The 139,899-nt window shown below is 57.1% G+C and overlaps 3 protein-coding genes across 7 annotated transcripts in view; 1 reads left to right on the top strand and 2 right to left on the bottom strand.

The window, feature by feature from the left end:
* Positions 1-40,224, top strand: part of LHPP (phospholysine phosphohistidine inorganic pyrophosphate phosphatase) — a 51,685-nt gene extending 11,461 nt beyond the window's left edge. The window contains exons 3-8 of one of the 3 annotated variants that reach the window (XM_087824039.1): positions 348-501; positions 4,485-4,548; positions 5,448-5,540; positions 12,565-12,656; positions 39,303-39,341; positions 39,795-40,224. In XM_087824039.1, coding sequence (XP_087680165.1) covers positions 348-501; positions 4,485-4,548; positions 5,448-5,540; positions 12,565-12,656; positions 39,303-39,341; positions 39,795-40,149 — 797 coding nt within the window. In that variant the 3' untranslated portion in view covers positions 40,150-40,224. Of the gene's footprint in view, positions 1-347; positions 502-4,484; positions 4,549-5,447; positions 5,541-12,564; positions 12,657-39,302 lie in introns of all 3 variants that reach the window. The other 2 variants (XM_087824040.1, XM_087824041.1) reach the window with 2 other exon arrangements.
* A 1,777-nt stretch (positions 40,225-42,001) lies between these two features.
* FAM53B (family with sequence similarity 53 member B) lies at positions 42,002-126,517 on the bottom strand. Of its 2 annotated transcripts, none has more exons than XM_016210482.2 (5): positions 126,442-126,517; positions 91,277-91,541; positions 83,377-83,431; positions 72,863-73,638; positions 42,002-45,495 (listed from the first exon to the last, which is right to left on the bottom strand). In XM_016210482.2, the coding sequence occupies exons 2-5, from the start codon at positions 91,352-91,354 to the stop codon at positions 45,127-45,129; spliced, it is 1,278 nt and encodes a 425-aa protein (XP_016065968.2). In that variant the 5' UTR covers positions 91,355-91,541; positions 126,442-126,517; the 3' UTR covers positions 42,002-45,126. The 2 variants fall into 2 exon arrangements, with proteins under 2 accessions (XP_016065968.2, XP_087680164.1); XM_087824038.1 differs by lacking the exon at positions 126,442-126,517 and adding an exon at positions 115,812-115,892.
* Positions 119,587-137,051, bottom strand: EEF1AKMT2 (EEF1A lysine methyltransferase 2). Of its 2 annotated transcripts, none has more exons than XM_087824043.1 (6): positions 136,945-137,051; positions 136,174-136,239; positions 135,285-135,399; positions 132,247-132,354; positions 129,601-129,817; positions 119,587-120,089 (listed from the first exon to the last, which is right to left on the bottom strand). In XM_087824043.1, the coding sequence occupies exons 1-6, from the start codon at positions 137,049-137,051 to the stop codon at positions 120,058-120,060; spliced, it is 645 nt and encodes a 214-aa protein (XP_087680169.1). In that variant the 3' UTR covers positions 119,587-120,057. The 2 variants fall into 2 exon arrangements, with proteins under 2 accessions (XP_087680169.1, XP_087680168.1); XM_087824042.1 differs by lacking the exon at positions 119,587-120,089 and adding an exon at positions 126,243-126,628.
* Between the last annotated feature and the right edge of the window lie 2,848 nt (positions 137,052-139,899).

Here is a 139,899-nt window from a genome sequence, read left to right as displayed (position 1 = left end):
TTGCGTGTAGGCTTCTTTCACCCGATGTGCTGTCTGAGACTCGTCTGTAGGGTTGCAGGAACCGGGGGGTTTTGCCTTGTGAACGCAGAGCAGCGTCCATTGAGCAGCCGCCCCCAGCTTGCTTAGCCCGCCCCCCAGGTTTAGGCTGTTAGGAACAGCTCAGAAGACCGAACACCCCTCACTGTTCTTTCGGGTACGACCCAGGAATGAAGTCACTGGGTCCTTGGGTGGGGTGTGCTCAGTTTTATAAGCTGCCAGCCCTTCCTTAGGGGGTGGCATCAGTTTGCATTCCTGCCAGGCAGGAGACGGGAGGGGCCACGTCACCCCTCTCCCGTCTCTCTCCACAGAAGTCCGCTCAGAGTTCGATCAGATCGACACGTCCAACCCCAACTGCGTCGTGATCGCAGACGCAGCAGCAGGTTTTTCCTATGAGAACATGAACAAAGCCTTCCAGGTGCTCATGGGGCTGGAGGACCCAGTGCTCATATCGCTGGGACAGGGGTAAGTCGGTTCCAGGGACAGTTGCCTCTGGGTCTCTGACTTACAGAACCAAGGAGAGAAGGTGCGGGAACGTGGGCGGGTGGGCGCCGGTGGCTTCCTTTTCCCTCCCTTTACTTGCTTTTCCTCTTGACGTCTTCCCTCCTTCCCTCTGTAGCCTTATAACCTTCTGCAAAGCGTAGGACCGGGCCTACCTCACTCGCGGTCCAGCCGTGGTCCAGGCACGGTCCCGAGGCACCGCTGACGTCCTGACGTCACCAGAAAACAGAACTAAGACGCTCTGTTACAGCTCATTCGTGTTAAATCTTTTTTCTTTAAAATTGTCTCTGATTATTAAAAGTTACTCCAGATCATGGGCAGTAGTCAAATAGACATGTTGTTGAAAAAGAGAAAAATGTGGGATCCGCTGCTCTTGCTTTGTGATTCTGTAGCAGACCCCAAAAAAGGCTTATTTGTCTTACAAACGAGCCGCTAGCGGGGTCTCCAGCTGCTGGGGTTCTGACTGGAGTGAGGGGTTGGGCACTCGGAAACCAGAGAGAGGAACGGACGGCTTTCGGGCCTGGGTCACGGCTTCTTGGGACGGCCCGAGGACCCACGAGAGCTGTTCTCACGTCGAGTGGGGGCCGCTGGTGGTGAGGGGCTGTCCTCCCCGGACGCAGGGCCCAGTGGTGGCCTTGCTGGGGCAGAGCGTCCCGCTCCAGACCCCGACACGGGGTGATTTACATCAGGCATCTGTTTGCACCGGGAGCCGGAATTGCCTCTGTAATTTCCTCTGTCACTCGGCCGTCAGAAAATTAAGCTGTTTACGCGGCAGACTCTGGAAGGTTAATGGCTCTGGTGGGAAAGGTCAAGTGATCATTTTGAAGGGAGGCCACGCTGAGTAATCGAAAGAGCAGAGGAGCAAAGCATCTCCCGCTTTTTCCTGCCTTTCCAGCTCCCAGCTCCTTCTCTGTGGCTCGGGACGTGGCCAGGCCTGCCGTGGCGTTTATTACGCCAGTCACAGAAGATAAATCTACCAAATCTCTCGTGTGTGGGGAATAACCTGGGCTTTTAAAAATTAACTTAGGCTCTTGAATTTACTGTATCTCCAAGAATGTTTTCAGCTAACAGACGGCCTTCAAGGCGCCTTCCTGTTTTCCTGCATGAATGATAAATAAAGAAAAATCCTGAGCACTGTACAAACAAGCCCAGGTTCAGTTAAAAAAAGAACTATTAAGGTTTCTAAGTTTGATTTTGGACGTTACCTTTTTCTTTAGACTCTAAAAATTCATGTAACAAAGAAGGTTTTTTTTTTAATTTAAATTTTATTTTTTTAAATTTATCTTTATTGTTGAAAGTATTACAGATGTCCCCCTTTCCCCCACCATTGGCCCCCTCCACCACCCACCCACCCCCTTAATTTTTATTTTTTAATGACAGTTTACATTCAATATTATTTTGTATTCGTTTCAGGTGTAAAAGACAAGGTTTTAATTGTGTGTTTTAAGCTGCATTTTTAGTTTTTTCCTCCCATCAGGACTAAACTTAAACAAGAAGGTACAGGCTTCTGTCTCTTCGGAGGAAAGGACTTGGGGTGTGTGAGACGGCACGTGCCTCCGGCTGTCCTGGGGGGTTTTCCCCTGGGGGGGCACCGGCTCCTGCCTCCTCCAGCCAGGCCTGGGCACCGGCCAGAGGCCCGCAGCACCCTCAGCTCCAGGCAGAGCTGCGCCTGTTGCGACGGGGTGGCGTGGTCTTGTCATTTTTTCCTTTGGCTTCCGGGGAAGGCACCGCCCCCTCTGCCCTTCCGGCAGCAGTCACGGGGCGCAGGGCGAGGGAACCGGGGGGTGCTCTCGGGGCTTTGCCTACAGCGGCGCCTGGCCCAGGGGTCCTCAGCAGGTGCTGCTCATCCGTCCGAGAGGCTCCCAGGCCCGGACGCCTCCTTCCCCTCCCTTAGCCTCAGGTCTCGGCTTTGCTGCTCCTTCCCCGGGCCGTCCTCTGTGTCCCTGTCCCCAGGCCATCCTTTGTGTCCCTGTCCCCAGTCCGTCCTCCGTGTCCCTGTCCCCAGGCCGTCCTCTGTGTCCCTGTCCCCGGCCCATCCGACCTCCTCAAGCCCAGGGCGCAGGGCACAGGGTCCCGCTTATGGCTGCCCTCGCCCTGCCCTTTCATGCTGCTCTGTGGACTTGTCTTCTTTCCCACCAGACCGGGAGCCCCTCGGGGGGAAGCCTGGTCCTGGGAGTCCCTGAGTCCTGAGGGGACTGTGAGGTGGCTGTGTCCTAGACATCTGGGGGCCAAGTAAACGGAGCCAGCCACAGCGCCAGTGACCACAGGCCCCGCACCCAGCATCGCCGCTTTCCCGCGGCCAACTTTGCTGTGCTCTGCTGTCCCCACGGGTCTGCACCCAGCTGAGGAAACTGCCCACCACAGCGGTTTTTATAGGAAAGGGTAAAATAAAAGGAAATTTTTACAGGCTGTATAAATACAGAACACACATCCGCAGGCTGGGTTTAAGACAAACGCAGTGACAGACCCTAAGCCTGTGTTTGGGGTCCCCCTTTAAAAGGGGGAGCACTTGCCGGTCCTGACTCTGCGAGCAGGCGGCAGTTCCCTCTGACTCCCAGGCGCCTTCCTGAGCCTGAGTGGTGGCCCAGCTGGTCCAAGACCCTGATGCAGAGGCCTGGGGGCCACTCGGAGGCCAGTGAGCCCTATCACACGGGAGATGCCCCCATGGCTTCAACAGATGGGCTCAAGGCTCTGAATCCACCTGGCAGGGCAAGCGTCAGGGACCCAGCCCTCGTCAAGGCCCAGGGTTTGGCTGCAGCCCCTCGGCCCTGCCCTGGTCCAGCCCGCAGGCTACCACAGCGGGGAAACGCAGAGCCAGGGCAGAGAGTGCCGGCCCACCCGAGTGCTGGGTGAGTGGGTGCTGGCCGGCAGCGCAGGCCCCTGGAGCCTTTGAGGCTTCGGCAGGGCAGAGAGGGGCAGGCAGGGCCCTGGGCGCAGGGAGCTGGGGTAAGACACAGCCTGGGCAGCTCCTGGGGAGCTAGCTCAGCTTTCACGGTGCAAACAGGCACAGAACAGGTTCCAGCCCCACAAACTGGAAAGACCCGCATTCGTTCCCCTGCCCCCCACCTCAGATCTTAGCGCCTATTTCTCACTCTCGGTCTGGGTGACCAGTTCTTTCTTCTCTAATTTTTTTCTAGCGGTTTCCCATACTAGGCATATGTTAAGAACTTTGCATGCATTATTTTGTTCAAGCCTCAGTACCATCCAGAAGTAGGTTCTGGGGTTTTTTTTGGGCCCATTTTACAGATTAGGAAACTGAGGCCCAGAGGGCTTAAGCAACCAAAGTCCCACAGTTACGAAGACGTGAAGAGGGGCTTTGGATGCCGAAGCCAGCATGCCTCGCTGTTCTCTCTGGCCTTGTGAGCACATGTGGTTTAAAGCGTCCCAAACTCGAGGGGCCTGGGAGGGGAGAGGGTAACTGGTGAGGTGGGCTCCCTGGGAGTCCAGCCATCCAGTCCCCAGAGAGCCGGGGAAGACCTGGTTGTCTTCTCTCAAAAGCATCTGGCGCCCACGGAGCCCGGCACGTCTCCTGACCTCTGGCTGACGCGGCCGGGCCCAGTGGAACTAATGGTTTTCTCCAGGCAGCAATCAGGGGTTAATTATTAGCAGTTAGGGGTTCACCACATGCTCTGTGGACCTGCTGTTCTTTCCCCGAACACAGGTCTCTTGTCTTTCTCTGTTAGCAACTGGACCCATCTGCCCCTTGAGTCCCCCGTAAATCACATGGCAGAGTCCCCACAAAGCGGGTGGCAGGGGGCCATTCTGACCTCGAGCTGCTGCTGGCCCACTGTCTCCAGCGGGGCGTGGTGGCCGCCACGGGTCATCCTCAGCAGGGCATCTGGGCTGACCCTCGCCCCGACTCGGCCCTCCAGGCAGGACGGGGCAGTTTCTCTCAGCATGTCCCAGGGCCTGGGCCCAGCTCACCCCGTCCCTCTGCTCTTTTCTAGACGCTACTACAAGACGACCTCTGGCCTGATGCTGGACGTTGGTGGCTACATGAAGGCTCTCGAGGTACCTGCCCCGGGTCTGCCCGAGCCCTCACCAGATCTCAGGCTGCCTGGGATGTCTGAGTCTTTCTGGAAAAGGGGGTGTCCTATTGGGGGCCTTCATGCCGAGCGACCCCTGCTCTGGAGCTAGGCCTCTCAGCTGCCCCGGTCACTCTGTGCTCCCCTCCCTCTCTCCTCCGCACGCCCTGGGCTGACCTGCCAGCCCTCCCAGCATGCTCTCTGCCGCCCTCCTCCTGGACTCTGTCAGTGTGGACCACCCGCCTCACTCCTCACCTGAGTCACCTGCAGCACCTTGAGCTTGACCTGTCCTAACTGGACTCCTTCCTGACTCCCTCCCCCAACTCAGGCCCAGGTGGGGCTCCCCAGTGTCCATCCGACCCACTGGTCAGCTGTCCTCAGCCCAGGCCCCTGCCCGGGGTCAGCCCCTGACACCACCCATCCTCACTGCTCCATCGGCTCCTGCCTACCTGCACTTAGTGGGAGGGATGGACAGACGGGGAGTGGAGCTCTGGACCTTTTCTCTCGGAGGCTCGGAACAGAGCGGGGTGGGCTGGGGAGGAGGCCGGGGAGAAGCGAGGCTGTGAGCGAGGACACCCGTCAGGGTGGCCCACGCGATGCCTCGAGACTTTGCCAGCTGGGGGCACCTCCCACTACAGTGGGTGTTTGAGCAGATGGCGGTGCCTGATGGTGGGGCCGGAGCACCCTGGGCGGCCCGGTGTGGCACCACTGTGCTCGTGCCTCTCAGATGTGCCTCCAGCTCACGTGTCCCTCCCCTGGAGGCCCCTGGCCCCCGGGCCCACGTTTGGGGCAGTCTCGCCTGGTTTCCCAGAGGGAGGCCTTCGCTGCAGGGCGGGGGTCCTGTTGCCTCGTCCCAAACCCACGCCGTGTCCTTCCGTCCTGCAGTTCGCCTGCGGAATCCAGGCCGAGGTGGTGGGGAAGCCTGCTCCAGAGTTTTTCAAGTCTGCCCTGCGGGAGATGGGGCTGGAGGCCCACGAGGTAGGTCGCCCCCCGCAGCTGTGTTGGGAGGCCCGGGGCCTCACGGGGCCGCCCAGGGTTGGAGGGCTCAGGCGGCCTTGCCGGCCGGGCGGCCACGTGTGGACCCCCCACCACGAGGGCTGATTTGGCTGGAAAGGGGGAAAAAGACAGCGAAGGAGGCCCCCGGAGTGATTTAACCTGCCGCAGTTGCATGTAAGAGTGAGAACCAGATGCCTGTGGCTTTTTCTAGGCGACGTTCGCTTCTGAGAGGGCAAGGCTGGCAAGTCCCTCCAGCGCGTTAAACGTATTTCACTGGGAGGACAGCGTAGGCTGGGGTGAAAAGACCGTGCGTCCTGCCAGCTTCGCAGCATCACTGTTCTGAGACAGATGGCCTTCCGAGCACACGTCTATTTAAAAAGAAAAAAGAGCAGTTGCGACTTTAGCGTGCACAGTGCCCCCTGCAGGTCGTGCGGCGTTGCTTCCCTCTGCGGGGTTTCCTGAGAGCGCAGCTGGGGACACTGCCCGGGTCTGCAGCCGCCCAGGGCTGCCCTGCCGCCGGTCTTGGACCTGGCACCCGGGGGCGGTGTCGGGACCCCGAGGCCTCCTTCCTGTCAGACCCGAGTTTCCCGTGAGTTCCAGCCCAGGCCACCGGTCTCTCTCGATGCTCAGAGGAGGGCGGCCCACGGCCACGGAAGTCGAGTCCCCAATAGTCACGAAGGGCAGAGGCACAGGGTCTCGGGGTGCCCGGGAAACACCCAGGAAACGCCCTGTGAGGCTGGTAGAGAAGAGAGCTGTGTGTGAACCAGTGAGGACGGCAGGAGTCCACAAGCCGTCGCTTCGCGGGGAAGAATTTATTTTTTATTGTGACAAACCGCAAACATACACGAAAGCAGAGAAAATGACAGCGACTCCCCCGTATAACCATCACCCAGGCTCAGCAGCTAAAGGGCTTCACCAAACTCCCTTCTCCCCTTTTCTTGTTCTTAAAAAATTCACTTGTGTCTTTACTCTTGCATGTTAAAGCAAACCCAGACTGGCTGTCACTGTGTCCTTTCCTGCCGCGGCACTGTGCCTTTCCAAGGAAAAGTTCCTTTAGACACAACCGTGCAAGGCTTCAAAGCACCCGGCACGGCCACGGGGCACAGAAAGACGCGCGGCCTCGCGAAAGACAGAAACATTGCGAGTTGTTCACGGCGGGGGGGCGATAAACAGAACGTGGCGCGTTCACTCGCTGGGGCGTTTCAGCTAGAAAAAGACGAAACGCTGACAAACGCCACAGTGTGGGTGGGAAACGTGCTAAGTGACAGCAGCCAGTCACCAAGGCCCCACTTTATATATTACAGGATATTTATACGAAACGTCCAGAAGAGGCAGATCCATAGAGATGTAAAATAGACGAGTGGCTGTGGCGTGGGTGGGGGGGCTGCTTCATGGGCCTGAGGTCTTTTGGGTGGTGGAGAGGCTGGGCCTCGATCGGCACTGGGCATGTACGTAATGCCACTGACCTGAGACTTTAAAATGCTTACCCGGGTAGGGCCGACGTGTATGTTAGCACAATGGAAAAAATCTACCCTCCCCAAATCAGTACCAATTCTTTAGTAGTCTCTAATAGCAGCCCTTTTTTTTATTATTCCAGCCCGTATTTAAATCTCCCCGACTGTCTCAGAAATGTTCTTTCACGTCGATGTGTTTGAATCAAATCCAGGGAAGGTCTGTACTCTCCTTGCCTGTGGCAGTTTTGTCTCTTAAATCTCTCTCTTCAGCTTTCATCACGAAATATCTCAGCTGTCTGTGCGAGTAGGGACAAGGGCAGAATGAACCCCTGTGTCCCGGCCACGGAGCTCCAGTCACGATCCACAAATAAACCGCGTCTAAAAATGGTTTTTCACTGCTCGTTTGGAAGTAATTTCACATTTACAAGACAGTTGCAAAAACAGTGCAAAGAATCCCCACATGCGCCCGGACCGGCTTCCCTCTCACATGCCGGCCGGTCGTAAAGCAATTACAAATTAGCGCCCATAAGGCTGCTCGTTAACCGGGGACCGTCGGCAGCCGTCCCACCAACGGCTTTCTAGCGTTTTAGGGCCACTTGCGTTTAGTCGTTTCGTCCCCTGGTGCTCTTTGCTGCGGGCGGTTCCTCCGTCTGTGCTTGTCTTCCAGGTCTGTGGTGTTTTTGAAGAGCGCTGGCCACTTATTTCGCTGGGTGTCCCTCAGTTTGGTTTGTCCTGATGTTTCCTCGTGATTTAATTTTAGGGTACGCGGCTTTTGGCAGGAATCTCACAGAAGCCATGCTGTGCCCCCTGGGTACGTCCCGACAGGAGGCAGGTGACGTTCCCTTTGATCCTCTCTGGAGGTGCTGGGCCAGGGCTCCCCACCGAGAAGCTACTATGTGTCTCTTTGTAACTAATAAGTATCTTGTGGGAAAACCTGGAGGTTCTATAAATACCCTCTTCCCCTCCCGACTGTAGCATCCAGTGGTAATTCTCGCCCGAAACAGTATTACCGTGTGTCCGGCGTCCCACCTGTTTGTTGACTGAAATTTACTGTAAGGGAGAGCTTTCCTTTCTCTCCCATTTCCTTATTTGTTCCCGCGTGGACTCGGAATATTTGTTTTTATTTCATGAGTTACAGCCCATTCCTGTTATTGATTCTGCTGCTCAGCTTGGCCTGTGCCAGGCCCCTTGAATTTTTCGAGCCACTTTAATCAATAAAATCGTCCCCAGTCATTTCCCCGGGCAACTGCTCTCCCCAGGCCCGGACCTGCTCCCGCCGCTGGCGAGGTGACAGCCTGCCGGGGAGTGCGCATCGCCCCTCAGATCCCTTCTCATTCAGCCTTTTCCTCGATGCCTGGACCTGGCGGGGCCCCGGTTTTGCTCTAACAGACTGGGATTCAAACCTCAGAGGGGAGCGGCCCTTTCTAGGAGTCGGTCGTAAGGCAGAGAATAACCTACCTTAAAGGTCCCTTCGAGAAAGACCCAGTTCTCGTGATTTAATGCCGCTGAACCAGCGGGGGGGCGGGGGGTATGCTTCACCCTAAAGCCCAGATGATGTGAAGGTTTGGGCAGTTTTCCATAATCGTGAGAATTTCCATCGGTTGCAAATGGTGCAGGTTTAACAGAAATGGGGACTGTCCCAACCAGGGTGCTTGGTTAGTACCCGGAGCTGGATGCACTCGTCTCACAGACGAGGAGCCCGAGACGTGGGGAGGAAGGACCAAGGGGACTTTGAGCCCCACGTGTGCTGGGTGCACCGGGTTCTGTCATGTGTCCTTTCGTTTTGTGAAACCCTGACTCCGGCCCTGTCGTAGGTACTTGCATTTCCGTCCTGAGGTGGAGACAGGGTTTCTCAGCCTCGGCACTGTCGACATTTGGGGGCCGGATCGTTCTCTGTGGTCAGGGCTGTCCTGTGCCCTGTAGGAAGCTCGGTAGCATCCCTACCGGGTTGTGAAGCCACAGATGTCTCCAGACATTGCCACATGTCTCCGGGGAGCAAAATTGCCCCAGTTGAGAACCATAGCATTAGGGACAGTCACAGAGAGTCTAGCATTAAACCCAAGATTACACTGCTGATGATTAGTGAGGCTGAGACCCTGTCCCCTCCGGGTCCCTGCTGAGCCCCCGTCTCAAGGAGGGGCCAGCAGCCTGGGGGTCGGGGAGCAGCTGCTCTGGGCAGAGCCGGGGACCCAGAACTGCGTGGAGTGTGGCCTTTCTCAGGAGACCTCATTAGCGCTCAGACACCCCCTGTTAGAGTGGGTCTTCCCCTGGCACCTGGGATGGCCCAGAGGACACCATGCCGGGCAGACACATATTTAAGGACCAGTAAATTTGTTTGTTTGTTTTTTAATATGTTTTTATTGATTTCAGAGAGAGGGAGGGAGAGAGAGAGACAGGAAATCAATGATGAGAGTCATCGATCGGCTGCCTCCTGCACGCCCCCTGCTGGGTATCGAACCCACAACGTGGGCATGTGCCCTGACTGGGAATCGAACCAGTGACCTCTTGGTTCATGGGTCGACTCTCAACCACTGAGCTACACTGGGTGCATGTGAATCTGCTTTTGAACCCAAACCAGAAAGGCTGCCTGCGGGGCTGTGGTGCCGTGTACAGGGCTGTGGTGCCGTGTACAGGGCTGTGGTGCCGTGTACAGGGCTGTGGTGCCGCCTGCGGGGCTGTGGCGCCCGCAGCTCCTGGGCCCCGTGTCGGCGGGAGTCCCACCTCTCGGCCTCCCTCCCCTCTTCCCCTATTGCAGTCAGAAAGGAGGTGCAGCCCAGGCCTGACAGGTGCTGTTTTTTTATTTCCCCCGGCAGCGCACCTCTTGACCTCTATCTTCTCACCAATGATTTTTTAAATCCTAAATGATTTGGCGATAATTGCTCCTCCTCGTGTGATTATTGCCCTTCACCGATAGTAAATCTGTGAGCTCCCCGGGGCCCGAGCACATTTGGTATTCGGAGCCCACAAGCTGCCCAGACAGGCCTCACTGCCCCGGCTGCACACAGGCGGCCCCCCCACCTGGCAGTCCCCGCACCCACAGTCCCCCCCTGCAGTCCCCCCACCCACAGTCCCCACCCTGCAGTCCCCGCACCCACAGTCCCCACCCTGCAGTCCCCGCACCCACAGTCCCCACCCTGCAGTCCCCGCACCCACAGTCCCCCCGCCCTGCAGTCCCCGCACCCACAGTCCCCACCCTGCAGTCCCCGCACCCACCGTCCCCGCCCTGCAGTCCCCGCACCCACAGTCCCCCCACCCTGCAGTCCCCGCACCCACAGTCCCCACCCTGCAGTCCCCGCACCCACAGTCCCCCCACCCGGCAGTCCCCGCACCCACAGTCCCCCCACCCTGCAGTCCCCGCACCCACAGTCCCCACCCTGCAGTCCCCGCACCCACAGTCCCCACCCTGCAGTCCCCGCACCCACAGTCCCCCCACCCTGCAGTCCCCGCACCCACAGTCCCCACCCTGCAGTCCCCGCACCCACAGTCCCCCCACCCTGCAGTCCCCGCACCCACAGTCCCCACCCTGCAGTCCCCACACCCACAGTCCCCACCCTGCAGTCCCCGCACCCACAGTCCCCACCCTGCAGTCCCCGCACCCACAGTCCCCCCACCCTGCAGTCCCCGCACCCACAGTCCCCCCACCCTGCAGTCCCTGCACCCACAGTCCCCCCCTGCAGTCCCCGCACCCACAGTCCCCCCACCCTGCAGTCCCTGCACCCACAGTCCCCACCCTGCAGTCCCCGCACCCACAGTCCCCACCCTGCAGTCCCCGCACCCACAGTCCCCACCCTGCAGTCCCCGCACCCACAGTCCCCACCCTGCAGTCCCCGCACCCACAGTCCCCCCACCCTGCAGTCCCCGCACCCACAGTCCCCACCCGGCAGTCCCTGCACCCACATCCCCCCCCCACACACACACACCGCACCCGAGGCCCCTGCACCCGCTCTCCTCCAACCTCACCTGGCGGGCGCGGGGCTCGGCCTGGGCTTGGGCAGTGGCTCATCGGCAGAATCACAGCTGCTGCTCCTCCAGGGCCCAGATCTCCCCGGCGCCACCGCGTGGGCCACATCCACAGACGTCCTCGCCCAGGGGGCCTGGAGTCCGTCCTCAGGGGGAGGATTTCTGTTGCCCCGGGGTGTGTGCGTGAGCCCAAGTGAGCAAACACAGAATGTTACTGTCCCCAGAAGCAGGGAAGGGGCAGGCATGCCGTGTAATAACTGGAAAACTCGCTTCCGAAGGAACCTCCTAGCAAAGTGCCCGGGAGCCTTGGAGAGCAGGGGCCAGGGCCCCCGGTTGGATCGCTGACACCGCCCAGCGGCCCACCTCACGGTCTCAGGGCAGCTCCCCGAGGGGGCAGAGCAGAGCCTTCCGCTGGGGCTTAGCCCGCCCAGCGCCTGGGCCGGGCACCTGCCGCTCCGCCCCCTCCCAGGTGAGCCGCGCGGTTGCCCCGGCGACCCGGGCGCTGCGGGCGCCAGAGAATCACCTGCGCCTGCCGTGGCTCTGCTGCGGCCCCACTTCAGGGAACACACGTTGCCAGTTTCTTCTCCGGTGACTGACGACTTCCACACGGCTGCTGGGAGCGTGGACACAAAAATTAGGCCTAGTTGGGTTGGCACCATTTTCTCCAACATCAGTCATTCTAGAAAAAAAAAAATTCTGACTTTTACCATATCTGGGTATTAGCCACCGGCACTACTGTTTACTTAAAGTTTCTTTACATTGATTCATTTTTGAACTTAAATAAATGTATTTTGAAAGGAACTTTTGATCACTACTGTAAGTGAAAAACCAGAATCACTCAAAGAGAAAATTCTCAAAATAAATACAAAATGATTGCGGTAAAAATGTATCCTCGTCCTGCGTAAGATTAAATACTATGTTACCAGTGTGCACAACTCGCTGTGAAAACATGGGATTATGTGGAGGGAAGGTCAGGAAGAAGACAGCGAAACGTCTGACGTTTAGAACAGTCACTGGGAGGCGCACGGTTTATTTCAGCTCTCGTGCGCCTTGCGGTGGGCTGTGGCCACGAGCAGCGTGATGCCCAGGCTGTGAGCGTTCCTGTGTGTGTGTGTGTGTGTGTGCACGCCTGTTTTTATAGGTACCACCTTCACTATTGAAAGCAAAAACCTTTTAAACTGTGACCTTCAAGGATTTGCCAGAGGTTCTCCTGTTCCCACAGAGCCAGGATGGGCAGGACGACCTGGCTACAGAGTGTTTAGTCACAGGTACAGCTCAGCCCATGTCCACGGGGAGGCAGGGCAGTGTCAGCCCCCAGGCTTCTAGTCAACAGGGTGATTGCTACCCCGTGCAAGACGATGACTTTAAACACCAAACCGAGCAGTTTATTATGTCAAGGAAGAGGAAGGGGCACAGGACCTAGGATTGAGCGTCGACCTAGGATCCAGGAGATGGCGGTTCGATTCCCTGTCAGGGCACATGCTCGGGTTGCGGGCTCGATCCCCAGGGAGGGGCGTGCAGGAGGCAGCGGGTCTCGGCACAGGCCCGGGACCTGCTGACGGGCCTTCTCTGTGTGTTTCCCTGCATGACAGGCCATCATGATCGGGGACGACATCGTGGGCGACGTCGGCGGGGCCCAGCGGTGCGGAATGAGAGCGCTGCAGGTGCGCACCGGGAAGTTCAGGTGAGCGCCCCGCGTGGCCGGCCCCCTGCAGCCTTCCTCCCCGGATCCTGCGGTGGCCAGGCTTCTGTTGTTTTGTTGACCAAAACAAAGGCGGTTATTCTTTCCAAGTGGGTTTCATCTTCCAAGACAGCCTGGCTGCCCTCCCGCGGCTGACAGAGGTGACCTAGAGCAGCTTTTGATACTGGGGCCGAGCCCCAGAACGGAATTGAGTAGGTGCATCACCTGGAGGGAAAATGGCAAAGGCTCCGGCCGACCCAGGCTGCTGCCCGCAGCCAGGCGGTGACTTTGGTCCGTGCTCCTCCTGTGTGTGCGCGACCGCCGAGGGGCCCTCTCTGCTGCTGGCCACTCTCAGAGCCACGCTGCCCCACGGGAGCCACGGGGCAGGTGGCTGTGGGCCCGAGTGTGGCTGGTCGAGGGAGACATGCCCTGGATTCATGATACGCACGAGCTCACAGACAAGGGGGAGGCAGAATGCGAGAGCGCTTGCTCATAACTTTCACACTGACGACAAATGCTGGTGTCTTATGGGACTTTACCTGCTTATTTTTATTTCTGTTACTGTGGCTACTGCAAAGTTCCAGCTCGTCAGGGCTCAGTGCTTTCCCCTGGGCAGCGGGGCCCCTGCACCGCCCCCTCCTCCCAGCAGAGGGCACTGTGGGCGCAAAGATGGCACCTTGGCCTGGGCAGGGCCCAGCTGGACAGTCGTAGGAGCCTGTGCTCTGCGGCCCCCATGGGACTGGAAGTCCGCAGGGCCCAGCTCCCCCGTCTGCACAGCCGCCCCGAGCGGGGCAACCCCGCATGCCCCCAGCCTTGCTTCCGTCCTTCCCTCCCCTGGGCGGCCGAGCTGACCGCCTGTGTGAGCCCAGGCCCAGCTGCCTCTTCTACTCCTCACCTGTGGGTCCTGAGCCTCAGCCCCGTCAGTGTCTGGATTCTCATTTAGCCCATGCATTCCCAGTGGGGGTGATGCTGTTCTCAAAAGGACCCAAATTTTTCTTGGGGGTGAAAATCCTTGGCTATTACAGTGGCTGGTCATCTTCCAAAGGGCCACAGTACATAGGAAGGGTGGTGGGCACCTGCTCTGAGTGTGGACCCTGTGGTCCTCTGGGGCTGCCATCCTCCACCCCCACTCACCCCGGGGCCACAGGCCTGGGCATGGGCACAGGCTCAGCCAGGCGGGAGCACGCGGAACTCCTGGCCCCAGCGATGGGCATGTGATCTGAGTCGGGCCAGTGAGCTGGCCCAGGATTTTACAGAGTCCCTAGGACAGTGGCCAGTGAAATACGAGCTGAGGAGTACCAGTCGCAATCGCTGTCGCCCCGGGGAAAACCCTGCCAGGAGGGGAAGTGACCACAGGGGAGAGCAGGGCCTGGGGACAGAGAGAGACCCCGAATCACACCGTTTGAGTACCTGGATCGAGCTCTGCCTGAAGCTGCCCCACCTCCGGCCCTTTCAGTAGAATGGGCCAGTGACTTGGCACTTTTGTTAGTGATGTGGCAGGATTACGGGAGGATGGGGCCAAGCCGTCTCGATCTCCCTGGCCGGTCAGCTGATATGTGGTGTGCAAGGCCCAGTTCCTGTCCTGCCTTTTGCCAGGGCCAGAGAGAACCCTTCACAGTGGCCTTTGGCTCACACCACTGCGAGCTTTCTCTGGGCTCTGGCGAGTGCCGGAAGGGACCTCATTTAACCTGGGAGGAAACTGTGCCCATGAAGGTGTGTCCAAGCCGTTCCAGAATAGAACGGGCTGCCCGGAGAGGAGTGAGTCCTTGTCACTAGAGATGACCTGTGGGGGCTGGCAGACCTCCTGCTGGGAGGCTGGAGAAGGGACCTCAGAGGCCAGGGCTAAATACAGCCTCTGACCAGCCAGAGTCCGGTGACACTGAATGGGCACCTGTCGGTGCCGGTCGTTTCTACACCTGTGGTTCCGAGGACCACCCGGGAGGCTGGTCCTGCCTCCTCCACAACCCCCGTGATCGTAAACCCTAGATTTCAGTGTCACCAGCAGTCATTTGCAGATGTGGAAACCAAAGCCCAGACAGGGTAGGGGCCTGGGTACTGCCGTCCAAGCCCTGGTCCCACCCCCGTCACCTCCTCTCTGGGTCGTGGCTGTTGGTGGCAGAGCCGGAGCCCAGCGGTTCAAACCACAGGTGCAGGCGCAGGTGTGCAGGGATTTCGGCAGCAGAGGCTGGAAGGGAGGACACCCCCCGTTACCGACGATTCCGTTATGTCTGTGTCTTTGGATGTCTTCTAAATTTTCTACGATGAAAGTGTAACACTTACCAGAACAAGAGTTATTCTTTGAAGTACACTTGCGTCCCCCCTCCCCTGTATGTTTGTGAATTTGGGGGATTGTTAAACAGAAAAGCCACCCAAAAGTACAACTTTATTAATTAGTTTACAAACAGAACCCACCCCGAGGAGCTCAACACTGCTGGGCCTGAGCACAGCTTCACCCAGAGCCCCAGTGCCCAGCCGGGGTCCCTCCTCACGGACAAGACTGTTACGGAAACAGACTCCTCCCTGGAAGCACGGCAGCCCCAGGCGGGCCCGGGAGCCACATTGCTGCCTCCCTTACTTGCCAGGACATGGTCTCTGCCGTGTTTTGTCCAGGAGGGATCAGGGCCGGGGACTCTGGTCCCCGTGACTGTGACCCCGAGGCTTCTCTCTGGCTTCCCCATAGCATTCCCTCTTCCCGGTGGCAGAGCTGTGGTCTCATTTGGTCCCACACTCACACCCCCAGGTCCCACACAGCGCCTCGCACACACGTGTGCCCACACACTCGCGTACACATCTGGACCTGGGGCCGGGTGGCCACCTAAGGGAGGGATCCCAGCCTCAGGAGCATGGAATGGGTACCTGGGGCCATTGTCTCTGGACTTGCAGACTGCAGACCCCAGGATGGGGTCAGGGTGTGTCTTGGGGCACACTTGGGGAGGTGGTGGAAGGTGCACTGGAGGCTCCCCTTGCTGCAGGGCCAGGCCAACCTGGACCTGTCACACGAAGCCAGTCCAGGCCCACCTGCCCCGTGTCATCTGAGAGACACCTCTGACGCCGGGGGAGGGAGAGGCCTGGTGAAGACCGGGGAGGGTGGGGCAGGGGTCAGTGTCAGCCACAAGACCCGCTGCTCCCGAGGAGGGTCCCAGGGGAGCCTACCCCTCCGGTTTCCCCTCCACATCCCCCCTTGTTCCCCACTCCCTGCCCTTCGTCTCTGACACCTCTTCCCAGATCTTTCAGGGTCAACCTTCCTATTCCCTTCTTCCTCGCACTGCTTTCTGCTGGGGCCACTGGGGGTGCCCTGCTGCCAGGTCGGAGCCACAGGGGGCCAGGACGCGCAGGCCCACACTGGCTCACACGCAGCCCCACTCCCTCTCTCCTTCCCCGCAAACTGGCCCTGTGGGTCCTGCCTCTGCGAGCCAGGCCCTGGGAGCTGTGTGCCCGGGCCTCCTTGAGCTCGCCCACCCACCCCTGGCCCTCACCCCTCCCCTGCCTGTCAGTGAGGCGTGGAGAACACAGAGGTGCTGGGGGCGGCGGGTGTCACCACCGGCTGCCGTGGGAACCTGCTGGCAGCCCGATCCCAGGGTTTAAAGCAGGCGGATGGGCCCAAGTCGGCCTCCCGGTTCCTTTCTTCTCCAGCTGGCACCTTCTTGGGGGAGGAGCCTGAGCACTGGGTGCTCTTGGTGTGGGGGGCTCCCCACTGTCCCTGTGCACGGAGAGGCTGGGTCTCCACTCAAGGAGGCAGACAGCAGCCTCTCCAGCCCTCCTGCCCCTGTAGGTACGTGCCCTTGACCGGAATCGAACCCGAGACCCTTCAGTCCTCCGGTTGATGCTCTAACCACTGGGAACACCAGCCAGGGCTCCATCACCGCCCTCGGCACCCCGCTGGCCCACGGCCTCCCCGCCCCAGAAAGCAGGTTAATAATATTCACCACCTCTCTGGAGATGAGAGAAAACCGCGTCTGCTGGAGGGGCCGCGAGTCAGAATTAACGGCTGATGAGCGTCCCAATATCCAAGCGGGAAGAGAGTGGGGCTCGGGGCTGTGCTCACAGGGCAGCGGCCGAGCTGGACACAGGCTTCAACCCTGCAGGCACTGCCTGTCACCTTGCACCTCCCGCCAGGGTCCTCTCTAAACCAGGTCTAGCAGACGGGACAGGACACACGGCCTCCAGCCTCGGGAAAACTCCGAGATCATGGGCACCGCCCGCCCTCCAGACTCCCAGGTGCCCCGGGGCCTGCGGCGGGCTGCCCGGGGAGCGAGGCCCCACTGGCTCGGCGCAGGACTGGCCCCGGGAGCTGGGAGGAGGGCCCGCAGCTGATTAATATGCTATACGCTTGGGGTTTAATTGGAGCATAATTGTCATCCATATGCCTGTTAAGGTAATTACACTTATAAACCTAATATAATCCATAGCTCAATGGGTGCGGAGCTCATTAAGGCAGCCGTAATTAACATTTACAAAAAACCGTGCAATTACGGGAATATCCTTTAAGCCGGCCTTCCGAGCTGGTAATGAGGCGCCCCCCCATCCCCCCCTCCCAGAGCCTTCGATTCGGCACCTTGGCCTCTGGCCACGGGGATCGGCCCTCACCTCACTGGGGTGGGGTCAGTGCCCACCGTCACCACCCCAGGGCTCTGAGATGGGCACCAGACTGACGGTGGGGACACTGGGTGGGGGGTGGGGACCTCCTGTGGTCCTTGCGGCGCTGTCCTCTGGGGCAGGTGCTCCTTTGGACAGCAGCACACGGGGCAAAAGCAGGTTTACAGTCGTTCGTGTGGAACATAACGCAATAATTAATCAGCAACAATACAAGAATAAGCTGTGTTCCGGGCACTCACAGCTGTAAACCGAGCCCTGCGCCCCCGTGTAACGGGGACGTGTGCGCCGGTTACATTAAATGACGCGCTTTGTAAAGCGCTCGGCGCGGTGCCTGCCGCTCGGCAAGCGCTCAGTGAAGGCGCTGCCGATGCGACGGGAGCCCTGGAGGAGTGGAGGGCACGGGGCAGGTGGGGCGGGCGGCTGAGTCAGGGCCACGTAGGCAGGACTGCGGCCCTCCGGGTCCGGGCTGTCCCCCCTCTGACTGGTCGAGAGCCCCGTCCGTCGCCATCGGTGGCGCTGTTCCCGGCATCGTTTTCAGGGCTGTGTCTTGCTCCCTGGGTGACACACAGTGTTGTCTCGACTCCTTATCGGTGTAGACGGGGCTGCCCCGAACGTTCCCTGAGCGTGGCTTCGGACTTATTTGTGATTTTTGCATTAAGATAAATTCTCAAATATGGACTCGCTGGATCCAAGCATGTGCCACGTGCGAAGGTCTGGTGCTTGTGCAGAACCCCCCCCCACCTCAGCGGCGCCCGGGCCTGCATGTGGCCGGCGCTGTGTCTTCACATCCTGGCCAACACGCAATGCCCGTGAGCGCGTCACCATCTGAAAATAATGTCCCCGCTCACAGAAAAAAGCGGCGCCGCCCGATGACTAGTCTAAGGGTTTTTCGTCTTCCTGGGTCACCGGTATCTTTCCCTCCGTAAATTGCGTATTTATATCCTGTTTCATTTCTCATTGTATGTTTTTTAAAACCGAGGCTTTTCGTTTAATGAGAAATCTGCAGCTCATCAAGGATGGAATGCAGAATCTGTGGCTCGTTTGCTCTCCGGAGAAGATGCCGCTGTTTTCTCTGTAATCCCGTCAGACGCCGAGGCTGAAGGGTGCTGGCAAATTCATTTCCGGCAGCAAGGACAGGCCCTCGGCGTTTACGGGGACCCGGGCCCAGGGAACGACATCTTAATCCCAGTTGCTCAACGTTGTCAGGACGCCTTAGGTCACGTTGACCAGGGTGCGGATCCCCAAGTTGGCCGCTTTCGAGCACCGACCTTGGAGTGTCCTTCAGCCTCTCAAGCCCTCCCTTTCTGGGCGGTGGGGCTGTGGGATGAGTTCCCGCCTTCCGTCGCCCTGCAGTGCACAGGAGGCCTCGGTGGATGGGGTGCGCCTCCTACTGCACCTGACACATAGTAAGCGCTCAAAAGACTAAATCAGAGGGGAAAGCTGCTTTCGCCTGGAAGGGGGCATCACTTGCGGGTATTTGTAAAGAAGTGTTTAGTTGTTGCTGATGGAAAACTGCCATGAGCTGTGGGAGAGGCTGTTTTTTAAGTGCTGCTGGTGCTGAGTTGGTCTCGTCCCTCGTCAGGCGGAGGAAAGGAGGGAAGGGTCCAAGGACTGCCTCGGACCGGCTGAGGCTGCGTGGACGGGGCGTCCGCGTGCTAATTACATCGGGAGAGAGAAGAAAGCCAGCAGGAGCCCTTGGAGTGCCCAGTCCGAGGTCTGTGGCTGGGGAAGGAAAGACAGAGAAATCCTGGAGCTGTCTTAACCCCATTTTGCAGACGAGGAGACTGAGGCACAGGGAGGAAAGTGATGTTCCCAAGGAAGCACAGCTGGGAAGCAGAGCTCGTTGTGGACACGGTCCTGTGTGACAGGTCTCTGAGGTCTGTGACGACCGAGGGCCATCCCCACCTGCCTGCCCAGGGTGCACGTGGCCCTGTGTTCTTGTGCCAACTGGACCGCTGCACCAGCCGCCTCGAGGGCCACTGCAGCTGCGTGGCCACCTGGCCCCAGAAATGGGCCCGGCGACTCCCCAGCGCAGCTCTCGGAGGCTTTTCTGGGGAGCGGGACGCACAGTGACACTTCTGGGATCCAAGCCCCACGCCTGGAACTGGAAGGGCCTCGCGTGTCCGTCCGGAGTCAGTGTCCTCCGGCGGCGCCAGGTCCTCCCATCTTCCCCCCGCGCAGAGTAGGCTTGTGTGCGCCGCGCCGACCCCGCAGGCGTGGGCGTTGCCCCGCGTGACGCCTGGTTGTGTCCCACTTCCCAGGTGAGGCAGAGGAGGGTGGGGAGCGCAGGTCCCCTGTCTGAGGCCCCAGCAGTGGGTCGGCCCTCAGCAGTCCGACTGCGGAGGCCGTGCTCCGGGCTACTCCGCCCTCTCGCGATTGTGGGGAGGCCCAGCCCCTCCTGCGGGTGGACGCGCTTGGCTTGTGTGTGTCTGGTTTAGACACAGAACCTCCTGGACCAGCTTGTAGGAAAGGATGGGGCGGGGCGGGGCTGGCATGCTGGTGGGCCCTGCGGGGCCGGGGCAGCGGGCAGCGGGCGGGGGCAGCGGGCAGTGGGCAGGGGGCGGGGGCAGCGGGCAGCGGGCGGGGGCAGCGGGCAGCGGGCGGGGGCAGGGGTAGCGGGCAGCGGGCGGGGGCAGCGGGCAGCGGGCGGGGGCAGCGGGCAGCGGGCGGGGGCGGGGGCAGCGGGCGGGGGCAGCGGGCAGCGGGCGGGGGCAGCGGGCGGGGGCAGCGGGCAGCGGGCGGGGGCAGCGGGCAGCGGGCAGCGGGCGGGGGCAGCGGGCAGCGGGCGGGGGCGGGGGCAGCGGGCGGGGGCAGCGGGCAGCGGGCGGGGGCAGCGGGCGGGGGCAGCGGGCAGGGGGCGGGGGCAGCGGGCGGGGGCAGCGGGCAGGGGGCGGGGGCAGCGGGCGGGGGCAGCGGGCAGCGGGCAGCGGGCGGGGGCAGCGGGCGGGGGCAGCGGGCAGCGGGCGGGGGCAGCGGGCGGGGGCAGCGGGCAGCGGGCAGCGGGTAGCGGGCAGCGGGCAGCGGGCGGGGGCAGCGGGCAGCGGGCAGCGGGTAGCGGGCAGCGGGCAGCGGGCAGCGGGCGGGGTGCTCACGGCGCTGCCGGGCTCCCACCGCCTGCCGGACACGGGACCACACGGCTCAAGCCCCACTTTTATTTTGGTAGAGCTTTGGGTCCCGTTTACATGTTTGGTTTTTTCTTTACGGCCCCAAGTGTGGAGCCCAGCAGCGCACAGATGTCTCACCGACAAAAATAGCCCCAAGCGAGCAGCCTCTGCGGCCAGACATTCTCAGGCTCCCGGCAGAGCCACGTTCCCTTGCCAAGAGCTCTCTGGGAGGATGTTTAGAAAAAATGTCAAGGCGTTCATTTTTCTCTCGACCTTTCCGGGGCCTGAGCGCTGGAAGTAAAAGAAGTTATAAATAAAGACACAGCCAATGGCCAGGCCTGGCCCTGCCCTCCCCACTGGCCCCCGGTGGCTCCCCCAGATGGTACGGAGCAGGAGGGTCCCCCTGGCCCCGCCTCAGAGAGGAAGGTAACAATGCTTCCCGATATTGGGGCGACAGCGAGGTTTCCACCCCCTGCAGCAGCAAAGAGGAGAGACTGGCGGGAGAGGGGAGTGGCGAGAACGCTGGCAGGGGACTTGAGGGGGCGGCTTCCAGCAAGAAGGAGCCGTCCAAACATGCGTGTGACTTGTGAAGGCTCGCCGGTCTGCCCTGGAGTTTGGAGGTGTCGGTTCTTCGGTTCGTTACTGCTCCAGCGGCACCGCCCAGAGCAGTAAAGAACTGGAGGCATCAGGGTGGGTCCAAGGGCACCTGCCCTGTCGCCTACCAGCATCCGCTTTCCTGCCCTCCCTGGCTGTGGGTCCCAGGCTCCCGGCCAGGGGGCTGGCTGGCTTCCCCAGGGCCCACACCCTTCCCAGTTGCCTGCTGCAAGGAAGGCCACCCACCAAGGCCACCGAGGGGGATGCTGGTGGGCCAGGGATGTAACCACTGGGAGAGACGCCACATGTGGGCCCCGGCCTGCCCGGCCTGGAGTATTCCACACAGCTCTTTGCGTCTTAGAGGACCCCCTCCTGCGAGTCTGGGGTAGGCCGCGAGGGGGAGGTCGGTTCTTGGAAGTGCTGAGTTTTACTGCACTTGGGTGCCCACCCAGGTGTGTGCCACCGGCGCTGTGACCCACGGCAAGGGGGGTCCATGGAGTCAGGAGCATCCTCGATCAGAGCTGCAAAGCGTCTCCCTGCATGGAGTTGCACCCTGAGGTGCCACTGAGACAGGGAGGCCTCAGGGCTGGGCCAGGCATCGGCTCCAGTGCCCAGGGAGGCGCGTGGTCTCCCTCTCCCAGGCCCTGGACCTGGCTGGCGTCACACACCGAGGTACCAGAGCCCTTGACCACAGTTTACGACCTTAAGGACCAAGCTCGGGGTCAGGCGGGCAAGCAGCCTGCAGGCCGTGGTGGCTTCCTGTAGTCACCAGTTTGTTTTTGGAGGGGAGAGGATTGTTTTTCGGTTTAGATTTTTGTTTTTAATTTTATAAACATAACACAGTCACATGGAGAAATCGGAAATTAAAAACAATCTGAAAGAAGCAGCTAAAAAAAAAATCTTTTTGTAATTCACCAATAACAGCAATTAACTTTTTGGCGTAATTTCTTCCAGCTCCCCCAACACATACTTTTTAAAATATTATTTAAACATAATGGAGATTGTGCATTATGTACAAACTTAGGGCACGTGCTTGTCAGCATTGACGTAGGCTCTTCTGCACTTCTGTAGGGGCTACAGGAAAGGACAGATTGCTGGGGCTGAGCCGGAGCCGTGGGAGAGGAAATCTAAAAATATCCTGCTCGCTGGCTTTGCACAGGGAGAGCCACGGCTTCAGGTTTTCCGCCCAGTGAAACGACGGCCGAATTCGCCAAGACTGAGAGTGAACCTGCGGACGGTGCCCGGTGTTCGCACTCAGGGGGCGCCCGCAAGGTCTGCAGGGGCTTCTGCTAAGCAGCTCCTTACAGGGAGGGAGCTGGAGGGTCCCTGAGAGACACGCACTGCTCCTCCGCCCAAGACCCATCCTGGGTGCAGGAGAAAAAAATCTAAACCGGGACAAACGTTTGTAGAGATTTTCGCTTCCGGCGAGATGGAGCAGACTTTATCTTTCTGTGTTCCTCCTGCTAAGTCCAACTGAAAACCCTGGACGTTAGGTTAAGACAAACACGAGAAGTGTCTGAGAGGTGGACAGAAGAGGGCAGACTAGCCAAGGACCCCAGGACCCGAAGAACCACCTGGTGGTGAGTCCCTGGGTTTCCTTTGTGCCTCACGGATGCCAGGCTGGGAACCGAGGAAGCCAGCAAGCCGGGGACACCAGCGAGCAGAGACAAAGGCCCTGCACAGCAGCCTCCCGTCTCCAGCAGAGGGCCAGGGAGCAGGGGCCCGGCGAGGCGAGAACCTGTGGGCCGTAACCGCTCTACGTCAGCCACACCACAGCAAGGGCTGGGGCCCGTCCCCGTCTGCGTGGCGAGGGCGAGTGGGAGCCTGGACTCCCACCCCCAGGAGGCTACGGTGAGCCCCAGCTCCTGGGGGGGTGAGAGGAGGGCAGATGGGGGCCAGGAGCCAGGTGGCGATGAGGACCCAACTGGGGCGTCAGTGGGGACACACGGAGAGCCTGTGCTCCCGTCTCCACCCCCCCCCCAGCACACAGCATGGTGGAGGCACGTGGGAAGCAGTGAGGAGGGATTCCCGCTCCTCCCAACAGGTGGAGCTCCCACCTTGAGCAGCAGTAATCAGAGCCCCCCCCCCCCCCAGCGTCCGCAGGGCCAGGTGTGGTCCCACCGCACCCCACAGACAGCCCTACCTGCTTCCTCTGCTGGAGTTGCGTCCAAGACAGCCAGCTAAAAGGGAATGTTTAAATAAGACCCAGAGTCTCCTACCACAATACCTCAAACGTCCCAGTGTCAGTACAAAATTGCATGTCATACCAAGAACCAAGGAAATCTCAACTCGAATGAGAAAAGGGGATCGATCAGTAGCCACCGGCATCGCGATGACATAGATGTTAGGACAAGACTTTGCGCAGCTGGTATAAAAATGCTTCAGTGAGCAATCGCAAATGTGCTTGAAACAAAGGAAAAAGTAGAAAATTTCAGCAAAGAAGCCAAAGATGTAAAGAAGGAGACCACATGGAAGTTTTAGAACTGAAAAAAACAGTGCTCAAAATACAAAGCCTCACTGATGGGCCTGACGGCAGAATCAAGGGGACAGAGGGAAGAACCTGTGAACACGAAGAGAGAAAAACGAACCATCAGAACAGAAAAAAAAAAAAAAAAATAGACTGAAAAAAATGAACAGACGTCCCACCAAAAATGACATTCAGAGACCAAATAAACACGTGAGGATGTTTCAGCATCATTAGTCACGAGGGAAATGCAAATAAAAACCACAGCGAGATATCACCACAGGCCCATGGGAACGGCTGAGACGGAAAATAGCAACAGCAGCAGATGCCGCTGAGGAAGCCTGGGATGCGGGTCACTCGGGCGCTGCCGGCGAGGACGTGCAATGGCGCCGCCGCTCGAGCGAGTATTTTTTCAGCTTCATAATAACCTTAAACATGCAGTGATCATGCGGCCCAGCAATGGCACCCTGGTTTATCACACAGAAACAAAAACGTGTAATTCGCACCCAAACCTGGACATGAGTGTCCACAGCAAGGCGCTCGGGTGCCCGGCAGCGGGTGCCCGGTTTGACTGCAGGCCCACACCGGGAGTGTCGCTCAGCAAGGGGGAGACCAGCTACTGCTACACTGTATCATCTCCAGGGCAACAAGCCTGTTTCCAAAGGCTACAAAGTATCTGATGCCATGAATATAACATTCCCAAGATGATAAAAATTGTAGTGACGGGAAACGGAGTTGTGGTCGACGGCTGAGGAGGGAGCCGGGCCGGAGGGAGGCGGCCATGCAGAGCAGGTCGGGTCCTGGGCCTGATGGGAATCGGCCGCATTTCGCTGTAAGAGGCCAGCGCGTTGGTTTCGATGTTGTTCGATGGTTTTGTCTCTGGGGGTGTAGCTACAGATTTCTTACAGCTGCGTGTGAATCCACAATTATCTCAAAACGCAACAAGGCGGAAAAACCCTTTGTCTGTAGCAACCCAGAAAAATGCCTGTGATATAATCGGAAGGGACAGGAGCCGATGACAGACTTTCTTGTCTAAGTTGGATGGTAACTGGGATAAGCGTGCCGGGGGGGACTGGCAGGCAACACACCCAGATGCTCATGGTGGTTGAGCTAGAGCAGCGATGTTCAGCCTTTCTCGTCTCACGGCACATAAACTAATTACTAAAATTCCGGGGCACACCAAAAAATATAGTTATAATTCTGATTCACTCACACCAGACAGCTATTGTGCTGCTGGTTGGTGTCATTTTTTTTTTATTGACAGTCTGAGGGAAAAGAGGTCAGTGTCCCTGACCAAACAGCCAGGTGTTGCGTGTTTTAAAAATTCTTGCGTCACACCGGTTGAAAATCGCTGAGTTAGAGGACGGAACCGACCCGTCATTTACCTGTTTACCGTCCGCACGTGGGCCTCCTGCCGTCCTCCTGCTCCCCGGGAGACGAGGCGCGGGGCGGGCACAGTGCAGGCGCTGGCCTGGGGCAGCGCTGTGCTGAGGAATGGTGGGTCCTCTTTTCTTGTCTCCAAGCTGCGAACATGTGATTATGGTCATATTCCTTTTTTTTTTTTTACAATGGAAGAAGTTATATATTAAAACAGGAAACCACAAGAGCAAAGTAACACTCTCCTGCCAGTCCTCACGGAGCTCACGGGGTGCCTGGGGTCACCAGACAGTCCCCTGACACCAGCTCTGGGTTCTAGAGACTGGCAAGGTGGGGTGGGGTGGGGTGGGGATCTGCTCTGACGCTTCGTTGCTGGGGCCCTACCCTGCCCTTTCCTGACACACGCACGCCCCAGGACCAAATGGCTAGTGGGGGGACTCACCTGGGCCAGACACACCTGTTCTCGCCTGTTCCCCCACCAGGCGATAAAGCAGGGGCAACTGCCAGACAGGCGTGGGGCAGGGGCTGTTGCAGGGGCCTGTGTCCCTGCTCAGCAGCGACATCCTCACCGCACACGTCCGGGGTTAGGCTCTGTGATACTGCGACTCATAACAAAAAAGACACGCTCTTGGTCCCCAGGTTTGCCACAGAATTCCTCAAACCTTTGGGGTTTCTTAAGTGATGACGGTGTTGCACATTTATAACAAGCCCTTTCAACCCCACCGGAGTTTATGTGAATGCGGTGACTTCTGGAAGGTCCCTAAGGATGGGGCTGGTTGCCAGGGGAACCAGCCCGGGGATTAGATGGTGGGAGGTTTCAGTCCCCCTCACTCCCAGGGAGGGGGCTGGAAGTTGAGTTCAGTCGCCAATGGCTGATGTTAATGAATCGGGCCCGAGCCATGGAGCCTTCCTGAAAACCGAGATGGGACGCGGGCGGCCAGGGGCGTGGGGGAGCTGGTGCCCTTCCCCCAGACCTCGCCGTGCCTTCCTCTTCATCTGTATCCCTCAGAATGTCCTTTATAATAAACAGGTAAACGTCTGTAGATGTTTCTCCGACTTCTGGGAGCTGCTTTAGCAGATTAATCTGACTCGAGGATGGGTCATGGGAGCCACTGATTTAGCTCGTTGGTCAGAAGACAGGTGACAGCCTGGGCCTGCAGGTGGCATCTGGGGGGCGGGGGGGCAGTGCTGTGGGACTCGGCTCGTTACCTGTGGGGTCTGATGCCACCTCCAGGTAGCATGTGTCGGAACCGAGTCTGATTGTAGGACACCCAGCCGGTGCCGGATAATTGCTTGTTGGTGCTGAAAAAACACACCAGAGCCTCAGCATACCTCTGCTTGCAGGTTTGCGAACGTAGCGCCAGGTGACAGCAAGTCTCTCCTGACACGCTTGAGGCTGTCACCGGGCAAACGTCTCCCTTGCCGGCGTTACTGCACGTCGGTAAAGAGCACAGGCTCCCATGGGCTCGCTGTGCAGGTCACTGTCCCCAAGAACTCCCACTGAAATGCGTTTATATTTAGGGTTACGGGTTAGTCGGGGGGAAGCAGGACCCTTCCAGCTGGGTTTTGCACCTGTTCTTAAATAGGGCGCTATTTTTCACTGAGAGCCGCCAGCCCAGAGTCTAACTGACCCTCGGATGCAGCTCAGGAAGGGTCCATGCGCGGAGCCTGGCAGGAAGTGAGGCGTGTCCTGAGTGGCCACCTTTGTCCAAACATTCAGTGTCTTTCCCGTGTCAGTTCTTGGCCTGTAGGTTCTGCCAGGTGGGGAAGCAGCAGGGCTCCCCGTCCCCTGTGCAGCCAGAGACCTGGGGGGAGGGGTGCTTGCTCAAGGTCACAGAGGGGCGGCTGAAGAGGCTGCGACAGAGCCCGGCCTGTGGCTGCCAGCTCCCTCCTGGCCCGGGATCGGGCGACAGCTGCCTGAGCCGGGTGCAGGACCACCGTGCCTCCTTGTGCCGTGGTTTAGGAGAAAACTGGACTTTATGCCTTCAGGACCCCAACAAGACCAAGGCCCGGAGGAGGGCCTGTGCTGAGGTGGGTGCACGTGCCAGCCCTGGGTGGCCTGCAGAGCCCGACCTGGCTGCCGTGCACTGTTTGTTGTGGGCAGTTGCCATGCCAAGCTCCGGTGGCTCAGGGAGGCCCAGGGACAGGTGTGGCTGAGCCTGTGATTCCCTGCCTGGCCCTGCGGCCATTGCCACCTTCTCCAGTTACTCTTGGGGACCAGATCCTGGGAACTGGACGTGACATTACACCCTCCTCCTCATGCTCAGGAGCCCCTCCAGTTCCAGGGGTCTGTTTAGCATCCTCGGGTCCCCAGGGAAGGGTTGCCCTCACACCCCCAGGGCCAGCCCACGGCTCTGTCCTCTGGGGGACACTAAGCTAGAAGTCCAAGGGTGCCGGCCATCCTGCGGGGCCTCTGCCCAGGTTTCTCTGGCCTTCCCAGCATTGACACTAAGCCTTATGGCTCAGGTGTCATGTGTAACTGTAACTTAGGCCATTAGGGTGTTGGAACCAGATTACAGGAGTCAGCTGTGCACATCTCTTCCCAGCTCTGCTCAGCCCTGCTATGCTGGTAGCTTGAAATCTGCCTCGTGGAAGTATTTACACCATGGCAATTGGCAAACACTACAAACCGGGGTTTACTCACCCCTCCCCACCCTCCCCAGAGATCAGTTTACCAGCAGACCTCTGCATTTGAGGTCCTTCACACAGAGTTGATGGAACCCCAGCAAAATGTGGCCAGGTCACTGTGAGGCTGTGAGGGAGAGAGGTGGTGGGCAGCTTCACAATTTAGTTGTACAGAGGCCGAGGGTCCTAGAGTGAGCAGTGATGCCTGCCGGGCTGAGCATCTCGGCCACCCAGACCCTGTCCATCGGATTTCCTGGGGCAGCTGCACTTTGCCTGGTCAGCACCCCACCCCCACCCCCAGTATCTAGGAGAGCTGGCACCCCAGGCTACACACCCTGTCTGGCCTGCAGTCTGGTGGAAGTGTCCAGGGGTCCCACAGGGAGGAGCACAGGGGAGGCGAAAGGGGAATTCCCCAGGACTCTGGTCTCAGTCCCAGAGGGCATGGACCCTGCAACTCTGTCCTTTGGGGCACCCCAGCCCTTTGCCCTACCTCTGTTGGGGCTAATTGTGATGAGGTCTGTCCCCACAGTGGACTGCAAGCTCCCTGTTGATGAGTCCTTGCCTTGGTCAGCTATGTGTCCATAGGCCTGGGCAGAACTGGGTGACAAACATTTATAAATGAGAGCACGCGCTCGTGGGCAACCAGAGGCACGGGTTCAAATCTCAGCTTAGCCACTCACTGCATTTGTGGGCCTTTGCTGTCCCCCTCAGCCTTCGTCTCCTCCACTTATCCGTGAGCATAAATAATAGACTAGAAAACACAGGTCAAGTTCTCAGTCTGCTGCCTGGCACCTAACGGTGACCACCAGTAAGCAGTGACTCGTATTATTGTTATTAATGACAATGTCCTTTGTGGTCTCTCTGTGGTCTGTGTTGAGTCTTTAATGTCCCCAGATGAACACAGAGCAGCGCTCTGGCTTGAAAAGGGACAGCACTCTTGGTTAATGTCCCAGTTTGGCCTCAGGTGGCCACTTGTGTGAGTAGCTGTGGCTTGTGACCTCCAGCAGACGGAGTTAGTCTCCTTGGTTAGACACCCTGCACACACACATACACACATTCCCATGGATGGCCCCCATGTAACATGTGTGTGTACACCCATGCACACGTGTGCTCACATGCACATACACTTGTGCACGTGGGTGTGTGGGTGGGAGTGTGACACATCTAGACAGCAGGGACAGGGCTGGGCAAGGATTCCAGGTGGCCCATTGGCCCACCAAGAGGCCACACCCCTGGGTGTCTGCTATGCTCGGTCACCAGAGCTTCATAAACTGAGGCCAGAGCCCAGAGAACACGCGGCCCCGGCTGTACCGGTCACCTCCATGTCGACTGGAGCACTTGGCCTGGTTTCCTAATCCCTTGGTTCCCTGAGCGCCCAGGGTTTTGATGATTAGCTGCCTGGGATGACTTCATGTGGAGATTTTACTGCCTGATGGAGTACACACATTTTTTTAAAAAAGAAAACAAACAAAAAACACAGCCCTGGCAGGACAGGGTGAAAGTACAGCTTTCCCAGAAATATGTTTAAGGAAAAAAATGTTATGAAGCTGGCAGAACAGAAAGCGCCAGTGTGAAGTGTGAGGCGTCGAGGGGAGACAGGGGCCATGTCTGCATGTGGGAAGGGCCAGGCCCCTCCTCTCCTGCCCCCAGGCCCCTCCTCTCCTGCCCCCAGGCCCCCTCCTCTCCTGCCCCCAGGCCCCTCCTCTCCTGCCCCCAGGCCCCCTCCTCTCCTGCCCCCAGGCCCCTCCTCTCCTGCCCCCAGGCCTGCCAGGAACACAGGCTGTGGCCCCTGCACATGCGCACACACCTTCCTCCCCGAGCAGCTCCGACAGGGGCCTGGGGAGAGCGTCTCCAGGACGGTGCCAGTGCAAGGCCTGTCCCAGGTGGGGCACCCATGGTCCTTACTGCCAAGCGAGAGCCTCCCGCCCCCCCCTCCTTCCTCGATCCCAGTTGGCCTGTGCCCTGGGTGGGTTGCTGACCACCAGACCATGGCCAAGTCTCCACCGGCGAGTGTCAAGGTGAGCGGGCCGTTCACCCTGCTGAGCTCTCAGGTACCGGTTCACCCGCCCAGCAGCCTCTAAGGGAGACAAAGCAGGCACTCCTGTTTGCATCCTAAGGACGGGGAGATTAGTGTAACATCGTCCATGGAGCGCTTACCATCACTGGTCCTGGTGCTGACACATGGAGTCGCTCCTAGGACGTAAGTCCTGGGACCCTCCCCACATTGGAGTTCTTTGCATCATTTACTTTGGCCCTGCCCATGTCAGGCTGCCTGGAGCCCCAGAGAAAGGCCGGGGGGTTTCTAATAACGGGGATCATGTGGGAAAGGGTTCCACAGGCGAGTGGTCTGGGAAAACCTGGGCTGCCGGTCCCACCGCCACAACACGTGCTCCGAAAGGTGCCCCGGACACTGCCATCGGGCCTCTGAGTCTCTTCAGGGCAGATCTTCCCAGTGGTCGTCCAAGTCAACAGGCCTGTAACTGGCCCAGAAGGGCAGGGTTTCCCGCTTTCCCCACACCGGTTGACTACAGAGCCTTTCTTTCGAGGAGTATGGTGGCACCAGGGTCTGGGAAGCCCTTGGCAGCAGGCGCCCGGCTCCTGGCGTGGCCTCAACCCCGTGGGACCGGCGAGCGTGAGTCACTCCTGCCTCCCGGGGAAATAGCCAGCTCCTGGGAAGGTGAAGGATCGCGGCTCTGAACACCATCCAGTTCCCGACGGTGCTCCTGCAACCTGGCACTCACAGGGCAGATCGCACATAGGACCCATTGATCTGGAGGCCGGGCAGCCTCCGCCAGTGCGCGTCCCAGGCCCGCCGGGACGCAGGCCAGCGTGACGTATGCATTTCAATGTATGGCCGCCCCCCGATGTGTGTCCCAGTCTCCTGCCGACGGACGTGCAGACGGCTTCCAGTTTTTCATGATGATAAATCACGCCGTGGCGAGCATCGTCGGGCGCCTCCTTGCGCAAAGAGCCAGGCTTCCTTTCAGAGCGGTTTCCCCCACACTCGCTGGGTAACAGGCCTCCCCCTCAGGGAGCTTCTTAAATGTGCGTATGGCCAGGTGTGTCCCTGGCAGGTCTGGGGTTCGGACCTGGAATCTTCTTTCCTTCGACAGCTCCTCAGTGTTATCGGGGAGGCTCAGCAGGCCCCCGTCGGAAGCAGGGAGCTCAAGGCAGATGGGTGAGGCCTAAAACCAGCTTAATGGAGATGTAACCCACCGCCACAGGGCTCGCCCGTTTCGAGTCTGCAATTCCGTGGTTTTTAGGGTATTCACACACAACAGGCCGGTAACCGGTCAGTCAGTTTTAGAATATTCTATCACTTCCGAAAGAAACCCTGTGCCATCTTCCCCATCTGGCTACCTGCCCCCCAGCTCCACCCCCGCCCCACCCCGCCCTAGGCACCTGCTGATCCGCTGTCGGTAGGTTTCCTGTTGCAGACGTTTCATATAAACGGAGCCATAGAAAATGGGTCTCCTGCGACTGGCTGCTTCCACTTGGGCATACACCTCGGAGTGGGGGGGTTACAGGGTCGAATGGTGACTAACATTAACCATTTGGGGAGCTGCCGGACTGTTTCCACAGCAGCCCCACCATCTCCGCTCCCACTGCGGTGCACAAGGGCTCTGATTTGTCCACACCATCGCCAGCACTTATCTGACTTTGGTTCTGGCCTCCAGGGTACCCCGGGCCCCCCCACCCTGGTTCTAGCCTCCAGGGTACCCTGGGGCCTCCCAACCTGAAGCACTGCTCTCTAAAGCAACAATCTGTGCTTTTTAATTCAATAAACAAGTGGGAGTTGTTTGCAAATGTCCGCACAAACACATCCGTATTGGTAGGTTCTCGATCCTGAAGCCGACTCTCGCCTCGGTGCTGGGGGGCGGCGCTGGGCAGGACCCTGGGGAGACCCACCGTCTTGGCTTCTAAGCTGCCTCAAAAGGCAAAGGCCTAATCGGCAAAAATTAAAACTTGGCTTTTAAAGGGTGACATGGGCTCAGCCTCAGAGGGGCTCAGCCTTGGTTCGCCGTCCCTCGCAGGATGGCAGACGCGAGCAGGTGTGGGCAGTGGCCACTCGGGCTCTGCCTGACCCCTCCGTCCAGGGCCCAGTGCGCAGGGACCAGCCGGAGCTCTACTGGAAGACGGACGTCCACGGGCTGGGGGCTCGCTCTTCCAAACGCTGGTCAGGGAGGCCCCTCCTACTGGCACCTCCGGTGCTAATGGCGCCAACCGAGGCCTCTTCCTGGCCATCCCGACAGCCCTGTTGACCCTCCTGACCTGTGGGGACAGGTGTGTGGGGTTCGCCATTGGGCAGCCTCGGCCGCAGCTGCAGCACCGCGGTTGGGCTCTGGGGTCAGAGCTGGGGTCCCTGTGGCTGCAGCCCCTCTGACCCGCAGCCCCCACGTGCAGCGACTCCGGCCGGGCCTTGAATGTGTCCATTGTTCCAGACCTCGCCGCGGCGCGCTGGGCCGTCTCCCCGGCTGGCGGGCTCCGAGGCCGGCCGCTGCCAAACCCAGTTGTTTGACTTAATGTTTCAAGGCCAAGTCCTTTCAGGAAAGTTCTCTCCACCCCCTCCCACCCCCTTAGGAAAATAGATGTGTGACTGACTGGCTTCGCAGGTTTTAATCCGCCCTTCCTTCCAAATAATTGTGGGAGCAGCTCGTTTGTCCAATCACGTAGCCTTCTCTCCGCCCTCCCAGATGCGGGGAAAGGGGAGTGGGGGGGTGGACGAGCCTGTCGGGGCTGAGGCCTCTGCACGACCGAGGGAGTCGTGGTGCCACGGGTGCCACAGGTGCCCACGGGGAAATGCTGGGACTTTTGCAGGGGGGTTGCTGCGGCGGAGTGTGAGACATTCCCACCTCCACGGGGCTCTGTGGGAGCCTGGAGCAGCCTCTGAGACGCGGGCAGCGCCTCCCTGAGGATCCCTGAGGAAGTGCACCTGAGGGCTGCCATCCCACCCACAGTGAGGGGGGCCAGCAGGAGCCTGCGGGGGCTGCTGCCAGGGGCTTCTGGAGGCCACGGCCTGGCTCGTTCGAGGTTTATGGCTTTCCTGTGAATTGTGGTCAGGACCCGGGTCTGAGGAAATCAAAGCCACGTCGAGCGATGTTCTGGGAGCAGCTCGTCTTCTCGAGTGGAGATGAAGCTGAAGGAAACAGGAGTCCGTCTAGGAACGGTCCAGGCGGGGCGTGTGCCAGCAGCGGGCAGCTGGATGGGCTCCCGCCGCACAGTCGGCCCAGTGTGGGGCACCCCACCCGGCGGCTGGCGTCCTGAGGGCCGGGATGAATGGCCCCTCACTGGGCGGCTTTGACCGTTTACGAGGTGCCGCTGGACTGTGATGAATGAGGTGGCGCCTGTCAGCTTTTCGGGGAACCCGCCGGGTGGAAGGTGCTAAGTCAGGCCGGGGGCGGGACACTGGCCTCCCGGCTGGCTCACTCCAGGCCCTCCGTTTCTGTGCCTCAGTTTCCCCATCTGTATGGATAGACTGATGAGAGATGCCCACCCTCGCACCCACCCCCCTGTTGTAAGTACAGGCAGGAGACAGAGTCCTGGACCCCCTTCCGCTCGGGCCTCTGCCTCGCGGGTGGCAGGCAGGTAGCCTGTGCCCGAAGCCAGGCTCAGCTCTGCGAGAAGACAGAGTCTTCCTGCCTCTGGGGCTGCCTCGGGCCAGTGCCTGCCTCTCCGAGCCTCACTCTCTTTGCCCGAAAACTGAGGGACTGAAGTTCCTCCAGCTCGTGGGTTTGAGGGCTCGTTGGCCTGGTTTGGGGCCTTGTTTCACACAGCAGGTCCAGGGAACGCGCTGGCATTGGGCTCAGATCTGGGTCCCAGCCTGTCGCGTGCTGGCCATGTCACCCGAAGCAAACCTCTCACTCCCAGTCCCCTCTGGGGTGGGGTGTGACGTGTTCTTCGGTGGATATGAATGAGATGTCACTGTGCTGGGCACACCCCTAGGCCACTCTGTCCAGAGGCTGGTGGGTTTGGGCCCACCTGAACCCGCTGGCTGGGCAGAGAGGCTGGGGTGAGGACCAGCCCTGGGGGGGAAGGACGGGGGGGGTGTCTCCAGGTGGCGTTTGCTGGCATTGCAGGTAACCCCAGGGTTACCTAGGCTAGGCAGCCCAGCGGGCTGTGCTGTTATTAACTGATGTGCTCTGCAGAGCAGGTGGCATTTGCCGTGCCCAGCGTGTCTGGCCCCAGGGACAGGGCTTGCCTGGACTGCCCCTCCCAGGGGGGCCGCTGTGCCTGTCGTGTCTGGCTGGGCAGGAGCACCACCTGGACTTTCCAGCCTCGCTAATGTCTCGAGTGAGGCAGTGACCAGACAAAGCTGGGCCTCTACTGTGCGCACCCGAGGACAGCGTTGCCCGTCAGATAAGCCCCCAGGGAGCTTAGAGGAAAGAGCCTACCTGTCACCCCGCCACACCTGGCCGCGAGCTCCTCCGGTCCTGCCGGCTCCGGCTGCAGCCCTGGACACGTGCAGGTGTCCTCTCGTCTCCTCCCCTCCCCTGACCTGTGCTCACAGCTGCACCGTTTCACGGAGCAGATCAACCACACGAGATGAGTCACTCTCCCCTGGTTGGAGAGAAACCGTGTCGGTCGTGAACATTTGTGCAGTGATTCTTTGCTGTCAGCTTGCAGCCCTGAGGAGGGGACAGCAAAGGAGATGGAGTCTGCACTCGGCAAGGTGTAGGTGACAAACTGGAAGGCCGCTTGGCCGCTGCAGAACCACGTGCAGGGGGACAGGCAGGCCCTACCAGAGGCAGGGGCACCTGGAGGAGACCCACCCCTCAGGGGACAGTCCTTGTGAGCCAGTGAGTCCTTTTCAGATAAGCAAACCGCCCCCTTGAAGGGTTTTCTGATGCCACTCGGGATGAGTTGGTCATCCTGGGCCTCCTCATGAGAACCCAGAGCTTGGGTGTGCCAGCCCCTGCCGGCTGGGCTAGCCGGGGATCTTCCCGACCTCCCGTGGTCTAGCCTCAAGAGGAGGGGGTGGGGTGGCATTTCTGGGGGAGGCGGGAATGAGCGCCCACCCTGTGCCCCTTTGGCTGGGTGGGGCGCATGGGGACTTCTCAGGGGACTTGGCCGTTGGAGAGCACATTGCAAGGGGCCGGGCCAGCTTGTTTTAATCTAAACACACACCAGGTGTTCACCATGTTTTTATCAAAATATTCAGAACAGCTGTCAAGACTCCTCTGCTGTGAGACCAGCTGCCCAGCCCCCAGCAGACCCACCCCTCTGCCAAAGCCAGCCTTTCAGGTGGGGCCGCCACCATCTGCCCACTCGGGGCCCTGGCTCCTGGTGAGGCCTGGACTGTGGTGCAAGTGCTTCCAGCCAGGTTGGGAGGAAGACAGGCCTCCCGGCACTGGCCCTGGGGCCCTGGGCAGGCCACTTACCCTCTGCGCCTCCACCTGGTCAGCCGTCAGAAGGCTGCACTATCTCCTGCCTGTGGAAGGCCCTGCGCCAGGTTCCAGAGGGAGAGGGACGGGAATTGTCACTACTGTGAATAATATTGTGAATGGAGGGTCCTGTGGGCTGGAGAAGTGGGCCCCGGGGGCAGGCCGGGGGCACGGGCTAGATGGCCACTCCCCGTCCCGTCTGTCCCAGGCCCAGCACAAGGTGGGCGTCTCTGCAGGTCCACCATGGGCCGGAACCTGCTTACCCATCACTGCGGAGCAGGACCACGGCACTCAGCCCTGGTAACCTGGCTGGGCTCTAGCCACAGCCCCTCGGAGAGAGGCCCCTGAGATGCTGGCAGCCGTGGAGCACCACCCCACGTTCAGCACGCCACCTCTCTTCTCACTGCCCCCCGGTGCCTGCATGAATGGGCACTGAGAGTTGCCCAGGAAACAGCTGGCCCTGGGGGTCGGTTCTGGCTGACGAGCTGCCACCAGGCTGTACACAGGCCCGTTTCCTCCCTCTGGACAGAGTGGCCTGAAGGTGGTTGCCTGGGCCATGGTGAGGTCGGTCCCCCACTGGGCTCTGGCTCCCTGCCCTCCCCGAGTGTATTCGTCCCTGCTCAGGCCTGGCCCGGGACACTGGCCACCTCGAGCCCAGTGTCTCAGGTTTTGCCAGGGCAGGCCCAGCCGAGGGGAGGCCGTGTGCTCTCAGCACCTTGTGGGGGTCCATGTGAAGGGTGCCTTTTCTTTCATTTTCCTCGTCGGTTTTCCACAAACATTGCCATCCTCACTGCATGTGCCGAAGCTGGCCAGCTCGTCCCAGGGCCGCCTCCATCCTGGAGCCCACACCAAAGCAAGGTGCACCCTGCCCACAGGCCCCTCGGTCTGGCTGGAGGTCACCAGCACATCAGTGACTCCCAGATGGAGACTGTCCTGTGTACCAGGGGAAGAATCGCTTAAATGAGCCAGATTTAAATTTTTGTGAAAGCCAGACCCATGGGATGGGAGCCCCAGCTCTGCCATTTCCTGCCTGTGACTTTGGGCAGGTCCCATCCCCTCTTGTACCTGTGGCCTCGCCTCTGGAGCGGACGAGTCAGGGTGCCCACCTCACGAGGTGTGCAGCAGACGTGGAGACCGATGCACAGTGTCCCCTTGTCCTTGTGCGGCACCGTTGGCGGCTCCCCCATCCCCCAAGCCGGGTGACCTTCGCCCGCATCCCGAGGCTGCTGGCCAGGTGACGCCCCCAGCCTGCCACAGCCCACGTGCACACGCAGGGAGGGGGTGTCCCAGTTGGTGGGCAAACGGCCCTACCCCATCTTTACCTCCTCTGACAGCAGAGGCAGGAGAGAGGGGTGCCAGGGCCATGGGGATAGCCTTGGGGTGACCGGGGCCCCTCCTCATTGCACACAAAGCTGCTGGGGGTGGGAACCCTACCTCTCCTAGGGCTTAGCCCTTCATCTCCATCCGAGGCCACCTCCCTGGCAGGGCACCTGCGATGTCCCTGCCCCTCCCCCAATGGTGTCAGGCTCCAGGCTCTGCTGTTAGTTCCCCAAGGGGCTGACACCCTGGCCCAAAGAGGGCGTGGGGGACGGGGTCTGGCTGCCTGTCCCCAGGTGACCTCTGTTTCCTCATTTGCACAAAGACTCCGGGGGTAATTTGGGGGAGGGCTACCCCAACCTCTCTGTTACAGATGAGCAGCCAGACAGGAAAGGCCCAGGCACCTGAGCCCTGCCCCCTCGCGCACAGAGCTCTGACCCCAGGGGAGGTCCCAGCCGGAGGAAGCACGTTCCATTTCCTTTCCCCGCTGGCGAGCTGTGGGCCTCAAAGGGGTCGGGGCGAGGACTCTTCAGGCCTGGGTTTTAATTCAGTGTTTCCCCCATGTGGTTTTAAAGCAGCTGGAGAGACCCTGTCTGTGTGGCTGGCCAACCAGGGGACGGGGGGCTCTGCCATCAGTGGCAGGAGGTGCCGGGGCGGCAGGGTCCCCACGTGGGGCTCGAGGCCTCTGGGCTGGCTCTACCAGGCCTCACGCTGAGGCTGGGCCCAGGCAGGTGAGGCTGAGGACAGCCGGTGAGGGACACAGGAGCCAGGGGCGCTGACGCCCTGGCGGGCGGGATTGGGGGACATAGGCCTGAGGGTTGGGCGCCGAGGAGGGCAGGTGGAGGAGGAGCTCCCAGCATCGAGCCCACGCTCTGGCCCAAGCCCCCCACAACTGCTCAGGCCCACGGGCCCAGGCCCCTGGAGCTCAGATGCCAAGACCCTAGCCCACCCTGTCACCTCCAGCCCCAGGACCGGGCACCCTCTTGCCCTTTTCCTCCAACCTCGGCAGCACAGCCTGGAGTTGGCGTCACTCTCAATGTGTCACCTGCCCAGGGCCAGTTCCCTGAATCCACTTGGCCCGCCTGCCCCAGCTCCGGCCCCAGACACTGGGGGTGCAGCCAGTCCTTCCCAGACAGACGGGAAAAGTATGCACGCCCCTCCCGGGTGTGTGGTCAGCACCGGGGCCTCTGGTTTCAGGGGCCCCTGGAGCAGCCCGGGGGTGGGGTGGGGGCGGGGGTCGCTGACCCCTCAGGCATTCCTCAGAGAGGGGCTGCACCTGTGTCCCCTCAGTCGGTGCGGCCGGGAAGAGGCCCTGGCCCGCGTCAGCCCAGGAGAGGGAGGTGGCCGTGGACAAGGCCTCGCCGGGCTCTTCTGCTGGGAAGCCCAGCCACCATTTTCCTTCGGCCACTACAGAGACCGTCTCTGACACTGTCCCAGCCACGCACAGATCGGCCGCCTTCTCTAGTTGCTCCCTCCTGCCCTCAGCTCACAGGGAACGAAGAGGAATCACTAATGACGGGCAGCACCCTGCCTGGGTGGGGCCTTTGTTCATTCACCGATGGTGGACTGCGTGGGTGCTGCTCTGCACCAGGCTTCCGTGGGTGACCACCGAGGGCAGGACGCTGGGCCCCTCCCTCTGGGCAGCCCAGGTCAGCAGGGCACAGCAGAATGGCACGGGGGTCTGGGGGCAAGTCCTGTGTGTGCAGAAAAGAGCAACTTGCTGTATGGGGTGGAGTACAGAGTTGGAAATGTGGAACGAGTGGGCAAGGTCTTGAAGGATGAGTAGGAGTTTGCCAGTCTAGCAGGACCTAGCGACAGAGGTGTGGGAGAGCAGGGAGTCTCCGAAAAGCTGCAGGCTCTGGATGCTGGGGGGCTAGCATGTGGAGGGAGGGCACCTAATGAAGATGGGCTCCTCTCTGCTGAGGAACTGGGCTGAGGCGTGAGCAATGAGGAGCCACAGCAGAATCTACGCAGGGAGAGGCGGGAGCTGCACAAGAGGGACTGAGGAACCAGTGGAGAGGGAAGGGGGAAGGGACTGACTTAAGGCAAAGGCCCCCACCATACCCTTGGGAAGGGGCCCGGGTTGGGGGGGGTTGGGGGGGTGGGAGCTCCTGGCCAGCCTTCTGATCTTGCTGCCCCATTGCAGCTCTGTCTCTGCTTCCAATCCCACAGCTGGGGCAGTGGGACCTTGAGGCTGCCACGGACACCAGAATGCCGCCCACAGATACCCCCGAGAGTCAGGAGTCAACCAAGGGCCCCTCAGTGGGACAACTCCCAGGGCATCTGTCCCTGCCTCCAGCTTTGGGGAGGGTCAAGGAGGCCAGCAGTGAGGTTGACGGACGGGGTGGGTGGGGTGGGATTCCAGCCGAATGTCCCTCTTTCTGGAAGTTTCCCTGACCCCCTCAGTCTTCTGGTACATACCCTTACCCCTGCTCCATTCCCACTGCCATGGGCACATCCTTGCTGGGTTTCGTGGTCCAGCCTCCGTATGTGCCACGTTGGAGGCCCCACAGGTCAGAGATCACAGCCAGCATGGAGGGGGGCTTCAGGCCTTCAGGGTGGGCAGGCCCAGATGAGTCCCCCAACGTAGCCCCAGCTCCCCACGAGCCTCTGCCCACAGCAGCATCACGTAATTAAGACATAAAAGTCCACGGTTTCCTCTGTGTTGGCAAACACCAGCTGGCTGCTAATGCAACTCTTTCTTTTAATGGATCCTCGAATTTAAATGATATGTAATTAAACATAATTAGCCATGCACGCCATTCGGAGGGGTACCGTGTGCCGAAGGCGGCTGGCCAGAACCTCATCACACAGCATCTTTTATGGGTGGGTTCTCGTTCCCTCTTGGGGTTGAGTCCATTTGATGGACAGTCTGGCTCAAGGGCCCATGAAGGTCCCAGAGGAGGGGAGTTTGGGGGCAGGTGCCCAGGGACTTGGATGATAAACCGGGTGGGGTGTTTGCTGGGGGGCGTTTTGTTCTGCTTCGAGCAGTGGACACACACGAGCACCCCGCTGTGGAGAGAAAAGGGAGCCCAACAGGAATGGGGGAGGGCACACAGAAGGGGAAAGGGAGCAGGGAGCGGGAGGGGAAATGGGGGGCAAGGGTGTCAGCACCTGGGCTGGCATAGCCTGAGCCTGCCTGGGGATCCCTCTCCCCAGGGGGACTGATTAGCCTCTGTCCCCTCCCCAGGCCCAGCGACGAGCACCATCCCGAAGTGAAGGCTGACGGGTACGTGGACAACCTCGCGGAGGCCGTGGACCTGCTGCTGCAGCATGTGGACAAGTGACAGGGCCTTGGGGAAGGTTCCCAGCCCCGTCACCCTCCCCCAGTGCCCAGACCACCCAAGGCTGCCCTCCACAGGCAGGCAAGAGGGTGCCAGCCAGCCTGTGTGGGCTCCCAGCCCCTTCCTGTCTCCCTCTGCTAACCCTCCCCCCTCCCTCCCCCAGTCATGCCCCCCAGCCTCCCCGAAGTTTGTGGAGCAGCCCTAGTGAAGTCAGGAGGGTGGGACAGGCCTCTAGAGAAGAAAGACCCCCTGGGCATGGGCCAGGGGTACTCTGGGAATGTCCAGAAGCCCCGAACGCACATGCTGTCCTGTAAATGCTCCTGGTCCTGTAAATGCTCCTCCACCTGGACTCTGGGTAGTGCCCACAGCCTCCTTATCAAACGCTCTTGGCCTTTTAGTGAGAAGCCTGGAGAAAACGGGCCTTCATTGCAGCCCACGCAGCCCAAGCTGAGCCAGCCTCCCTGGGACTGCCTGGGACCGGCCCTGCCCAGCCCAGCCCGGCCCAGCCCAGCCCAGCCCGGCCCAGCCCTGCCCAGCCCCACCATGCTGAGTGGCTGCTTAGAACTCCCCCCACCACCACCACATGCACAACACCAGCTCCCCACTCTCCTGACCCCACAAGTCACCTTTGGAGCCAAGCTGGGGCAGCTCCCAGGGGCACTTGGAAGACCACACACTACAAAGCAAGGATGTCACCCCCTGGGATCAGGGCTGCAGGCGTGGAGGGCACGTCCTGGATCCATAGCTCGATAGACTTGAGCACCACACCCACTCACAGACACTGACGGTAAAATAAACTAACTGACCTGCCACTGACTCAGGCTTTCGCCGCTGAGGGTTGGGGGTGGGAAGTGATGTGCAGGGGCTCAAACCACTGGACAGCAGGGGCCAGGGCCCAGAGACTCCTCACCTGCCCAGCCCTTTCATTTAACAGGTGGGGAAACTGAGGCCCCTCAGGTCCTTACACATGTTCTAGGCACAGCCCTGTGGTCAGATCACATGGGCAAATGTTGGGTTATTAATGAAACCTACCTTTCCAGGGCCGTCCTCAAGGCTGCCAACGTCCAGGTCTCATGAGTGTGGACAGCCAGGAGCCTCTGATTAGGAGGGCGAGGCACAGGGACTGTGTGCCCGGAGCCCACTCGGGGCTGAGCTGTGTGCGCCGGTGTCCCTGAGGCCCGAGCAGCGCAGGTGTGAGCCACCCTGACCTCTGTGGGCTGTGGGGGCCCAGCCTGTGCTGCCTCCTTGGCTGCGCAGGTGGGCAGGCAGTTTTGCAGGGCTCTAGGCCAGGCCTGGCGCTCCGTAGTAAGTGGACTAACTGCCCTGTGGCCTGGCCTCTTGGCTGAGCCAACGCTCTCAGGGTGGCTCTGAGAGGTAGGGTCCTCCACCCCTCTGGACTCGAAAATTACAGACAGGGTGTCTCCACTCTGGTCCCCTGGAGTTCCTGGATGCTGGCTGGAGAGAGGAGCTGAGCCCCTACGCACACACGCACGCACGCACGCACGCACGCACGGCTCTGGGCACTGGGCTACCCGAATGGCACCTCTAGGAGTCGCCCCCCAACCCACGGCTGTGGCTCTGGCTATAGCCAGCGCTCCCCTTGGGGTTGCTCACAAAGCCGCCTGCATTTGAGCCTCAAAAATGTGGAGATGTCCACTACCCCCATTTTACAGACCTGATCTTGCGGCTCAGAGGTGACAGCAGAGTCCAGGCTCTGCCCCTGCCACAGGGGACCCACCAATGAGCCACACCTGACAGAAACCACAGACAGCTCCTGGCGATTGGCTATTAAACCAGGAAGCTTTATTTACACAGTAAAAGTAACAAGCAAATTCCTGAGACTAGAGCGGCTCTAGTGCAAGACAGGTGTGGCTGGCACAGGGCACAGCTGCGGCGGGTGGAGGTGGGTGACAGACCCAGCGCCTTGGGCACATAGGTCACTCTGCCCGGCAGAGGCCTGGCCCCACCCCACGTGCTCTGGCCACCACCCTACCTGAATGAAGTGCTTCCATTTCATTTCGGAAAAGTACACTACAGCCCCACGCTGGCACCGAACCCCAGGACAGTCCTCCATGCACTGAAAACAATTTGTTTGCCAAAGAGACTATGCTAGAAGGTCAGACTACCTACCTAGGCTACAAGATCTCCGCTGCAGTCTGGGACTTCCTTCTTCCATCTTTTTCTCTTCTAAGAGGCATGTTTTTCTGTGGCTGTCATCAGTGGGAGGGGTGTGACCAACCGTGTGGCTGTGGCAAGAGGTGGCTCCATTGCCTTCGTGGGAGCAGAGCTTCTGGGCAGCACCCACCACCGGGCAGGGCCCCAGAGGCCGGGTGTCTGGAGGGCCTGCTCACACCCAGGCGCAGAGCCCGGAGCGGTCATCGCTTAGGTGACGGGCCCCAAGGCCAGAGCACACAACTTGAACCTCGTGAGCAGACGTGGAGGTGCAGCGCACAAGGCCGCCACGCCTGAGCCGTGGCAGGGCCACCCTGGGGGTTTACAATGCCATGGAAACTGCTCAGACAGGAGGTGTCCCGAGCACCCCTCGGGCAGCATCTGCGGGGTGTGGGAAACCACAGGCTCTCCACCCTGGGAGACCCACTCGGACTTTTGGTTTTCTTTATCACGTGGCCTTCTCCTTTATTGAAGTTTTCTTTCAGCATACAAATTCACAAAACTTTCCTGCTACAAAAATTCTGTTGAAAAGTAAGGCTTTCCGAGAATGAAAATCCGTATGTATGGTCAGAACAAGGTCCCCTGTGGCCTGGGTGTCGTGTGTGCCTGTGGGCCCTGGGCCAGCCTGGCCACCTCGAATAAGGCAAGAGGATTTGTGGCAATGTAAACGAGAGGCTGCCACTGAGCCCGCCCAGCACCCACGGCAGACAGGTTTCAACACCATCTCGAGGCCCTGCGAGCCCAGTGGCTCGAGAGGATGCTCCTGTGGGACCGGTGGGGCTGTGACAGCAAGTGACTCCGCCCCACCCTGCTGCCCCGAAGCCATGACCCTGCTCTCATCCTGCAGGGACCTCTGTGCAGGTGGGCGGTCGGGCACAGCCCTCCCTCCTGGCTCTGACTTCCTCAGTGTCCCCTCAGAGGCAAGAGTTCATGGGCATCGGCAGCGAGAGGCAGGACTCCAACTAAAGTGAGGCTCCTGCAGGGTGAGCCACCAGCCCGCCCACTGCCCTTGGGGACAGTCCCATGGGGTCAGACAGAGCCTCCTGGGTGAGCCTCCCTCCAAGAGCTACAAGACCAGAAGGGGCCAGTGGGGTGAACCAGAACGGGCCTCGCCGGGCAGAGTGGCAGAAACTTCTAGATGAAGTCTGCTCTCGCCAACCAAAAGACAAACATGAAACCAACTGAAGGCCATCTCCCCTCAGAGCAGAAGGGACACAGGCTGTCTCTCTTCTCACTGCGGCCGCCGTGGGCTTGGGTCAGGAGTTTCTGTGGGGTCAGGCCTTGCCAAGAGGGGCCTGAGAGACTGGAAAGGGCCACACCCTGCCGTGGGCTGGGGTCCCTTCTGCCTGAGTGCCCTGGGGCTAGGGTTGCCGGTCAGTGAGACCAGTTTGGGCGATGGAGGGGGTTCTGAGAGGCCACCTGCACCCCAGCCCTGTGACACCCACCACCACAGGCCTTCCCTCCGACGCCCAAGGAAAGGCACCTGGGTGCTGCCGCCCAGGCCTGTCCTGGCTCAGCTTCCTTCCCTCACTGTGGTCACCTGCCGTGCGGACCAGGAGATGAGGCCCTGCCTCTCCTTCCTCAAGAAGGACCGCTTTAGAGATCATGGTCCCTCTGTGGCCACTCTCCTTAGCGTGGGCCAAATGCTAGTCCCTCCCTCCCAGGCTCTCTGAGGACACGAAGACCCAGCACGTGCTCTCCAAATTCATATGCTGCCCGATGTCACCTGACAACTGCCCCAGCGTCATCTGGGTTACCTCTAAGAAGACGTGACCTCCACAACCTGCCAGGTGGAGACCGGGCGAGACGTCCTGTGTACCCTGGCTGGGCTCTCCACAGCCCTGAGGGGACGTGCCGTCGGCGGGAGCCACTCGGGCGAAGCTGGTTGCGTCCCAGGCCCTCCCCAGGGCCCACACCCCCACTATGCTCTCCAACCGGAGATTTCACCACCCCCCCCGAGGCCACTGGCTGGGTTTTCTGCAAGCATCTTATGGCTGATTTGCGGAAAAAGCCACCTGTGAATCAGAACCTGAGCCACCCCTTTTGATATAAAAAAGTGAAGGTTTAAGTAAAGCTTCCCAATAGAGTCTCTCTTTAGGGAAAAGGTGAGAACTCTATTCCCCTGCAGAAACGAGGCAGAACGACTGCAGAAGCGCCTTCATCACGCACCGGCGAACTCCAGGGCGCGCCGGTTATTTCTAGGCTTTTGAGAAAAGGAGCCACTTGCTCATAAGCCCACCCAGTTGCTACTGTCTGCGGAAGATGCCGGGTTTGCTAAAAGCCTGATTTCAAGAGAGCAGCAGCCACACGGTGCGTCTACAGCTGGGCGGGACGGGAGCTGCCGGAGTGAAACCTCAGGGGCAGGGCTCCTTGCCACCGCCACCAGGGAGTCTGCCAGGATGTGAGGAGCCGGGTGCGAGGAGCCGGGGAGGGTGGGAGTGTTCCTCAAGCTCTGTGCCTGGGGCGGGGCTGCGGCAAGGAGGTGGCCGTGAATACACTCTGCTCCCCTAGCTGAGCCGCAGGGGGCCTGTCTCAAGGTGGATGGGGCACCCTGATTAAAGCCAACAGTCCCCACCACCAATGAGAATACTCCTGGAATCCGGCAGGGGGCTGTGCAGGCCCTGGACCCAGCCCCCCAGAGCAGCCAGCAGATACCTACACCCCTGAAGTGGGCACAGGGCCAGGTTTGTGCCCCTGCTCACAGCTCCTGCCTCCTGAGGACATTTTCAAGATGTTGCCCTATTATGGTGACATCTCTCCACTCACCTGAATCACTAAGCTTATCCCTCAGTGACAGGTTGGCACGGGGAATGCTCCCACCTGCCAGCCCTGCCGAAGCGGCCCCTGGAGCGGCAGAGAGCCACCTAATGTCTACCCAACACAGACGGCCTCTAACAAGCACCCACGTTCCCTGGGCCCAAGAGTTCAGCCACAGAGGGCCCCCCGGCACCCGGGCCTCTGCCCACACTTGGAATTAAGGCCACATGGTTCTGGTGTTGCTACAGAAGGAGGCGTCTCCTGGACCTTCCCAAGCCTGAAGCGGGAGACCCGGGAGGAAAGGCACAGAATAAAACTGAGTGAAAGAAACTGTGGGGCCGACTCCCCCAGACGGAACCTGAGCAGGAGGCCAAGAAGGGCCTGACACCACCGGACGGGCCTGAGCCCCCGATAAGCCCCGAGGGGTGGGAACTCCAGCCAGGGCCAGCATGCAGAGCGGGGCCCAGCGGGGGTGCCTGGGATGCTCGCGGACAATGTCCCACGAGGAAAAGGGGGAGAGACCCAAGCCCAGGAGCTGTGCTGGCGGCTACAGCAGTTCTGTGGGCCGGGCGCTCCATTCCACCATGTGGCGTGGCGGGGCCGGGTCCCGCACTGGGCCAGGGCGCCTGCAGGCTGGACGGCCTCTGCGGGAGGGGAGTGGGCTCACTCTCTGGACCCGAAGCCTCCAGGAAGCTTTCGTCAGGCCCAGGAGTGGGGCTCCCCCTTCAAGTGCCCATCTCGTGCCCAGAGGGGGGCCGTGGACCTAGTGCACCCCACCCCTGACCAGGGCCCCACGGCCCCTCAGTTATTCTCTATTTGTTCGATATCCAGCTCGCCGTCCAGGGAGCAGGGGCTGCTCCCGGCAGCCCCACGGTCCCTCCAGGCCAGGGCCGGCTCCCCCCGCCTGCCGCAGGCCTCGTCCAGGCCGCAGCCCTCGGGCTCCTCACAGCACAGCTCCTCCCTGCAGGCGAGGTGGTCGTCGAAGGAGGGCGGGAGCGGCTCAGGGACTGGGGTCCCGGCGGGGGTCCTGCCCCCGGGGCCGGAGGCCGAGGCGGAGAGCAAGGCGGTCCAGGACCGGGTGCTGCTGACGTGGAGGGCAAAGGGGCTGCGGGGGCTGCGGTCCTCCATCCCGGAGCTCAGGCAGCTGAGGCTGCTGAAGGTCTGGCAGTTCTGTGGGGGAGACAGACACAGGTTACTAAGGGTCGCACCCCCTTCCTGGAACCCGAGGGCCGCATGCCCCACCAAGCCAGGCCAAAGCCTCCGGGCGATGGGTCTGCCAGACGGGGGAAGGCTACCCAAAGCCCGGCTCCTCCGTCGTCTGGGCAGGGAGAAGGGGGCGTCGGCCACTTTTGCTCATGAAGAAACCCCTTGGCCAACAAGCACCACGTTACTAAAGAAACTCAGAATCCAGTCAGTCATTCACCTACAAGGTGGGGAAGGGCACACGCGTGGCAATGCCCACTGGCAGGGAGGCTGCAGCGCAGGGCTCCGGACCCTTGGGACCCTTCTCTGAACGGTGAGCTGGCAAAAAGGAATCAGGTCCCTTTGGGCAATTTCACTTCCAGGGTTTTTATCGGGGTACATGCGGACGTCAGCCCCAGGAAGACGCCTCGCCACACTGTCCCACTGGGAAGTGAGGAGCCCGGACCCTCCGCGCCAGGGCCGGAAGCGGGCTTCTGCAGACACGGCAGGCCCCTGAGCCGCCGAGAGGACATTCTGGAGTGAGCCCCTGACGCAAACGGAAACTGGCCAGGCTGCGCTGCTGCACAAAGGGGCACGATGCCCATCCCACCCACTTGCCACCACCGGGGAGGGGGAGGAGGAGGTGGGCCCAGGAGGGCTCAGCTGATATCCAGCCTGGGGCATGGCAGGAGGCGCAGCCGTCCAGGGAGCTGGTTTCCACGGGAACCAGGCCCTGCTGGAGATGCTGCCAGGCTGGCTCCCCAGGGGGGAAGGCTCCCCGACCTTCAACAGGCACTTGGGTGGCGGAGGCCGCAGGGCTCACCTCCCTAGGCCTCGGCTGCCTCATCTGTAAGAGGCGAGCCACGGGCCCCGTGAGGCCCCGTGAGACAGTGAGGCTGTCAAGAGCTCCCCGCCTACCGTGCTGGCTTCGTGGGCACCCTCAGGAGGGCCCTAGGTGTGGCTTAACGCTCTGCTTTTTCCGCCCTGAAATTCTGAAGTGTTTTTTAAAAGGGCCCTGCATTTTTGCTTTGCACGGGGCCCATGGCTTACAGCCAGCCCTGCACGTAACGCTTGCTATCTTTACTCTCTCAGTTTAAAAAGAACCCCGTCCCTCGCACACTGTGGCCTCTGCGTGGGGCCGACCTGCGGCAGGAGGCAGCCTGGGGCCTGCCCGAGCAGCGGGTGCAGCCTGAACACCACCCAAGGGTGCTGGGGCCACCTGCTCACGGAAGGAGGCAGGGCCAGCACAGTTGCACAGGTGGGTTGTTAAACATCAGCTTTCACAACAAAACTGGGACAGGGGCTGGGGCAGCCCGGGGAGTCCACGGCCCCGCCCCGGAGGTCCCCACCAGGACCGGGGCAGCGCAGTCCCCTCCAGGGGGACGAGGTGGGAGATGCGAGTGGACGGTGGGGGAAACTGGGCAGGACCTGGAGCAACAGGCGCCTGCCGATGCCGAGATCACAGCCTGTCCCGAGGGCCCCAGTCCTTTCACAGGCCAGTGTGTGGATGTCACTGTGAAATACAGACGACCGCCAGCTGCCACGGGGCACAGGCTGCTGGAACAGGTTTGGCAAATGGGACATAAAAGATGCTGCATCTGAGGGAGGCGGCTGCGCCCGCCGTGCCCACGTCTGTTGTTCCTGGCGTGCCACGGACACTGTTCTGAGGGCTCTGCTTTTCTTGGAATCTTTTGATTAGCTGAGAAAGGTGAAGCCTGGGGTTAGGGGAAGGGGGGGGGGGGGCTCTGGGAAAAAGTGCTGGGATTGAGGAGAGAAGGGCTGGGCCACTGAGTAGACCTCTCGGACCCCCGAGGCTGGCCCAGGCCGGGGCGGGAGCCCAGGTGGCAGCATCACCAGACTGGGAACCCTGCAGTCCCCCTGCCTGGGCGCCGTGAGGTTCAGTGAGGCCCCCCGGCCTGCAAAGAGCACATCCCCTCCCAGGCAGCAGAGGGCTGCTGACAGCATCTCATGCAAAGCGACATTCCCAGGTCCGGGGTCAGAACACGACTGACCATGCAGCTGGGCAGGTGGAAGCCCCGGATGCCTGCGATGGGTGAGGGGGTCCTTGAGGCCTTCTGACTCCCAGCCACAGTCTGCACTGGCCTAGATCTAAGCCAGGACAGAAGGAGAACTGGGCCTCAAACTCCCGCCTCAGCCTGCACCCCCAGCCTCGCTGGCCCGGCCACCCCAGGCAGGGAAGGCCCAGGTGCAAGGCCAGGGGACGCTTGGCGCTCAGAAGCACAGCTGAGGGTCTTTTGCCCTATGTAAGTGAGGGCGGGAGGAAAACGCCACGAGTGGCCATGTGACTCCTGCTAAAAGTAACACCATCCCACATCAGCCCCAGTGCTGCGCATGGTCACAGGTGACAGGAGACACTGGTGCCTGAGCCCGCGGGGACCCTCACGTCTGCTCACCAGCGTGCTAAACACCTAGACAGGCGTCACCGTCTCCTGGGCCCGCGTCCGCCTTCCCTGGCCGCTCTGACTGTCCCGCCTGACCTCACGGTGAACCTGACAGTGTCTGGGCCCTAACCATGGCCAGCGTCAGCCACGCCAGCGGCAGGGTGCCAGGGACCTCGGCCTGCTGAGACTTTTCAGAGGTGCAGCTTTGGCCTCAGTGTACCCGGAGAGGCTGGGGGTGCAGGCTGAGGCGGGAGTTTGAGGCCCAGTTCTCCTTCTGTCCTGGCTTAGATCTAGGCCAGTCCAGACAGTGGCTGGGAGGCAGGCCTGAAGTCAGACAGGCTGCTACAGCCCCAGACTTGGCCTGGAAAGCGCATCGTGGTTTCAGACAAGACCCTCCGTCCTCTGGGCCCTGGCCCACCTGCCCACTGGGAGGTGGCGAAGTACACCCAGGGCTGCCCGCTCTGGCCATCTGGAGTGACCGGGGCCTTGCTTTGCAGCAGGGTGAGAAGCTGGGAGGCTTGGCTGGTGAATGAGCCAATCCCAGGCCACCACTGAGCCCCACCCCCAGCAGTCCTCAAGGCACCTGCTCCTTGGCTACAAAACCACCGTCACCCTGAAAACTTTGTTGACTCAAAACTCAGCCACAGTGAAAACCAAGACCTGCCTGTGCCCCGCGGATGCCCCGGGTGGTGGCCCACCCTCCTGCCGGGGAGCAAGGTGTCGGCCACAATGAGGCAGTGTATGTCCTACCCAGACTCCATCCCTGAGAGCCCATCCACGCTGACCTCCACGGTGCATCCCACGCCAGCCCTGCAGCTGCCCTGTGCCCACCATGCCCTGGGTAGGGTCCAGTCCAGCCTCTCCTGGAAGTTCAGGCTCCCCGGAAGCCCAGCTCCCACGGAGGAGTGCTGGAGGCCAGGAGGCCCGTCATCCTAGGTCAAACGGCTGCTTTGGGACAGTCCCCCTCCACACGCTGTCCCAGGGAAGGGCTGCCCACGTGGTTGGGCACAGGTCTGCGTGGGTAACAAAGCTCACACTGTCCGCGTGGCCTCAGGATGGTGGCTAAAGACATCAGTCAGCACCTCAGCCCTGGACTCTGGGAGATTTAGGAATGGAGCCCCTGAAAGTCAGGGTTTTCCATCAGACCAGCCAGGCCTCAGCTGCACCCAGCCAACTGTCCGCCTGCCCCACCCCGTGTCCTGGTCTCCCAGCAGGAGCAATGGCCCCCTTCCCCCTGGCTGTACTGCGCAGGTATCTGCTCCTAAACCCTCCTGTGAGTGGGAGGTCCCTGGTCGGGCCCTGAAGACAGAGACAAAGTGGGGGCAGGGCGGGGAGCAGCCCACAGCCAAGGCCTGGCTTGTAAGGGGTCTAGAGCTGCCCCGGCCTCGGGGACCACATCTGAGATGCTCTTCACAGGGCGGAGCTCCCCGTGGGTCAGGCCGAGGGCTGCGTCCCATCGCGTCCACTCCCCTCAACCCCTCCCGGTGTCTCTGAGCCTCCCACTGGGCCCAGAACCCCGTCTCAGGCTATGCTTCCAGGAACCGACGGCCTAAGATGGCGATGAGAGTACTTGGCACACACCTGCTTGTCAGTACTGCTGTTCCCTCCAGGACAGACGCACCAGGCCGGTCAGAGGCCACGGGGCCTGCCAGGGGTCCAGCTGTGGGAACCAGCCTGCCCACGTGTGCCGGGAGCAGTGGTTTCAGGGGGACACCTCTCCCCGGTCAGTCCCTCATGAGACTTCCTCTTACGATCACACGGGGACAGAACATGCTTCCCCAAGGCACGTGTGTGCTTCCCCTCCTCAGACAAGAAGACAGCCCGAGACCCCCGCTCCCTCTCCCGCCTGGCCCTTCAAGGCTGGCTCACCGGCACGCCCCCTTTCAATGCGTCTCCCTTTTTAAGTCCAATTTGATGGCTTGGCAGAAAGGGCTCAGTATGTTGAGTTGATGTCATCCTGTGCACAGAAAGGTTGCCGGTTCGATTTCTAGTCAGGTCACATGCCTGGGTTGCGGGTTTGATCCCTGGTCAGGGCTTGTAAGGAAGGCAACCGATGGATGTTTCTCTCTCCCCCTTCCTCTAAGCATGTCCTCAGATAAGAATAAATAAGTAAATGAATGAAATCCTATTTGCGGGGTCTCTCTGTTGCAGATTTTGGGTGTAGCAAGCCCAACCTGAAGTCGGGGTGATCGGAACCAGTTCCCCAGCCTGGCCTACGCTTCCTGGAGCCGCAGCAACTCTGCTGGGAGCTGCTGGGCCCGGGGCTCTGGCCAAGCGGAGGCATTTCCTCCCCAAACAGACGCTTAGCTTACACGAGGCAGAATTCTCCAAGTATCAGGAAAACCCCAGGCCATGAGAATGGCTGGCAGCCTGGAAATTTTCTAAGTCTCACTTACGCTAGAAGCTGGCACTGAGACAAGCAGGACGGCAAGGCCTGTGGCTTCCTGGGGCGGTTTCTTTTTTTTAAAAAAAACTATCTCAGAAAAAAGAGAAAAGCACCGGAATATCTGGGGCCCATCTTTAATGTAGCTTAGATAAATCTGAATTTCGCATGGAGGCTGGACTCTCGCAGGAAGCCGTGGGGCCTGAGGGGTCAGGATGGAGCTGCTTCCCTGACGGCAGCCCTGGTGTCACAGGTGCTGAGATGAGCTGGCTGGCGCGGCTTTGCAGGCAAGTCAGCGGGTCCCTGGGCCCGTATCAAGGCCCCAAAATGCTTCACTTTTTTATCCCACAACAAGCAGCCCCTTGGAGCCTGAACTGCTTTCCTCCCCTCAGGAATAAAACTGCAACAGCCAGGTTGCTGGTGTCTAAAAGTAGAAGGAAAGTTGCCTCGGGGAGCCTCTGGGGCCCAGTGAGCACCCTGATCTGGCAATGGAGACTCTAGGCTCCTCCAAGATCACGGGTTCTAGGATCAAACAACCCCGGGGGGGGGGGGGCAGGAAATGTCTGTGGGGTGAAGAACGGCCCTGGGCTGTTACTAGGAAGTCCCTGCCTTCCTGTGCCAGTTCCCTGAGCTCACTTCTGCAGAGGCCACAAAGTTTACTGAGCACCTAGTCCCATGGCAGCCTCTTCTCATCCACTAACCCCAGCTCCGCACCCTCCCTCTCAAAGTCAGCCCTGAGCCCTCCCATGTGTGCCCCGCTGGCCCTGCACAGCCTCACCCTGCACCCCACTACCTGGCCCAGGGGCTAGCTCATAAGAGGTGCTCGGTGCAGCCTGGGGAAGGGAAGGAAGGACCCACCCTGTGAGCCCCGCCTGGCTCAGCTTGTTTGCACAGTCCCCAGGTCCCCGGGGTGCTGTGGCAGAAACAGGCCTCTGTGGCCCAGAGCCCTGTACGTCCTCTGAATGGCGGCCAACCCTGGAGGCCCCTCTCTGCTCATGTACCCCCAGGCCACACTGTGGCTCAGGCCATTTCTGTGCCTGGCCCCCGAGTGGCAAATGGCCTGCCCCAAACACAGAAGGTGTGGGGACCAACGCCAGAGGGCCTCCTGCACCCTCACATTTAGTTTCTGTGGTGCATGCCCCAGCCAGCACACACTCAGGACGGGACCTGCAAAACCGCCTCGCTCTCCGTTTGTTGTGGAGAGAACTCTTGGCCTAACAGAAACTGAAGGACCTTTTCAAAGCACATAAGGGTCGGGGGGGGGGGGCAAGGCCCATGTACTGTGAGACACACGAGGAGTCGGGGGCACAGGAGGTGGCTCCAGGCGGGCGCTGGGTTTGGTTCAGCTGCCCAGAAGCTGGGTGGCCTGGGGGCCATGTCGGGGCAGAAGGAGACAGGACCACAGAGCACAGGGGCCCGACGGCTCCACCCCAGCAGCCCCATGTCTCTGTTACAGACATCGGCTTCCGGAGAAAGGGGATCCTTTTTGGAAAAGTGAACAAATCACCCATTAGTTTAATAACCTTATTTTGCTGATAGGCTGACTGAGGCCAATGGGGGCAAATGAGTCTTGCCCCAAATTGCACAGCTTGCAACCAGGCCTCTTGACCTGAGGGCCAGGCATCAGAGGGCATTCGATCAGGGAGGGGGGGCAGCCTTGGGAACGGTGGACAGGTCTGGGTGGGAATCCCAGCTCCCGGTGCCCGCTGGGGAACCTTCTGAGCCTCAGTTTCTCATTTGTACCACGAGGGTGATAAAAGTCCCAAAGTCAGAATTACTTAGAAGATTAATTACGTTGAAAGTACATCCATCTCCGTATTAAGTTATTTTTGACTTTCCTACTCCCCTTATTGGCAAGAACAAGGTTTATGCATTTTAAAAATGGCACTTTGCAAAATTGTGCAAACCAAAAAAATCCCTACCAGCCCCACGCTCACGCACTTAATAATCACCAAATTACCTCCGAGTCTTATACAAGCCCAGGACCTAAAAACAGAGGAAGGACCAACTCCCAAAGGGCAAAGGGGCCACACGTGTGCCGGACACGTGTGTGGGGCAGTGAGCCCGGGTCTTCCTCGTGGCTGGAGGGTGCCTGCATAGGCGCAGGAAGGGGAAGTACCCATGGGCCGCCTGCCTGGGGCTGGGCTGGGGCTTCTTGCTCCTGGGGGAACACCGCAGGCTTCATGGGCGACCCAAGGCGGGGGCTGCTTTGAGCTCCAAACCCTGGCTCCCCCAAAATAAGGCCCATCCCCCAGGGTGCCAGGCTCATGGAAACGAGCCAGTGCCCACCACTCAGAGCAGCTGTGCCCCCCCAGTGGGAGCGAGAGGAGGCGGCCGCCCGTTTGTCTGAAGGCCTGTGGGGACCGTGAGAACCCGGGTGCTGTGGGAGTGTTAGGACACCCTGAGGATGGGCGTTGGGGCCAGGTGTCTCCAATTCCGGTATGTGTGAACAAGGAACCCCATTTCCACCTGTTGTATCTCTACACCCGGAGGACAGATGCGAAGCAGAGATGAGTTCAAAGGGTCAGGTTTGGCTGCCCTCCCTTTCAGTTTGGGGGGGGGATCTGTTCTTTCCTCCCCAACAAGGAAACATAAATCATAAAGGAAGGCAGGCAAATGCTGAGGAAACACAACTGCAGATCCATCTGCTCAAACAGGACCCAGCACGGAAAACTCCAGAAGCCAACAGTCCCCACGCCCGTCACCGGCCACCCCTCTCCATTGACGAAGCTCTGCCCATCTCAGGAGAAGCCTGGCCCCTCTAACTCCTGGGGCCGGCATCTTGGCCAGTACCTGACAGCACCCAGCTCATCCCACCCTGTCCACGAAGCCAGAATGGGGGGCAGGCACCTGCCCGAGTTCCCAGAGGGGCGTTTTCCCACTCACTGGACCAGCCCCGATGACCCAGGGGCACCTGGACCGCCCAGGTCCCCTGAGAAGAGGCCCTAGGGGGTCAGTACAAAACATCCAGTTGCCCTCACTTCTGTGGTGCCAAGGACCTGTCCCCTCCCACAATCGAGAGGGGCTCCTCCCCCTCGGTCACCATGGACTGCCCAGAGGGGCTCTGGAGGGCTCAGGCACAGGGCGAGTTTTTTGCTGGCCGCATCCAATGCCTGGAGAAACAAAACACATTTGGGTGTTGAACGGACGGTTCAAATGGTCCATTTGGGGCAGGACCCTGACTCTGTCACTAGGATTGGGGATTCCTTGGGCTCTCCTGCAACCTAAGGTTCTCTTTCCCCGTCTGTGAAATGAGAAAATAAAACCGCACTCTTGGGCTGTAACAGGGCTGAAGCCGGGGGTGGGGGGGTGGCAATACCACGTTACGATGCCCAGCTGTACCCAATGAGGCAGAGGGCCTGCAGCCCCCTGAGCAGCCCCAGGTGGAAACCGCCTAAGCAGGGCCGCTGATCCCACCTGGGTCTTGCCTAGAAGCCAGTGTGAGAGCAAAAATCCCAGCTGGGGACGGAGGCTGCACTGGCCTGTGCCGGCCACCACAGTCCTGCAGTGGCAAGGAGAGGCGGCGGCCCAGCCCGCTCTGCCGGCATGTCCCAGCATGCCCGGGTAGGGCAGGTGGCCACGGGTATGCCCGCCGGCAGCGGGAGCGGCGGGACATTCCTGGACACGTTCCGGCTCTCTGGGCTTGGCTGTCCCCACCCGAAGAGCCACAGGTGAGTGGCAGGGACAGTATGTGGGGCTCTAGTGCTCCCGAGCCTGGAGGGCTCGTTAGAGGACTGCCCCTCCTGGGGGCTCTGTCTCACCCACAGGCAGCAAAACACCTGTGTAGCTACAGGTGGGATGGGGCCTCTTGCCCACCAGACGGCCGCCCTTCCTGGATGGCCTGTCCTTCTGCCCAGGTGAGCCCCACCTCTCCAACCAAATCCAACACTGCGGCAGGGCTGGGCCTGCATCTTGAGCCAGGAGACCTGCTTGGAGTCCCAGCTCTGCCTAGTGCCCCAGGGGTGACCTGGGCAGGTCTCACCCCTTTCAGAGACCAGTTCCCCAAGCAGCAGTGAGGGGAAGACAGTGGGAGCTAGAGAGGGTACAAACATCTAGGAAACTTCACGGGGCTTACGGGACTTCTGAACGCGCGTGGCTGCTGGCCAGAGTGCTCTCCAATCTTGGCTGCCCTGCGCTGTCCTGGCAGGAAACCCTGAGAGCAGGGGCTCCTGGCTCAAGGCTGTGTGGGGCAACATGGGAGGGGTCTGATTCTCCCCCAGACCAGGCCCACCCCACCCCAGCAGGAGGCCCAGATTCAGTCCCAGGGGCGGGAGGGCGACTAGGAAACATTTTCTTGAAGGGCACTAGAGGTGCCAGGAGATGCTCAAGGTGCCCAAGAGGTTCTGAGCGTCGGGAGTGTGGCCTGGAGCATGCATTTTGCAACCAAACAGCCTCAGGAGGGGAGTCCCTGTCGCTCCTTGGCTGAGTGACTCAGAACAAATCATCTCACTCTAGGAGCCAGGATGGAAACCGCGATGCCAGCCTTGAGAGCAAGTGTGCACAGGACCCAGCTCAGTGTGCTGACAGAACATGGCTGAGGACGGGCTGGCCAGGGCGGGCCCGTTTCACTGACTTTCCCAGGGACACACCTCAACATGACTGAGTTTCCTGATAGGCTTATTTTTTTCCCTTTCGTCGCTCATTGCTGTTTCCACGCTTGCCAAGATATGCAAACACAGCACCCCCATCTCAAGGCACCCAGAGTCCCAGAAGTCCTCGCAGTCCGGGTGAGGTGGCCGAGTGGACGTTCGGGCCTGCACTGGGTGAACTTCTCGCCTCCACTATCTCAGCACCTGATCCCGAGACAGGCTCTGCAGCATCCCCACATACATGCAGGAGCTCAAGGCTCACTCGGCACAGCCCCAGGAGGGCACCCGGCTCTGTGGCCTGAGCCTAAGCCTCACCCACACGCCGCACCCAGCTGCTGCAAAAATGCCAGAACTCAGGATGGAAACCCAACCTCACTTCTACCCCCAAGAGCCCCCAGTGATTCTTGCCTGCTAGTTGGTAAAAAATTCCCCACTACACCGGCCTAAGGCCCTGGGGACGATGCGGGCTCCTGGACATGGGCCGGAGGAATGTGCGGGGCCCTGGAGTAGCCCTAAATCACTCAGTCCAGGCACTTCCAACTGGCCTGCAAGACTGAGCTACCGTGAATTCCTCCACCATCCCCTGGAATCGCGTCTGTTCCAGGAACAAAGTCAGGGCATTGCTGGGGGTGGGTTCTCGTGTCCTAGCAGCTGTGGAGCTCTGAGGACAGCAGGGCCTACAATCACTAAGCATCTATCTTGAGCCTCGCGGGGCTTGTCCCACGGAGCCCTCACAGCAGCCCGGAGCGGGGATGGGGGTCACTATTGGAAGTTCAGACATTTACCGAGGCCACACAGGGTGTCTGTGCGGAGAATGTGAGCCCGGCAGGCCGCCCCAGGTCCGAGCGCCTGAGTGCGGAGAAGAGGGAAAGGACGATGGCAGGAGGCAGGAGGCGGGAGGGGGGTGCCCAGGCTGACCCCGCTCGGCCCGGCCCTCAGCCATATGGGAGCAAGGGGCAAAGGCCATGAGTATATGACTTTCCCTGGCGCCCACTCCCACGTGATGAATGGAGTGTCAGGGGAATGGCCGAAAGCGCCGAGGAGGCGGCAAACCAGCAAGACAACAAAGCAGCCGTGCCCCTCACAAGGCCTTCGGTGCACACAGAACCCGGGTGCCTTCCCGAGGGCCCCACACGGTGCTCGTGCCCTTCTTCCCCTGGGATACAAGTGCACGCACATGAGTGTGCACACGCACAGCTCACATACACGCATGCACGGCCCTGCCATCCTGCAGGCTAAGAGGCTGCAGTTCCTACAGTGACTGATGAAGACGAGGTCAGTCTGGCTCAGGCCCCCATGGCCCTGCTAGTGCAGAAGGGTGGGGTGAGCTGCAGAGGAGCGGTGGGTGTGGGGCAGTGTCTGAGGCCCCAGCCTCGGGCCCCAGACCATCACTGGCCCAGCCCAAGTCAGGAAGTGAGCCAACTTCTCTCTTACAGAAACGTCTGATGATCTGGAAAGAGCACAGAGCCCATGGGGAAGTCCCTCACTTTCTGTCTGCAAGTGGCCACCGCAAAAAGAAGTGGCCGGACACTGCGTGCCATTGGCGGAGGCCGGGCTCACTCGGAAAGGGGAGTCCAGGGCCAGGGGCCTCGGGAGATCGGGCTCTAAACTCCTAGGGGAGCCACTTCCACGACCCAGGAGACCAGCAGACCTGGGCTGGCTGCCCCAACAGGCAGGGCCCCTGCCCCTGGACCACAGGAAGAGGCCCTGGTTCAGCCTCTGCGGTTGCAGCAGACAGGCAGGTGGATCTTGTTAAGGAAACTCACAATCCCTAGTACTGGGTGCCCAGTGTGTGCAGGGACCACACGGGAACCCCAGCACGTGGCCCCACTGTTCACACTCACGCACACCCTGCAAACCTGCGGAGAACAAGCTGTCAGTACCCTCTCCCCGCAAGGACACTGGCCCTGCAAGGTTCATCGGCAACCTACCATGTGAGCAGCCGAGGGGACCTTAAGGAGGCCAGAGCTCATGAAGGTGGGAGGCATGCATGTGGACAGACCCCAGGGACAGGTCTCCCTCACACCAGTGCCTCTCCCGGCCACTGTGGGGAGAACTCCAAGGGTGGGGTGGAGGGGCACAGTGATTCCACCAAGACAGCTGGGCTCTGAGGCATGGCCCAGACGGCCCCAGGTGCCACCTTCTCCCACCTGGCACCTCCTCCCTGCAGGAGAACCAGCCTGGGGTGTGGGCCCCACCCTGGTAGCTTACAGGCATCCCACTCAGCCACAATCACAGCCAGGCAGACGTCCAGTGGAGTGAACATGGAACCTGGAATCCCGTGGGTCAGGACCCCCCCCCCCATACACGCACGCACACAGCTCACAGTCCCAGAAGCTGTGAGGCTGACTCTGGAGAGAAAGCGTGGCCTTCTCTGTCCTCTGCACTTAAAATTGGTTCTCAGCACAAAACTACCCGTGAGCCAAGAATGTCCCCAGATTGGGGAGGGTGTGGGCGAGCCCAGAGCAAACCCCTCTGAACTGCAGCACAAAGCCCCCGGCAGTCGGCTGAACCGCCGCCTCCTTTCCGCGCTTCCCTGGCGCCCTCCCTCTTCAATCTCCGCCATTGTCCGCCTAAGTGAGACCTCATAGTGTTTTCGTGAAAGCGAGAAACATTGGCATTCCTGGAGGTATTGTAGGACCTGTCGAGGCAGAATCGCTCACATATGCCTTTTTTCTCACTATTAGCTTGAGATGATCTCAGAGAGAGAGAGAGAGAGAGACACACACATAGAACACAAACACGAAGTCCCTTCCTGGACGGCCGGGAAGAATAAAGCCGGCTCTGCATCCGAGAGAAACATCAACGGTCGGGCGCCCAGGTTAACGGAGAAGCACAGACTCGAGCGCCCCACTCACCCAGCTGAAAACAGGAAAGCAACTGCCGGGGGGGGGGGGGGGGGGTGCACAGCAGCTTTAGAAAAATCTTTTCTCTGCAGCAGGGCCTCGGGGCCATTGAAGCCCCAGCTGCTGAGCCTGTGAGGGGCTCTCACGGGAGACGCCATTCACCCCATGCAGGTGGCGGGTGCATTTCCCAGGGGCCGCGCCCAGCTCTTTCAGCAAGGGCTGCGGGAATTTGTGCAGGCCACTTAAGTCAGCCCAAAGCCGTGGGTCCCCCGCAGCCTGGCCTGGCTGCCCAAGCAGAGCCCGAGGAGGGCTCGCGGGTGGGAGCAGGGACCGGTGGACGGTGCTCATTAAAACCTTGAGCCTTGCCCGGCCGGCCGTGGCTCCGCGGTTGAGTATTGACCTAGGATCCAGGAGGTCGGGGTTCGACTCCCGGTCAGGGCACATGCCCGGGCTGCAGGCTCCATCCCCAGCAGGGGGCGAGCAGGAAGCAGCTGATCAATGACTCTCATCACTGATGTTTCTCTCTCTCTCCCCCTCTCCCTTCCCCTCTCTGAAATCAATAAAGATATATTTTAAAACAAACAAACCCCCCTGAGCCTGTGGGCCTTTTTCTTCCTCGCTTCCATCCCCACAGCTACACTGGCATCGGATTCTGGAAGCAAGGCGGCTGCTTTCACCACCTGGGGGCTTAGAGCGCCACCCCCCAACTAGGCTAAAGAGGGGCGCGGTCCCTCCCAGGCTGCTCTGGGGGCGAGGAGCATGGCTGTGAACACAGACAGTCCTCAGGGTGGCCGGCGGGCTGAGAGGATGGGTCCCCTTCGGACCTTTGCCCCCTCCTCCGAGGCACGGAGGCTCTGGAGGGAGCAGGGCCCGCCTGGGCGTCTGCCCCAGAAGAGGCTGGCGCTGTGGTCTCTGGAACGTCCCAGTGTTCCCTGCGCGAGCCAGAGGCCTCCAAACCTGCTCAGGAAGACGGGGCACCGGGGGGAGGGGCAGTCCACGGCCTGCACGGCCCTGCTCCAGGGCTGGAGCGCCTCTGGGCTAAATTCACCACTTTTGGGTCTGTGGGCAAGAGAAGGAAGGGGAGGCGACCTGCTGAGGACCCACCATGCATGAGGAAGCCCTCCCAACAGCTGTGAGAGGGGACACGAGTGTCGCCAGCACACGGAGGTGGAAGCTGAGCACGGACGGGCCCAAGGGCGCAGCGGGGCGAGCAGGGCTCGAGGACGGCCTGTGCTCTCCTGCACTGTCCCCACCACGGGACCTGCATCTCCCCAGGGTCGCCACCCGGCCCCTGCTGGAGGTGTTGAGCAAACCTGGGAGACACACACTAGGAGCTTTAGGACTCAAATAATGGCACTGCGCAGGGATCGAGGTTCCCGACCAAGCCCAGGCAGCCAGGGAGGTGAGGTGGCGCTGATCTTAGCTGTCAGCCATGGGCGCTCGGGCGGGCGAGGGTGGGAAAGGAAGTGGGTGCGGGCACCCCGAGAGGCAGTGGGAAGTGCACCTGGACGGTGCCCAGGCAGCGGGCTGCAGGTGCTGTCCCCCGGCCTCTGCATTCCGGTTCTCCCGGAGACGCTGAGAATCTGCTTATCTCTGTAGATAGAAAACAGCACCCTCTCCCTCCCCGAGAACCTTTTCTTGGGAGCACCGGGGTCCCAGGCTTCTGCGAGGACGCACAGGTGCCGAGGCGCCTTGGCTCTGGGAATGTTTACGGAGAGCCCCGAGTTCGAGGCCACAGGCTGGGGTATGATGAAGGCCGGGCCTGCGCAGGAAACCTCCAAAACGGGACAGGTGGGCACGGCTGCCTCCAGACCGACGTGTCCATCACCCCGAGCCCGCAATGTCTGCAGTGGGACAAGCGTGGGGTGCAGGGGATGAGCGTCAGCCTCCATGTCCCCGTTTGACTCCGCGCCATCTGCCACCGAGTCGGCACTCATCTCCCTGCCCTCAGAGCCCCCCTCCCCCACCTGTGAATGGCGACAATGGTCTCTGGCTGGCCCACCTGGTCGGGTTGCCACGAAACCTCAGGAATAGCTGTCATGAGGCTCTGGAAGGCAGGACCCACCAGACAGCAGCAGTGCCCTCACCTGCGCCCCCACCACCAAGCCTGAGAGGTGTTCTTCCTGTCCTTACTTGCCATATGGGCAAATGGGCCCAGAGAGGTTCCATAACTTGCCTGAGGCCCTAAGCTGAACGTCACACCACCCAAACTTGGATGCAGCCACCAGCCCAGCCTGCCGGGGGCTCCTCCTGATACCAGGGGCCTGGCTGGAATTAACAATCAGGAGAAGGGGCCCCTTGAGCAGAAAGCACCAGCCCCACCATGGAGGAATGTGCATGTCACTGGACAGGCTGGTGAGGGGGAAGCACCTGCCACAACAAGAGGGTCGGGGAGACAGGATGGAGCCAGTGGGAGCTGAGAGCCACATCCCACCAACCTGCAGGGACAGCTGCAGGCTGCTGGGGACGGTGCCAGGGCGGGAGGGGCAGGCGACAGAAGCAGCGGAGGGCAGGGGCTAGTTGCCGCTGTCACCAATTGCCTCACTATTTCACCCTGGGCAAAGGGCCTCTCCTCTCTGGGCCTCAGTTTCCCCAGATGCTCGGTGACAGGACTGGACTAAGAGCCCTTCAAGTTCAGAGACTTACGGGTTCCGGGCAGAGCCTTCTGCACCAATTTTGTCCTCAAAAGCGGGGGCAGGAAACGGAGCCCTGATTCCTGGAAGGTTCTGTGTTATCTCCCTAGAGGAAGGGGCTGCTGTCTCAGTGGACACCGGCACACTGGCCCTGGCAGAGGCCCCTGCATTGTTCTGGGACCCTCTGACCACCCACCTGACCAGCCAGAATGGGGGACAGGTGGAAAGGGTGACTAAGACGCTGGCCAGGCATCAAAGGCGGCAGCAGGAAGCAGAAAGAGCAGTCCTGGCCGGCCTGGCCTCCGCGTGAGTGAGTCAGCAGCTGTTCCTCCCCAAATGCTTTCCCTCCGCCACATACCGCAGGGTATGGCCCACATCCCAGCAACTGCACGGGTTCGGACAATGCCAGCTCTAGACCAACCGCCAGAGTCCACGTTCACACCACCGCAGGAGGGACGCCAGCCATGAGGTGCCGGACAGCTGCCCCCTCCGAGCTGGGGTGAGAGTGGCGTGTTCTCCTCGGCACGCGCGGGGCAGTGTCACTTTATTCTCTCTGCGCCTTCAGGCTCCAAAAGTAACTAACATTTGCCGAATGCCTATTTTCCCAGGAGCCGTGCTATATACCTTTTAGTGCTCAGGGTGCCTCCAGAAGGCAGGTATCACTAGCCCCATTCCCCAGGGAACAACAGCAAAAAGCCCCGAGGCCCAGAGCGTAACTCGCCCACGTTCCCGCAGCTGGTGAGCAGCAGAGGTGGGAATGGGCCCCAGGCTCCCTCCCCCCGGCTGGCCCCCGCCCACCGTGCGCTCAGCTCTAAGTCACCCGCTGAGGTATTCACAGCATTAAAACGCCATACCAAGACGATCTGGCGACAAGTACAGATGACATAGTTAACTGCCAGACTACTTTTCTTCCTAATGGAGCCAGAATGCTTTATTCTTAGTCATATAATTAAGTAGAGGATAACTTTAAGATACTAGAGGCTCTGCCTTGTTCCCAAAGTAAGCACTAAGGAAACCGCAACGAGCACTGGAACCTCTCCCTACAAAGAACTTTTACCCGCTGGAGGACACAAAAGGAAAAAGGGCCTTCTGGGGGGCGCAGAACCCAGGTCACTGCAGTGCCCGAAAGATGACAGGTATCTTCCACCGTGAGTCAGTCAGGCACGAGGCTGTCTTCAAAATTGCTCTGGCCGGACTCTTCATGCTAAATGATAAGGAGGGTGGTGGTGGTGGTGGTGGTGGTGATAGTGATGATGGTGGTGAAGGTGATGGTGATGGTGATGGTGGTGAAGGTGAAGGTGATGGTGATGATGGTGGTGAAGGTGATGGTGATGGTGGTGAAGGTGATGGTGATGATGGTGGTGGTGATGAAGGTGGTGCTGATGTTTATGGTGTTTGTGATGGTGATGATGGTGATGATGGTGACAAGATGGCGGTGATGATAATGACAATGACAGTGATGATACTGCTGAAGGTGAAGGTGATGAAGGTGATGGTGAAGGTGGTGTTTGTGATGTGACCATGGTGGTGGTGATCAAGGTAATGATGATGGTGGTGACTGTGAGGATGGCAGCGACCATGTGCCAAGCACCCACAGGGTGACCAGATGCGCTAGATGCTTTACAACCTCTGGCTTATGTGATCTGCACGACCACCCTCTCAGGTAAGTCATTACTCCTATTTTCCAAATGAGGAAACTGAGGCTCAGAGTGGTTACCTGGTTAGTGAGGCTGAGATTCAGACCCTGGTCCACTGGATTCCAAAGGTTCTGTTTCTCCTTCACCTCACGCCTTCTGAACTATCACTTTTTAAGTTTATGCATTAATTTGCAACCAGAAGAAACAATACATGTCCATGAATCTGGAAATCACTTGAGTCTTCCCCCGTTCTACTAAGAATATTGCACGTGGCATGAGCCGAGTGTCACGTGCCATTAATCCTCAACGTGAGACAGACGTCATCTCATTATCACGCCCACTTCACAGATGAGGAAACCAAGGCGAGGGTTCCCACAGCTAGATCTGCACCCAGCTCTGTCTGCTTCCAAAGGCCTTGCCTCAGCCAGCCTGCTCCACAGCCTCCTGGCCGATGTGAGGGTTCCCTTCTGCCTCCCGTTTTCCTACGTGGCCACTGAAAGCAGCTGCCATACTAGCCACAAACAGTACAGAGACCAGAGAACTAGGTGGGCTCTTTGGAGGTATCTGGGTCACAGCCAAAGAGCCAGGTCAGTTCCGGCCTCACCCAGCAGACTGGCCAGTAGAGGAAGGCAGCAGGCCGTCAGGAACCCAGGGAGGGGGCTTTGCTGGACATTAAACTCTGGTGTGTTTGGGGATAGGAATCCCACTGGGCAATGCAGTGGCCTAGCTATCTTCTGTGCCACCCTATACTGTGCCGCCCAGGAGGCTTCAGGACCAGAGCTCCAGTAACCTCTGGGGGCTCTCAGGCCATGAGCCCCAGAACACACTGTGGAGTAGGTCCCCTCCGCCCTCTCACAGGCCAGGCCGACGATAACATGGCAATGGTGTTCCCAAAGGCTGCTCTGCCCAGGGGTGGCCCCGACACAGGCATTCGAATTGCTGCATTTTCCGCCCTACTCGGGGACTCACGCATGCTTGGGCTCTGAGAAGCGTCACCTTGTTAAGACTTACGCTGGGCCTTTGAGAACCTTCTGTCCACGTCTGGCAGAACAAAAATCCACAAAGCCCACCTCAGGAGAAAGGCACGAAGGTGCCATGGTCCTGGGAGTGGCCAGGTGAGGGCACCTGCTGCCAGGGCCACATTCCCCCCTTCACCCACACGCCTGTCTCTGCCTATGAAATCTGCTCCAGCCATCTAGTCCTCGGACCCTGTTCCCTGAGCACGGGCTCAGCACACACTCCCAGGCACACCGCCCAGGCTCCAATCCCACATCCTCTGTGGCCACCCAGTCCTTCCCAGGGTTCCCAGGATGTCCTGGGATCTCCGTTTAGCATGTGTCTCATTCCAGATAACTGCTTATGTGGCTGACTCTCCAGGGGGAACTGTGGCTGACGCACCCCCACCCCCCGCATCTTGCACACAGCAGGAGCTTAAGTGGACAGGACTTGTAGAATTTGTACAGCCTGTGATGTTAAACACAGATTTTTCTTGAAAAACCATCACACATGGGTCCCCTCCCCGCCCCCCCCCCCGCTTCTTGGCCACAGAGAGCCTTAAAGTCTGCGCAGGGGGGCCCACTGCACAGAAGGCGGGAGGAGCGGACTAAGGGGGGAGCAGCTTTGTCTAAAACGGGGCCACACTGCTACATACCACCCTTCCCTCCTCACAGCCCATTTCCTCCTCAGCTCCGCAGCGGGCCGCGCCAACAGCCCTGGTGGAAGTGGTTCCCGGTCGTGCTGAGAACTTTCCGACCACATTCCTGGGCCCCCGCCGCTCGGGCCCAGGCCGCAGCCTCCTGGCGCTGGGCTGGCTGCTGCGGGCTTCCCGGGCTCGGCCGGGACAGGCGGCCTCTGTTGACTGAGCTTGAGGCGAGCGCAGGATGGAAACCACGCCGTCTGAGGCTCTTAAATGTCAGAGCCAAGCATCCCGCCCTGTTCTCACCGCACTGCTCCAACCACCTCGCCGGCCAAGTTACCACCAAGCTCACATCCCTCGGCAGCTTCCGACGGGCTGTCCGCCGCGGGGCCAGAGCACGTCTGGCCAGCAGAGGGATTCCTGGGTCCCCGGCCAGGGTGAACTTTCTAGGGGTTTGCCCTGAAGGACGAGAAGAGGCCGGGGCCGCCCCTGCCGGCTGCGTCTGAGTTCTGTCCCACCATTGTAACAGCAGGGCCTCAGCCAATCCCTCGAAGGACAGGACGCGACAGAGGCAGCGAGTGGGAGCGGGAGGAAAGGAAGGATCCTCACTGTGGCCCACGCTTCGCAGGCGTAAGGCCTGGGCAGGCAGCCTCACAGACGCTTCCAGAGCCGCAGCCTGGGAGGACGCAGCTCTCACTACCGAAAAGTCCCATGCTCTTGGGCGCTGAGACACACGGAGCACCGTTCTGATGCCAGGCCCGCTTGGCCACGACGCATGGCCCTGGACGCCCCTTTTCCGCAGCCCCGGCCAGCAGCGGTTCTCATTTGCCCCTTGGGAAGACAAGGAGAGGAGCACGGGGGCCAAGTGTGGGCTCAGAGGGCCTAAGAGAGTCGGGCGGCCGCGTTACGTCACCCCACATTCCCGACAGCCAGGAAAACGGCATGGCCCTTTCTAGGACTGGCTTCCATAAGAAACTGCCAAACAGATTCCAGCCGCTTTCCAAATGAGGAAACTGAGGCACAGGGCCATCTAGAGCAGGGGCTGGTAAAATGGTCTTACAGGGCCAGGCACTAAACAGTTCTGGTTTTGCCGGCCCTCTGATCCCTGTTGTAACAGTAAACAAACAGGTGGCTGTGTGCCAATAAAACTTTATTTGCAACAACGGGCAGTGGCCTGAGTGTGTCACGCTGAAGTCCTGGTGTCTCTGACGAGCGACAATCAACCTCTTGCCGTTTCCGATGCCACCTCCTCTCTCGTGCCAAGTAGTTAATGCTGCACAACCGGCCTACATCTGCTAAAACGCTCTCCCCAGACACCGGGTAATGCGGTGCCTGCCTGGGCAGCCCGAACCCGCTGGCTCCCCAGCCTGCATACTTGTTCCTGTTTCTAGCAGCCATCAATTCTCAGAAAATCCCATTGTCCGAAGCTGCTCCTGATTAGCGGGAGATGGAATGTCTCCAGGTGGGTCAGGCCTGTTTACTGCGGGTCCCAACTACTGGGGGCTTGGGGGTAGGTGCACTGGCCCAGGGGGATGCGGTTAGAGCTGTCTGGGCGACCAAGACCTGGGCAGGGTCTGACCTCCCACAGGGGACATGGGACACTCCGAGACAGACAGCATGATACGGGAAGGAGGCCCAGATGGCCCCAAGGCCCTCCCTAGTCTCCTATCTCCCTGGGGAACCCACATGAGGATGAGGCAGGCGAGAAGTTGGGGTGACTGGACAAGAAGAGGGCCCTATGGAGCAGGGGGTTGTGAGGTCCGCTCGGCACCCCGAGCCTGGAGGACAGAGGAGGGCCCTGCCTCTTGGTCTGCGTCCTGTGGCTGCCACCGTCACCCAGCCATACTCCTCCACCCAGCAGGAGCAGTGTGTTCCATTCACAGCTTTTCCAACACGCACGGAACCAACCTCATCGCCCCCCTTCCTCAGCCCCTGTGGGCCAGCGCCTCCCACAGGGGATCTGGATCCCAGCCCCAGGGGCCCGGGGTCCCCAAGCTGCCAGGATTCCAGAAGTGAGCCTCTCCCTTTGTTGCCATGGCCCGGGGTGAGGGCAGCTTCCTGCAGTTGCTTCCTCCACGGTACCCGGTGTTCCCATCCAGGCCCTCGGTTCTCAGAAACCTGGTTAACAACTGTTCACGGTAAATTCTCTGCGGACACGCGGGTGGTGTCTATCCCCCAACAGGAAGGGCCCTGGCTGGTCCAGGGGACAGTCCATTCTCTCTCCATGCACAGAGCTCCGGCAAGGAAGCCGCTGCAGCTCCCCAACCCACTCCACCAGGATGAACACATTGTAGGGCCCTGTGCGGTTTCAGGGGAAGGGCTGAGCGCCTGGTGGCCCCGAGTGACACGTGACTGATGCCACTGAGCTCACTGCTTCTGCTCACAAACAGAGCTGCTGGTGGTTGAGTCGTATTTTGGAACCAACCATTTCTTTTGTTTTCCATGATAGAAAAAAAACACAAAACACCCCTCCCCCTCCCCAAAAGGAATTATCCAAGAGTTCTACTGTGTCCAACTTTCAAAGGAGGCATTGTTAATCTTCTGGCCATAAATAAGCAATTAACACCCACTCTGAACCCTGTCAAACCCAGCCCCTGCCAGCCCGGGACCAGCACTGGCTCTGCCCCTGCTGTGGAGCCCGCTTTCCTTAGTTCCCCACTGTGACCCGGAGTGGCAAGAAAGGGCAGGAATTCAGGACGCTGATTCCACAAAAATGTCACAGATAATGGGCTCGTGTCCACAGAGGACACTCTCTGTGGATGCGGCTGGGGACAATGAGGACTGTGCTGCAAAAGGCCAGTCCCCATCAAAGCCTGCGGCCCGTATGGGGTAAAGGCACAGGCAGGCGGCGGGCGTGTCGGCTCTGATCCTGGCTCGTAATTAATCCCACGTCCATCTTGGCGACACCTCTGTGCTTCCCCATCTCCGGCCCTCCCCAGCTCTACAGGCCCACAGGCTGGCCAGGGCTTGGTGCTCCTGCCAGGAGGCACCATCCCGACATCCCCAATAAGGAAGCGGGAAAAAGACAGGCCCAAAGCCGGCCTGGCCTCCGCCAGCCTCCAGAACGGGGCACGCGTTCCACGTGGACCAGGCGGTGTCTACCTTAGGGCCCCGGGTAGAAGAATCCTCGCCCTGGAGTCAGAGAACCTGGTCTGAACCCCAACCGTGATGCAACTCAGCAACTCAACTCCAGCCCTGGGATAAGCCACACAGCCTCGGGCTCCAGGAGTGGGGACAAGGCTGAGACCCCAGAGCTAGAGACAGAGTCCCCACAGGGAGGACTGCTCGTGTTCGATAAATGGCAGCTATTTCCTTTCAACAAACCCCTCTCCCTCCCCCTACAGTGTCACTCCCAATGGCGCCGATGGCAGCTGACTCTCACCAAGCCCTAACCCTGGGCCAACACAGTTCTGGGCTTGAGGGTTTCACACGGGTGACCTACTTCAACGCTGCCAGTGATATAATGAAAGAAGGCGTGGCCACCCTGCCTGTGGATGGGGAAACTGAGGTGCAGGGAGGTCACAGAAGTTGCCCGGGATGAGGTGTGAGACCGTCCCGCTGGCACGAGGCCCCCTCTTCAGCCCTCTGACCCCGTCTCTGGAGGGACACAGTGTTTCTCTAACCCTCCACTGTGGGCCCTAGGAGGTGAGCCGATGAGAGGCAAAGGCAGCTGGTCCACAGGCCCCTCCTATTGCGGTTTCCATGAAACAGGGCCAGGGATGTCCTCAGACTCGCTGCCCTCCTGCCCACAAGCTGTGGTCTCCTGAGGGCAGGCCCATCTCCCAGGGCCTGTGCCCCGCGCCGGAGCGAGACTGGCAAGCCGAGGCTGCTCCAAGGACATCTGGGGAGCCAGAGGGGCTCCCATCTGGGCAATGGGCCTACGAAGCTGAGGCCTCTCCTCCAGAAAGCCCTGGGCACCCCCAAAGTTTCACGGCCTCACCTCTCAAGCCCCTTTCAGCTCAGAAAGGCCTCCAACATGGAAAATCACCAAGTGGCACTAGAACCTGCCTCCCTGGCGCGTCCCCAGCTGAACTCTTATTTTTCTTTTCCCGGGAGATCAAAGCTATTGTGTCAACACTCGGCCCCAGTCCGAGTGACCTTAAGCAGATTGCTTATGCAACCTGGTGGCTGGGACTGGGCACAGCAAGGAGTGACCCAGGTGTGTGAACAGAGGTCTCCTTGGAGTACGAGACCCCCATGAGGGGTGCTACGGTGTCACTGACACGCCTATTTCTGAGAGAAAGACGAGCGAGAGCAGGAACCAGTGTCCTGGCTCCAGCCCCCCAGCTCTGCCCCTGGCAGGGCCTGTTAGCACTGACACCGCCCCACCAGGGAGCAAGCCCGGCTGGGTGTCCAGAAGGAGCTACAGGACACAGGCGAGGGGCGTTGCTTTGTTGTTAATCAGTGTCACCCATTGATAAGCCACGTGACTCCTCCCCATTCCCGGCTCACGGACAAGGAAAGGGAAGCTGACAGAGGGTGGCCTGCCCTCGGGCACACAGCTAAGTGGCAGGACGTGGAGTGAGCCCTGCCTGCCTCCAGAGCACCCACATTCCCTCCACGCCCTCCGTGTCCTGCAGGGTCGGCGCGCTGCAAAGGCCACCCGAGGTCCTCGCAGCTGGAGGAGCACCGAACCTGGAGGCAGGGGCCCAGGGGCCGCCTTCCCAGCCTCCTAACTAACTATGTGGCTTTGGGCAAGTTCACTGACGGTCTCTGGACTCCGGACGCCTCGCCCTCAAGGGTGACAGCAGGTCAGTCGGCACTGGCCGCCGAGGCCGCTGGGGGAGGGTTCTAAGACTTCCCGAGTGCAGCCGAAGAGACTGCACAACCGACCAGCAATGCCCGTCACGCCGAGGGAGGGGCACGCTGGGCCGCAGCCCCGGCTGCCACCCAGGCCCTCGTGCGCTCTGACGGCCCAGGTGCCAGTCTCTTCCTTTTTCAAGCCTATCACGACCATTTCCTCATGAGAAACGACGACTCCCACGTATCCACAGTGCTTCTGCCTTTAGTTTTTAGCATTTACCTCCTTCCAAATGGAACTCCAGGGCTTTCCGTGACTACCTTCACCAGGCTTCATGCCCGTCCGCATTCCGTGTTGCAAAGGGCGAAGCCTCCGCTTGCCGTCAGCATGGCTCCCCAGGCCGGCAGAAGGGGTGCTAGGTGGGCGAGGCAGTGGGAGACTGGGACCCACGAAGTGGCCACCGGCACAGAAAGGCTCGGGCAGGCCAGACCTGAGCCCACGGACCCTGCCGAGGAAAAGCACAGCTACCTGCTGCCGCCTGGGCCGCCTGGGCCGCCTGGGCAAGAAGGCCGTGCGGTCAGCAGTGTGAAGGGCCAGCCCCCACGGTGGCCCCCACTGGAACACAGGGCAGAGAGCAGAAAGTGACCAGAGGGACGACCCTGCCAGCCAGAGTCACGAGTTCCAGCTGAACATCTGTGATAACTCCCCCGACCACGGCCTGCCCTCGCCCACTGGAGCCCCCAAGATCAACCCGCTATCGCAGACTCATCTGCAGGACCCCCACCCTCGGCGCAGCTTCTACCTCACGCTTCTCTCCTACCCCAGCCTGCCCCCGGCCAGCTCCCACGGGCCGCCAACATCTGCTAACACAACAGTGCTGTCTGTTCTGAGGCTGTTCCCGGGGTCCCGGGGAGGCAGAGTGTGGGAAACTGCAATCAATCAAACCCGTTTCAGCATCCGACCCTCCCCACCAACGCCTCGCTTCTGTCTGAAGTACTGGTGAGAACTACAATTTGCTGCTCTTTCAAGCTGACCAGCTTGGAGTTGAAAATACAGCAAGGACTGTGACAGCCAGGGGCACGCCATTCGGCGGGGAGCCTTCAATGGTCGCTTTTTCGGAAATCTCTGCTCACATGCACGCGATCACGCGTCTGAAGGGCCTTACGTAGCTCAGGTCTCAACCAGTGATCAGCTGACGCTCGGTGGTGAAACCAGGTCTCAGAGAGCAGGAGCTCATCCTGTCGACCAAAGTCTTGCTAATAACAACTCATGCTCAGGGTGGGCCCCGCCCTCAGTGACACACAATGTCATTTTGCAAAAGGGAGGGAGACCCCAGCTTCATATAATACACAGCTTCATATAATACAAGCAGAAGGAGCCTCAACAGAGCACATGAGGAAACCGCTCAGGAAGGTCAGCAGCATCGGACCTGGCAGGGTACTGCGCGGGGACCCCAGAGCCTGCCGTCACAGTCACAGGGAGGGAGGGCCTTTCTGGACTAGTCCCTGCGTCGTTTCTCCCCAGGTGGCTCTCCTCACTACAACCACCCTCCCTCACTCTGGACCCACAACCTGCCCATGAGCTGGAGGCCTTCCAATCTGTCCACGTCCCTGCTGAATGTGGGTCTAAGGTTGAAAACACCACGTTCCAGAAGGGCCTGCTTCCTGGGGAGGGGCTGGGATGGGCAAGGCCTGTGGTCACATCTATCTCTAACACCCTCTGCTGCTAGCTCAGGGCAGTGCCCCACCCCAGGACACTTGCTCACTCACGTGGGTGTGCACAAGGGCCGGGCCTGGGACCTCAGATCTATCAGCCTTCCCTGCTGGTCTGACTCTGTTGGGTTCTCTCCCTGGTTCCTTTTCTGTTGACAATTGGAGGGGCTCTGGCTGCCATCCTCACTGTGGGCCTTCGGCCCTGGTGCTCACACACACATCCCAGGGGTTCTGCTCTGGGCCCCAAAGGCCCCAGCCCGCCAGCACCTGCCAGGAGCAGGACTCTGTCAGAACTCCTAGTCCCTCCAAAGGTCCAACCAAAAAGGCACTTGGCACCTTCACTGAGCCTCTCGAGCACCTGGTCCCAGAACCCATGCACAAAGGGCTCCTTCATAAGAGTTGGAACCCCTCCCCCCATATAAGCCAACGTGTAAACCAAGATCAAAGACCCACAAAGGAGCCCACGACCCAGCGTGAAGAAAGGATGGCGGGAAGCAGGGAGCGGCACCCACCTCGGCAGGGCCTACCTTCCCACATGCGGACAGCGCTCACATCCCGGCAGTCACAGGCTGAGGAATGCCACAGCCTGCAAGGTGAAGGCCTGTGGGCAGCAAGTCCCACACCAGCTGTCATCAGGCCATGGGCAGGTCCCTGTCCACACACTGGTGCACACATACCAGCTCGCGGGGTACCAGGCACAGGGCCCCACATGTGCCAGGCTGGGTCCAGGCCTCTTTTCAAATGCACAGGGGCTGCCCTGGGCCTGGCCTCCAAGGCTCCTGGAAAAGCAAGGCCACCTCCTGGAGCCATAAATCACCCAGTGGGGAGCCAAAGCAGGCAGAGCCACATGGAGGGAGGGCTGGTGGGGGGCTCAGAGCCCATCCTCAGGGTGTTGGCCATGGCCCTTTGGCATACACACTGCCCAGAGGCCCCTTCTCTCTCCCTGGACTCTGCCCTACCCAGGCTTGGCCAGGGGAAGACAGGCAGAACCAGGGCGGCCGCCTCAGGATCTTGGAGACCTGCCTGGACTGAATGAGCAATCTATACATCTGGGCACAGCCCCGTCGAGCGGTATGTTTTCAAACGGTTTCTACCCCAGAGCGGACGGGAAACGCCTCGGCGATGCCCGTGGTGTTACTCCAACTTGTGGCCAGTAAAATAGAATAACACGTGGAAGTTGTTTTTATTACCTATCTAGCTTATTAGCTAATAAAATAAGCTCAGCATTAAAAACTTAACTGCGCCCATTTATCACACCTACGACTCAGGGTTCCCTTCAGAAGTCACCCAGACCCGTCACCTCCCTGGCCTGTCTACCCATTTAAATTTCCCCAGAGAAGGAAAATTCCACCCTCGTGTCCAACGTAAATGAATGTGTTCAATCGCCGTCTAGCTGCAAAGTCCTCGGGAAAAAGAAAGGGGAGCACCTGGAGCGGCCATGGAAGGAATGGAAACTTGAAAACGGGGGGCAGAGGGCACAGGTCTGCCCGGCGTCCTTAAGGCCCCCCGACCCCCGCAACTGGACCCGCAGGCTCAGGGAGGCGGGCACATCTCGAGCTTGTCCTCCGGCTGCCCCAGGCTGGGAAGTCGGACTCTAGAGCCAAGTGTGGGCACTAGATTTGAGACCCTGCACCTCTTCTTTTGTGGGGGGACCACAAGGCTGGGAGGGGGAACTAAAGGAGAGAGAAGAAAACTCTGGAAACAGAAATGGCCTTTTCATCCTGAAGTGAAACGAGGCCCGGCTGGAAAAGCAGCCCTGGGCCCTCATGGACGGTGGTCCCGCCAACCTGGAAAGGAGTGGACACAATGAGCCTGCCTGGTGTGGCCGCACGCGGCCCAGGCAAGGCCACGCCCTCACGGCCAGGCGGGTCTCCACCCGCGCAATGACTGATGCTCACACAACAAGACCAGAAAAGGCAACAGTCAAACCACAGCACTACACACCTGGGGCCTCCAGGACCCGGAGCCCACCTCCAGAGCATCGCATGCCACCCACCGCACCTGCCGGCCGTGGGGTGGACAGTCACAGGGCCAACCCTGCTGCCCGGGAATCCCCGTCATCCCCGACCTCCCCGGTGAGAACCAAAAGCAGGTGGCGCTCAGGCTCAGAGACTCTCCTAAGGACGGGGCGTGAACTCCGGTTCATCTCACTGAAGTCAAGGTCAGTGTGAGCACAAGGCAGGGCTCCAGACACAGAGGGTAAAGTGCAAGTGATGGCCGGGGGCCGTGCCTACAGTGACCGGCGAGGCCGGTTACTCACACAGGCCGCACGGTGGACAGTGGTCTTGCTGGTCTCACGTTTCAACAGTTTGATCAAAAGAATAAGGGCCTCCCCCACCTCTCGTTCTCTAAAACCATTACCCCAGCCCTGATGGCAGGACCAACCCAACCTGGGGGGCGCGGGTCCAGCCTGTGCGGTCATTCCTCACACTGGACCCGGGGAGGAGGGGGGGAGCGTCTGCGAGAGGCTCCAGCAGGGCCCCAGGGAAGGGGCACCGGGGTCCCGTGGCACTGGCCTGCCCGCCAACACCCTGCCTCTCACCACCTACCTGCCCCTGCACCACCAGCACTGTGCTCAGAGAGACAGACCATTCTGATTTCAAATGGAGACAAAAAGACACTTAAAAAAAGAAAACCTCATCTTTCTTTGCACAGGATTTAAAAACACAAGGAGACAGCCCCACTCCTAAGCTTGCGAACTGGCGCCCACACTTGCCCGCGAGGCTCCACGCGACACCCAGCGGCTCTGCGGCCCCCCCGGGGGCGGGGCTCTTACCTGGGCCATCTTGGCCAGGTCTAGGGAAGGCCGGGGCTCCTGCACCTCTTCGGGGCGCCGCCGTTTGACGCCGACCTTCTTGTCGTTGAGGACACAGGGCTGGGAGCGGCTGCGGGACAGCCCGCTGGGGCGCCGGGCCAGCTCGGGCGTGGAGGCGGGGGTGCTGCTGGCGGAGGGCGTGCAGAACTCCGCGAAGGAAAACTGCTCGTGGGAGCAGGAGAGTGACCGCTGCATGTCGAGCCGGGTCCCCCCCACGGGGTGGAGGTCGGGGCTCCAGATGTCGCCCGCCTGTCCGCAGGCGGCCGGGCCAGGTGCCCCCTGGCAGGGCTGGCCGAAGCGGTGGTGGAAGCCGGCGGGGTCGCAGGGCGAGGAGAGCGCGCTGGCCCGGGACGGCAGGCTGAAGCTGGAGCTCCTCTGCATGGTGCCCAGGCCGCCGGCGTAGCGGGGCACACTGCCCCCGCTGTAGCAGCGCCGCTTCTCCACCGGAGTCCAGACCTTGGACCCCAGCGGCCGCCACGAGCTCCGGCAGCTGGACATCTCGTCAGAGAAGGACAGCGACCGGCACTGGCGTTTGCTGGGGGGCGCGGAGGGGTTCCCGTTGTGGTCGCTGAGGCTGAGGTCCTTGATCAGGTTGGTCACCGCGCAGGCGGTTGCCGCCTCCTGGTGCCACAGGGCACCGTCTGGGCACTTCTCAGGCAGGCACTCCCAGATGCTGGCACTCGGCTGGTCAAGCTGAAGGGGGCACTTCCTGTCCAGGTCTCGCCATCTGTCATTTTCTGGTTCATAAACGACAGAGAGAGAACAGGGTTTGAGAAGCCTTCGTGCCAGCCTCTACCTCCTCACCAGGAGCCTGGTTCACACAGCACTTCAGAGCCAGGAAGACCCACGAAACCATCCAGTCCAGCCTTACTCCACAGAGGAGAAACTGAGGCTCAGAGGGGCATAAACCCCAGGCATTGAGCTAGAAGCAGAGCAAGGCCTAGAATCCAGGGGTCCCCCGGACTCCTGTACGGTTTTCTTTCCAACACAGTGAACTGCCTCCCAGGAAAGCACAAAGTAGCCCTTTTCGCCCCAAATACTTTCTCGTTTTATAGAAGAAAACCGACCTGTCCCATCCCACCGTCTCCACATACGATGGCTCTTGGGCTGGGACTTGATGGCCCTGGCCGAAGACCATCACCAGAGAGAAGTCGCTTGGTGTTTTGGAGGGTCAAGGTCCAGGGGCTGGGGTGCTGCCAGGTCGGTTTACCTGAATTCCACCTTTAAAGTACTTGCTGGCAACAGAAACTGGATGTTTTATTGACTTAAGTCCCCTCCCCTGAAATGCTCCACAGCAAGAATGACAGCAGCTGCCAATCACGCAGCACATCTCCGCGGTCTCGATTTCTCGCTGAAATCAGGGGTATTTAAAGCCGTTAACACCTGCAGGACCAAGTCTCGGCTGCAGAGACCTCAGGGTACCAGCTGGACTTACACATCAGGTCTCTCCTCAGACACACAAATAAACAAGCTGACGGTGCTCTGCAGTGCTGACTCTGCCCCAGCACCTTTACCTCACTGAAACACTCAAGGACTGCTTGTTGTTTTCTGCTACGGAATCAGGCACTGCTAGGAGCCTTTGGGGGGCAAAGATGACCTGCCAGCATCCTGTGTTCAAGTCTTTAACACAAAAGCCAAGTTCAGAACTACACCAGCGGCCAGGGGTGGACATGTTGCCATGTCCCTATCCTTCCTAATCCACATGCATTTACACACTCAGTGTGTGTGAACACAGAGAACACTGTGGCGTGAGTCAGGCAGTCAGCGGAGTGTAGAAGTAACAGCTGGAATGACCTTCGGCAGGTATTTCACGTCCACCGATTCTCATGGCACTGCAGTCAGTCCCTGAGCATCCGCGTGGGTGGTCGAGCCCACGCAGCACCCTGCATACGGCGGCCACCACTGCCCATGTGGGGAGACCCGGGGCCGGGACAGGCAGGACTGTCCAGAGGCTGTTCCCACGACAGGGCCACTGGAGCTGGAGATGCCGGAGAGCAGGTTTCCTTAAGCCCAGCCAGGCCAGTGGGAACAAAGGAGGAGTGTCACTAACGGTCCCGCTCATCTCATCCTGAGCCTTCCTGGCCCTGGTGCATGGCAAGGCTCGACACTGTTCCTTTACAGAACTCGATACATTGTTACCAAAAATTACCTTCTTGCAAGTAGGGTTTATGCTGTTCAAGATACGTCTACCACCAGCCCTCTATTCATCATTCTTTTAAAAGTTTCAATGTGCCAAGCGTGAGCTGTTGAAAGTTCAGTAAACTAATAATAAAGTGAAATGAAAAGAAACACAAACACGCTCTACACAGCGTGATTTCTGTTCAGTAAAAGATGCATGTTCCACATGAAGATAAGGGTAAACCAGAAGGTCCGCAGTCGAGGGGCAGGCAGCTAGCTGGTTGATTCCTATTTTTTCAGTTTTGTTTTCCCACAGTTTCTGCATTTTCTCTAAGAACAAATGTATTTCCAAATCCATGGGGCGGGGGGGGGGGGGGCGCCAAGCCCACTAGGCTGGGCCCGGGCCAGGGCCAGGGCCAGGGCCTGTGACCCCACCCTCCTCTGGGTCTGCTGCTTTGACTTGCAGGGAATTCCCACAGAATAACGCTGGCCACCAACTTCTCTTTTGGGATAAGGCACCGAGGCGCCAGAAGGGCCAGGAACGTGGCCGACTGAGGAAGGAACCAGTGGGCCCCGCCCCGGAGCAGCAAGGGCCCCAAGATGGTACCACGGTGGCGCCTGCTCAAGGAGCCAGATGCACCATACAGAAGGAGCCTCTCCCAGGCCTAGGGAAACCAGTGAGATCACAGGGACTGAGCCCATCCTCAGGGGACACCACTTCCTGTCTCATTTTCCTGGAATTTTCCCCATCTCTAAGGAAATCGTGAGAAGAAAGGGGCATTGGGAGACAGGTAAGCATGACCACTGTCTCCCTCCCATGGCCACCTCGTGGCCTTGGTGCTCTGGACCCCTCTGGCCGCCCTACCTGGCCCTGCATCCTCATGCCTCCAGAGAACACTCAGGCCCACGCCCACTGTGGTCCACCTCCTCCAGTGGCTGCCCGCCACCTCCCAGAGAGAATTCGAACATCTTAGCCTGGTCCCCAGCTACTCCTCTCTCCCCAGGAGACCCTACACTCCAGGAACACCAAACTACCTGTGACATCAGCAGTCAGGCAAGAGTCACGCTGAGCTGAAATCACCCTTGAAAATACCTGGAACAGCCCTGGTTTTGTGCACATAGCCCCCCTGAAAAGTCCTTCTTATGCATCAGAAATTCTTTATGAAACTGAAGTTGGATAAATCAACTGCAGGAATGAGCACAGCTAACACCTATGGGCAGAGCACTGGCGTCTGATTTGTTTCTGGGTTAACTACAGACCCCCAGTGGGGCCGGGGTTGGGTGGCTAATTCTGAGGAGTTCCTGCCTGGTCCACTCCTCAAGGGTGAGTCTCTCTGGCCTTAACATAGAAAACCTCTTTGTTGCCGGGAGGGTGAAAAGTCAGTTCCAACTCAGCCCACGGGTTAAACCAAGTACAGTGGGACTGCGGTGAATGTGCAGCCCTGCCCCACGCATCAGCTCTTGCTCAGCTTTGCGCCTGTGCAAAGGTGCAAAGACCTGGAATATTCTCCGGCCTTCATCCTTCCACCAAAAAGCTCTTACCCATCATTTGAGAGCCAACTCACACATCACTTCCTCTGTAAGTACGCCTTCCCCTTACAGGCCCCTGGGCACCACCCACAGCTCTGCCTAGACCTTCAATCATACAGCTCACATGTTAACTGAACCTTACTGATCTGTTCATGTGTCTACCGCTGGGCCACAAGCTCTGGAGCACCGTCCCAGGGTGGCTCCCCAGTGCCCGGCATGGGGCCTGGCATGCAGACGACCTCAGTCGGGTGAGTGCAGGAAGGAGTGAGTGACAAGGGCAGATAGACGCTGCAGAGCAGGCCATGGGTGTGCACTTGGTCTCATCTGTCTTTTGTCTCCAGCACACAGAACCCTTCCTGGGCCAGTCTCCGAACTAGATGTGTGTGAAGCAGCCAGGAGACTGGCTGGAGAAGGGATGTCTGAGGCACTTCCAACATGCAGAGCCCTGCCCGACGCCGAGCCCGGCTCCTGTGTGTCAACACCGGCCAGGTGGCCACTGGTTCTGTCTGCAGGGCAGATAATATTTTAATTGTTTCTATCTTTATCGCTTTGAGAAGTGTATATAAGAAAAGTAAAAACAATCGAGGCTATGTTTAGCCCCTCAGCTCAGGGAACAGAGAGAGATTTGTTGGGTCGGGTCACCAGACAAAAGAAACAGGAATAGAGCTGATTTTTAATGGCAAACAGCCCTGGGCTCGGGGCCCTGACGTCACGCTGTACAAAGGAACCTGGTGGGGCTCCGAGGAGAGGCGACCGGACGCCCTGCCCCTCCATTCAGTATCACTTCTGCGCAAACAACTATATAACTCTCTCAAAAGTGACAATGGCCGTGGACGTGGGGAGGCCACTTGGTGTGGCGGGCAGGGTGTGGGCCTGGGTTCCAACCTCAGCTCTGCAAGTTACTTCATCTCTCAGGGCCTTGGTTCCTCATTTGTAAAGTGAGGGTCACAGAGCTGTCATGAGAGCTAAATGACTGCCTCGGGCAGGGCCTGCAGCGACGGAGGCCACAAGAGGACCGTGAGGACAGTGTGGACTGCTCGATGGCTGGGCTCGGCTCTGCTGGCCCTGGAGACCCATCTCTGCGGATTCTGGCTGCACTGGGAGCTGGATGCTCCACGCCCGGACTTCTCAGTGTGGTCTGAGGACCACCCCATCCTTTGGGGTATTTGTTAAAATGCAGATTCCTAGGTTCAGTCCATGTCTTGCAAACAATCTCTGGGGGTAGGACTCTGCGCTTTAACAAGCTGCCCAAGTTGTTTCACTGTAAAATTGTTGAGAACCACTGCTTGAGACCCTGAGCTGCACAGGGGTGGGCCTTCAGACCCTTCCTCAGGACGGCAGCCAGTCAGAGCGTCCGGCTAGCACCCTCAGCAGCTTCTGGAGGGTGATGGTTCCGGGCTCTGTAAACCTGGATTCTCAACATCACCGCACACTGGCGTTGCGGGGTCTGTTTTGGGCCAATAACAAAGTAGAGCTATGAAGAAAAACGACATGATCCTTCCAGTCCCCAGAGGTCCCTTTCACAGGGGGAGGGGGAGCCCCAAATTGCACATTGTGTTCTGGGTGGGGAGCCACTGGGCAGGGCCTGAGAAGCCACCAATGTGTGTGAAGGGAAGGGTTTGAGGCCTCCCAGTTCTCTCTGAGACATCTGGGGCTTCTCAGGAGGTTTCTGAGGCCATGACTGAGGCAGACGTGGGCTCGGTGTGGTGGCATGTGGCCTGGGACACGGGCACTGGCCGGTTCTGTGCTGTTCCCACCGCATTAACCCTCAGGAGCATCGGAAGTTTCCCTGTTTCCCGGCCAAGCCTGACTTCACAGATCTGAGATTATACACAGGAGGGTGTTTGTGTGTGAGCAGTGTAAACACACACAGGGCTGGCCCACAGATGGGGGGGCAACCTGAACGAAAACACCAAAAGCTCACGAGCCACCCAGTTCTCTCACTCGCAGCCGATTAGGCGACCTCCGCGAGGTGTCCTTCAAAGCTGAGGCTCTGTGACTGAGCCTGACGTTTCTGGGAAGACAGACTCCCACTAGCCTGGGAGGCAAAGGAGCAGCCTCTGCCCCCCCCACGGGGAGGAGTCAGGGCCCCAACCGTGCTCACAGGGTTCGGTCCTAACACCCGACGACACAGGGCAGAGGCTTCTGGGTGCACAGATCTGGGGCTCAGAGAAAGAAACGCTCAGAGAACACAAACAGCATTCAACCGCAAATGTTCTTGTTTCCTTTCTGCCCTCAGCCTTGAAGGGAAATTCCCAGGGGCCCATATTCTCGGGGGACCATAAGCCTCCTGATGTTCAGAGGAGAGTTACACCCTGGGTATCTGTGCTGCGTTCAGAGGCTGCCTACGGCGACATCACCGCAGCAGAAAGTGGCTCCAGAGAAGGCCAGACACCTGAAGCGAGCGCACACCCAGGACCCTCGCAGCCCCCCGCAGACCAGCGCCTCTGACTCATTCCTGGACTTCACACCTGCCTGCCCGCGCCGACGCGGTCTGTCCCCCGGGCCTGTGGGCGGGCCGTGCTAGCACTCTCGGGCCGCAGGAACTCTGCTGATCTGCGGGTGGGAGCTCGCCAACCCTTTCAACGGAAACTTGAGACAACTGAGGCACCTTTCTGGAGGCAGCATCAACGGACCGATCTCATAAAAAGAACAGAGGGGGAGACACCGGGGATCACTTGAGTGGCCCCACAAAGGTGGCATCTGTTTGTAAATGACCTTTAGAGCCCCTGGGCCCCTGCAGCACCTCTCTCCCTGTGTCACCAGGATGGAGACTCGAAGCAGAGCTGTGCCGGGAAAAGAATGGTCTCAGGCTTCGCTGCCCAGGCCTTGGCCTCTGGTTGTGGGACACGCCTTATACTAAGCCTTAAACTATTTTAGAGACTGAAGGACCACGCCTATAACAATACAGAAAAGTAAAAAGTAAAATGTAAAATTTTAAGAATCATACCTATGCACACTTGTAGGCGGCTGTCCTTTTTAAAATGAAAACAGGGCTCGTGGGAGCCTACTGTTTCTTGTAGGAGGCCCTGATCCGATCATCGCTCAAAACGGCGGTCTCGGAGAAACAGAGAAGGTGGCCGAGACCGGGAACCGGGCCCGAGGAACTCCAGTTTGGTTGCTCACTTTGCTTCAGTCATTTGTTTGGTCTAAATAAATCTAAAAGGCTGGACCTCCCAACGCCAGCTTTTTCATATAAGGCTGCCTCCCCATTCCACTTCCAACGAGGAACAGTGGCAGAATTAAAGGGCCAAAAGCTTCCAGGTCCCAGAGTGGAATCTTTCCGCCCAGCATGGCTCAGCACAGCCAACTGGTTTACCCAGCAGAGGCTAATACAGGGCACCCCTGGGAACGCCCCTTTCACGGGCAGACTCGACTTTAACAGCCAAGTAATTAAACACGGGGAGTAAAGGCTTATAATTAAAATGCTGACAAACCTGAACCGAGTGCGGTCTGGGGCTGCTGTAATATTTTAATATTTTTACAATTCCTTTCTATACATAATGCATGATCCTTCTGCTCAAGTTTCCTCTATGTGCTTTGCCTGTGAAATAATTTACATTAATAAATAATTTATTACCATAACTCCAAAAGTAATTATGGGTTTCCATCCTTTTTTTTTTTTTTCAGCATATGAACTACTTTATTCTCTGTCCATGAATTCATATTTATGTGACTCTTCCTAGTGGCCTGTTTTTTGCAATAATCGGTACTGCATTCACTTCCTCACGTACTATTTGATTTCCAGGTCTCCTCGCCTGAGAGGTGAGGCAAATGGAATGTGCAGTGTCCGTTGTCCCTGCAACGCAGAGCTCACTGAACAGATTCAATTAACCAAGGGCGGTGGACACAGCCTGCTTGCTCTGTCTCACCAAAAAAAATTAAACTAGCACACGTGTGACCTGGGTCGGCGTTAAGAGGCACCTGCCATTGCAGGGGATGGAGGGCCTGGAGGGAGCCGCGCACTCAGGACCCCTGTGCAGCCCCAGCCTCCCCCAGCGCACCTCAGTAATTCTCTCAGGTGCAGCCAGGACCCTCGCGGCCCCCACGACAAATCCTGGCCAGCAACAGAGGCTGGCCCACCTGCTGGGCCCGCTGACCGGTGGCTGGGCCACGCCTGTGAGGCTGCCACCTGACCAAAGTTTCCTGAGTCAAAGACGCAATAACCAGTGATGCACGTGGCTCTTCCTCACACATCTGCAGGGGAAGCCCTGGCTCAGCGCAGGTGTGCTGAGGACGGTCGGGGAGGTGACAAAGGAAACCAAGAGGCAAAGCGTGGGCTCTGCAGGAAGGAGCCCTGAGGTGATGGATCCTGGGCCCCACCCCGCCTGCCTCCCATCCCGCCTCGCCCAGCTCTGTTCTCTCCTCCACTGTGCAAATGCACAAAACCACCTCTTTGTATCAAGTTCCCAAAATCGGGGGGGGGGGGGGGGGGGGGGGGGCCAGAAAGGCGGGGAGGGGCCTGTGCTCCAGCAGGGTGCAGTGCTTTAGAAAGCTTGTTGTGGGCACCGGCTGTTAGCGAGGCGTTTCATCTGAGTGCGTGCAGAGGAGGCCGAGCTACTTGAAAGGGCAGCGTTTCAAGAGGAAGCAAACAGGCCACTCGCTGCCCTCCCCACCCTAACGTGCCTGTACTGGCTTCCAGCTGGGACCCTGCGTGGGGGCTGAGGGGGGAAGTGACCGAGTCACAGGGCCGAGCTGTCCCCGGCTCTCACGGGAGAGCTCCGCTGATCAGGGCCAGTACACGAGTCCTTTATCTCCAAGAGACAGGCAGGGGGTTTGGTGATTATAATAATGTGACATTTTATCTCTGCTGAGCACTGGCCAGCCCTGGAAGGGCCCAAAACCCTCTTGAAAAGTCTGGCAGGACCCACGGGGTGTTCTCTTCCCTGCTATTGAAAAGCAGGTACACCTAAGATGAAGTCTCACTGCCTGGGATGCCCTCCCAGTTTACAGGCCAGGGCGAAGCCACACCTCAATCGCGGGTAAAACGGGCAGGAGGGTCACCTGAGCCTCCACCAGTGCACAGGCCTGGGAAAGCCTGGGACAGCTGAGGTCCCGCCTCGGTGAGTGCAGGAAAGGCCCAGAGGCCGGAGGAACTGAGCCGGCACCTCCTGTGGGTTGCGGTCTCTTTGAATCCTACAAACACCTGCAACCTGCAAGATGAGGAAACCGAGGCTCAGGCACGTGGGCTGAGGGCCGATTAGCTCTATCCCTGCAACAAGTGCCTGATACATTGTAGCTACACAATAACCGTGACTGGAACAGCCACTGAGATGAACACAAACACTGTCAGGTGGGCCCAGGGCTTCCTGAATCAAGGAGGGGCTGAGCAACAGAAAGCTAAGCAGGTGCGAGAGAGATGCCAAGGGACAGGACAAGGGGATTCCACAGGCCCACGCTGCTCCCAGCTGCTCCTCTACCAACGGGCAGTGCCCTGGCGCCAGGCTGCAGAGCAGGAGCAGGACCCACAAGGGACAGATCCTCAGGAGCCACTCTGCAAACAAGAGGCGGGAGAAGTGGTGGCACAAGCCTTCCTGGAAGCCCTGGGCCAGAGAGGCCCCAGAATCCGGATTATGAGAAATCAACATTAGTTGGTCCAGTCACCTCCTCGGCCCCTTTGAGGAAGAGTAACCCATGCCGCGTGAGAGCGGGGGAGGCAGCCTTCCTGGGAGCCTGTCAGCGGTGTGGGCAAACCTCAGGACCGCCCTTGCCCTGCGGCCTTCTATGCCAGTCCTGGGAGCCGTTCTAAGGGATAATCCCGAAGGCAGACCCGGCTCAGACACTTAGTCACTGTTGCTCACAACACCAACAAACAGCCTTCCGCCCAACAACCAAGCAACAGTTCAATCATGAAGCACATCTGATACATCCACACAGTGCAGGGCAATAAACTCATTTAAATGTGTGGAATGGTCCATTTTAATGCTGCCGGGAAATGATGGTAACTACTACTAAGAAAAGTATAAGGAAAAAGGTATGTGTGTGTGTGTATATATATAATATATACACACACACACATACATATGTGGATGGGAGGTAGGAAGGGAGACGCAAAGAGAAAGAAACATCAACATGGGAGAGATACATCGACTGGTTGCCTCTTGCAAGTGCCCCAACCAGGACTGGGGATCAAACCTGCAACCCTTTGGTGCACAGGATGAGGCTCTAACCATTGAGACACACCGGCCAGGGCAAGAAATATTTTCTTGTACATAATTTTACGTACTATGTTCATCATGGACTTGGCTAGGAAAAAAATGCAAAAAACATAAAAATACACAAACACGTAATAGTAGTTATCACTGGGTACTGGGGCTATGGGACACTTCAGTTTACACTATGGTGCATTTTCTGAATTCAAAAAGTGAGCGTGGTGCCCAGCCGGGGATGGCTCAGCGGTTGAGCGTCGACCTAGGATCCAGGCGATCAGGGTTCGATTCCCGGTCAGGGCACAGGCCCGGATAGCGGGCTGCAGCTGATCAATGACTCTGTCATCATTGATGTTTCTATCTTTCTCTCTCCGTCTCCCTTCCTCTCTCTGAAATCAATAAAGATATATTTAAAAACAAAACAAAAACAAAAACGAGCGTGGTGACTTTCATCATCAGACAGACGTTCTCGGTGTACTTGGAATTACGTTTGTAAACCACACACCAGTACCTGGCCCCACAGCGCCCTGCACCGCTGGGACCAAAACCGTTCACACACACAGGAGTCCCGGCGGCTGCTCGGTGTGCCTGCGTCCGGAACGTGCTTTCGGGCCTCACCTGCAGGACTCGGGCCTGAGAGGGGCTAGGGAAGGGCGGCGCCCCCCCTCAGTTACTCACCCATAATTCCACAAGAGAAAAGTGTCGGTCCGTGACTCATCTTCTTTGGCGTGTGCTGAAAACAACCAGAAAAGCTATTCACTCTCCGAGTCATAAGAAGCGCGGCGCGTCTGCACACGACCCTCGCCGAGCCCTCACTAAGTCACAACCAGAGGGGCGACTGCCTGGCCGCGTCGGATTCGCGAAAGGAGAGGAGAGTGTTAACGGAGGCATCGGCCCGTCATCCAGCCTGGACTCTTTATCCAGGGCCTCCAGGGAGGTGTGGAGCCTGTCAAGTGAACAGGCTTCACACACCCACGAGCAAGCCCGTGACCTCTGACACTGGGGCTTCCCCACGGAGGGAGGAGTGTGATGTGTGCAGTTCACGGAGCTGGGCTGAAAGGAGGCCTCCCCACAGCCCAGGCTGGGAGCGGAGGGGACCTCACAGTGGCAGGAAGGACCTTGAGTGGACGACAGAGGCCCTCCGCCTCCCCCAGGCATCCTCCCTGAACCAAAACCGAAACTCGAAGGTCACCACTGCTCTCAACATACAGCGATGGCTTCTGAGCTGCTTGGCACTATCTTCCCACAGTGGCTCCCTTTCCACTGGGGACATTCTGCATTGTCCCTCCACCCCTCCTAGTCCCAACAGAACACTATGGCCACAGGATGAAAAACAGGCCGGGGAGGCCGAGCGGGACCCTGAGTCCAGGCACTTGCTCTGCAGCTACACAGAAACCTGAGCTCAGACCATTCCCGGGTTCCCTGTGCTAGTTGAGGCCCAAGCTGAGAGGCCTGCACTGACCTCTGGCGAGGAGACTGTGCCCATTGTGGCCTTAGGAAGAAGTATTCCAAAGACTCATCCGTCCGTCCATCCATCCACCCACCCATCCATCCATCCATCCATCCATCCATCCATCCATCCATCCATCCTTCCACCCATCCATCCACCCATCCATCCACCCATCCTTCCTTCCTTCCTTCCTTCCATCCATCCATCCATCCATCCATCCATCCGCAAACCTGCACTAGGAACTACTCGTGCGGGCCATGCTATGGTTGACCAAGAACAGTGAAGGAAGCTCCCAGCCCCAGGACCCGGCTGGTCACAGATGGCTCAAGTCCCCAGAGGAGCCCAGGCCCTGGTTCTTTAAGGCCTGGAAGGGTGAGGGTGGGGCCAACAGGGACACCTGGCCCACCCAGATAAGAGGGTGCCGAGTGCCTGGCACCAGCTCCCCACCCGTCCCCAGCTGCCCAATTCAGGGACCTTTGTCCTCAGTCACATAGGTGATGATCCAATCAGGTTATTCAGGGTCCATCCTGACCAGCCAGGGGCAAAGAGGTGACGGATGCCCGCCCTGGCCCCCAGGAAGCTCACACCTCATGGAGGTCACAGGGTCACAGTCAAGCAGACAACCCTCACACAACAGAGAGAGTGGGGCTGCAGGAGAGGTCAGGGGCCAGCCCTGACCCATAGCCAGCAGGGGCCAGCCAACGCCGCTCCTCTGCTCACCACCCTCCAGCAACCTCCCACAGCTACCAGAATAAAACCCAGGCCGCCCGCTCCCACAGCCCACCAGGCCCAAGTGAGCCAAGCCCGGCCCTCAGCCCCGCTAGGTGCAGCCTACCCCCCTCCCCCCCACGCAGCTCGGCGGCAGGACGGCCCAGCTTGCTGCCACCGCAGGGCCTCTGTGGGGGCCTCCTCAGTGGCTTCCCCACCATGCTCGTCTCCATATGACCTTGTTTGGGGGCTGGGCCCCCCCATCAGTTCATTTGTTTCTGTGCCTATGGTCTGACCTCCCGAGACCTGAGCTCTAGAGGCAGCTGTCTTGTCCACAACATTCCCAGCACACAGTGGGCACCACGGGACTACCTGCTGTCGGCTGCCACGGCCACCTGTCAGCCCCAAGGAAGTGAGGCCAGTGGAAACGGATTTTCACTGGGCGGACCTGCTGCTCTCCAAGTCGCTGGGCTCACACCAGGTCAACACTCGGTGGGGAAGGGGAGAGAGCACCAGGCAGGCAGTCGGGGGACCCCAGGTCGGCCCGGGCTCCTCGAGTGGACTCTGACCCTGTATCTAAGGACACAGTGGACCAGCAATGGCTAACACTGAGATTTTACAACCTGAAGGAACCCCTTCCCAGGTCCCTTGTTGTAGGGGAACCCCACTCCAGGTCACCTAGTCAAACAAGGAAAACTGACAGACTGGTGGTGTGGCCCTCCTTCTGCTAAAAGATGGTGCTAGGATTGCGCCTCGATCTCCCCTGGCACAGGGTGGGCACAGGACACGGGTGTGGCCAACCAGACCCCTCCTGGCTTTGAGGCTCTGGTTCCTGGACACAGCGGGGGCTGGGGCTGGGGCTGGGGCTGGCTCACCCAGTGGGAACGGCCGCAGCCTACCATAAGCACCTGCTTCCACAGCCCCCCGAGCTGCCCCGTCCCTGCCCTTTCCAGGGGTTCATTCATCAGCTCTCCCCCAGTCCTACAGTCCTCTCCCAGCGCTCCAGCAAATTCTCTTTTGCTGTAAGTTAGCCAGAGACGGTCTGTCACCTACAACGGAGGAGCCCTGGCCGGCCTCGTGCTGAGCTTGCAGAGGCTCACGGGTAAGTAACCTGTGGCTCAGCTACTGAGGATCTGCTGAAAGCGACAGAGGTCTGGGCAGAGGTGCTCAGAGCCGCGAGGAAGGATTTCTCAGTGACACCCGCTTAGCCAAAAAGACATTTACAGTGCAGTCTACCTTTTTGGTTTTTGAGGTGTTTTTTGTGTTTACAAAACGCAGGCTTCTCCTCTTTCTTTCCCTTCTCTTCAGGACGGTCCAGTTGGTCAGACTGGTTTACGTGTGTGGACAGTGTCCATGGGAGTAACTATGGAGAAACGCAGACTGACAGGACCGTGGCCGCCTTAAGGCCAACCTAAGGCGTGACATAGCCATGGGCTAATACTTCTCCTTCGGCTTGGGGCCTCCCACTAGGGCAGCTAAAGGGGGAAAAAAGCAACCAGGGGCCCCACCTTGGTCCCTGAGCCCCGTCCGAGGCTGCACCCACGGTGAGCAGGCCGGAGCATCCACACCCGTCGGCCTCCGAGGGAGTCAGGCCCAGGCACCCCTGGCCACTGGCGGATTTCCCAGGACCCAACACCGGGTTCCCGCTGGGCTCCAGGCTGTCGGGAGCCGTTTTATTGCCAGGGTACCCCATGTAGGATAAAATTCCCGAAGGTCTGGGCAGTTCTGCAGCCACAGCCTCTCGACCCTGCGGACCCTCTGCACGCACTGCGTGGAAGGTGAGCGATGGCTGTGTGATGACCCACACAGGCCCTGCGGGCTCACCCGCTGAGGTCTCAGGAGACGCTCTGTGCGCACAGTGCCTGCTGTCGGCAGGGACCAGTCAACGAGCACAGCCCCCCGGGTATTCCTCCCAGTGTGAAGCCTCCCCCAGGGAAGGGCCTGGTCTCTGTCAGATTCCTTAGATCACAAGAGAAGGTTCTGGAATCAGGTCCTCCATGGGAAAGGCTAAAGCTGCCAGTGAAACGGAGGCTTCAGGGACCCTGACTGCAGTAAAGACACAGCTCAGGTCTCTCTGTAACAAGGCGCTCGCTGGGACAGAAAGACGGCAGGGCTCCCGTCTGTCCCTGACCACGCTTCTCCCTAACTTTCTTCTGCAGGCTCCCAACTGAGGCGAGCACGTCACGGTTTCCTCCTCCTGGCGCAGGGTCACAGGGAACCACAATGCCTCCCAGACAAGCTCCCACTCATGCACGTGAGGGGAACAAGCGGGGTGCCCCAGCCTCCGAAGCACGACGCAATGAGGCCGAGGCCGTGGCGGCGGAAAGCAGAAGGGAGAGCCGGGCCCGGGAGAAAAGAGAAGCTGAGAAAGGAGGGGCGCCTCGGGCGGAGGCTCTCAAAGATGCAAATGGAGACGCGGCAGGGGCCTGGCTCCCAGGCTCAGGGTTAGCTCAGGCCCGGGGTGGGCCCCTTGAAGAAAAGGGATTGGGCTGACTTGAACCCTGACTTCTGAGTTCAAGCTTCAGTCCAGCCCACGGCAGCCAGGGATCCTGGGTGGGGCTGTTGACCCCGATGCCAGCTTCCGGTCACCGGGAGCAGGAAGACCCTTGGAGCCCAGAGAGCTGGGTGCCAGGCCTGATGTGGCAACTAATACTTCCAACTGGGCAAGTCGCTTAGCCTTGTATTCTCATCTGACAGGCGTAGAAAGAAGGCCCTGCTCCCCAAACCAGTGTGGGCTGTTGTGGGAAATGCCTTGAGACTGGGGAAAAGGGGGCCACCTGACAGCACACTCCGCCCCCCACCCCGGAGCAGCGCACCCCCAGGGCCTTCTGGCCTCCAGACTTCAGAGGGGGCTGGGAGACTTGCAGGGGAAAGGAGGCAGGGCCTGGCCAGGGGAGATGGTCACTCTGGAGTGAGAGAACCGGCCCTGGGCCTGAGCGTGGGCGTGCGGGAAGGAGCTGGGGGAACGACATCCCCGAGGTCAGATGTCCGGGCGGCCTGCCAGCAGAGCGGCCGATGTCAGAAGCAGGAGGAAGAGCCGACCGCCGGGCAGAGCGGCGGGCGTCGCGGTGGGGGAAAGGGGAACCGGCAGTCGTCGCTGCCCGTTGTGCAAGCCAAGCCAGGCGGGGCCCCGGCAACCTCTCCCTGGGAAAGGCAAGGCGCCCAGCCCTCGTCCGTGCTTTTTTTCTGTGTCCCTTCAGCTCCCCTGGGAATAGGGGCAATCACGTTGTCACCAGAGTTTCATTTTTAGAAAAAGGACGGCCGGGAGGGGGCTGTCCAGGCCTCAGAGGAGCTCTGCGGGCCTAAGACCCCCAGGTGGCCTCGAGGGGACTCTCCCCTTCGGTTTTAGACTTTCTCTCCTCACAGCTGTGCCTCTGGGACTTGGTCCCCGGATTCCAAGGTGGCCTGTGGTGACTCACATTTTCTTTTTTAACCTTAAATCCCCACTTCTGTTACCTTCTTAGTCTGAGTAGAAAACAAAAGCAGCTCTTCCCTCTCAGCTGCTATTATCTTGATGACATTTACATGAGGAGGTTACTGCTCAACCAGCTGGAGTGAAACCCCCTCTAGGTTCCTCTCAACCTGCTGCCCACTCAGAGCAAGTCCTCCCATCGGTTTATCTGACATTCCATCTAGTGCGTGTCATCACCAGACAGATTATTTGGGGTCTTTCTGGGGTTGTTTAGTTCGTGCCTCCCCCAGGAGGCCTAACCAAGGCCTGAGAGACTGCAGCCCCGGAGCAGGGCTGGGCATGTGTGGAGGTCTCGGGTGCAGGACAAGGGCCTGGACTTGGAAGGAGCGTCCAGGCCCTGGCACCCTGCCTGTGAGCTGTGTGACCTGCCCCCCACCCCAGCCCCTGGGGTCTCAGGCCAGTTTCCTGTCTATAGAACAGGGTAGAGACAGACATACCCCTGCCCCTCCCAGGGGGGGGCTCCAGGGAAGGGAGGGGTGTTGGGACCTCTACAAGGCCGCACAGAGCACACCTCCCGCCCAGGCTGCTGGAGGCAGCCGAGCCCCCTGCCCACACTGCCCTGTTCCCCCCCCATACTGTGCTCCCACTGGTGCCACACAGACAGAACCAGGCCAGGCCTGGGCTGTGCCCAACTACCTGTGAGGCACCGACACACTGACAATGAAAGCCCCTCTCCGAAGGGGGCTGCTCCCACAGCTGACGTGCACATCTGGGAGTCAAGGGGAGGGAAGAGGGGACAGCTGGGTGGCTCTGGGCCCGGAGCAGCCGCTGACTATCCACGAAGGGGAGAGGGGGTCTTGGAGGAAAGGAAGACCCTGACCCGAAACCAGCAGGAGTGCACACAGCAGAGCCCCTTTCAATGACCCACTGGCTTCCCCTGACTTCCTTTCCTTTTCTTTCGGAGATGAGTCTTCCTTCCCTGGCTAGGGCTGGGCGGCCACGCTCCTCCTGGCAGGAGCTCAGTCCACGTCTATTTGAAGAGCAGCTCAGCTGACCTTGGGCCCACGTGCCCTGGAACCGGCTCCACAGCCAACCCCAGCCAGGTCCGCCCTAAGACGGGACCAAGTTCAGCGGCAGCTGAGCCAACGGCACAGCTGGAACGGGGCAGGGATCCTCCCCCGGGGCCTGCAGAAGGCCCTCACCCCGAAGGCCATTCCTTTCTGGTCAGAGCTACTCTAGACATGTGCTTTAGACTCTGCAGGAAAACACCCATCGACAACAGAAAACAGAGCCGCCTCGGCCATGACGGAGCAGCAGCCAGAGAGGGACCGAACCGACAGCGAGCTGAGCAGCAGCTGGGCACGGGAACCCGCATTCACTCCACAAATGTCCACTGGGCACCGCCGTGCACCAGGACCCGTCTTAGGTGCTGGGTGCTCAGCAACAAGCAAGAGACAAAGCGCCTGGCCTTAATGAAGCCCGAGTTCTAGAGCAGGAGTCGCTCAGTACACGAGACCCAAGGTTGGAAAGTGCCTCAGTGGAAGAGAGACTGGAAAAGCATGTGTAATGGGGGGAGGGGAGTGTGGTAGTGGAACTCAATTTTAGACAGACTGGCCAAAGAAGAAAGGGAGGGAGGGAGAGTCCTGCTAAGGGGAGGTCTTGCAGGCCAGGGAAAATGTACAAAGGCCCTGAGTCAGGCTTGCGTTTGAGCAACGAGCCAGGGCGGCCTGAGCAGAGTGAATTTGGGGGAGCAGCAGAGAGAGAGCAGAGTGGTCATGGGGGCCAGTGTGTGCGGGGCCTGGTACATCCTAGGAAGGGCTGTGGGTCTGCTCGGCCTGAATGGGAGGCCAGTACAAGGCTCTGAGAGGAGACAGATCTATGTTCCCTCTGGCTGCAGGCAGGGAACAGGCTGAAACAGCCAGGAGCAGGGGACCAGTTCCCACAAGAATCCGGGCGAGAGAGGATGGCACCAGCGGGGATGCTGAGAGACATCTAATTGCAGATATATATTAAATGCAATTCAGAAGGGCCGTGCGATGGGCAGAGCCCTGACTCATCTTTGTTTGTGCAATCTGTCCAGCCCAACGCTTGACACACCCAAGGTGCTCTGTCAAGGCCTGTGGAGTGGACACAGGTCTCGGTGGCTTTTGCAAGCTCCTGGGAGGGCGAGGGTCCCACCAGCCTGCTCTCGGCCTGGTTGCTGGTGAGCGGTAATAGAGGGAGCCCACGAGGGTGCTAGCGTGGGAGCTCCTGGGGGCTGTGGGGAGTGCCAGGAGGGGCACTGGGCAACATGACCCTGACGGCAGGCCCCCTGTAGACCACAGACACTGCAAAGAGTTAGGGGGATGGTCCCATCTACAGAAACCCTCCACGGGATGCTTGTGCTGGATGGGACTTCTTCCTGCTCCTTGAGCAGGGGACAGGAGGCTGCTCTGTCCTCACTCTGACAGCCGGCTTATCTGCCTCTCAGGCCCAGCCCCCACGCCATTTGTTCAGAGGACAACTCTGGCAGGGGCAGCCGGAGGGCAGCTGTCACCACGGCCCACCACGCTGGCCACCGGATTGCACCTTCTTTTTCCAGCGTCTCCCACTCCTGGCATTCCTGAGGCGGCCACTCTCACCCTGCACCACCCTTCAGAGGCATGGCCTTATCTTGGGCCCCACGCAGGGTGCCACCTCCCCTTACCGGGCTGAGACAAGAAGGAATGTGGGTCTCGGTCTGGCGGGGGTGGCAGAACCACGCTCGGTATTACTGACAAGGTGCCGGCCCAGCCGGCCTACCTCACTCAGCAGAAGGCTCCGGGGCGGGCAGGTTCCCTCCTTCCTGCAAGTTCTCAACCAGGCTTGGGGTTTCCCTGCGCCACCCCCGCCCCAATGGCCACATCCCACAGAGAGCACAGAGCTGCTCTCGGGCACTCTGGGCGCAGTCTGTGAGGCCTGCGTGCTCCGTCCACAGCCCGGGCGGGACATCGAGCCTCGGAAGAGAAACAAAGTCCACAGGCCCTTACCAGCTCAGAGGCGAAGGTCCTGCACGTTACACAGTCGGCGCCCTGGGAGTCGCGGCTTTGACTCAGGATCATCACCATGGTAGGGACCTCAGGAGCTGGGCTCTGTCCCAGGGTGGGCACGAGCCATCTTCTGCTGGGCAGACTCGGGCAGACGCGATCTCCTGGGCACCTCCCAGGTGACTGATGTCAGCAGAACCAGCTCCCCATTGGCCGCTCACTCTTGGGGCAGGGCCCTTGCAGGAAATGGCCAAGTGTGGTCACCTCCCTGGGAAGACAGAAGGATGGCAGAGGGATTTAGGACTGGGGAAGACCAGGGCCCAGAGAGAGCTGCCCCCTTCCCTCCACGCCGGGCCTGCCTCCCTGCTGAAGGACATACATCCTGGGAGGGCCTCAAAAGCCAGGATCACCTTCTTGGGGTCCCCTCCCACCACACCCTGACAGGTCCAATGATGAACCTCAGTTCAGCCACGTGACACCTTTCAGACATATCTTAGGGTCTCACAACCTGCCATTCCCCAAGTATAATCGAGTCGTGTGACACCTTACACTGAGCTGGCTTTACAGACAGCTCAGCTGTCTGCCCACCAAGGCTGCGGGTCACACACGCACTGGCCCCGGAGTCAGCCCTCACACAGCCGACAGGAAGCAGTGGACCCACAGTCAGCAAGGTGGCTAGTCTTCCGCACCCAGATGTGAACAGAAGCTCCTGGGAAACTCGGGAGGACCCATGTAAAGGCACGTGACTCCCATCCTCGGAAGGATCACACCTCCACAATGACACGTCTGAACGCTGGGGGCCTGTGTAGCTTTGCTCCCTTCCCCAGGATGAGGCAAACCTAGTCACAGACCTCGCAGGGCCCACCTGTACCACTCAGCATCCAGCAGCGGCAGGACCCCCCCCACGGTCACTCTGCACAGCTGGTCACACCTCCTCCCCCGTCCACCATGATCTCCCGCCAAACAATCACCAAGAACGCGGCCTCCAGTCCAGGCTGGAAGAGTCGCCCTTACCAATGAACTCCTCTGATCCCGTTTCCCATCCCACCCCTCTGCGGTGACACCTTCAACGAAAGTCACGTGGATACCTGAAGGTCACCGTCAGAAAGTCAAAACTAGTGATGATGACAACGCGTAGAAAGGCCACTCCTAATCTGTAATTAAAAACAAGCTGCTCCATGCGGGAAAATGTTTGCGAGTCTGCTGCTCTGTGTAAACTCATTGCGCCCTGGTATTTACTTGCTGCCCAGACTGTAAATCATACTTTCCTGTTTACTTCGATTAGACTTTACAGTGGGTGCTATTGAAATTGCTCAATTACGGGCCAGCTGGCAAGCACAGGAAGATTACCTTCCACTGTTCTTCGAAACAAGGTTCATCCAGAGTGCAGAGGCAGGGAAGGGCGGGGGGAAATCAATACACAGTCGGAGGCCTGACCGCTGGGGAGGGAGGCCCGGTGAGGTCCACGGGCTCCCGGCTCCGCCAGGGGACCCTGCGCAGTTTCGGCACCACGTCGAGCCAGAGCGCCGCGTTCTGACAGCGGGCGAGCTGCTCCAGAAGAGCCTCAGACCGTTCCTGAGCTGGGGCCAGACGGCCAAGCCAGAAATGCCTGCCAGACCCCGGACACTTGGCTCGGGAGCCAGCGGGCGGGAGAGTGGCCGGAGGGGTGCTCGTGGACCGTCCCGTGAAAGGGGCCCTTTGTGCCTCCTCGGTGGTAGAGGCAAGGCCTGGCGGGGGCCATCTCCTTTTTGGGTGCAACCTTGATTCCATCTTGGGGCGGCCAGCCACTGGCCTGAGGCCCTACTTCCTTCTTCCCTCACGGGGCAGGGGGCCTCCATGGTTACGAACCCAGGTCCCAGGCGGGCACACCTGGGCTGGAATCCCAGCTCTTGAAATGTACTGTCTGATCACCTTTGCTAAGTTATTGTCCGAGCCTCGGTTTCCCTCTCCGTGGAACAGGGACAGTGTGGCTGCCTCAGAAGGTTACTACGTCACATGAAAACAGAACCCAAGCCCCGGCCGGGTGAGCAACCCCTGCTCACGGGAGGAAATGCTCAATTAACAGTCTCGACCGTCAGTCATTCCATGGGGGAGCCCGTGGGGCCCCATCCTTTCGCAGCAATGGGCACCCAAGCATCTGTCCTCTCAAATTTTTCAAAGGGGAATTTCATCAAGTTTTTTTTAAAATACTAAGATCCATCAGGAGGGGACCGGCTGTCCTAGGGCCCATCCCTCCGGTGAAACAGTAGGTGGCCAGCAAGAATGATGCTGTGGAAGCCTATTGCCATGGAAACAGGTCAGTGCATCCGAGGCAGCCGCTAGGCACCAAGCGCAAAGCTGAAAGAGGTGCCCTGGCTCTCACTCTGTCCCCACTGGAGCCCTGCAGGACCCCAGGGCCCCAGAGGCAGCAGGGGGCTGGGGACTGGAGCACCAGGGAACTACGGGGGGGGGGGGGGCAGCAAACACTGAAGGAAGAGAGAAAATCCGGGACAATCCCAGTCCTCAGGGTCAGGGCAAGAGAGTGCCGGGAACGCAGGCACCGCAGGCAGGCAGGCGGGGAGGGGACGCTGGCACAGAGTCCTGAGCAGAGCCCTCCGCAGGGGCCAGCGACACACAGCACTGCCTGTGTGTGGGGACAACCTAGGTGCCCATCAACAGGGAACAGGCTACACAAATCCCAGCATCGTTACACACGGGACAGCTCGTCCCCTTCACCACAACTTCAACGAGGCAGCTTTACCGGTACAGATAGGAACACTCTCCAAGACCCACTGGCGTGAAAAGGGCAAGAGGGGGCACAGCCCGGCCGGTCCCACAGCTACGGCAGCCTCGGGAACGGACGCGGTTCTGGATGGAGAGAAGGCCTGGCACGCCGTATTTCACCCGGTGCGCGCGACGCCTTTTAGACCCCAGGAGCCTCCCATCCGTGACTCATCTCCCCAGGATTCCCATCGAGAAAGGAAGGGCCAAGTCACACTTCCCGCTGACCCGTGACTCCACCTCCCCGACCACCCGCACGCTCCCGGGCTGCAGGTGTGGTGGCAGAGGGCCCGGGCGCCCCCAAAGTCCTTAACCCAAGAGTGCGTCTGTGTGAGGACAGCCCTGAGAGCCCCAGTACTGTGCCCGGAGCCAGGACTGCAGCGTGGGAGGGGACACAGTGTCGGTCGGAAGGCACCGAGCAACGGTGCCCGCCGTGGGCAAAGGCCCAGGATCCGGCACCGTGGAACCCAGCCTCCAGAGCCGCCTCCATCCCCGTGCCCCACACAACACGCTCCCTGCCTCCACCTCCCGCCTCCCTGGGCACCAACCAGGGGCCAGCTCTTCTCACTGAATCACCTCACGGTCCTATGAACAGGACGAGCTGTGGGCAGCACTCCCATTTTCCAGATGAGAGAATGAGGCTCCAAGAAAGTAAATCCAGTGGTTGCCTGAGATCCCCCGGCAGACAGGGGCAAGGGCAAGATGTGAGTCCAGGTCTGCCTCCCGGGCCACTCTCTCTGCCACCGCGGGGGACAGGGGACAGCTCTGCTCTCTCGACTCCTTCCTGACGTGAAACTTTCTTGCTTTCGCTCTGCAGCCTTCAAGGTGCTTTGGTTCGTTTGCGACCCTTGAACCCAGCTGTCTGATCTCACTGTGAGAGAGACTCCCAGCTCCCCGCAAAGGGGAACCCTGCCTGGTGCAGGCCAAATGCACTTGGATATGCAAAAAAAAAAAAAAGTATCACCTCTAAAAACCTGTGTCACTCTGAAGTAGATTAAAGACGTTTACCAAAAGCTTCTGCCACACACTCTGAAGGGCCACCCCTCCGACAGACACTGACCACGCTGGGAAGCAGAGATGGTGACGTTTCCTTCCTTTAGCAGCTTTCTCGGGTGTTTACAGTCCTGCAAGTTAGTTTTTATTTATTTATTTTTAAAAATATATCTTTATTGATTTCAGAGAGAGGAAGAAAGAGAGTAGAGACATCAATGATGAGAGAGTCATTGATCGGCTGCCTCCTGCACGCCCCCCACTGGGGATTGAGCCCGCAACCCGGGCATGGGCCCTGACTGGGAATCGAACCCCGATCGCCTGGATCCTAGGTCGATGCTCAACCGCTGAGCCACGCCCGGCTGGGCTGCAAGTTAGTTTTTTAGCAGCAGAATATTTCATAGCCCTGCTCAAAGCAAAACCTACACATGACCTTGGCCACCGGCAGCAACTTTCCTGATGGCTTGAGGAAGCCCTTCTTCTCAGAGCCTTCATTTCCCTGTCCCCTTAAGCAGAGGCCATGGGCCGAGAAAAGAAACTGTGCAAGGCCTTCGGGAAGGCCATGTGCACCCTCCAACTCCCGTGGCTTCAGCCAGTGACACAAGCCGTCTGCAGGCAGGACCCAGAGGCAAATGTATGCACATCTGGGGACATGCGCGTCATAGCGGGTCACACTGCCTCTGCCACACCCGGGGACGAGCCAAGGAGAGAGGGCCGAGCAGGCCCCGGGGTCGGCGAGTCAGGGTACGCCTGCCACAGAAAGGAACTAACCCTGCATCTGAGAAGTTAAATGCTGCCCAGGAACTGTATCAAGAGCCATATTTTCCAGACTGAGTGCTGCTGGAAAGAGAGCCTGGTGAGTGTGCGTTTCCAGACTGCTCTGGGACGCGGAAACTACCGCCCACCGCCCAGGTCCCGGTCCTCGGTCCCATGCAAAAATCACGGATAAAAGACCACAGTGCCTCGCCCCCTGCAAAACAGAACGACAGAGGCACGCGAAACTCCTCTAGCTAACAGTTTTCAGTTTTCACACCAAGGACGTGCTCAACACCAAATACTCCTGAGTGAAGGAAGTTCCCAACAGAGGCAGTGTCCAGAAAAAAATACATTTTTTTAAAACCATTCTTCTTTTATCTCCTTGGTTTGTATTTACAGAAATAACAGGGGACACAATCATTTGGTCCGGTCCTGCCAAGGCAACTAGAGACGGGACTTGAAATTTAATAAATCTAGGAGCTTTTTCATAGCTAATTTATAAGTTGATAATTTTGTATAGCCCAAGAATGATGTTATAAATATCCAAACAGCCCTTGGCAGAAAAAAGGTCCCCCATCCATTTTAACAAAACAGCCATAGTGACAGCACCAGGCCCAAAGCTCACGGCAACCTCAGAGGACACTACGTGTGGGCACCTTACCATCCCATTTCACAGAGGGATGACCTGAGGCCCAGGCCAACCAGGTGTGAAAGTTAAAACAAGGATTCAAGACACACCTGCTGAACCCCCAAGTCCCTGTCTTACCCCGTCTACTCCGGGATCTGTGAATTCATCGTTACCCCGTAAGCATCTGATTTCTCAGTTCAGCGGACTAACGCGGGCACTCAGACACTGGGTTCGCGGCACCCCCTCCTCTGTACGGCTCAGCCTGAGGCACCCGGCCACCCAGGAATTGCAGCCACACTTCCGGAGCCAGCGCAGTCCCGGGCAGGCTAAGGCCCTGCGCAGGCGATCACCTCGCCCGGCTTACGTTCCCCGTATAACGTGTGAGAAGTTATCCCTGTTCTACCAGCTCGGGTGGAAGGTCAGGAGGTGAGACCCTCTAGGGTGGGGGCACCCTACAAAATGTCCCCAGATGTCCTGATGTCCTTAGACGAGCACCAGTCTGAGCAGAGAGCAGGCCTCAGGAAAGGCTTGTACACTGGCTGACAGAGATCCCGTCTTCCCAGCCTCAGCCCGAGCAGCTGGAGCAGAAGCCATGCAGCAGGCGTTCCAGGGATGGGCTGAAGGACGTCTGAATCCAGTGCTGAGTCTCCTGTTCACTCAGGATCCCATCTGCATATGACAGGTGAGGACACTGGGCTCAGAGGGGTTCAAGGACCTGACTCAAGCCACACAGCTGGCATGGAAAGTACCTGCTGCTCACCTGTCCCTATCACTGGCCCCAGAGCAAGGCGTGTCCTGATGGTGTTTTCTCCAGTAACTAGATGAATATCTATTCCCTGGCCTAGTCCCTCTAGGTAATCAAAGGCCACCAAGGCCCACACTGGGGGAAGGACTAGCAGTCACATTACCTGGTTAGAAAGGGACCACCTAGTGCCCTTGGCTGACAAGGTGGCCTGGGCCCCCATGAGGCTCTCTTCATAGAGGGAAAACCGCAACAGTGCAATGAGCTGAGAGACCAAGTTGGGACTCTGATCTCTGGGCCTTAATTACAGTCACTCTCAGTGTCACGGGGATTTTCTACTGGGGTTTTTTTTAAGCCACTAACATTTCAGGAGGAGGGGGAGGGATGACATTACTCAGAGACATGAAAGTGTGGAGATCCAGAGCCAAAACAAATCTGAACAGGGGAGCAAGGCAGCCCACACTGCTTCATGAAACTGAAGCCAGCTGCCTGCACGGCTTGTCAGGAGCTCATTTATCAACCAGAAGTAACGGACAGGCGAGTTTCCTCTAAGCCCTCCCGTAATTCTTGCTCCCATTCCTGTCATTTTAACCCGCAGAACGCTATGGATGAGGAGCCTGCTGCGGACCAGGATCTGCTGAACACTCGGTAGGAAACGAAGCCCGGGAAAGCGGGAGGAAGACCGGTACTCACCGAGAGCAGCTCCACGGCGCCGCCTCCTCCAAGCCGGGCGAGGGAGAGAGGGCAGAGGCAGGCTGGAGAGACGCAGCCAGGGCCCCAGGGATAATCTACTGAGACCGTAAGCCACTTAGCCTAAGACAACCATGACCTGTTCTTCAGTCAGACCTATTTACAAGTACAGCAGGAAAAACAAAAGAGTGGCAGAAAAAAATTAAAAACAAAAACCGAAATGGAGAAGCACAAACAAGGGGCAGTGCGGCCAGACAGAGACTCAGGAAACGGGTCCTGGCCCCGGCTCAGCCAGGAGCAGCTCTGCCCGTTGGCCAGGTGACTTCCCCTCTCTGGGCCTCAGTTTCTGCAACCTGTCAAATGGGAGGCTGGGCCAGACAAGCTGTGTCATATAACTGCATATAAGAGCTCTGCGTCATATAGTGAGCATGTAAGTGCAGCCACACATGGTCTACGGGCTTTAGCCAGGCCACCTGCCCCTCTCAGCCTCAGTTTCCTCACCTGTGACATGCAAACAAGAACCTGAGCGAGACTCAATGTGGGTCTGAAGGCGCTGTGTGAGCTATGAGGAGGTAGCTAGGAACTGACGCTGTCCTGGGGGACTGTGTGACCTGCCGTGCTCGAGGTCCCAGGATGCTGGACAATAGCCAAGGCCAGATTCCCACACCCTGCCATCAGGAGCCTCAGCTGTGGCCTCCCATGCAGTCGTGTGGGTGGCAGGTGACACTGGGGTAAGGAGGAGGGGATGCAGAGCCAGCCCCCTCATACACATCTATGGGGTAGAAATAAAGGTATTTGCACAAATGCACTGTCCAAGCTCATCTTTAAGCACACAGGGCACCTTGGTGTCTTTTGGTGACACTAACAACCATCTGTATTAGGCACTTTCTTGAAGGACCAGGAAGCCGGTCACTCGCCAGTGCTCACACCCACCTCCTGCACGAAGAAGACCCTTTTCCTTCCCAAACATTTACAGACTTGTGGGGCCCACAGCCAGCCATGTTCTCTCCCTCTTGCAAGGCTACCACCCTGGCCCAGCCTGCACGCACAGCTTTCCTCCCAGGCGGCCCAGAGGTTCCGTGGCCAGGGAGGAGCACTCCTGCTCCGGGCAGTCCCATAGCAGCACTGCTCTCTCAGAACCCCCAGGCCATCTCGGAGGGAATGTCACCTTCCAGTGGCTGGCACCTGGAACACGGCTGGGAAGGCAGCAATCTCTATCTCGGGGGCCTGGCGGCGAAAAACAGCCCCACTAGAAAACCGGAGGGAACCCAGGAAGGGACCCAGGAGCACTTTAAGAACTGCTGAGCACACAAGAGCCACCAAGTTGTGCCACCCACTCAGAGGTCACATTCTGACCTCAGCTCACACACCAGGCCTTCACCCTCCAGATCCGACCAAGTCCTATCTCCCAACCTCTCTCACGGGGCCTGGGGTAGAAATTAACCAGGCGGGCTAACTGAGCGACATTGAGCCGGCCGCCCTCTCCCCTCCACCCCGTTCACGCTGCAGCTCTGCCCCACATTAGAGACGCCACCATCTGCCAAAATGAAACTCCCTGGACAGACTCGACTGCCTGGCAGGTCTGTCGTAATGACAGATACACCTGAACTCCTGGCACCTCTCAGCTAAATCCCCAAAGCCATCTCTCTGTGCCCCCCAGGGTCCAAAGGGCAGGCCAAACTCTACACAGATCACCCTGGCCATTGGCCGTGGTACCTTGGAGGGGAAGCCGCCGCATGTGTAAGAGCAGCCATCTGTCTGCGGACAGACGGAGACGGCCAGACTGCGGACTCTTCAGACCAAGAAAGAGGCTCCCGCAAGGGCTGCCCTGGGCCCTCGTTCACAGCAAGGCCCAGCACCGGGCTCTGAGTTACTCAGAACTGGCCACGGAACCAACATGAACAGCTGCTTCGTGGGGTCCTGAGCTCCCTTTGCAGGTTCTGGCGAGGCGTGGAGGCAGAAGGGAGGGGCACCTCACTTGCAAACCGTCTCCACTTCCTTCTGAGTACTCTGGATATGACACCCGGGCCTCCTAGGCTACCAGCAAAGACCTTGGGGGTTAAAGAGGAAGTGACAGGGCCAACCAGACACTGGCTTAAAGAAACACCCCGCTGCATGCTCCCAGAGCCTTCCGCGGGCATCTCGACAGCTCTACGTGAACCTCAGGAGGCCTTGAGAGTGCTAACCCAGCTTCTCAAGGTGAGCACATCATGTTCCAGAAGGGCCCAGTCCCCGGAAGGGCCCCAAAGTGCCTGGTGAACTAACTGTGAACCTTGCCAGCTGCTGCTGTGGCTGTCACATTACTGTCACTATTGTCGTTGTCCCCTGGTGGAGCCATCAGAACCAGGTTTGAGTGCAGGCTCCCCTTGCTGCCAGGAAGCTCACGTCACTATGTCAACAGCCAGAACCTCCATAGCCAGGCCTCGGAGCATGTCCCCAGCCCAGCAACAAGCCGGCTGGGAGCCTGGTGTGCAGGAGGCTACCCACAACACCGGGAACCTGGCCTCCACCATGCTTAACACTAACACCAGGAACCTGGCCTCCACCATGCTTAACACTAACACCGGGAACCTGGCCTCCACCACCAGGAGAAGACGGGGGAGGCGGGCGCAGACGGTCATGCCCAGAGCTAGAATAACAATGACACAGTTTAAAAATAAAGATGCCGCCCGGACGGGCGTGGCTCAGCAGTTGAGCGTCGACCTAGGATCCAGGCGATCAGGGTTTGATTCCCGGTCAGGGCACATGCCTGGGTTGTGGGCTTGATCCATGACTCTCTCATCATTGATGTTTCTCTCTCTCTCTCTCCCTCTCCTTTCCTTTCTCTGAAATCAATAAAGATATACTTTAAATAAATAAATAAATAAGCCAGACAGGGCGAGGGACGGGGTCAGGATGGACGCGAGGTCAGAGGCCGGCATGTGCAGGTGCTCGGGGCAGTCAGCTCGTGGGGGGCATGGTCCCCGACCGGCCCGATGGGGTGGAGCTACGTTCATCCACTCTGAGCCCCCGCCCCGTGCCTGCCCCGCGCCTGCGGGAATGACGGTGGAGTGAGGACAGACGCCTCTGTGAGCCACAGGCCCTCCTCTCGAGGAAGTGACAATCATTAGACTGACCCACGAGTGAAATATAAAGCAAAATACGATGCAGTGCAAGGCAGAATGCCTTCTGGAAACAAACAGCACAGCAACATAATGGGGCTGCGAAGGCTCAGACACCAGCATCGCTACCTTCCCGGGCCGAGTGCAGAGCCTCGCTGGGGTCTCCCCCACACTTCACGGGTTCTCGGCCTGGGCGGACTCCTGCCCACTTCAATTATTAATAAAACAACAAAATGTTTGCGAGAGCTGTGATGTTCGTGAAGTGCCAACCCCAGGAAGTGCCCGGAGGTGGCATCCACATCCAGAGGCCCCAGTGGGCAGCTTCTCGGCCCCTGGTCTGGCCTTGCCCAGCCGCTGTGTCCATCCACTCTGTGAGCTCCCGGAGGCACCGACCCGGCCCTACCCCTAGTCCCCCAAAGCTGGCACAAAGAGCTGCTCAGAAAATGTCTGCTGGACCAAGAAACGCATTCACCACGTTAGGTCAGGTCTGGGCTTCCCTAGCACCAAAGCTACTGATGCCTCTGGCTTCTGGGTTTCCCACAGCTATCAAAATTGTGTTGTTATCACTAATTTGAAGCATGGCACCTCCTGGTCCACAAGGGGCCAGGCTCGGAGCCGTCCGGGTTGCAGAGGATCTGTGATCACACAAGTCCCATACCTGACAGCGCTCACACCTCCCAGAAACCTGTGAATACTCATCAGAGCCTCAGAGGGTGGCCCTTCCCTCCCGGGATCCCAGGAAAACCTCAGCCCAGGTCCTTCCCCAGGGCTCGGTTCTCCAGGTTCTGCCTTCAGGAAAGAGCCTGCCCCCCCCCCCCCCCCCAGGCAGGGCCAGCATCCCCCGGGCAAGAGGAGGCCCGAGGTCCCGAGAGCCTATGCAAGAGCAAGGCCGGTCAAGGGCAGGGGTCCCAGAGAGGTCGGATATGTGTGTGTGGCACTGTGCTCTTAGACAAGGGTGCTTTCTAGGGGACCTTAGGTGAACAGGCAAAGCCTATGCACACCTGGGCTATGATTCTCTTTTCTCTTGGTGTCGGAATCCCAAGTCCGACACTCCCTGGGCTGGCTGTGCCAGGCACGAGGGAGGAAGGTGGTCAGTGTACCCAGCTAGGTTCACCCCGACCACCAAGGACAGCCACGACGCCCGGCACAGCAAGTGCTAGAACGTGATGAATGCTACTGGACAGAGGAGTGAGCTGTAATCCCATGTCAGCAGGTAAAGATCTGGAGAGACGTCCTGGAGGAGGGGGCATGGCTCAGGCCAGAGCAGACAGGCAGGAGAGCGACAGCCAGAGACGGGGTGAGGGCATCCCAGGACGAAGCCAAGAAGTGATGTGTCTGACACCCAGCAAACTGGGGCTGGGAGCTAAGGGCCCGGCTGAGGCCAGCGCCCCTCCCAAGGTCCCAGAAGGTGGGGACCCTGCCACAAAGGGCAGCCTCAAGCTCCCCTGCCCCCGCCCAGCCTCCACCTCACTGCGAGCCTCCCGCTCTCAGGGGTTCCCCGGCCAGGCCCGTCCTGCTCTCTTTTTGCGGCGAGACTGCCACGCAAACCGGCTGAGCCACGAGGGGCACAGGCTGGTGGGTTTACTTAACTGAACAAAGTCAGGGGACCCCGGGGATGCTGACTGGGGACCCCGAACCTCCCCCTTTCGTAAAATGGCAGCGTAAAGGTACCAAACTGCAAAACAGTCATTTCTATCTCCCAGGACACCAACCCAGGCGCCAGCGGACAATATGAGAATTGTGCTCTCTCCCGGGAAGGGGGAGGGGCCACGCACAGCCCCCCACGAGAATGTCACGACCGTCCCGTCGACTCCCGAGTCATGGACATGTGACCCGGGCATGTGCCGAGCGTGTGCTCCCCACGGGTTGCGTGGTCATGAAAACACAAAGGCACAAGGGCTGGGGGACGCAGGGGACCGGGCAATGACGAAGGGGTCAGAGCCACAGAACGCTCCATTCAACACCAAGAGGCCCAGGGGCCGGGGTGGGGGAGGGCTGCTCCCTTACAAACACCACCACAGGCTGCGCAGAGCCGGCGGCTGCTCCGTCGTACGCTCAGGACACAAGACCAGCAGGGGTTTCAGAGTCACTCTGGACAACTGCGAACAGTGAGATGACGTCCAACCACCGACAGCGCAGACCCTTCCAACCCCGGTTCACCCCGCGTTCACGCGGGCACATCACCTCCTGGCTCTGTGCCTCAGTTTCCCCAGCTGTAACAAGGTCTCTCTCCTTGTTACAAGCTGTGGCTCCAGAAGCCCAGGCGAACCTCTTTGGAAGCTGACATGTTGAGGCAGGAAGGCAAACACGGAGAACATGGGTTTGACCTCCATTCACTGGACCCGGCCACAGTCCACCAGTGTGTCGTCAGGTCCGGCCCACCCCTGCTTTTGGGAAAGCTGGGCCCGCCCGTGTTGGGTTCACCTGGGCGCAGTCTGCACAGATCCCCCCGCTGAGACAGTGCCCACTCCCTGTGCCCTCAGGATGAAAACATTTATGAAATGCAGCGAGAGGCCGTCTGCTCCAAAGCCCATCTCTGCCCAGCAGCACCCAGTGAGACCCCATCACGGACCTCACCCCTCGGGGTGGGCTCCCCAGTTATCACCACAGCCTGTTCGCAGAGAAGTGGGCGGCGCTGAGGGTTGACATTTAAGAAAACTCTCTTGGTCTCGCTTTCCCTTTGAATGTGTTGTTGTGGTACAAGAAGTCTCCGTTTGTCCCGGACTAAACTGAAATAGAAGACAGGAAACCCCCTCGCGTTCCTGCATCTTGCGTAGAAGTCATCGAAGGAGAATCTTGTGCTCCGCGCAGGAGTCGTGATTGAGGAAGCAGCTGCTCCGCTCGCAGTGACCGGGCCGAGCCAGCCATCTGTGGGCGTTAGGGACCCGGCATCATCTGTTCGGTCTGTTGCCTACGCTCGCATTTGTTTAAAGTATTTGGCAGGGAAGCATTTTCCTCCCCCAAGCCCACAGTGTGGGGGAGGCCAGAGGGAACTCTCCTGGAGAGGGCTGGGCAGATCCCGGGCCCCTGCGCTGCCCACGAAGCCACCGCTTGCCCTGCAGACAAGGCCAGGCGGAGGAAGGGGCAGTCAGAGTACCATCTTCTCCTCCCGGGCCCTACACCACCATCAGCTGCAGCAACGAGAGGCGGTGACCCGAGCCGAGGCCAAATCAGAGCTGGGCAGCCAGCCCCTGGGGAGCAAGCTCCTGGGCCGGTGCTCCCCTTCAGCCACAGCAAGGGGCTGCAAATTAGGCCCTCTGTCCAAGGGCACCTGAAGCCGGCCACGCCACTCACTGCCTTCCACAAGGGACAGTCTCCCCCAGACCCCCAAGGGCCCACCTGGAAACTGGGCAGGAGCGGCCTGCGGGGTAGTTCTCCCACGAGGGCAGGGGCCACGCGTCTTCACAGGTTCAAAGCTGTGTGGGAAGCTCCGGGCCGGGAGAAGCCAGAGCAGATTTCCCGCTGGCCACGTGCTCCCACGGCCGAGTGGAGGGCTCTGTCCCACCTCCCAGGGCAGTGACGTCCTGGGGTTTCTTCAGTAACACTCACGGGACGTGTCTGAACCTCACACGTTTGATTGTGTTTTTTAATTGATTTTTTTTTTTTAAGGCAAGTTGGAACCCATTCACCTGTGGCCAGAACACCCCAGCAGCCCGGGGCCGGCCCCGCAGTCTCAGCACCATGCCCAGCCTGTGGCTCCCGAACCCGTTTCCAACTCACCTTCTGGCCTGTCCTGCCCCAGCCAGGCCCCATCACCTGTCTACTTTTCTTTCTACTACCGGAGGGCATTTGCTGACCTGCCTGGGAATTAGATGAAAAGGAAGTTTGTTGCCAAAATTAAGGCCATTTGCAGCAAGTCACTTCTCTCCTCAGGACTAAATGCTGATCAGCAAAACCCTACAGGGCTCACTAACGACACCCAAGGAACCACCCTCCCTGGGGCACATTGTTTTCCTTACTGTCCCCTGCTGGGCCCAGTCACATGCCGCACAGCCAATGGGGCCCAGAGTCTGGGCTGGCATCTGAGGGTGTGGAGGCCGCAGGAGTGCCGGGCGCCGGGAGTCAGGTGACCCAGGCAGAACATTCTCGCGTGTTTGTGTCAGCAGCTCCCCCGCCCCCTGAGAGCGCGGCGGGAACAGGCCACGACAGAGCCCAAAGGGCACCGGAGCTCCCTTCAGTCACGCCAATGTGGTTACCAGCTTTTCTTTTAAGGGGGAAAAATGCCCTTGTACACTGAATGGTACTTTTCCAACTCCTGCAACGCCGAAGGTTTGTTCACTTGGTTCTTTGGTTCCCGGGCAGGCGCAGGCAAGAAGCCTGGAAGGTCCTGGGAATCCCAAGTGCCCGCTTAAAACAAGAGCTCTGACCGAAAATAAACAGACCACAGCCCTCTGGCCGAGTAGATGGCACTTGAAAATTCCGTGTGTCGGGAAACAGCCCTCCCTCCAAGGAGGTCACTTCAAGGTCAGAATGACTAGGCCCCTGGGCAGTGTCCCCAGAAGGTGGACGCCAGAGAAGCGTGTCCCCTTCTCAAGCTTCCTCGCCAGCATCCAGCTGGTGACCGACCAACTGCCGCCCGCTCCAGCTCTCGCCCTGCTCTGGTCACCGCTGCTCTCCGAGTGACTCGGTAGCCTCCCAGTTGTCTACTCCACCCTCCTCTGCACCCTGCTCTCCAAACGCGGAGCTTTCACAAATGGGAGCATCAGCACGTGGCCCCCAGCTCCCAGCCCTGCCGGGCCACGTCCAGTTCCTTCACCTTGCACCGCTGCCACCCTAACCTTGACCAGCGTAGCTCCCGGCCCATCAGCCTCTTCTCACCAGACGGCCAGGTCTGCGTTACTTTCAACCACCTGCTGACCCTCAAGTACCCCCCACCCCCCCGCCCACCCCAGGGGCAGTCTCACGATGCACACGCCGCTCCCTGGTCTCGCACACCTGCTCCCCAGTCCTAGGCCACCTAAACTCCTGCTCATTTGAGACTCAGAAATGACCTTCCTGTGGTTCCCACAGGACTGTGGTCTCACCTCACCAGTACTCGAGCATACACACCTCCAGTACATTTATGACACTGTGCCTGGCACATGGTAGGAACTGAATAAACACTGCTCTCTGACTGCCCCTGACACAGCCTGTGAGCTCCTCACACACACGGACTCAGCTTACGCAGCTGAGTTCTTCTCGGCCTCGCACACACGGGTGTTCACTAGATCCTGATTGAACTGACTGCGCCTGGGGCCACCGGCACAGCAGTGTCCTGTGGCCAGCACAGCAACAGTGACACATCTAACCAGGCAGAGGACACAGAACATGAGTCCTGTCACGTCCAGAGAAGAGAGGAAGCCCAGGCGCCTGGTCACCTTCCTCAGACAGCCCCTTGGTCACAAAGCCTCATGATGTCCAAGAAAAGAGTTTCTATCAGGCCACCCAAGCCCAGCCACCCTGGCAGGTCCTCTGCAGGGGGCTAAGATCAGCCCCAGCCAACCGTGCCAGCCTCTGAGGGGAGGGCACTGCTGCAGCCTGGACAGGGCCCCACCCAGAACCCGGCAAATACGGAGTCTTCACACCCCGGTGGCCTGGGCCAAGAGACGCCCAGCGACCACTGGGAAGGGACAGGCCCTTCCCTCTGTCATCCAGGGAAGGGCTCCTTCCAAAAGCTTAGATGAGCTTCTAAGCTCATCAGATGTGAGCTTCTGCTCCTGGAGAGGCTGCTGGTCATGCGCAGGTGAGGGAGGGTCCGCAGGCAGCTGGGATCACACCCAGGAATGAGGGCCGGCCGGGCTGGGGGCAGGTGCCCCAGCTGTGACCACGTAACCTGCGCGAAGAGGAAGCTGACCGCAGGTGTGAAAGGCAGCCTGCCGACTTGAAAGGAGCAGAACAAAATAAAGACATCAACGGCCAAGAATCCAAAAAGAGCCCAAAAAGGTAGGAAAGGGACCTTCTCTGAGCCCAGACAGGTGTGCGGCCACTGAGGTCTCCAGAGCTGCACTCACAGAAGCTGGTGAGAGCAGAGCCAGGATTCTGGAGCTGCTTCCTGACACTCACATAAATTGTATTTTCTATGTTTAGGCCCAAATTAAATCACTTTTGGTAAACAGCGGTTTTATTTTCTAAAGAGAAAGCTTAAGAGATTTCACCAGTCTTAACTCTTATGAAGAGACGTCGCGAACTACACTGTAACACAGGCTTTCAAGACTTCCTCCCAAAAAATCATGTCACCTGAGAACACTGAGTAACAGAAGGCTCTCCCTGCCTCAGCCGGACCCGCCCAGCCAAGCCCAGCTCAAACAAGTCCCCTCTGGCTCTGTCCCTCGTCCTGCCACCCACTGGGGCCATGGGCACAGTCACCCTTGTCCTTACCTCTGTCGTCCCAGCCCTCCCTCTGTCCTTCTAACACCGTGGCCGGCTGCAGGCTGCCCAAGACGATCACTAAGATTCGCTGGACTCCAAGTGTACCCTCCCAGGGCCTCCCTCGGTGCCCCATGGCCAGAGCCCAGGCTAGAAGGCAGCCACCTGCCCCACAGCAAAGGTCAGCAAAGGGCAGACCTCAGATTTGAACTGAGGCACCGACTCCAGAGCTTAAGCTGCACTTGCCCTGAACAACCAAGACAGGGCTGCACCCACACTCTGCCCACAGCCCCTCTGCGGCCCCCCCTCGTGGGCACGGAGCCTGCCCTGGACCCCATCTTCTCCCGCGCATCCCTCTGCGTGGCACCACGCCCTGCGCCGGGCTGCTCAGACAGGCTCTCACCAGTCCTCCTAAAAGCCCCGGAGGCAGGACCAGCAGGAGGAAAACCTGAGGGCTTCACAGGGCAAATGAGGTCCAGCAAGTGAGCAGCACTGTGCCCACCGGCTCCCAGCCAGGGGTTCTGATCCTTGGACTGTGAGAGGGGCTTCACGGGAGGGGGCTCCCCAGCCCAGCCCTGGGCCCATGCCACAGGGGGCCCCTCCTGCATTTTCACCCCTGCTGCAGTCTCACAACCAGAGCCCCCGAGCCCCTGGCCCCTCTCCTCACCCAGAGCATGGACGCGGCTGGCTACGGAGGACAATGTCTTCCCACCTCCATGCAGGCAGAGAGGCAGCTCGCAGCCAGCAGATGGAACCTCCCTCGCTCCCAGGCCCCTGGCCAACACGAATGCCAGAGCAAGGGGAATTCCAGGCGCGGCCCCAGCCTCTCCCAGCTGGGCCTTGTCCGTCAGGCCCTCCACCCAAAGGGCAGCGGAGAACGAGGGTGGCCTCCCCGGGCAGGCGGCAGCCCTGGAACCCGCAGAGGCCGCCTCCTCTCCCCAGGGCACTGCCGACCACCAGGGTGCAGAGAGGCCCCCAGGCCCTGCCCCCTAGGAGCCTGCAGGCCCACCCGGCAGCTCCTGCCACATGGCCACCCAAGCCCCTCCGGGAAGCAGCAGCATGGTGTCCGGGCAGCCACTGCTGGGGACCGCCCTGGACCTACTCACAGCAGGAGCTGGGCCTCCATGCACTGGGGCAGGTGCTGGAGAAGAAGCTTGGGGTGGAGGAAAGAACACAGGCCTGGGACCAGCCAGGACGAGCTGAAGCCCCACCACCCCTCTCTCCGGTGGGCGGTTCCGAGCAGGATGTTCGAAGCAATAGGCAGAGCCAGCCCCGTGGCCAGACTGTGCTGAGAACTCAATGAACTAATGAAGTGAGTGCCCAGCTCCATGAGGGACCTTCTGGAGGTGCCCGGTCAGAGCCCGCTAAACGAATGCAGGGGTAACGGCCGGAAGAAAATAAGGACCCTCCTCTCCCCACCTCGTTAGGCCCAAATCCAGGCCAGGAGAGGGGAGCCAGCCTTACCCACCCACCACCAACGCACAGAGGAGCAGGCGGGAGACCTTCGCCCACACGACCAAACCCCTTCTCATCGAGCTCCAGGTGTCGGCAGGTCCCTCAAGACTCAGGTCTCCCACTGGGGGTGGAATGAGCTGCACTCTCAGTGGCCTCGGGGATCCCGCTGAGCCGGTGTGGGGAGGAGGCAGGAACAGGCTGACCGTCAGAGTCGACCAAGACGGCACAGGCCCCAGGCTGAGGAGCCCGCTGCAGCGACCTCGTGCCTGCAAGTCTGCCCCACAGCCGAGGCCCCTGAACCCAGCGCGGGCCTCAGAGTCCCACGGGAGAGAACACGGCACTTAGCAGGGGACCCAGGAGCCCCATCCCTCTGCGCACTGGCGAGGTGGCCATGGGAAGGTCCCCGCACCTCTTGGGGGTCTGATTTCTCCTCTGGAAGGCTGCATCAGGGGACCAGAGCCCTGTTCTCCACAGCCCTGGTCATCGTGAACGGAACCTGATGAGGCGCGACCCCACCTGCGGGGTGGGAGGACAGCCGCCGAGCAGTCGGGTACAGCCAGGTGGCTGACGGCGGGATGGTCACTGCCAAGCGAGGCGAAAAGAACCAACTCCTCCCTGAGAATCACTAGCAGGCGCCCCGAACCCAGGCTGCACCTTCCCTCCCATGCACCCAAGGGACACTATGTGCCAAACCAGCTGAACAGACCCGCAGGACGGTGGGGACACACGAGAACTACGCTGAGACACACGCTGAGTAAAACCTGCCATCTTCCCTCCGGAAAGACGGTGGCTCAGGGGCTGTGCGAGCCCCGCATGGGGAGGCGCACCCCAGACCTGGCCCAGCAGAAACAGGAACCCCCGGACGATGCCTACAACAGGCACTGCACCCAGGGGTGGGCGCCCTTCAGATCCTCCGTCACTGAGACACGGCAGTGGGCAGTTCCAGTAGGTTCATTCGGCTCCTGAACAGGAAGGCCCCTGATCCCCCGTAAGGGGAGCCCGGTGGGGGGGTACATTCCAGCCCTCACTCCCAAGTCTCAGATGCACACGTCCATCAACTCAGAAGCTTTAAAAATACCAAAGCTGCCTGGTCAGTGTGGCTCAGTGGTCAGAGCATCGGCCCGCCCACTGAAGGGTCTCGGGTTCAATTCCTGGTCAAGGGCACGTACCTGGGATGCAGGTTCGATTTCTGGGCCAGGTCGGGGTGCGTGCGGGAGGCAACCAATCAATGTGTCTCTCTCACATCGATGCTTCTCTCCCCGCCCCCCCTCCCATCCCTTCCACTCTAAAAAAATCAACGTCAAAAATATACTCAGCTGAGGCTTAAAAAATTATATATATATATACACACACATATATACACCAGTGCTGAGTCCTAGCCCCTTCTTTCTAAGGTTCTGATGTAACTAGTGCTGGAGGCCGCCAGGCACGCGGTGTTTTTTTTAAACCTCCCCAGGTGATCCCAACTTTAGGAACCACTGTGCTAGATTGTAAAACCTCAGTGCTGCCTGGCCAGGCGTGGCTCAGCGGTTGAGCATTAACCTAGGATCCAGGTGATCAGGGTTCGATTCCCGGTCAGGGCACATGCCCGGGCTGCAGGCTCCATCCCCAGTCGGGGGCGTGCAGGAGGCAGCTGATCAATGACTTTCTCATCACTGATGTTTCCATCTCTCCCTCCCTCTTCCTCTCTCTGAAATCAATAAAGATATATAATAAAAAATAAAATAAAACCTCAGTGCCCAGGGGGCCCAGCCCTGTCCACACACCCATTAGGGACAGAAAGGGCAGCAGAGCCAGCCCGGCAGGCCTTGCAGGAGCTGGGTATCCTCAACAGTCCCCCCCCCCGCCCCCAAAGCCAGGATGAACCTGGGAAGAGCCATCTGTCTGAGACGGGATGCAGGGCACCCGACCGGCCCCGGTGGGGACAGACCAAGTTCCCACCTGCTGCAGGACGTCCAGTTACTCGATTACTTTAGGCATGTAAACAAAACACGATTTTGTGCAGACCTGGGGTGGCAGGCACCACAAAATGATTTACTTTGAGACACTGAATCACAAATGCAAAAACCAAAATACTGGAGACCCTCTCGCAACCTCTCTCTGGAGAATGGAATCTGAATAAATGGTGATGGTTTAGCCGGCTGCCAGGCTGACTTCTCTTTTCCCCTAGAAGGTCACTGGGAACGATTAGGCTTTCTCGTGAATCTGTCTTTTGTAGGGATGAAGTGAAACATTTTGGTCTTCCCAGTGGAGCCACTGCCCTCGGTCCTGTGGTAGACACAGTATCCAATCACTCCTTAAAAAAAAGCTACAGAAAGAGAGGAGAGAGGGAAAGAGGCACTTAACATCTCCAAGTTTCCCTGTGGTGTTAACAAGACTAAACAAAATTTATGCTTTGAGATAAAACAGAACCCACCCCTCTGTCTTATGAACACGAGACTGATAGCAGGGTGTACGCAAAGCAAGAGGGACCCAGACAGAGCTACCGGCTTCCCTGCCTCCCAGCTGTGTGGCCTGGGGCCAGTTACTCGGCCTCTCTGAGCCTCAGTTTCTCCGGCTGTAACCGAAGGATTGCTTTGAGAATTAATTAGAGCGTGTATGCCAAGCCCCTAGCCCAAGGGTGGGCCTTCAAAGACCCGTGGGCCCTGCTGTTACTCTTAGAACAATCTGCACCCATTTGGGCTGAGTCCTGCTGCACCCAGCTTTTCCTGGTCCTGAGTCTTGGGAACTTGGGGAGCACGTCACCCCAGGGCAGGAGAATCCGTTTCTTTGTTTCCTGGGAGAAGGGAAAAAGGGCCGGAGCAGTCAGGAGCTGGCCCGCCCCGCACTCCGGGGTCAAATGGGCTGTTTACCAAAATGATCCCCTTTCACCTCCTTAGAGCGGCCTGTGGAAAAGGTCCCTCCAGGGACAGCCGTGCCCGAGGGGCGCCGTTTCCGCGCATTCCAGCCCCGGCCGAGCGGCCCCATCCCCCCTGCAGAAGGCAGGTTCCCGGCAGCCCCCACAGCAGGAGGGGAGCGGAGCCGTGAAAGGAGCGGGGGTGCCTGTCACACTTCTCCCTAACCCCTGACGTGATGTGAAATTCTACAAGGTAGACCCTTTGAAATGCAAAATCTTCCCGAGTCCTTCAAATGTGTTTTTATTTTCTCGGGTTCCTAAGGCTGCTTTCAGACCCACCCATCAGCATTTCCCCTCTCAATCAACCCACATTTAACACAAAAAAGAAGGGAAGGGAAAAAAGAGGCGGAGGGGCGGCTGCAGCAAAGACGTCTCTGTTTTTTGAGAACACTCAAGTATCTCCAGTCGCTGCAGGGGGAGTAAAATCTTGTCCTCTGGCTCCAGCCTCCTCGCATCCCCTCCTCCTAGACACCCTGAAGCCAGCTTTCCCCTGGACGGCTTCCTCCCGTCCTGACCCGCGGCCCTAACTCTCCGCTGGCCTACGGCCTCCTACGGGCGGGACGCCGGTGCCCTCTGCCCCGAGCTGGGGAAGGTCAGGATGGGCACCACCGAAACCGCAACCCGCTATTTTCCGAGCCCCCAACCTTGATCCAAACTCTGTGCACAGGAGGTTTGGATTAAACATCAAAGGAGAAGTTACCTTAACACAAAGTTGTTTGGCAAAGAAAATTACTTCGCCATAAGAAGAACCCTGGGGGACGGTAAATTGCTTTTGAATATAGACTTTTCAGTGGCGCGGTCATTAATCACCTTAGTGTAAACTGCACTAAAACAAAACTTTCCTAAGCACGTCTCAGGCACATCAGCAAACCTCAGCCTCTGGGTCTGTTTCCAAAGTTCACGCCCGGCACGCACCGGGGCTGCAGCTAATGGGGTCACTTATTACAGTGCAGTCCCCGACCTTGGGCCATAATAAAGGTGATTCAGCCGTGTAGAAAGAACCCTCGTAAAGCCGGGCAGGAAGCAAACACAGAAATTAACCAGACGGGGAGAGTCAATGATTTTTTGGAAAGTGTGTTCACCGGGCAAGTTTGAACAGCAGCTCTCCTGGGACGATCAGGAAGGAGCCGAGGACGAACAGTCGGGTTCCTCGCGGGACCCGGGTCCCTCGGCCGGCCGGGCTCTGTTTCGGAGGGTGGAGGGCAGGGCAGCAGCTGGCCGGGGGCGAGGAGTGGAGCCCAGCCGGGTGAAACTGCGCTGCGCCCGCCAGACTCGGCCATGTGCTTCGTGTTGGCAACAAACCGGTTCTTTCAGGAGAGTAGACGCTGACAAAAAGGACAGCTGCAGCGAAGCGAGGAGCCAAGAGGCAAAAACCTCGAAAAAGCCTCGAGTTTGCGATTTTCCCCTCAAGTTAAAAAAAAAAAAAAAAAAAATCACCTTTGGGGTTTGCAAGGACTGACCTATTAAAGTGTCCCCCTGGCTGGATCAATTAGAGAGAGCCCCTCCACATCTGGTTTCCATCTAAGACTGAAACTTGTACTATCAGCATATTACATAACAAACGATGCCTGCAGGTTTCTTTTATTACACATCAGAGAGGTGTGTGTGGTGGTGGTAATGATGGGGGTTGTGCTGATCTGACTATTTGCTTATTTCAGTCTTTTTCTTTTTCTAAGGGCAAGACCAGAAAGTTCTCCATACAGCATGAGATTCAGAAAAGTCACACTGCCTGGATAAAACATCAAGTGGGCCACCTGACAGCCGTCTGGCCCTCAGTCTTCAGGGCCCTTGCATCAAGCAGTGGGTGAGAGGGGCGTGCTTTCTTAAAGAGCAAGGCAAAGATGCGCCAAACTGCTCCCAGGCGTCCTCTGCTGCCAGCTCCCAGATTTTACACAAGGCTCCCTCCTCTCCAGCCTCCTGCAGGGGAGGAGATCTGGCCTCTGCTGTGCTTCTGTCAGGCGCCTGCTCCCTGAACCCACTTAAAAGACACCGGGCCGGCCCACTAAGCTTCTACAGAGCTGGAGAGATGGAGAGGCCAGGGGATAGAGAAGGACCAAAAGGTATGGACAGGAATAGTCTAACAACAACAGGGCTTCCCAAAAAATGTCAATTAGTGTAGCCACCATGGTATCAATAAGTATCTTAAAGCTTTTCCCAAAAGAACTTCATGGAATTCCACAATGCTACATACATACAACACATCCTAAGTTGAAAACAGGAGGGAGAAATAACCAAAAACATTATGTATCAAAACAGGGGGATGCCCTACTTGTCCTGCCAGCCTTAGAGCACCGCTAGCTTTTATTCAGAACTCGCCTTGGAAGTATCCAAGTCCTTGGCAACATTATCTGAACGCATGGGGCATATGGGAGAAAAACACAGAACTGCCCCAAGCCTCCCGGTTTTCCAGACCGGAGCAGTGTCCTGTGTCTGCAGGAGGAATGGCAGCATCCAGACTCCAGCCAAGTGCAGACACAGGGTCAAGGGCTTCGAATCCTGAGCTTAAGGCCCAAACCTCTCCCACTAACATGGGCTTATCAAGTGGGACAAGCAACTGTTTTCTGTCTATTCAGTTGCCCACAGCTAAGGGGCGGGGGAGGGGGGACACCTACAGATCTGCAACTCAGTATCAAAACTGTAACTAACTGAGAGAAGTTACTGTTAAGTGGATCAATTAAAATGAAACCAAAGCCCGGCCAAGTCAGGAACAGAGAATCTCACCCAGTCTGCTAACTCCATTCCTTCCCAAGTCCTCAAACCGGGTGGCATCTTTTGCCAGGGAGTCCAGAATCTGGAGCCGGGAGGGATCCCCCTCCCAGCCTCCCTGCCTCCCAGCCGGTGGGACTGCTGGGAACACATATGCTAGCATGTCATTTGGAAGTCTGCTAATATGTTGTAAGCAGCACAAGACGTTCGCCTGGCTTCCCAGGCCAATAAACAATGCCATTCCAACTCCTGCAGCAGTCAATAGGAAACAGCCCCTGGTCTCCACCATCCAACAAACACTGGTTCCTGTTGAACGACAGTCAGCCTGGCTCTATCTGCACCAGCTCCAGCTCCAGCTCGGCGAGCGCGGTGGCGGTGGCGGTGGCTGCGGCACCAATGCCCTGCCCAGGGTCCCGGCCAGGAATGCAGCCGGGGCCACTTGCCCAACACCGAGTCCGGAGGCTGGAACGTATGGAGACTCGGAGTGTGGCCTATAGGAGGCAGAATCCCATTCATGAAATGCTGCAAAGAGCTGTTCTTTGTTCACCGCCGGTCGAAGTACAGTCCGTGTTAATGAACCCGGCGCTCGGGCGGAGGGAGCCCGGCTTCAGGGGGCGTCCGGGGGCGGCGGGCTGGAGCGAGGCGCCCAGCGCGACTCGCCGGGGCTCGCTCTCCGATGCCCTGTCCCGCGCCACGAGCGAGCATTGTTCCCCAAATATGCGGGCGGGGGCGGGGAGCTAGGGGTGTCCGAGGAGCCACTTGGGGCAACGCAAACAAGGAGCCCTCCCCGGAGGGTGTCCTCACCTCCGCCGTCCCCGAACCACCAAGTGAAGCCCCGAGGGGGACGCGGACTCCCACGGGTCTGCAAAGCAAGGACTGGCAAAAATGTGACTCGACCAGTGCGCCCGAGCCAGACGGCCCTCCTGGCCATGTGCGAAAGCCACGCCGGCGCCCCCCGCTCTGCAAGCCCGCCCCGGCCTCAACACCCCCAAACCCGCGACGTGACCGCCCCGGCCGGTCCAGCAGCCCGGGAGCCCGCCGCCCGCGCCCGCATCCCGGGGGCGGCGGACGAAAACTTCCGCGAACAAAAGAGTTGTCTGAAAACGATGCGGGAAGTTCGGGGCGAGCGGGGCCGCCGGGTCCCGGGGCTCCGGCTGAGACGCGCAGAGGGGGACACCCCCGGGCGCAGCCGGGCCCGCGCCCGCCCCGGGAAGCGCGGACTTCTCCGCGGGGCCCGGCCGGCTCGCCCCCCGGGCTGCGCTCTGACAAGTCCCGCGCCCGCACCGGGGGAGACGCGGCAGCCGCAGCAGCCACGGAGCAGACGCGGAACAAGGCGGAAAAAAGGAAACCGGCCACATTAAAAAAATAGGCGAGCCCAGCACCCCCGCGAGCGGCTCCCCCGGCCGGCCACCGCGCGCCCCGCGGGACCCTCCCCCGGCCCAGCCCGGCCCCGGCCCCGGGTCGCTTACTGTGCGCGGCGGGCGCTCCGGGCGCGGGCCCCGCGCGGTCGCCGCCGGCTCGCCCGTCGCTCGGGCTGCGGGCACGTCCGCCGCGCGCACGCTCCCGGCGCCGAGCGCTTTGTACGAGCGGCTCCCGGGAGGAAATGGACTTGTCACTTCCTGGACCGCTCGCCGCGCGTCCCCTCGGCCGCCGCCCGCCGCCGCCGCGCGGGGCCGCCGAGCGCGCTGCGTGGGGCCGGGGGCGGCGGGGCGGGCTGGGGCGGGCGCGCGGCGCGGCGTGCGGGAGCCGGGCGGCGGGCGGCGGGCGGGCGCGGGCGCGGTGCGCGCAGCCGCCGGTGGGCGGGGAGTGGGGGGGTCGCGGCGCGCCGCCGGCGGGGTGCAGGGCGGCCTGCGCGCCGGGCTCGCGCCCGCCGGGCCCCACGCGGGAGGCGGCCCCGCGCCCGGGCCGTGAGTGCGGCCGCCGCGGGCGCCCGGGCGGGGGGCCAGGAGCCCCGCGGGCGCCGCCCCCGCCCGCCCCGCCCCCCGCACGAGCCGGGACCGGCGCGGGCCGCGTGGACGCGAGGCGCCGGCTTCCGGGTGTCGGGTTAAAGGAACGACCGTGGCAGCGGCTGCCGGCGGCGCCTCGGGAGGTGAAGCGCCGGTCCCGGCCCGGGCGGACGGAGGGCGGGGTGCGCCGGGCGCCTCCAGCCGCGCCCAGGGGGGCTCGCAGCTGCTGAGCGGGGGCCGCAGACCGAGGCTCGGGGAAGGGACCCCGCGGAACACGCCGCGCGCTTCACGGGGCGGCGCTCCTGGGGCTCACCTGGGGCGTACCTGGGGGCGCACCTGGGGGCGCACCTGGGGCTCACCTGGGGGCGCACCTGGGGCGCCGTCGTCCTGCGAAGTGGAGCCCGAGGTATGTTATTTCATCGACCTTGTATCCTGCGAGAGATTTCTAAGGAGGTTTTTGAAAGCAGCCCCTGTGCCTGTTTTGTGCTCTCCTTTTGCCAAAAAAACAAAACACCTCATTGCCTCACAGGGCCGCGCCTGGGCCGCTTGAATGGTTCCACTCATAGACCAGGAAACTCTCTCTGCTGCTTCTAGGGACGTTTAATTGGTTTTAATCCAACGTTTCAACCCCAGCATCAAACATAAATGAACAATTAACTTTCTGAGCTTGTGTGCACTTGGGAAACTATTATATTTCATGGCTATTGCTGAAATATTTCAGCTTCTCACCACACTGGACCCATTCTCTTCCAGAAAACCATGAGCCAACGTCCCCTTTTACAGGACCTACAGCTCACGCCAGTGATTTCTGCTCCAAGATTAGGGTGGACAGCAAATCGGAAGGATTTGTAGATGGTGTGGGATGTAATCCTGGGAAAGCCAAAATGAGCTAACGTGCTGAACACTAAGATACTGGCATGCTTACCCACAAAAAGCACTTTTAAAAGAACTATCAAGGGTCAGTTTAGAAAGAAGCGAGAAACCAGTCGTCCTAGGTGGAATGGAGAGAGGCACAGGGATAATTTGGGAATGTGCCACACTTCCCTAGTGCCATCTGGTCACTGTCACCTCAGCCTTTGAGAGCTTTAGGGATAGATTTTAATTTACTTTTTATTAGGAGGCCTAGAGTGACTCCTGCTGGCAAACATTCAGTTTATTCCTGCAATTACCAGTTCATCGGGTCAACTTGAAAAACAAAATGCAGGGGTCCCAAGCCTGGAAACAATTATCACGACCATTATTCTCATTGCTTTCAGGGTGATTTTCGTCTCACAGGATGCTAAGGGCTGTGGTTGGGGCAGGCTCCTTTGCTGCGAAGCCTCCTTTGCAACCTAAAGCAGCCTGTTTTTCTGGTTCTGAGACTTTATTTTATTGAGAATGTACAGAACTAAAACGCATGCTTCAGGAGCTGTGCTATTAACCAATGAACAGCTAGCTCTCATTTACTTAATGTGAATCTCCAAAGGCTAAAAATACATACATTAAGGCCAGTGTCACTTAGCCTTCCACACTGTATGTAGTAAGTCCTATAGATTAAAAAAACCTCCCACTTTTTAGGGCTACCCAACATAGTTCTTTATTATAAAAAATCCTATCCAGAGACTGTAGGGTCGAGTTTTGCGCGGTTCAGAAGAGTAAATACAAACTCGGTTGAACTCTGGATTTAAGACAATGTAAGCGGCAATCGGGAGGAGGGGGAAGCTGCCTACCTTGTTCAATCCTCAAAGGTCAAAACCAAATCAAAACCAGGTTTACGGTACAGCCAGACACCTAAACACAGATCCATAGGCTAATTTAGGAATAAATCCGTAAGTAATCCAAAAATGATCACTTGTCCCTTTTCCATCATGATCAACCAACACTAATCTGGTTAAGCCACGGCACATCCTGGGAAATATAAACTGTGGGGATTACATAGTCTCACTCCAAGCCCAATACATGAAACCCAGCAGAACTGGCTCTCCTGGCCCCCTCAAAGCAGAACCCGCAAATGGAGGAAGGCCTGAGTGTGGCCGGCGTCCCATGTCCCTCACACTGCCTGGGAGGCTTCACCGTGTCCCTCTCTATAGAGCGCTCCCCCACTCCGAGTTTAAAGCCCTTAAGCAACAGGAGACAAAAAGGGTGTATTTTATTAAGAAAGGGTGTGATCAACAATAACTTGTATCAACAAGCTAATAAAAGTATCCACCTAAGCACTTTTGTGCAGACGAGGGTAAAGGTTGGGTTTTGATACAAGCAGGAAGGAGTGTCCTAGGTAGTTGGTGGGTGTTTTATTTTTGTGCTTTTGGAACAGGACAAATGTGATACTCAAACTAAGCTTTGAAGTTTGAGTGAGGACCAGTCAAATGTTCAGTTTTCCCCACCAAATTTATCTGCACCTACGGTTTGAAAAGAGCTCAGCACTAAAAAATGATGCACGAGTTTGTCTCTGAAAATAACGTTCTTGTTAGACTAACAAAGTTAGTGAAACACACATCAAACCTGTTATCCTGTGCGATGAGCCAGCCCAGCAGCAGTGTGCAGACGTATGTGTGTTAAGTCCTTTATTCAGCCTCCTAAAGCCACCGGCCTCTTTGTCACTGTTTTATTAAAAGCCAGTCATTCACATTTCACACTGTCCTTTCTACAGCTGAAAAGATCTTTTAAAAAGCAGGAATCTTAAAATTTCCTAGAATAGCTAATGGAAGTGCAGACATCACCAAGTCCACCTGAAGCATTTTCAGAGAGACTGGCTACTGAAAACAAGTAAGCAAAATATGCTTCTTTAGGAAATATGGAAAATTTTGATTATAAATGAAAGCCAAAAATCTGAACTTACTATGGGAACAATTGTTTTATGTGGCTCTTACTCAAAAAAATAAGTCCTGTAGTTGCTCCCACATTTATGATCCAGGCCCAACTAACCACCTACCTACACAAGCATGTATGACACACTGAACCTGTTCTCTCCTTTTGTAACTTGTGTTCTGAAACCTCTCCATTGACGAAAAGGTTATAGCTCTGGCTGCCATCTCGTGTGTGTGTACAGACACACACACACACACACACACACACACATATACAGGGTGTGCCCCCCCCCCCCCCGAATGTATACACTTTCACGGCTAATAGCTCAATTCTGAAGATGAAATGCATTTTAATAAACACTGCCCCTATAATTATTCAAAGTGCGTGTATAGCCCAGCCGGGCGTGGCTCAGCAGTTGAGAGTCCACCTAGGATCCAGGATGTCGGGGTTCGATTCCCTGTCAGGGCACATGCCCGGGTTGCGGGCTGCAGCTGATCAATGACTCATCATTGATGTTTCTATCTCTCCCCCCCTCTCCCTTTCTCTCTGAAATCAATACAGATATATTTAAAAAAAACAAAAACCAGTGTGTGTATACATTTTTTGGGAACACCATACATATATATATCCCATATCTATACGCACACATTTCATAAGAGGTACTTCAGTTCTCAAAGACAAAGTTACTTTATGATTCAAGAACTAAGTAAAACAAATTTATTTTCTTTGAAAAGTAACCCAGCATTAAGTTTAATGATACCAATCTAACTCCCGACACAAGACGGAGTTGAAAGCAGCCTGCAGGGGCCGCCTATTGAAATCAGTGCGTGCGAACCTGCACAGCTCTAGCCCATTGAGGCCGAGGCCTGCCAGCTGGGCCCGCATTGTGCACCACAGGGTGCGGGCCGTAAGCCCAAGTCCGGGCACAGACCCTGCTTCCAAGTGGGCAGGTGCCGAAAACAGCAAATGTCACGCTTGCAGCTCACTGGACGGCAGAGCGCTGGGTGAAACAGGCTAGAAAGAACAGAGCGACAGTTAGAGCTCAGTTCAGCTTCATGTTACTTTGTTTTCTTTTTTGCAAAGTTAACAGTAGCTATCGGTGTTAGGTGCTACAACAAAGTACAAGCCATGAAAAAAACAGACACTGAAAAGTTCACGCATGATAACCAAGCAAAAATAAATATAATGAAGGCCTTTCGCTATGTACATTCAAAGTTACTGGTATATGTAAAACTTATCAAACAATTTACTATTTTAATACTGAGATTCAGAAGCACAATTACTTCGGCCTTTCCCTGATCTATTTAGGATCTTAGCTGACGTAGACCTAATGAGTAGCATGATAACATGTTTCTCCAAACACATAACTAAACACAAGTGACAATACTTTCACAGCTATACACTGAATTTAACTTAGAAGATATTTAAATACTAAATGTTTGTCATTATCTTCAAATAAAAACAATTTCAATTTTTCTCTTAAAACATTCTTTAGCCTTGGCCAGTGTGACTCAGTTAGTTGGGTGCTGTCCCATGCACCAAAAGGCTGCTGGTTCCATTCCCAGTCGGGCACATGCCCGGGTTTCCGGCTCGATCCCCACTGGGTGGCATGCAGGAGGCAGCCAGTCGATGTTTCGATCTCATTGATGTTTCTCCCTCTCCCTTCCTCTCTAAAAATCAGTGAAAAATCTTTAAAAAATGTGTGTGTGTGTGTGTGTGTGTATATATATATTTTAGTAGAATTCAGATTTAGCATTTGAGATACAAGCCCAAACTTTCTTCATTTTTCTCTTCTGCCCACTGTCTACCATATAAGTCACTGCCTCAAGAAAAATCTATTTTTAACTCATCCCGGGTGATATGCTCAAAGCTACTGCTATCCTGCCTAACCCCATAAAAATGAAACGAGTGAGCTTCATTCTCCTTAGGTAGTGAGGAAACTAGTAAACTAGATACAGTTCATGATGTCACACAGTTTAAGTGATTTGCCTAGGTTCCAATCACTTTTTTCTCCAAAATTTAGTATTAAAAAAAAATCATTTCTCTTTGGTATTTATTCTACTACTTAACAAATGTTAAACACAAATTATCTGTTACTATATTAAAAGAACCAAAATAAATTTCAAGTTCAGAAAATAATCTGATATTGTATTTGTTGAAAATTAAATTAGTCAAATGGACTTAGTAACAAAATGATCTCTCTTAATTTTGGCTGTATATGGTCTTTATCATCCAGAGATTCCCAGAAGAACCCTCAGCTCACCAAACGAACAAACCTTTGAAAAAGGCAGCTTATTCCACGGTGAGGCCCAGAGTACGAATTCCCCTTATTTAATCCAGTTGTTTTTTAATTAAAATAGTAACCGCAACAGCCCTGCTGGGTGGCTCAGCTGGTTGGAGTGTTGTCCTGTACACCAAAAGGTTGCCAGTTCAATTCTTGGTAAGGGCACATACCTGGGTTGTGGGTTCCGTCCCGCATCGGGGCACATGTGGAAGGCAACCAATGTTTCTCTCTCACATCGATCTCTCTGACTCTCTCCTCCTTCCTCTCTCTAAAGTCAATAAAAACACATCCTCCGGTGAGGATTTAAAAAAATTAACACACCTACAACAACTGGCCCTTGCAACTACAAAGCCCTATGGAATTCTGTCCTCTGTCTTGAACAAAGCATATTATCAATGATTTGACCCAACTGGCCCTCTTCACGGAACCAGAGCTTCCCTTTTAGACCTGCTATGACTGCTCCTCAAAAATCAACAAATATCATTCTCATTAAAAAAAAAAAAAAAAAAAAAAAAAAAAAAAAAGCAGCAGCATAGGAACAGTCGCAGTGGATCACAGACCTCAAAGGTTCTACTTACAAATACACGTGTAGTTTTCACACACAAGTCCAGGCCTTTCTTCCTGAACTCGCACACAGCTCTTCAACCCAGCGTTTATTTTATTAAACACCATATTATGATTTTCCCCATTCAGATTCTGGCGAGGCTGCTTGCTGAGGACATGGCAGGAAAACCTAATTATCGCTCCTTCGGTGCATCTAAATTTATTTCATTACCCAAACCAGCAGCACGGGGCCGAGGCTGCTGCAGAAGGGCAGCCGGATCCGGAGTGCAAGCTGCCTCCCCGCCCCCGAGTCCCAGGGTTGGAAATCATCTTAACGTGTTTCACCCTCTCATTTTTTTAGCCAGGATGTACTAAAATTAGATGGGAACAAAGGGCTGACATTTTCATGGGAGAGGAGGGGCTGGAGGAACAGAGAGCCGGCAGCACCCCCTCTTCTACCTTTAGCCGCCACCTCCCGACCACCCCGTCTCTGGAGCGGGGAGGCGAGAGCGGGGACCAGCCGTCCAACAGGGCCCCCGTCCTGCCACCCTCGCCGGTGACAATCATGCTTCATCCGGAAGGACGCTGATGACGAGCGATGAGTCCCGCTCGCGGTCTCCCTGTGCAACCAGCCTACGCTCCTCGGACAACCCCCGGGACACACTAACTGCTGGCGCGAATGTACACTTCCAGGCGTCTGGAAAACATGCACTAGACTGGCTTTCTGAGAAAGCTCCTGACTGTGCGCAGTGAAGGCCACCTACCGACCCGTACTCCCTGCTGCCGCAATGACAGTGTGTCCTTAAAAATGTGGCAGAAAACAGTGTCTTCAGGTGAGGAAAACAGGTTCTGTTTTTTATATTGTCCTCTCACCAGCGAGGCCAGCAACTTGCAAACGCTTTAAGACACAGTGGACGGGGGCAGTCTGTCTGTCTGACAACGGTGTCAGCAGGACACAGGCACCGGCTGCCAGCCTCTAGCGCCCCGTTTCTCGAGTTCACCTCTGTAACAGCAGCCGATCGGTGCACTGGTGTCTTGGGAATTCTCCTCCCTCTTTACTTGGGTCTCCTGGGCCACGCTGCAGGGCCACACGGAGACAGCTCAGCATTCAGTCTGGGAGCTTCTCAGGACCAGGCTAAGGCACTGGGTGTAAAGATTTTAAAACTCGGTATGTACTGACTCAAGCTCTTTTTTCTGGCTCCTGGAGCCCATCCTGACATCCAAGCTGGAAATGAATGATCTTTCAGCAACACTCCAGGGACTGTGCTAAGGTCACATTCAATCATTCATTAGGCTTCTCCCCCTCGCTTTCAGGCGTCCATTGTGGAGCCGGTTTTATTCAGCATTTATGTAGCCTGTGGGCCTGGGCATTTGTCTGCTTAATGTTGAGTTTCACTGCTATGCCCCTAACATGGGAATCTATCAACTGACCAAAGAATTTCAAACTATTCTTTTACTTTTCTAACAAATTGCATGGTGTGTATGGAGAATAAATTAGCATTAATTTTCCTGAATTAACTGTTAATAAAACATGCTCGTGGGCTCCCCCTTCTTCTCAGGACATCTCTGCTTCCTGCCTAATGAAGAGACATGACAAGAGTCTTCTAATTTCCCCCCACTTTGCAATGTCCTTCCAGCTATCCTGCTCCTTGTCTTCTACAATCAAGCTCGAGGTAACGGACAGCCTCCTTCCAGGACACCCCGTACACCACTGGCCAGAGGTTACCACGGTGGCACAGGCCGGAGCACACACACTCGAGCTCACAGCGCCAAACACAGGCGATCAAGCCCAGGTCTCCTCACAGCAGAACGCTGGCCTGGAGAGCAAATGATTTTTCACAAATTTTGTATTTTTTTCATTGTAGGCTACCAGACACACACATGCACACATCAATATATAAAATGAAGCTATTTAAGAGAACATAAATCAAAGTCTATTAGCCTAAGCAGGGATAGTCTATTTCTTTACAAATCAATTTAAGAAAAATTATTCCAAAACCACATAAAACTTAATACTAATAGAGGTTCATGAAAAACTAAGGTTTCTAGATTCTACTCTGGACAAGTGTGGATAAGTGAATGGAGACATGTTTTATCCATACAAAGGCTAAAAACCTTTTGTATGTATTTTCCTCCCTTCTTCCCCCAAGACAGAAAACTGCATGCACATCACAGATGAGGAAGACCGGCCAACTCACGGCTACCCGATGGGGAAAATCACTAAGAACAGTTCGTGCTTATTTTAAAATGATTTCAGTCAAGCTGCCAAGCGTAGTGTCAGGTTTGATCCTCATGTGCATAAGTGCCAGTCCCAGAAAGCCCGCTGACGGGCGCACCTGGCTTAAACACAGCGTTCTAGAAACTTTGTTTGCTAATTGGGGCACCCGCCCATTCAGGCCTCAGACCCCTCTAGATGCTCCCTCCACACAGAAGGGCCTGTTGTGCAGTAATAACATCATAATGAAAAGCAACAACTCTGTACAGGCTCCAGAGAGAAATCGCGTTTGCATTTCAAACAAGTTTCCCCAAAATAAGAGTCTTTTGATGAAATAAATTACTATTCCAACTTCTTGTCCAGAGAAAACAGTGCTCACTACATACCCCACTGCTCTGACTGCGTCATTTCTTTCCCAGTCACCCACACAGTCATGTGATCTAACGCAACTAAGTCTAACAGTAATGCATTTATGACTTGTTGCAGCAACTCGGCGGCATTTACTGGCCTGGTGTGTAAAGCATGGTATTATTTGAAAATACTAATCTATTGTTAGTATTTTTGGACCTTCTATTTGTTCTGATTTCAACCTCTGAAGGCTGGTTTCCAGCGGGATTCAACTGGTAAGAAGAGATGACAACTCCCTTTTCCTAACCTTACCAACAGCTCCATTATTTCCCCAAATCCTTCATCTCTGCAAACAGATCAACATACCCCTGTGATACACTCAAGGATCTTTTCAACAAGGGCCCATTCCCAGCTCTTAGTGAATCAAACCCAGCGTCTCCTTCTGGTCGCACAGAAAGCCTGTTTTGTTCGATTGGTGCTTTAAAAGAGCATGTACATAACAGCTCGAAATTCCAAGGAAGTACTTAGATACTGTTATCACATCTGAAATCAAGGAATAGTAATGTGAAAAAAACAACAAGGACCAGATCTCCTCACTAAATTAAAAACTATGTGTCTATGGTGTAAGATCCTATGTCTAGTCTGTAAAATCAACACAATATGTTTAAAAGTTTAAAAACATATATTTTAATGTCTCATCTTTCAAATGTTAAAAACCCAAGCTTTTCAAAGACGTTATTTGTGTTTAAAGTTTATGTAAATGTCTTCAGTTACCTTGTGCAAGGCAGGTAGGAATCTTAATGGTTGATTAATGTTGATCTAAATCAAACAGCCCTGCTGCCCCCACTCTAGGGCAAAAATTGAAGGAAAGTGAAAGGACGTGATGCCCAACTTCCTCGTCACCAGTTCACATCTGCCAGACACACACAACTCTCCTCATTCTGTGGCCCAACATCATCAAATAGCATGTTACTTTTTTAAAAAATGTATATGACTACATTATTAAAATATTAGCCCAAATACAAAACAGCATTAAATATTAATAGACCTTATCTTTTCAGAAATCTCAATACATTGCTTCTCTTACTAATCAGCCACTAACTGGAGCACCTGCCCCACATGCCTCGGGCTCACACACATGCACAAACGCAACCCCACCACCCACAGGAGGACACAGGCCCGTCCCCAGGGGGCCGGTCCTCAGAGAGGCGGAGCGAGCGGGTGAGAAGGGAAGGACGGCCCACTAGTCACACCACAGGGCAGGTCAACACTATCGCAGGAGCTGCAGGGCTCCCAAAATAACTGCCCGGCTTCCCAGCAGCATTTTCTCAGGACCGTCCTACTTCCCCACTGAACTGGGCAGAAACCCAGGGAAGAGGGTGGGCCTTAGAGTCAGCACCAGACAGCAGTCTTGACCCCTCCCGCGCGGACACATGGAAACAGGGACAGGACTCAGTGAGATAACGTAACATAGTGCTAGCCTGTAACAGCACCGCTTAGTTCTTTCCTTCTAGGTATCCCTCACACTGTAAAATACCATCGGCCACAAAGTACAAGCTCAATTAATATTTCTGGCCAACTGATACACTGAACCTGATTTTGTTTAACTATATGCATGAAGGCTAGAGGATTTTCTCAGATATTAAATAATTTTTTTTAAAAACCACCGTTCAACCCAAAATTGGTTATTATTCTAGCCCTGGGATAGCTTCGAAATCTTAATACAGAGTTGTAGTCAATTACACTTTACCAAGGCACAGAAGTCAGGAATCCACACTTTCTATAAATTCATTTACTGCTTTAAAGTTTTTAACTCTCCAGCAGGTACAGGAAATTGTTTTTAATCAAAAGGAGAATATTTACATGTCAAATACAAAAGAACACTTAAAATTATTTTTGGTTGATCTCTAACACCCAACCGCTTGCATGCCCATGATTTCTTGTATCTGTTCACCGTGTGCATCCTGTGTACTTACTAAGCATTTATCTGCACCTGCATTTTCTGCGTCAGGTTTACTTGGATGGAGAGCTTCTTTAAAGTCTATCTGAATTCATCCAATGAAAAGTCTCACGTTTTTTGGAAAACCAATGCGGCTACGCTGTTTCCAGATCTGCCTCCAAAGCTGAACCTGGGTGTTGGCAACTCTTCAAAAAATTCAAATCCTGTCAGACAAAATTCAAATACTCTTATTAGGGATTACATCCCAGTTAAAAGAAGCTTGTATTAACAGTGCACTTTCAAACCCTTTACAGGACTATGTGATTCCAATGCCTGCACCGTGACTGCGTTTCACTGACTTTTCACTTCTACTCTGTGTCTGTGTGTGCGCCCGAAACACTCCGCACTGAACAAGGAACATGTGAGACTGGAAACAAACTGCAGAAAAGAGGCTCTGTTCCCATCCACCCCGTTTCCTGCGCGTCCTGCCGATCCCCTCGCTCCCGCATCCCCTACAGCCCGCTTCACCTGCCCGCAGGAAGCAGCGACCGTGCGTCGAGCTCTTACCAGGTGTTAAGCACTGTTTTAAGTGCTTTATATGCAGTAATGCAACTGATCTGCACCACACATACAAAAACTTAATACAGAAAGGTTAAATATCGTGGAAATAAAAGCAAGTCTGTAAGATGAAAAAGTTCTGGAGATGGTCCTGGCGATGGCTGCACACAGTCGGTGTACTTGATGCCACTGAGCTGTGCACTTAAAATGATCAGATGGCAAGTCTTACGTTATATATACAGGGGCAAGCGAAAGTAGGTTTACAGTTGTAAGTACACAAAACGGCTTATTCTTGTATTTTTACTTATTCTTGTATTATTATTATTAACCTACTTCTGCCCACCCCTGTATTTTACCACAATAAAAAAAAGTTTGTAACCAAAGATCAAAACCCAAACTGAACTAATGAAGGGTCTGCAAAGACAAGAAACTAGAAACTTTCAAAGTAGCATAATGTGGTGTTAAAAAAATAACAACATGTATTTAAAAGTCCTGGGTTCAAGTCCCAGCTCTACCACTTAGTAATAAAAATTTTCACGAGAAAATGAAGCTGTCTATGAATTTTCCAGGACAAGTCTTTTAACTTCCTGGACTGACCCTAGAGAACTGAAGTTATTATGTTTCAATAGATAACACAACAAAACATTAAAAGTGGTTGTATTCCAGAGACAGATAACGAATTATTTCAATTCTTTTAATCTATATGCTTATGTGTTGGGTTCAATATTTTTCAATTTTTTTCATAACAAGTCTGGATTACTTTAGTAGTAGGATAGGTCTTGGGGTTGTTGATTTTTTTAATTCAGTAGTTGTAAGAAAGACAAGTTCTTTGGACATCAAATCAGACTATGTAATATCTGGCAAATGTTTCGAGAAATCCTCGCCAGAGCAAATGACAACACAAAATGTTTATATGTAGGTCAGGCTATGGAGGAAAAACGCAAGAGTCATTTCAACAGTTCTATGAACACTTGTACTTCAAATAAGGAAACAACCGTAAAGGCCGGGGAAGGAAGCTCTACCCTAGCAAAGGGACCGGGGGAGCCGACCCTGAGAAGCCGGTGACGAGCCCATGGCGGTGTGTCTGTCAGCGTCCTATCTACCTGCAAAGACAACTCTCCGAGAGGCACACCTAAAACGTCTTCAGTCGTATGTCATTATTTCTCTTACATTTCCTGTTGTAACATTTCACTGATTTAAGTTCGTATTTTGCTCTAAAACTGAGCGTGAGTTAAAGACTTTACAGTAGTTCTCAGGCACAGACACACTATTAAACCCTCATTACCAGGCTCAAGTCTGTTCCTCATTATCAAGGACAAATATCTGTTTTGTCTGTGGTCGGGGGACAGAGAACACCTGCATGCAGAGCCAGGCAAGGGCCTCGTCCAAACGGCGTCACTGACAGTTACCGACCCTGCCCAGCCTCAGGAGGAGGGAGGGCTGCTGATGCGGGGTCTCAGCGGTTCTAGAGGAAGCACGTTTAACATGGGAGATAATAAAATTAATGGCATAAAGTAAAAGACGAGAAATCACTGGAATTCTTGTTTTCCGCAGGCTCATATTCCGGCCCCTCACACTCAGGTTGTCATTACACAGCCTGTGGAGCCACCGTGCAAAGGACGCGAGTCACAAAGGATGCGCGTGGTGTTCTTCGCTGCCGCGCCCTCGTTCCCAAGAACACCGCCCCGGTGAGCCGGCAGCCCGGCCAGAAACAGCTCCCCCGCCTGCGACGGCTCAGGCTCAGGCCTTAGCCACAAATTAGGGCCCTATCATTTATTAGTACTCCACTCTGAAAATCCCTCCCATCTTTTAAAAAAATCCCAATCTGAAAGGAAGCTAAGGAAAAAACAAGCAAGTATCTAGTTACAGACCCGCAGGGCACCTTCCCAGAAACGCCTGTGCGGGTAAGACCTTCCCCAGGACACGGGACAGCGCGCCAGGGCGCGCAAGCTACATGCAAACAGGTATCGACTCTCGCGGCTCACAAAATTCCCACTTGGTGGACACAGCACCTGTCATACTTTGCTCATGGGGCAAAAGAGGATCCTGTCTTGGCACCAAAAATCTTGAAAAAGGTAGAGATTTCCTTGAGAACAAACAGGCCGTATTTCTACTATTGAGTCCCTACATTTTATTTCTGGGCAATGTTAAAAATAATTGTTCTGTATCTGCTGAGAACAGTAAGGCAAATCCTAAACATCTAAATGACCACTAGAAAGACAGACAGCGCATCTATAACATTATCAAACTCTCATCACGTAAGACTTTAACAAACGCTGCTTCCATCTGCGGGACTGCTGGTGGCGGGGCGTCCAGGCGCTAAAGGCAGAGCACAGTACCTGTGCCTCGTTTGTCTGCTTCCAAGTACTAGGTCATGCAGCTTAAATAAAGAACTTGATGTTTATAGGCTCATAAATTTAGTGCTTAACTGCCAGGATTTCTTGGAAATTTTTAGACAGGACTCTGGATCTCAACTAATATTACTTCTTTGTGCTTTGCATCTACAGTTAGAAGTATCGCCGAGGTTATTAACAGAGAAGAGAGGCAGCAATTCCCACAAATAGGAAAGTAAGACACTGTAACACCAAGGGGACAACCCCGAGGAAAGCATGCATTCGAACAACACAGAGCCCATTACCTGCACTGAATTCATTTAGCAGCTCTTCCTTGGTCCAATTACACGAGGTTATTAGAAAATAGCCTTTCACTGCCAACACCCTGGAGAGAGATTCCACGTACTGCTTTCTCTTCTCAGCTGCATTGTCAGGATTGAGGCTTATGGCATCGAAAGTCCCTTTGTCAATACAAATATGAAATCCAGACAGCTCTGGGGAAAGATTCAGAAAGTCTTCTACCTACATTGAAAACCAACGCTTGTGTGAGAACTGTTAACACCACCTTTACTGAATTTAAAAGTCACAGATAAAAGTACCCATGCATTATGATGGCATTTTACATGTAATAAGCATATTTTAACTTTATAGCTCACTTTTATGTGCTCCATTCCGAGATCATTAAAGCTAAGATTAGCAGGAGAGACGATAGACGACAGTGTTTCCCGGACATTCCAAATCTCTACAAATTTGGAAACAAATCAAAGCCAGGTGTACTGCCTCATAAGACCAGCACACAATGGAGCTCACAGTTATTTCTGCTGAAAAGCAGAGCTTTGACGTACTCTTAAAAATGACAAAAATTATCTGGAACCCAAACAGGTCACTAGAAATAAGATGATTTTTAGCTAAGGTTACAAGTTGTGAGACCTAAAGTAAAAAGGTAAATAAAAGTTCTCTTGCTTTGACTCAGCAGCTTACAAAGCAACCAATGGATGTAGTGAATGACATAAAGCTTAAAAAATTAAACGGCTATTTCAACTAATCACTTAACTTTACAAATATCACTCACTTTAAAATCTGAAAGTGATACATCAGCATCTCATTTTCAACAGCCACTGTCAGCACAAAAGCACCTGAAACAGTGAGCTACCCAATTTCATGAAACACTCAAAGCAACCTGCCAATAAACTTAATTCTGGAAAACTACTTTGAAAAAGTAACTCCACAATTAGCTGATTATTCATACAAACTTAAAAAGTGATCATAAATAACATGTTATCCAACACTCCCCTACTGTTCAGCTATAAAGTGTGGACCTTTTGTTTGCATACATTGGAAGGTGGGCTTTCCCCTCCCTCGCACCCAAGCAGTGACTATCCCTGAAGCAAAATCATGACTGCCACTCTCAAGAGCTGAGTTTGGAGAAGTTCCTACCTAAAATGCCTGTATGAAAACACATATTTACTCAACATTTTCGTAGACACCTATTAAATGCAGGAATTTTTCAGGCCCTGGGAGTATAACAGGAAACAAAAGAGGAAAGTTAACTGTATAAGGCTATACCTACAGGGAGAGGCAAACAATAAATAAGCTCAACAAATAATGTCAGATAAAGTGCTGTGAGGGAAATAAAACCAGAAGGAACACAGGGAGTGAACGGCAAGAGGTGCTTTAGAAAGGGTGGCAGGAAAGGCCTCTCCAGGAAGGCGACACCGAGCAGAGATCGCAGTGAGGAACAAGCGAAGATCTGGGGGAGCCATATAGGCAGAGCGCGCCAGGGATGACGGCTGGAGAGGACAGACTGGCCGTGTGTCAGGGGCAGAAACGGGACTTCGGCATGGTGATGAAGAGGGAAGGAGGCAGACACGAGGGCTCCTTAAGGCTGCAAAGGGTTCAGACCCACTCTGGACGCAGGGGGAAGCCCCTGGAGGCTGGGGAACAAGGAAGTCCAGCGCTGATTTGCATTTTAAAAGGTCACTCTGGCTGCCCTGTGGTTATAGTCAGGTGGGTGGTCAGAGTGGACACGGGGAGGCCGAGTAAGAGGCTCCTGCAGTTGCCCAGGCAAGAAATGATGGTGGCTCAGATTTGAGAGGGAGCAGGGGAAAGACCAAGGAATGGTTACATTCCCGATTTGCTCTGAAGACAAAACCAACAGAACTGAATACAGAATTTAAAGGAAAGAGAGGAATCAAGGATCACTCCTTGGGTTTCGGGCTAGTGCAACCGGAAAACGAATGGTGGTATCGTTAAAGAGATGGGAAGGGGGTCTGGGGGATGCAGGTTCAAGGAAGCCAAGACGATCATTTTGGACTGACTGAGAGACTATTAGCTATCCAAGTGGGACTATAAAATACACAGTGTTTCTATCATTCCAGAGCTCACAGGAGATGCCTAACTAGAAATATAAAAGCGAGAGACCTCACCTCCTCACAGAACACAAAAATAAACTAAGGCCCTTCCGGGAGTGGCTCTGAGGTTGAGCATCGACCTAGGATCCAGGCGATCGGGGTTCGATTCCCAGTCCGGGCACATGTCCGGGTTGTGGGCTCGATAAATGACTCTCTCATCATTGATGTTTCTATCTCTCTCTCTCCCTCTCCTTCCCTCTCTCTGAAGTCAATAAAGATATATTTAAAAAATAATTTTAAAAAAATAAAATAAAATAAGTAATCTTTGGTGGCATTATCCGACTTGATGCATTTCCAACTTTTAATCGAGTTCACTCAGAGTCAGGATTACTTGAGTTTTGCAAACACAAGGGGAGGGATGAACACACTTGCACAAGAGGGAGGAAATAACTCTCCCAGCTGACCAGACTAAAGATTTTAATAGTTACTTAACAATGCTTCCTTTTGGGTTGTTTATGACTGATACGCTTTAGAAACATTTAAATTTTACAAATTTTATTAGAAATAAAAATAAATCATAGTAAAAGAAATAACAGTTACCTTCAACTTAATGTCAGATAACCCTTCTTTCTCTATGATGCGCCCAGAAAGCTGTATCGCTGAAGGAGAGTAATCAATGCCAGTAACATCAGAGAAACCACACTTTGCCTAGAGACAGAGAATTCTATACTTCAGTTTTAAAAAGTCTTAATATACTGTCATGCCTATGAATTATAATATTCCTTCAGGACTGGGACTGTTTTATTTATTTTTAATAGATCAAGTAACATATGCCATCCAGTAATCTACAATGTTTACATTTTATTATAGAATCAAAACAGAAACTAAAATTTTAAATTTATAGAATGTGACAATTCATTTGCTTTTATAATATTTTATTTCCTTTTCAAAAGGAAATTTGTTTTCTCAAAGATAATGAGAATAGTTGTATGTGTAATATTTCTGCACTCAAGCAGAAAAATGTAGTACTAATTTCTGATGTTGATATGCTCTAATTCACACATAAATCGGTCATTAATTTTACTTAACACAATTAAGTTATATGAATACATTAAATGCACATGAAGTATGTTATTCATTTAAAAAGTTCCTCCAGTGTAATTATAAATTATGCTACACTCCAACAACCATGTGATTAACACTCAACACTTGCATAGTATATTTTGTTTTTGAAATATGTCATACATTCCAATAGACCTTTACCAAAAGCCTACAAGGTTGGGCCAAAAAGTGAAATTAAGCTCATTGGACTTAAGAGTTTTGAGACTAAAAATGTAGCACCAACTACTGACTAGCCATCGGAGCCCATCTAAGGGCGTCTGGCACCTGTGCCAAAGCATAATGGCTGCTGAGCTCCACCCCGTGGCCTAACTATGCTGAATGTTAGCCCCACCCGGCCAGAGAGAACATCAAAGGCTGTCAAGAAAGGAAGGTGCGAGGTGCAGTGCAGCCCAAGTTCCTCCTGCTCCTCACAACTTACTAGACGACGACTCTCTTCAAAACGTAACTGACTCCAACACTATCCACCAGCTCACCCACACTTTTCAACACGAAGTGACTGAGCCCTAATCTAAACTCAAGCGCACACCGATTACTTCCACAGAGCATTTTGCTCCCTTTGATTATGTTTATTTTTAATCTTAAAGGCTACTACCCTTCTTCGATGCCAACCTCCTACTCTGAGCTGTCTCACTCCATACTTTCTGCGGTTTTCCTCAAAGCCTTCCCTATCAGACCCAGAACACAGAACGATTCCAACGACTGACTCTGACCGAGTCCCTCTTCGCCCGTGCCTGGTTACTCCTCTAGTAGAACTTAAAACAATCGTGAACTGATGTTTTAGGTTTCTAGAATAATCATCCGAAGCTTCAAAATATCTCCAATAATTTTCATGTTAAATTTCTGGACTCAGTGAGAAATAAGCAGATAGCCAAGGATACAATAAATGACAAAACCAGAAGAAAAACTGGGAAAAGACCCACAGAAGACCCAAATTAAAGAATAAGAAACAGATTTTAAAACAACTGAAATAAATAACAATTTGGAGGATTTTGACAGATAACTGAAAACTACAGCAAAGAACCAAACAAATAAATGAAAAATGTAACAATTAATTTAAGACACTGCCCAACACCAGACTAAACTCAAAGAAATAAGCGAATTGGAAGAAAGGTCAGAAGAAAATACCTGTTAGGTATAGGATGACAAAAGTATGGAAAATTAAAAACAAGAAAAAACATATAATTTAGCACAAAGTATAATATCTAACATTTACATAATAGGAATCTTAAGAGGAGAGAAATGAGAATGGGGCAGAAGAGAAAATGGTATATGGATGAGAATTTTTTTATTTTATTTCAGAGAGCGTAAGGGAGAGGGAGAGAGAGAAGCATCAATGATGAGAGTCATTGATCAGCTGCCTCCAGCACGCCCCCTACTGGGGATCGAGGCAGCAAACCCGGGCATGCGCCCTGACCAGGAATTAAACCGTGATCTCCTAGTTCATGGGTGGACACTCAACCACTAAGCCATGCTGACCAGGCAAAATTTTTTTTTAATATCAACAAAGAACCCCAAGCCACAAATTCAGTAATTTCTGTAAATCCCAAGGCACGATTTAAAAACAAAAAAAAACAAAAACCAGTATACTACAACATTATCTCATGAAAACCAAAAACAGGAAAATCTCAGAAGTATCCAGGGAGCAAGAGTGGGCTGAAAAATTACCTTCAAAAGACTGGAAGGCAATAAGACTGACAGCCGACGATAACTCATAGAGGATGAAAGCCAAAGACAATGAAAGAAAAACACCAATCTAAAATTATATACCATATATACATCAAAAATATTCTCAGATGCAAAAAGCTCAGTGAACCTCAAATTAGGTAAGCAAAAAGAAATCCAAGCACCAGCACATTATAAGCAAACTGCTAAAAACTAAGACACAGAAAAAAATCTTGAAAGCATCCCCCAAAAAAGGTCACATAACTTAGAACAACACAACAATTCAAATGATATCCTTACAAATTAAGACAGTAAAACCATCTAGGAAGAAGCCTTAGTCTTTTCCTTCCTCACAGCACAGGGCATGGCATGGACACATCAGAGACTCAGAACACTGACGGTACAGCCAATAGCAGAACCTGTATCAAATGCGGTTCCATGGACAAGATGCTCTTTTCAAGCCATATGCTCAGCTAAGGTATATACGTTCTACTGAAAGTGCAGAAAGTCATCTTCCTTTTATACACATAGATTTCTGGAGTTTTGAGCTAGAAGAAACCAATAGAAATCACCAAGTAACAACCTTTAGGAAAGAACTGAAGCCCAGAAAAATTAAGTGGTTTGCTCAAAGTCAAGGTCATAGCGGGGATGGCCACGACTAGGACTCAGATCGCTTGGCTTCTCATTTAGCTCCTTCTCACAATCCATGCAGCCTCCCTTTTGTACCAGGTGACTCCTCAAAATAAGTGGTATGATTGCTTTACTACTTTAAGATGATCAGTATCTGCAATTGCAAGTTTTTTAAATTTCATTTTAAAATTTGGTGCTAACACATGAATACTAAAAGTACCAACAAGTTCAACCAGGAGAACACCATTTCCAGTTCCAATATCAAGCACTGAAGCATCCAATGGAATCTTGTGTTTCTGCATCCATCTTACTAGTCGATTCATACTCTCTTCCCCAAACCTATTGAAAACAGAGTCAGTTAAACAACAGAGGGATACAGAGCAAAGGTTACAACTATATTCCATCAAAGCAAGTTATTCAACATGCTCAATTAAGCCCTTTTTTAAAGTAAAAGGTACTACCTGTGACTGCTTAAGCTTCATCTCTACTATTATTTAGGAAAAATCACACCCAGAAGCAGAACAGCATAGGTAAGATCGGTATAGTCCTTATTAATGTTCCTCTGCATCAGCATTAACACTTGTACATACCGATGGCTTGAAATTCTACTGTTTAGTTAAGAAGGACGATTATAGGAAAGGAGTAATTTCCTAACACTATCATCAAATTTAAATCTAGGCCATTAGCCCGGCTGGGCGTGGCTCAGCGCAAAGGATCCAGGATATCACAGTTCGATTCCTGGTCATGGCACATGCCTGGGTTGCGGGCTCGATCCCCAGTGACTTTTTCATCCTGCAGGAGGCAGCTGATCAATGACTCGTCAGTGATGTTTCTCTCTCTCTCTCTCCCTTCTTCTCTCTGAAATCTATAAAGACATATTATAAATAAATAAATTATAAATAAATAAATAAATAAATAAATAAATAAATAAATAAATAAATCTGGGCCATTGAAAGAGAAAGTTCTTTAAATCTACCGGCTAAAGCCAGAATCACTCAAGGTCGCCAAGATTTTCAGGCCACCTTCCTCTGGGAGACACACTTAAAAGATAAAGACGCGCACACACGCACACAGGCTCTTCTACATCCACTTACACTGTTCCCGTTAACTCACCAGATTTCTCCTGCGTCTCCATACTCCTGGAAAGTGCGCAGTTCTCGCTCATAGACAGCATCCCAACTATGCAGACAACCAAATGCAAAGCAGAGTCTTCAGTTACTCTGTACTGTGAGCTAAGGTATGTCCCTGGTCTGTCAGAGACGCAGGACGCACGCGTACGACGTCACCAGCGTCAGCAGGTGCACGTCGCTCAAGTCTCTCAACGTCTTTGTGTTTAAAAAGCGAAAGGCACAGACAAGCAGAATAAGCTCCCACAGGTGAGGCGCTCAGAGCAACGCCTGCTACGTAAAAAGGCTACGTTTTAGCTTAAAAAACACACAATACGAAGTATTTGTTCAAGGATCCCGGGGTCCCCAACACGAGCCCAAACTTCCACTTTAAAACGTGTGGAAACCAGATTCTCCACCCACACGGGGTTACCCGCAGCGGGGCTCGGGGGGAACCCCGCCCCCGCCGGGGTCCGGGCCTGCCCCCCAGCGTCCCCCGCCTCCCCGGGCGCTCCCGCCCCCCGCCCCTCCCCCGCCCCGGCCCAGGTTCGACACCCCAAAAGGCCTCCCCCGAGACCGAAGCCCGCCCCGAAACCCAGGACCCATCAGATGTCGGCCCCTTTATCTGTCCCATCGCCCCCAAGCCGAGCCTCCGATCCCCCCCTTCGCCCCGTCGCGCCCCGACCCTGCCCCCCATCCTCCGAGCCCCCGCCCTCCGTCCCCGACCCCGGGGCGCAGTACCCCCAGCGCCGCCCAGCCTGCCCCGCGCCGCACTCACTGCTCTCGGGTGCCCAGCGCCGACGGGGCGAAGCCCTCGCCCCCGGGACCGGCCTCTCGGGGCCGCGCCGCGCCCCCCGCGCCCCCCGCGCCCCCGCCGGCGCTCATCCCGCCCCGCGCCCCGGACGGCGTGCGCCGGCCATCGAGAGGCGCGCGGGCAGAGCGGACGCGCGGGCGGCTGCTCTAGGCGACGGGAGGTCTCCCTCTCTACTGCTCCCGGCCCGCGGGGTCCTGGCTCCGCCTCCGTCCCAGACCCGGGCGGGGCCTCGGGTCCCCCCGCCCCCGCCCCAGCCTCAGGCGCACCCCTCCCCCGGGGCGCGCGCCCGAGCGCCTGTCTGTCCGCGGGCGGCCGTTTGTCCGGGGTTTGGAGGTTGGCGCTGGGTGAGCCGCACTAGGAGCCCGAAGCCCACTCCGCCCCCCCGACGCCGCGCCTCCGCCCCTCCCGGGGGCGGGGCTGGGACTCCGCCTGGAAAACTGCATCCTGGCCCCTTCCGACGGGGCGTTCACTAGGCGGCCTTGGGAATTGAAGCCCAGAAAAGTGAATGCCCTAGGACCCCGCCCCACCCCACCCCACCCCAAAATACGCCCATCCTGGGGCTCCGAGAGCTGGGAGCGGAGCGCTTAGGGGGGCGAGGAGCCCGCAGCCCGCTCGGCTCCGCCCTCCCCCGGCACCTGGAGGCGTCCAAGACGCCTCACCTCCGCGCGCGGCGGTTTCCTCCCCTGCACCTGCCCTTGATGGAGGGTGACTGTTCCTCGACATTGCTCCCCACCAGTGACCTTGAAATTCCCCTGCCTCTTGGTCTGACTGCGTTGGCATAATGCGAGAGATCTTGCTCACCTAAGGGGGGGGGGGGGTGCTTGTAGCAGCAACGAAATCCTGGTGGTTCAGCTTGCCAGGCAAGGTTCTCAAAGGGCCCTAGCAAGGCTGCCTCCCAACCAAAAGGGATGTTTCCTAGGCCACGTTTCTGTTGACTCTGCCAACCGAGTCCCTAGAGGTAAACAACTTCCACCCAGGCCTTTCCAACTCCCAGAGATGCGAATTAGGACCGAGCGCGCGTCTTCTCCTGCGCAAGAGGCTCCAAGCTCTTCAGGCAGCGGTAGGATAGGGTAGAAGGCAGGAGGGGGTCCGTGTGTGTAGTGAGTAAAGAGCCCACGAAAGAGCGCAAGCAGCCTTTTTACAGAGTAATAAAACCACCTGATGCCACAGCCAGTTAGTGCCGCCCTGGGCGAATGGCGGTTCTCATCTCCTCCAGACTGGAGATGCTGGAAAAAGCAAGCTTGAATGTGACCGAGCGGGTCTTGAAAGGTTCTAAGTTATAATTAAGCAGCAGCCATGAAAGATAAGGCCATCGGCGATCTGATGTCTTGCCAACAACACTTAAGTTGTTTTTGCTGCATGCAATGAATGCTATAAACGCGCGTTGATATGGAGCCCTGGAAAAACCCATGGTTTATACAGAGCTCCTTCTCTGGCTCCAGGGTCACTCTGGCTGTTTAGTCCTGAAGGCACCACCTCTGATCACCCAGGGCAACGGGGATTCTTGGTGGGGGGTGGAGAAGCTTCCTCCTAGCAGAGCTGCCCATCACCAGGGAGAAGCTGGGATGTGCCAAGGAACACAGTCCCTCTCACTGGTGCCTATTCCATGAGGCAGGAGGGAGGCTCTGCAAGTACTCTGGGTTGCCTTTCCCCCTCTCTCACTCTGCCAGTTCCTGCAGCATGGTGCCCTGCTCACCTACAGTATCTCTGAAACTGTGCTTTCAAGAATTCTCTGCAACTTCCTAGTTGGCAAGCCAAGGGTCAAGTTCCAGGCTTTACCTCTCTTGATTGACCCTGCAGTGGTCAACCCAGTTTAGCACACCCTTCTTCAAAAACCCTCCTTTTTCCCTAGCATCACCTGCTCTTAAGTGAGCCTTTTAAAAAGGGAGCTAGGCCCAGCTGGTGTGGCCCTGGTTGAGTGTCAACCCACGAACCAGGAGGTCACCGATTCCCGAGTCAGGGCACAGGCCTGGGGTTTCCAGCTCCATCCCCAGTAGGAAGGGTGCAGGAGGCAGCCAGTCAATGAATCTCATCATTGATGTTTCTATCTCTCCCTCTCTCTGAAATCAATAAAAACATTAAAAAAAAAAAAAAAAGATCACAGTACCCTTTCAGCTGTGACAACTACAAAAAAAAGAGGTAGACACGCAGCTCAAGTTGGACTGTCAGGATTTCGGGACTTGAGCCTTTGCCTTACCACGTGTGACTATGGGCAAGTTCCTTAACGTCTCGGGGCCTCAGTTTGCCCATCCTTATAAAAAGCATAATAAAAGCACCTAAGGCATAGGGCAGCTATAGAGATTAAATTAGATAATTTCTGTAAAAACCTGCGTGCCTGATGTGTAAATGCTCGATAAACGCTACCTCAGTTTTTTTCAACCATAAATGGAGTTTAAAATGGCTCTACTTCAGAGGGTCGCTACAAGATTCAGTGCACTGTACATGTAACGAGCTTAGAACAGAGCCTGACATATGGTCAGTGTTGAGTAAATGTCGGCAATCCTATTAGTAATAGTAACTTCCAGTCCCACCCTCCACCTCAGCTCCAGGCCTCCACGGCAGCTGCCTCGACGCGCCTTGTTACATTAGACTCAACCTGCTGAAAACCCGTAACAGTGTTGCACGGCCTCGTCCCGCTCTCTGCTCCCTTGGTCCCTGACCATCCTACCATCATTCTTGCCCTTCCCTCCCCCTCCCCACACAGCCCTCCTCTTGGCCCCTGGGCTCGGGGACATTTTTCAATCCCGTCACCACCTTTGGGCCGCTCAGGCTCACAGCCCGCTGGGGCCCTACATCCTGACACGTCTTGAAGGCTGCACAGGTCAAAGCGGGGCGTCGAGGAGGAGTCCAAGGTTTCCCCGCCCACCCGCCAGAAAACAGTTCTGTCGGCTTGGAAGGGGTGCGACAAGCGTTTTTTGG

Source organism: Miniopterus natalensis, chromosome 14 (assembly GCF_054644295.1).
Source record: "Miniopterus natalensis isolate mMinNat1 chromosome 14, mMinNat1.hap1, whole genome shotgun sequence".
Taxonomy (NCBI): domain Eukaryota; kingdom Metazoa; phylum Chordata; class Mammalia; order Chiroptera; family Miniopteridae; genus Miniopterus; species Miniopterus natalensis.
The sequence above is the reverse complement of the archived record's forward strand: the minus strand, read 5'-3'. Positions and strand labels throughout refer to the sequence as shown.

Bases quoted from the DNA above. Each gene is read 5' to 3' on its own strand.
- FAM53B (XM_016210482.2), bottom strand. From the start codon at position 91,354: ATGGTGATGATCCTGAGTCAAAGCCGCGACTCCCAGGGCGCCGACTGT. The intron at 83,432-91,276 runs GTAAGGGCCTGT...GGTTGTTTTCAG, and splicing joins GGACCTTCGCCTCTGAGCTG to CACACGCCAAAGAAGATGAG. The intron at 73,639-83,376 runs GTGAGTAACTGA...TTTATGAACCAG, and splicing joins TTTCTCTTGTGGAATTATGG to AAAATGACAGATGGCGAGAC.
- EEF1AKMT2 (XM_087824042.1), bottom strand. From the start codon at position 137,051: ATGAGCGCCGGCGGGGGCGCGGGGGGCGCGGGGGGCGCGGCGCGGCCC. The intron at 135,400-136,173 runs GTGAGTTAACGG...TGTTTTCAATAG, and splicing joins GGAGACGCAGGAGAAATCTG to GTTTGGGGAAGAGAGTATGA. The intron at 126,629-129,600 runs GTAATGGGCTCT...TTTGTCTGACAG, and splicing joins GCTAAATGAATTCAGTGCAG to GATTTGAATTTTTTGAAGAG.